Genomic DNA, 122,616 nt, shown 5'->3' on the forward strand with positions numbered 1-122,616 from the left:
GGAGCAGAGCAGCAGCAGCAGCAGCAGCAGAGCAGCCATGGTGTCGTGTGCGAGGGACTCAACTCTGACGGCTGCTTCATCGTCTCTATCTCAACACCATCAGCTGCTGTGTGGAACTGAGGGTCAGACCAGGAGGAGGCTGCATGCTTCTTCCTGTTCGCTTGAGCAACACCAGACAGGAAATGCAGATGTTTTCCCTCCATTTTTGGGCCAGTGTTATTCATTCATTGTAGCTGAATGTCTGTCCTTTTTCAGTGTCCTCCTCCAGAGAGCCTAAACCACAGGTTCAGTGTTTTTGTCAACAGTCCAGTCGCCTTTGCAGAAGTGTGTATTAGCCCAATATGAGTTTTTAACCTACAAAGTGAGGACATTTTGGCCGCTCCTCACTTCTTTAACCCTCATTTTGAGGATTACAGTAAAACTTAAAAAAAAAAAAACAAGGTGATTATCACTGAGTTTTACTTTGGTTATGATTTATGGTTAAGTTTAGCCCTTTGCTTTAGATTAAGGATTAGAGACTGGGGAAAGGATAATGGCGATGAGTGTCCTAAAAAATAAAGTTAGTAAGCTCTATTGAAAAAAGTTATCAATAGAAAATGAAAACAAATACGCTTTGAATGAAGAATCCAGAAACATTTGAGAGGAATATACATGGTGGTGGGAGCCATGATGCAAACGTTTGTGTCATGATTCTGCTTTTATTTTGGTCACGTGAGTCCTCTCTTGTTTTCTCCCTTCGTTCTTCCTGTTCCTGTGGCACACGGCTGGAGCCAATCAACCCCTGGTTACCTGTGTATAAGAACACCTGGACTCCAGCAACGTGTGCCAGATCGTCTCCTCTTGTTCCTGTGGTAAATTGGTTGTCCTTGTTTTTTCTCTCTCTGCGTTCTAGTTTGCTCATTTTTGACTACACTCTCTGAAACCCTGGTGCCTGAGTTCGAGTTTTAGTTTCTTCCTCCGTTTCTGCGTGTTTCCTGGTTTGTTCTGTGATTTTACTATCTCTGTTCATTGTGTATTTGTCTCTCTGTTTACAGATTTAAGTTTGACGCTCCCGGTTCCCGGTGACGCTTTGTTGGACTCTTATTGATGTTTGTGGACTTCTGCCAGTTTGGTGACTCTGTTTGGACATTCTGACTTTGCTTTGATTCTCCCGGTTCGGTGACACTTTCTGTTGTGGATTTATTGTTGTTAAAGATTAAAACGGTGTATTTGACTCGCTCCAGCCTCCTGTGACTCTTTCATCACTGCACTTGGGTCCCACTCCACGTCTTGACTCATGACAATTTGAGGTTGTCACTCAGAAATTCTGAGTTTTGAAGGCAGGATTTCTGAGTGATAAACTCTGAAGTTTGCATATTCTTCGATTAAGGTGTATCGCCCCACAACAGGGATGACAGCTCATCCAAGTAGTGTGAAGCTATATGGGAGGGGTTACTGGATATTGGATCATGGGGAGATGGAAGCTCAACCAATCACTACTTGATGAACGTGGTGCTGCGTCAGCACTCCTGTGCTCAGAGTCCAGGGTTCAAGGTGCACTTCATCACTAATTTAACAAAATAAATAGTCCTAAAATAGAGCTCATTGTCTCCAATGCCAGGTCCCTTTAAAGTGTGAAAAAGACACCTGTAAAAAAGTGAAGAAAAATCCCTGGCAAAGACAAGTGAAATAAAAACCATTTTATTGTATGTTTGAAGGGTCTCCATAAACCCTTGACACCACCCAAAACTAAAAGTGAAACAAAAAAGCAGATAAGCATTTCCAGCTAAATGCACTTACAGTAAGTCACATGACACTCTGGGCGGGGGTGCTGGTGTGCGGGTGCCCTCTATTAAATAGTCGGGCAGAAAGAGAAACAGCCACAGAGCTTCACTTGGATCCTGGGAGCAGCAACATGGCGTCTCAGGCGACAGCTAGCCAGGATGGTCTGGGCTACTTTAAGTGTTTCACCCTATTCTCATGTTAGTGTGACAGAGCACCTGCTCCGCGTGCAATGCCACACATCACCGGCAGGTCACACAGCAGTAGCATGTGTGATATGTATAACTTCTACCACTAGGAGGAGTGTGTTGACTGTGTTGTGTGGGATTGACCTGTGGAGAATTCTAGAACAAGACGGATAAGTAAACTGACAAACAGTGGTCTCTCTCTGCGTCTCTGTCCGTGTCAACAATATACAGCATTACGCCGGTGAAAGGAGGGAATCCCTTTCTGATGGCCATTTCCCTTGTGGGGTCCCAGCCACACCGGGGGACCAGCACTTCCAGGCTTTCAGGAGACTGAAAGCACTTGGACAGTCTGCTCGTGTCAGGGGCAGCAGAGACGTCAACGGCAATTACTGGATTCTTTGTGTCGTTTTCTCCAGACTAACAGGTCGAACTGACTCCCATCATGCCACACTCAACTGAACATACCCTGATCACTGCAGCTCACCGTCTTTTGGCCAGCAAAAACCTTGCAGGAGACCTTGTTAACTGTCACCAGTGTTGGCACTAACACATTATTGTGTTATAGGAATGTTGTGTTTTGTAGTGCCATAACGCGTTCCTTTGCCGAAATTACCAACGCGTCATTACTGTGATCATTACATCACTATATCATTACATGCACATTACTCATTACTTCACATTCACAACTCTTTAAAAAGTTTAAAAAGCAGTGTTCACAATACGCATTAAACGCTTCCGTGGTGGATGTGAAAAAAATGGCAGCTATAATGGCTGCTATCGATGACGGTCCAGGTGTGGGATTCCCATTGTGGACGTGTTCTCATTATGTTTCCTTTTTAGCTATAAAAGTGGTGTGCAAGCTATGTGGAGGCTCGAAAACACTATGCACGTCCAAAACGTGCAATTTCTGGCAAAACGTCTTCAGAAAGTGCACGCGTTGATCGACCAAGCTGGTGGGAAAAGAGATAGATAAGTTACACTGCACACATAGTTTTAGATTATTATTCAAATAAGACCTTTTGATGTGGATGTTGACCAGATATTTGATATGGGTCACATGTGCGGATAGTGATGATTTTAAATTCTTCCCCAGGATCAATACAGACCTCAGTTTTAAAGAACTGGAGCTCTCTGTCAAGTGTTTTATGCTTCATGCTTCACAGGGTCAATACATGCTCCTGGATTATGTGTCACTATTTTAATGTACTTGTTTAACAATGTATGGTGTCGGTGTATTACAGTGAGATGATTTAAACAACTTTAGGTTAAACAGAAATTCAAAATGCGTTCAATCAAAGGTCATCGCGATTAGTCGACTAATTGAAAAAAAATAAGCCCCTCAGTCGTGGGTGAGAGGAAGTCTTTACACCTTGGATTTCATCACTACCAGCTGGAGCTTCACAAGCTTGATGCACAAAACTGAGGTGTGTTAGTGTTTGGAGCTACGACTGCTGAAGTTCGTAAAAAAAAAAAAAAAAAGTTTATGGATTATTCACTTTACCTGCCACTATATAAGGGGATTTTTAGCTATTTTAAATAAAAAAAATAATCCGTCTAAGAAAACAATTCCATCTGTTCTGTAGCTCTCGTAGGCCCACTGAACACTGTGGTTTGGTCCCACACTGTCACAGCTCAGCTCCACTGTCTCTCCACCATTCACATACAGAGGCTCATGATCTCTCATCTTCTGGTCATCACACACCAAGAGCGTGGAGTTCCTGAGTCCAGCACTGCTGCTGGTACTGATCTGAGTGGGAAACAGCCAGAGGGTCGATGTCATAATAGTAGTCTGAAGAGTTCCAAAGCACCTGTTTTGAAGGTAAACGAAGGGCTGAGTCAAAACAGGGCCCAACACTGCTGTAAGATCAGCCACCTGACAGCAGAATGTGGTGCTGAGTCAGCACACCTGTGCCCACAGTGCAGTGGGTCCAAGGTGCACTTCATCACCACAGTTGGACTCTGTCATATGACTTGTATGATTTCACTGCCCCACCACCAAAAAAATGATAATTTTTTCTTTCGATATTGTTACACATGAAGTGTAAGTCATACAGGCGAGTTCAATAACAATTTGGGTGGAGAAACAGAGTAGAGAAATCTGCAAATATATGTGGGCAAAAAAGTAACTTTGGACCTTCCCAGTCTCGAGACACAGATCCGTTCCAGACATGTCTTATCTGCTGTGTTCATGAGCTGAACTTCTCCTGCGGCTCAGTGTTTTCCACTGTTGTGTTGTGAAACGTTCTGCGTTGTGTAAAAGGGAGTGTAAACCACGTGTTTGGGATGAAGCCTCGCCCATCATGAACCTTGATATAAGACTGAGAGTGAATGTGGTGGTGTTAGAAGAGCAAACTCAAGCTCTTCACACGGACCTGCGCAGACACAGACATGAGTGAGGAGAGAACCCACGCTCCCTGATCCGGGTCGTGACCTCTGACATGTTTATTCTTTGTTTTAGGGCACGCAGACATCACGTCGGTGAATCCCCGCGGGGCGTCTGAGGAGACCTCTGGCCAGGATAACCTGGATTACTATGGTAAGAAGTCCGTTCAGATTCACGATCCAGACTTATTCAGGGTCAAAAGGTAAGGTCATCTTCATCGCAGCATTTAAACAGGAACAATAGAGGCGGTGTCAGTCGCCGCATCGATAGAATGACGTCACTTCAAATCCGTGATTCTCACTTATTCTCATTTGTCGAGACGACTCCAGAATATTGCGCAACCCTGCCATCAGATGGTGATATATGGCATTATGTAACTGGCATGTCGAGCCCTATAACGCCCTTGTGTAGAAGGTGGAGATGCATTGAAGAGAGAAAAAGAGACAAGACTGTTGACGTGTGTATTTTGCAATTGAACCATGCATCATGTTATTTGCATGGTTCTCGCATGAGGGTACATGGTTTTAGCAGCCAGTCATAGACCACGCAGTGAGTCCACGCTCAACCTCTCTGCTTGGAAGTGTGGTGCGGTCGCAAGGTTCTGAGGTTGGTTCAGTGTGGAGAGAAAAGACTAGGAGCAGTAACGGTCAGGTGTTCTACGGTTGGGAAGACGCCTAAAGTTCAGGGCAAGCTTCCTACTGTAGAAGATGGTGAGCCAACTGTTTTGAAGGAAGATCATCACAGAGAGATAACCACCTTCACACACATTATTCATTTACATAACAGCTAAAGTGGACCATTCCACAAGTCTCAGACAGCAAAGAAACAAAACTGGAAGCAACTGGAATTCTTGAAGCTCATGACCAGTGTATTCTTTCGAATCTAGCGTCTTCTAATTGTGGTCCAGGTGCTGTTACTAGAAAACATCTTTGTTACTGTGTAATTCTTTCTTGTAAACGGGTTACACGTGACCTGCGGGTGGGTGGCAGTAGATGGCATCCATCTCATAGAACCACAGTCACCGCGTTGGTAGTCGTGCTTTGTTTCTCATGACACGGAGAGTGAAACATCACGTACCACCGTCATTTCAACATTTTTTGGGAAGGCGCTCTTGTTTTCCATGCTACTTCATATGCTGTGACGCACGAGGCGCACGTGGGCTTCTGTCCATTCATACCTGTTCACCTGCAGTGATCATGTGATCTCCTCACAGGGGTGGACGCCTCGGAGGCGATGGCCAAAACTGACCTGGAACAGATACTGGACCACTACGACATGATTATAGATACCACTGCTGAATGGAAAGTTGACCCGCACCTGATCGCCGGGATCATCTCCAGAGAGTCCCGCGCTGGAAACGCTCTGGTCAACGGCTGGGGGGACCACGGCAACGCTTTCGGACTCATGCAGGTGCGAGAGGTCTCTTGGGCCTCTCTCAGGCTCCTTCACCGTCCTCTCTGCAGGTCGATGTCACCGCGACCGTAGGAAGCCAGACAGTGTGTTTTGTTTTGACCAAGAAAATAACTGAAAATACGTAATACTGAGCACCTTGATTTATCCACGCTGCTTTCACTACATGCTTGAACACAGTGACAATAGAGAGGAGTTTTATCAGTGGCCCGATGCAGATAATAGTCCTGGTGTCTCCCTCCTCTCTGTTCTCCTCATGCAGACAGCTGCAGGATCACAGCAGTCAAAACAGTTCATTTAAGTTAATCTGTCTGTCAATGAAATCCAATGTTTATCAGCCTAATAATGGTGAAAGTATGCTAGTTACCAAACGCACACTTAGTGAGTCCAGGTCCACTTCAATGACTCCAGTTCGACAGCATCAGTCTCCTGCTGCACCTCAGTGTTCTGGGAGTTTAGTGCCCAGCATTTATCACGTTTGTGTGGAGTCGTTTCCGGCATCTAGTGCTGAGTCACGTGAGGCGAGAAGCTCACCCCCCACGGAGAACTTCTCGGGACCAGGTGCAGCTCCAGGCAGGATTAAGTTCGCGACCAAACCCGGTTTGCTTGTGTTCACATATGAAAAGCCCCTCAATCTCACTGCTGCTCTCACCATCTCTATCCTCCCTGCAGGTCGACAAACGACACCACAACCTCCAAGCTGAATGGAACAGTAAGGAACATCTGGACCAGGGCATTGAGATCCTAGTGGGTTTCATGGATGAAATTAAAAAGATGTTTCCCGAGTGGAGCGGCGGGAAGCAGCTGAGAGGTTTGTGTCAGAGAGAAGAGAGTCCGACCCACAATCCCAGATTTGTGCTGGTGTGTCTGTGAGGTGTCTGTGCGTGGCCCCCACCTGTGAGTTAGCGTGTGTATGTTCACTAAGGGCGCTTTCACACTGCAGGTTCACTGCATCATTCAAAAACAACTTCTGAAACTCCCAGAACACTGAGGTGACCTGATATTATTGACAGACAGATTTGCTTAAATGAATAAGGCTCTTACAGTAACTGTTTTCACTGCTGTGGGCTCGCCGCAGCGCAGCTGTCTGCATGAGGAGAACAGCGAAGAGAAAAGATGATGATTTTTCACAAGTTACTGAAGATCACCAGACTATTCATTGATCATTTCTGGAGTCTCGATCTGTACTTAAATGATTAAAACCTTCTAGATTGTCAGTAATCTCCCTCACTTTGTTCAACATGTTGTGAGAGCAGCGTGAGTCAGTCAAGATGCTCCGTATTGTGCGGCTTGTTTTAGTTTTGGCTGTGAAATGCCACATTCTGTTCCAGCCGTGGCAGAGCTTCGTCATCGGATCATATCTGAGCTGACGACAACTCGTAGTGCTAAGAAGTGAGCGATAAATAAGGAGGTCAAGCCGGTGGTGGTAAATAGGTTGTCGTACAACTGTTGACGACTTCCTTGAAACGGCTTCGTCGTGGGTCACAAACCAGCTATTTTGCGCAGAGCGCCGCCAGCTGAGCAGCAAAAAGGGGACATCACCTGAGGTGCAGAGGCGCGTGGCTGCACAGCAAGGGGGTGAATCAGACTCAGGCCACCCGAGACAGAACCCCCAGTGTGAAAAGCCCATAACTTGTCCTAGACCACAAGTCCCCTGTTGAGTGACCCTCTCCTCCCTGCAGGGGCACTCGCCGCCTACAACAAAGGACCTGACAATGTCCGTAAAGCGGTTGATGAAGGACGTGATGTGGACTACTACACCACAGGCCAGGACTACTCCAGCGACGTGATGGCCCGAGCCCAGTGGTACATGAAACACTGTGATGCCATCGAATCCGATGGTCCGCCTCCATTGGTAATGAAGTCCGTGGCATTCGCAAAAAAGACGGGTGGAAACGTGGGTGCACCAATTGGTGCTGCAGTGGGTGCAGCAGTGGGTGGGCCAGGGGGTGCAGCGGTGGGTGCAGTAGTGGGTGGGGCAGTGGCTAATGAAGTGGCTAAGAAGGCTGGCAAGAAGTAGGCCCAGGTCCCTCATCATACACTACTATCACAATGTTTTGTTCACAATAACAAAAGTATCACGATACAGCAATTCTGCGATTATCGATTCCATCCACGATACAACACATTATCTCATTGACTGCACTGAATCTATATCAGAGGAAACATTGTCCATCAATTTCATCTGAATATTATCCGAGTAAAGCAAAATATGCGCAGCACATTGGCTGTTCTGTCCGGTCACTGAGTGCTTTTTCATGGAGGGAACAGCTGATTGCTCTCTCTCTGTAGTACAGGAGGTGGCGACGTGCTGTACCCCAAACCAAACCAAAATATGTTCAAGTCTCTTCTGCTGAATAAAGTCTGTGTTCAACCCAGTTAATACATTTGTCCTCAGTTACCTTTATCCTACTTTGTGGGGACAAATTCTTGACACTATCCTTATGACCCTATGACTTTGTGAGGACATTTGTGTCATGACTCTGCTCCCGTTCTTGTCCCTTGAGCCATGTTTTGGTTTCTCCCGCCTCCCTTCCGGATTCTTTGGCACACGGCTGGAGCCAATCTACCTCTGATCACCCTAATTACAAAAACACCTGGACTCCAGCACCGTGTGCCAGATCGTTTTCTCGCTTTGTTCCCCCGGATAGACGTCTTCTAGTTTCTTGGACTTTCTCCTTGCCCCCTGTGACTGTCTCTCCTAGTTCCTGCGTTTCTCCCATTGTTCCGTTTCCTGGGATTTGGACTCCTCTTGTTCCCCGTGGTAACTCCTGATTCTCGTGGCTCTCCTGTGTTCGGTTTCTCGTTCTGTTTGCTAGCGAGCTTATTTTCCTGGTTCTCGTGGCTCTCCTTGTTTCCTGTGATTCTGGTTCGTTTGACTCTCCCGGTTTTGTGACTTTTTCCATTGGACTCTCCTTTTGCTCCTGTGACTCCTGTGGTAACTCCTCGTTTCTTGTGGCTCTCCTTGTGCTCTAGTTTGTTCATTTTGATTACTGTCTTGTATTCTGGTGCCTGAGTTCGTGTTTTGGTTTCTTCCTGTTTCCGTGTGCTTCCTGGTTTCATTTGTGAATTAAGTTAGTTTTCTCCCGGTTCGGTGACGCTTTCGGTTGTGATTCACTTAATTATTAAATATCTATTTTTGACTCCCTCCTGCCTCCTGTGCCTATTGCCACTTGCGCTTGGGTCCCACTCCACATCCTCTACACGTGACATTCGCTCCACGTTCTTCGAAATGTAACAATTTGGCTGGAACCCACGGGGTGAAGCCTAAATTTGAGGATGAAGAAAATAACTCATTATAAATGGGTCAGTCTTGGTTTTTAATGTTGGATGCCCGACAAGTTGTTTTTAAGTCACTTTTTGTTTTGAAAAGATTTTTTGTCTGCTGCCATTGTGTCAGGACTTTTTTTTTTTTTTTTTTTTTTTCCCCTGGTGTTCATGATTTGATGTGGTCCAATATTTTCTTCAAAGGTCCTTGTAAGAACTTTAGGATTCTTCCAAGAGATCCTGTTAAACTTGATGGTTGCCATGGTGATGAGACAAACAAAGTGGCATTACCTTGTCAATGACGTCATGGTGTTTAGAGAAAGATGGACGCCAAATAAAGCACATTACAGGGAAGAGATTGAGCGTGAGGAAGCGGAGCAGAGGTCAGCGGTGTCGTCCAGGAAGAACCGATGATCCCCCCTGCTCTCAGGATGACCTCAGCGAGGATGCTGGAGCAGAGGAGCAGCAGTGCAGCCATGGTGTCGCCTGTGAGGGGACTCAACGCTGACAGCTTTGCTTCTATCTCAACACCATCAGCTGCTTCGTGCAACTGAATGTCAGATCAGGAGGAGGCTGCATGCTACTTCCTGTTCGCTTGATCAGGTGTGAAAAGCGGCGGCGCAGAAACCAGCGTCACAGAGCAGCAGCACTTCACGTGACCACATTCGGACACTATCCAGGGCAAGTGTGAAACCCGGGAATTAATCTTGTTTAGAGGATTCGACCCACTAGTCCAGGCCTGGCCAACCTGAGGCTTCTGAGCCGCATGCGGCTCTTTGCACACTTTTATGCGGCTCTTTACAGAATGAGCCACGAACTGGCTGTGATTTTGGTCAAGTTGCTATTCAGATGATTGTTTATACAGGAAATAAGATGAAAAAGTAAGAGCTATTCCAACAAAATATCAAAATATTGTTCAAAGACTGTGACATGAGTTTAACTTTGGAACATAAACAATAAACCTGGCCGCACGTGCTCCAAGCCGCCGCCCCCCGGCTCAGAGCACGTTCAATGCCGATGTGATCCACGGTCCTATGACCGTCATCAGATCCGCGATCAACACGATTTAACATGACCTAGTTCCACGTTTCACTTTGTCATTCCCTAAACTAAACGTATGGCATGTGTTTCACCTATTATTCATTGTTGATCATTGTGGAGTCTGTTTAATTCAGTGGAGTGAAGATGAGACTGTCCAGTCTGCAGCGTCGCTCACATAACACAGACTGGGGAGATGTTATTGGTAACATGAGGCACGTAAAAATATATATATATATATATAAAAAAATATAGAAGATATCACACATTTCTATCGACGCCACTTGATATTCCGATTTTAAAATGTATGAATTTTAAAAATACATGCACAAGAGACATATGCCGGAAGCAAAGCAGCAACCTTGTGATACACGGGGATGTGCTTTAACTGCTATACTGCCACGAAGTCACGTGACCAGCTGTTCAGGTGAGCCTTACAGCCTTACATATTTGTAGGATGTGGCTCTTTTCAGCAACACAGTAAAACAATGTGGCTCCTAGCCTCCGACTGGTTGGCCACCCCTGCACTAGTCTTTCACCAGCGGCCTGTTGGGCCATAAAATCAGAGTGTCAGTGGCCCCCGCATCAGACAGGAAACGCAACTGTTTTCCCTCCAATTTTGGGCCAGTGTCATTCATTCATTGAAGCCGCATTTTAGTTTCCTCCTCCAGAGAGTCTCAACCACAGGGTCAGTGTTTTTGTCAGCAGTCCAGTCGCCACTGTAGATGGCGCTGTCTTTCAGCCCTGACTGTGTGTGTTCTTGTACTTCTATCATTGTGAGTACCAGTGTGAGTTTTTAAACAACAGAGTGAGGACATTTTGGCCACTCCTCACTTCTTTAACCCTCATTTTCAGGATTAAAACTAAATTAAAACACGGTCATTATAACTGGGTTTTACTGGTTAAGTTTAGCCTTTTGCTTTAGATGTTTAAATTAAGGGTTAGAGGCTGGGGAGAGGATGATGGCAATGAGTGGCCTAAAAAAACGTAAGCTCTATTGATAAAAGTTATCAATTGAAAGTGAAAACAAATACGTTTGAGGGGGATATACATGGTGGTAGGAGGCATGATGCTAACTTTTGGGGTCGTCACTCGGAAATTCTGGGTTTTGAAGGCAGAATTTTTGTTATAAAGTCTGAAGTTTCCGTATTCCACAACAGGGGTGAAACAGCTCGCCCAGGTGGTGTGAAGCTATATTGCAACTTGAAGGTCACTGACTGACTAATTTAAAAAAAGAAATGTGTTTATGTAATTCAGGAATGTTTCTTTGTATTTAAATAAACATAGCTCAATGTCTGCGGCCTCTGGTCCATTTTAAAAAACGATTCAAAAAATGAATTCCAGAGTGAAAAATAAATCCTGTAAAAGTTAAAAAATTAATCAAATTAAATTATAAAATAAAAATAACTCATGGAGATAAACTTATATACAGAATAAGACAAACATTAACAAAATGCATAATATAATTTCTGACTCTGTTACACAGACGTGCAGAGCTCCACTGAAACGCATTGTTTCCACAGGCACTAACTCACTTCTCTGTTTACAAAGGGCTGCGTCTCAACAGGACCAGACACTGCTGTAAGCTCAGCCCCTCACAACTTGTACCATCCGGAGTAAAAGGGGTGAGGTTTCCTGTGGGGACAATAGAAGTCGCTGACAGAACTGTTTAAAAATATATATATATATTTTTCCCTGTCTCGAGACACAGATCGGTTCCAGACATGTCTTATCAGCGGTGTTCATGAGCTGATCTTCTTCACTGTTGTGTTGTGAAAGGTTCTGCAGAGAGCACAGACAGACTAATAAAGCATATCCATCTGCACATTCAGGAAAAAATGTGAAGCCAAGGAAGCCGAGTTCCTGTAAACCACGTGTTTGGGATGAAGCCACGCCCATAAGGAACCCTGCTATAAGACTGAGAGTGAAAGTAGTGATGTCAGAGGAGCAAACTCAAGCGCTTCACACGGACCTGCGCAGACACAGACATGAGTGAGGAGGGAACCCACGCTCCCTGATCCGGGTCGTGACCTCTGACATGTTTAGTCTTTGTTTTAGGGCACGCAGACATCACGTCGGTGAATCCCCGCGGGGCGTCTGAGGAGACCTCTGGCCAGGATAACCTGGATTACTATGGTAAGAAGTCCGTTCAGATTCACGATCCAGACTTATTCAGGGTCAAAAGGTAATGTCATCTTCATCGCACCATTTAAACAGGGACAATAGAGGCGGTGTCAGTCGCCGCATCGATAGAATGACGTCACTTCAAATCCGTGATTCTCACTTATTCTCATTTGTTGAGACGACTCCAGAATATTGCGCAACCCTGCCATCAGATGGTGATATATGGCATTATGTAACTGGCATGTCGAGCCCTATAACGCCCTTGTGTAGAAGGTGGAGATGCATTGAAGAGAGAAAAAGAGACAAGACTGTTGACGTGTGTATTTTGCAATTGAACCATGCATCATGTTGTTTGCATGGTTCTCGCATGAGGGTACATGGTTTTAGCAGCCAGTCAGAGGCCACGCAGTGAGTCCACGCTCAACCTCTCTGCTTGGAAGTGTGGTGCGGTCGCAAGGTTCTTCCAGTTCTTTTCTGATCTCAGCCAGAGAAGCTAAGCAGGAAAAGGTCATCAGTGAGGTTGGTTCAATGTGGAGAGAAAAGAGTCAGAGCAGTTACTCGTGGATGATCTGGAAGTAGGTGAGGGAACGAGAGAGAAAGGCAGGCTAACTGGTTGCATCTGGAGTGGGGGCGTCGTTCTCCGTGTTGATATAGAAACCGCAACACACCAGACCATAACGGTGGGAAGAACCCTGAAGTTCAGGGCAAGCTTCCTGCTGTAGAAGATGGTGAGCCAACTGCTGTGAGGGAAGATCATCACGGAGAGATAACCACCTTCACACACATTATACATTTACATAACAGCTAAAGTGGACCGTTCCACAAGTCTCAGACAGCAAAGAAACAAAACTGTAACAACTGGAATTCTTGAATTTCCGATGCTCATGACAAGTGGATCCTTTCAAATCTAGTGTCTTCTAATTCTGATCCAGGTGTCATTACACGAAAAGTTGTTGTTGTCACTGTGTAATTCTTTCTATGGGTTACACCTGACCTGCAGGTCGGTGGCAGATGCCATCCATCTCATCGAACCACAGTCACCATGTTGGAAGTCGTGCTTAGTTTCTCATGACATTGCGTCACAGAGAGTGAAACACCATGTACCACCATCCGTTCAATGATTTTCAGGAAGGCGCGCTTGTTTTCCGTGTCGCCTCATACACTGTGTCGCACCAAGACACACGTGGCCTTGTGTCCATTCATACCTGTTCAGCTTCTGTGGTCATGTGATCTCCTCACAGGGGTGAAGGCCTCGGAAGAGATGGCCAAAACGGACCTGGAACGGATGAAGAAATACTACGACATGATTAAAGAAGTCGCAGATGAGTGGAATGTTGATCCGTACCTGATCGCCGGGATCATCTCCAGAGAGTCCCGTGCTGGAAACGCTCTGGTCAACGGCTGGGGGGACAACAACAACGCTTTCGGACTCATGCAGGTGCGAGAGGTCTCTTGGGCCTCTCTCAGGCTCCTTCACCGTCCTCTCTGCAGGTCGACGTCACCCCGACCGTAGGAAGCCTATAGCTGAAAGACGCTGCGTATTACGGAACGTCTTGCTTTATCCACGCTGCTCTCACTACATGTTGAACACAGTGAGAGAGATCACTGACGATCGAGAAGAGTGAAAGAGAGAAAAAACTAGTGTCTTCCTCCTCTCTGTTCTCCTCATGCAGACAGCTGCAGGATCACCACAGTGAAAACATTTCATTCATTTAAGTAAATCTGTCTGTCAATGAAATCCAATGTTTATCAGCCTAATAATGGTAAAAGTATGCTAGTTACCAAACGCACACATAGTGAGTCCAGGTCCACTTCAATGACTCCAGTTCGGCAGCATCAGTCTCCTGCTGCACCTCAGTGTTCTGGGAGTTTAGTGCCCGGCATTTATCATGTTGGTGTGGAGTTGTGCTGTGCACGTAGTTTCCGGCATCTAGCGCTGAGTCGCCTGAGGCGAGAAGCTCACCCCCCGCGGAGAGCTTTCTGGGACCAGGTGCAACTCTCCAGGCAGGATCAACTCCGCGACCAAACCCGGTTTGCTTGTGTTCACGTCAGACTTTTGAGCACACTCTCCAGTCCACAGTGTGAAACGCCCCTCAGTATCACTGCTGCTCTCACCTTCTCCGTCCTCCCTGCAGGTCGACAAACGATACCACACACCCAAAGGTAAATGGAACAGTAGGAGTCATCTGGACCAGGCCACTGAGATCCTGGTGGATTTCATCGATGAAATTAAAAAGATGTATCCCAAGTGGAGCGGCGGGAAGCAGCTGAGAGGTTTGTGTCAGAGAGAAGAGAGTCGGACCCACAATCCCAGATCTGTGCTGGTGTGTCTGTGTGTGGCCTCCACCTTTGTGAGTTAGACTGTGTGTGTGTTCACTAATTTGTCCTAGACCACAAACTCCCTGGTGAGTGACCCTCTCCTTCCGGCAGGGGCCCTCGCCGCCTACAACAAAGGACCTAACAGTGTCCGTAAAGCGGTTTATGAAGGACGTGATATCGACTACTACACCACATGCCAGGACTACTCCAGCGACGTGATGGCCCGAGCCCAGTGGTATCGCAGTCAGGATGTCTCCTGGTGGTCCTGTGTGATTTCATGAGTTTGAGAGGAGCTGCTCTGGTGCGACTAGAAAAAAATCTGGTGCAGTACAGTATTTTTTTTTGTGCCCAACATGATGAATTTTAGATCAAGGATGGTTGGTTACTGGTCTCTGGTTCCTCTCCGTTGTTAAAAGGTCCATCTTCAGCTAAAAGGATGTCATAGATGGAGGAACCATGAAAAAAAAAAAAAATACAATATGTATAAAAAAACTCTTTTTATTTACTATAAACATTGAGTATTTTGACTCAGCACAACAAACATTAAAACATCATAATAACCCTGTACTTGGAAGCGAAGCCTGCCTACCTTTCACATTTGGACCGGACAGTACCAACACTCAGTACCCGGGTAATTTGTTTGATAGTTTTTGGTCATTTGTTCAATAATAAGTTTAAAATGTTACGTCCAACTGTTAGTATTGTTTCATCGCAGATTTGCAGTTGTCTCACAAATGAACACCCTCATCCCATTTACTTACATGTTCTTTAAATAACGCAGACATTACACCTACTGGGGTGAAATAATGTCTTTAACCACAAATGAAGTTGCAGCGCTGGGACATCTGATGAGAGAGAAGAGGCTGTCTCCTTGGCTTTTGAAAAAACGGCCACTGTTCTGGTCCCGTAAAAGGAAACAAACATTGACGTTGCACAGTAGGAGGAACCGACGGTTACAAGTGCAAGCTCAATCTTAAACGCTTGACATGTGACACTGGAAAAGTCCTTGCACGTCGACAGCGATGCAACAAAATGTCACGAAAATTGCAAAAAATTCAGATGTGAAAATTGACGCGGCTGTCTTTGCTCAACCATACCAGGATCAGTAGTATGTTGTTCTACTTTCCTCAGGTTTTCGACAGTATTCTTTCTTGATGTCTCAGTGAGGAAGGTCCCTGTCAGAAGCACAGCAACTCGGCTGTACCACAGGTGTCCTCGGTGCCTTCATGTGACGTCTTGTTTCAGCATGACCAGGGAAATTAACTTATCAAATCAACTTCAGCTTTAGACCTCAGCGGCCGCTCAGTAGTGGCTTGGAGGAAGTCATTACACCTTGGATTTCAGCACCTCCTGCTGGAGGTTCACAAGCCTGGTGCAGAAAACTGAGGTGTGTTCGGAGCTACTCAAGTTTGTTTAAAAAAAAAACCCTGTGTGTCATTCATTTTACCTGTCACAGTAATATAATGTGAAGGGTTTTTGAAGGGTGAGATTTATTTTTTTATTTACATACATACATTGCCAATTGACCAGTGTTTATTCCTGCTCAGTGTCGCGGGGAGTTCTGGAGTCTATCCGAGCGGTTGTTCGGCGAGACGCAGAAATCCGCCCTGAACAGGTCGCCAGTCCAAAGGGGCCATTTTCGAGTGTCCAATTAACCTAGTGAGCATGTTTTAGGGCTGTGGGAGGAAACCTGAGAATATGGAGAAAACCCACGCACACATGGGGAGAACTTGCAAACTCCATGCAGAAAGGTGGTCCGACCCGGGGATCAAACCTGTAAACTTCTTAGGCGCCGTGTGGCCTATTTTTTAAAAATGTATTGTTTATTTATTCTTTTCATCGCCTGACAGCAATCTTTTTTTTTCCCAAAACAAAACCAGTGTGCATAAAATAAAACTGTCATTGGTGCGTTTATGTACACTTGGCACAAGTAACTACATTTTTGGAAACAATGTCAATATGTGCAACCGAGTTTTTCATGTCAGTTGAACAGCCTTTCTGTGCTGATGAAGCAGCGAAGGACAGTCAGGAGACCGTCAACCCACTGACCCTGAACCAGGCAGCTCCTTCTTTGCAACAGTGAAGCCGCAACAGGCGACAGCAGAAAGTCACACGCATGATGGACGTCCTAAACGCTTGTCATAGGTGAAAACATCTGGGAAAACAAGCTTTTCTCTTGATGAATATACGTTTGCGCAGTTCAGACAGTGGTTACATACTGTGTCATCAAAGCTTATAGGTCTTGACTTGCATAAAGCATCCGGAGTCAAACCATCGGCTTCTGCGCATCAGAATCTCATAACAAAGATTTTCTGTGTCGGCCCAGTACCAACGATGTTATTACTGGTAACACGAGGCACGAGACACAGATAAATCCGGTCCAAATCTGGTCAGATTTTCTAGATATGAACAGAATAAATATCTCATTTTGTAGATAGTAAATCTCATCTGACCAAGCTGTGCTGGGATTTCATGCACACTCTTTGTCACGGCTGTCTGTGCGGCTGGACCCGGATGCAGTGTGTGCTGGTCGACAGAAGGCTCAGGAGACAACACTAAATGTCATGGCTCGTCTGGGATGTTGAACCCAACAGCTGGATTGAAGTAGGTTTACAGATGACACGGAAGAACGAGGATAATTAACAATGTGTTGATACAATAGTATAACACAAAGACGGACTGGAATAATAAACTGAGGACGACACACCAAACGAGGAGTGAATTTGATTTAATTTTGACACTTTACTCTCCAGACAACAGGGAACCTTTGTCAGTGCAGGAGTTCCTGGTCCACTAATCCCACTGATGCACAAGACACGTGGCAGCTAGGATGAGAACAACAACAACAACAAACATGGTGGAATCCCTGAACCAAAGCAAACAAAAGCATCTGTTTGCTTTTGTTCAGGGAGGTTTTTCACTACACAATGTCCAGGGTTTCCACTACACTGAATGTACTTGAAATTCTTATGAAATTGAAATTTTTATACAAATATTTTCAAGACATTAAAAGGGCTTTAGTTTGAATAAAGTGATATAAATAGCCACCATCGTGATTTATTGTGCTATTCAGAATCAGAATAGAATTTATTGCCATGGTCAGTGGGGGTCTCACCAACTAGGAAAGTGCTTCGAAATAAAGTGCTGTTTATAAATAAAATAAAATAAAAGACAGAAGAATTGCTTAAGATTTGGAAGATCCTCATTTGTGTGGTTCCCTTTAGGCATTTTACATGTCACTTTAGAATGTTCCCTCAGGTTTTGCATTGATCCACCCACATGTAACAAAATGTATGTGAAATACAAAGAGCTAGAAGTGTCAGAGCTTTCACACATCAAATACCATCTGCTCAGTGACATTCTCACCATGGCCGCCGGCCACTGTCATGTAACAGCATCGCCATACGTCAAAGTCTCATGCTGACTGAGGCTTAACCTTGTGGATACCAGCGAATATGCCCTCAGGGGTAGGTGTGCCTCCAAGAATCGGTCCACACAAGTATAGGTGTAAACACACATACACACATGTGTTTGTTTCGCTACTTTTGTGAGGACCTCTCATGGCCATAACCCCTTCCACAGCCTCTGCCCGTAAACACATCCACAGTACATGGCTCACCTGAACCAGGACTCTGAACCGAACCGGAACCCAGTTATAGTGACCAAGTTATTTTGAGGTTTTCATCCTTAAATTGAGGCTCAACTTTGCGGGGTCCAGGCAAATGTCCCAACAAAGTCATACGGTCCTCACAAGGAGTGTTTTTGTCATGGCTCCGCTTCCAGGCTCCAAATCCTGGTTTTGGTTTTTTCCCCTCTGTTCATTTGGCACACGGCTGGAGCCGATTAACCTCTAATGACTGGTCTTCAAAAACACCTGGGCTCCAGCAACGTGTGCCAGATCGTTGTCTTTGTTTCCTGCCAGTTCTCCTAGTCCCTGTGTGTTTTCACGTTCCCTGTGATGTTTCCTGTGATTTTGGACTCCTCTCGTTTCCCTGTGGTAACTCCTGGTTCTCGTGTCTCTCCCTGTGTTTGGCTTTTTGTTCTGTTTGCTAGCTAGTTCATTTAACTCCTGGTTCTTGTGTCTCTCCCTGTGTTCGGCTCCTGTTCTGTTTGCTAGCTAGTTCATTTAACTCCTGGTTCTCGTGTCTCTCCCTGTGTTCGGCTTTTTGTTCTGTTTGTTAGCTAGTTCATTTAACTCGTGGCTCTCTTTGTTTTCGGTCTCTTATTCTGTGCGCTAGCTAGTTCTTTAGTTACTCTGTGTTTAACACTGCTGCCTTGAGTTTAGTGTTTTGTTTCCTCATGCTTCCGCATTCTCCCTGGTTCCTTTTGTGATTATCTGTTTGTTTTTGTCAAACTAGTTACCTGTGATTTAAGTTCATTTAACTCCCGGTTCGGTGACGCTTTCTGTTTTGACTTTTTACTCATGTTTGGGCACTTCTGTTAGTTTCGTTACTGTTTTTACATTCTGCGTTTGCTCTGTTTCTTCCCGGTTCGGTGACGCTTTGAGTTGTGTTTTTTCTTTGTTTAATTATTAAATATTTATAATTCCCTCCTGCCTCCTGTGCCTATAACCCCTCGCACTTGGGTCCTACACCACGTCCCCTATACGTGGCTTTAGCTCCCTCGTCCCTTCGTACCCGTGACAGTTTTGTCAAGCATTGGTCCACACAAGTAAGGATAAACTGGGTACACACATATTAGTGCTGGTCTGTGAGGCCATTAAATATATCGCCACTGGAGGACGGAGATTTTCCGCCATTGGTTTGTCTTAATATCATCCATTTTATTTCCACAATAATTTAAGTTGAAGGGTTTTCTAGGTGAAATTAAATACATAATTATACCCTGCATTTTTTCATGGTCGAACCACTGAACATAAATTAAAACTTAAATTGATGTGAACACTTGGCACAAAACTACTACATTTTTGCAAACCATTTGACAGTCAGGAGACCCTCAACCAGCTGACCCAGGACATCAAGACGAAGACCGTCTGATGTGGAGCTGCAGATCAGATCCCAGCAGGAGACTGAAGCCGCCGGAGTCCGAGGACTTGAGGGGCAGCTGGAGCAGGAGGCGCGGAGGTTGAAGCAGGCACCTCTGAAGCGGGCAGCTCTTTCTTTGCAACAGTGAAGCTGCAACAGGTGACAGCATAATGTCACAGGCATGGTGCACATCCACAATGTGCTGCAGGCCTTTGCGGCGTCCACCATGTCACACATGCAACAATCTGGAAAAACAACTCTTTGATGTTGGAACGCACATTTGTGCAGTGCACACAGTAAATCCTGACAGCACAGTGGTTAGATACTGTGTCATGAAAACGTGTAGTTCTTGACTTGCGTAATGCATCCGGAGTCGAACTGCGGTTCTGCGTATCAATGTCGGCCCAGTACCAACGATGTTATTACCAATAACAGGAGGAACATGACACATATTCCAAGACCAGGTTAGATTTTTGACTTGTCTTGTTCCATTCTAATTCAAAATAATTTCAAGGTATATTTAGAAAATTTAGAAACATTGGAAAATCGTTTTTTCTGAATAAAAAAAAAAGTAAAAACAGAGTCCACAAGCCTCCTCATTCACATCGTTTTCAGGTTTTTCACATACGATACATGTTCACATTATTTAAGGATAGGTTTCAGATAGGTTACAAAGATACTTTATTTAAAGAAGGTTGCCTGCAGGGATTTTTAATGTCCTGCAGGTGTCAGTATTCAGTGACACAGCATCAACACAGTATCAACACAGTGTGTTGAAAAGCTTAATGATGCCTCATTTACCCATCACTAATAAAAAGGCGAAAAGGAACGATGAACCAAAAGAGTCGACACCAAACGTGGAGCGAAGGAGACAAACACAAAGAAAGAGGGGTGAACCTGAAAACAGAAAACAAGCGAATTAAAACTCAAGCCTGACTCGGGGGGACAACAAAAACGCACTCGGAAATAAACTCACCAGGCCGAAATAACAAAAAGCGCTCAGCGGAGGAATTAAACACACACACACGATGAATAACTATAATGACAGAAAATGAAAGGTGAGTTTTACAAAACACTAAAGAGAAGCGAAAAACAGGAAACAAAGCCAGGAGAATAAACTAAGGAGGCGGCAGAAAGAGGATCAAGCACGCACAGAATTTAGAAATAAGCACAGGAGTACAACAGAGCGAAGGAACAAGAGAGAGTTTACCACAGGAACGCGAAGTAACCATCTGGCCACACGAACTGGCACCGAGGCGTAGATATAGAGAAACAGGAAACGGAAACACACATGCGAGGAATGACAAAATAAGAGCACATGAAAACAAACATAACACCATTGATGCTTTGACGCGTTCTTTGCGCTGGCATTGCTATTCACTAAGTGAGCAGGTATGGAGGAACCATGAATGTAGATAAAATGGGAAAAAAAAATCTTGCCAATATTTAGATCTGCATTGGCTGCTGAGGACGCCTCTTTACACCGATTCACTGGGCTGAAAAGTAAAATTCGGCCTGTGACAAGTCAGAGTTGTGTCTGAATGATGCATTTATAATGCTGAGCTGTTCTGGGCCTCACACCATTTCATGCGGAGGAAAGATGCAAGAGTGTGGATGGAAATGCAGTGGTAACACAAACCAAGCTGGTGACTTTGGTGCAGCAGGAGAGGTGGGGGGGTTTTCACATTTCAAATGAATAAACAGGTTGTTGGCCTCTACATATTTGCATAAGATGTATTTCCACTGACACCATTTGAGCAGAAAAATGTCAAGCTCAAGCAAGAAGAACCAGTAGGTGACGCCTCACTAATAACCACCTTCTCTGCACATTGTGTTCAGCGTGCCCCAGGGCTGCTTCAGGTGTCGCCCCGTTAATCCCTCAGTCACTTGGAGTTAGCCGGATGAAACTGGATGGTCGACTACTGTCACACAAGACATGTCAAAGACATTCAAATAGAAAAATGAAGACATGCATTTTTTAAATTGTGACCTAAGACAATACCTTGAAGAATACACACATTTGGTAAACAACAGGTGAAACCTGACGGAATCCCATATATATATTATATGTTTCCATGGTTTCAAGAAGAAGATCAGTCAAAGCTGACAGGTAGTAAGGAGCCATTTCACACTGTACGCCGTACACTGCTTTAGTCAGAAAGTTCTAAAGTCCATGTCAAGGTCATCTATTGTCATTTCTGATTATAAAATGTTTTTGTCTTTAGTTTGAACATTTTTCTCCACCAGCGGATGATCACTGTGAATTTGATTTGATCACATTTCAGTCAGTAACAAACTGGAAAATATGGAAGAGGATGAGGGCCAGTGAAAGAAAAGAATTCTGTCTTTAATCTCAGAATTCTCACTTTAATCTCAGAATTCTCACTTTAATCTCTCTGCCAAATCTTTTTCTTTCTTCAGTGGCCCCAATCTTCTTCCATACAAAAACGGCCTGGCTCTGAAGATGTTTGGCCTCTACTTGAGAGATGCAACAAATCATAGGATGTCAAGTTCAAGGGTGTTGAAACTTACATACATGAAATAACTGTTTTCAATGTCAAGTTTGGCTGGATATTCATCTGCTCTGCAGCATTCTCATCATGCCACAGGATGCTTAAAAAGGATCTCGAGCAGAGACCGGAGCAAGAAGCACAAGCATCATGCTGCTGCTACTGCTCATCTCTCTGCTCCTGGTCTCCCCGGTGGCGCCGTCCCATTACATGGCGTCCATGTCCAAGGTCCAATTCAAGGGAAAAGATGACGATGGAAACTGGCTGGTAAAGATTGGTCTTTTGTCCTGTTCATTTGGAGTGTTTTTACTGTTTTATTGAAGAAACCAGCCACTTGGTGGAGTCCAAGTGTGTGTGTAGGATATTTTATCAGTGTGGTGCGAGATGTCATCGTGATCAAATGACGGATATACTGTATGCAGATGTTTTCTTATATGCTATTTATATTCATAGGTGATGAGTAACATTATTACTATTAAAAAATGACATCACAAAGTAAAAGGGCTAAAACAAAGGAGGTCTATCTCTGGGGAATCACACTGCTTGTTGAGAAGCTGAATAATAATAATATATACATAAACGATGAATTAATCTCAATTAATCGCAGTTTAATCGCATAACAATATTTGCCGCATTTTTCAATTTGAATGAATTTGGTATATTAGTGAAATTAATGATGGACCCATACACACATTTAAATAGCAAAATATTGTTTATTTTGCATCAGTTTGACAGTAGCACCATAAATCACAATGGTGGCTATATTCAAGTTTTTATATCACCTTATTTAAACTAAAGCTCTTTTAATATTTGTATAACAATTTAAATTTTATATTCAGAGTAGTGGAAACCCTGGCCATTGTGTAGGGAAAAACATCCCTGAACAAAAGCAAACAGCAGATGCTTTTGTTTGCTTTGGTTCAGGGACGATTCCTCCATGTTTGTTGTTGTTGTTCTCATCCTAGCTGCCACGTGTCTTGTGCATCAGACCGAAGCTTTCAGCAGGTAACAGCCCAATTCATGCAGTCGATGACACGAGGAGCTGTCTGTCAGATTATAAGGCAACATTCTGGTGTTTTTAACTAGTGATGAGTGAAGTTTACATTGAAAAGCTAATAAAAGCCATGTATTCTGTATTAAACACTTTTGTATTGTTCAGTTATTTTGCTTGACAGTTGCAATGTTTTCTATACATATTTGTGTGTGATTTAACTGTGAGGGAAAAAAAGGAAACTCGATGTCAGCTACACCACATACACTTGTTGTACAGCTGAGCATGACCAGTTGAGTGACAAGTGACGTTGATTTTGTCATGGTTTTTTCTTTAACCCTCAGGTGATCCATCACCAAAGACAGACCTTCGAGTACTGCAGCTGGGAGTCCTGGAATTGCTTCCAGGGGAACTGTGGCTCCACGTTAACACCAAATAGTGGCATAATAGACCAAAGCTCCACCGATCCTGACGACGACAGACATTGGTGTGAAAATGAAAAAATCTATCCGAGAGTGCTTGAAGCTGACCTTCCATTCACCTTGAGGTAAGTTGTTTCACGCTGACATTACTTGAGGACTGCTGCATTTTCTCGGGGCTGAGAATGACAGAAGTTGACGGCAGAGCAAAATTCACAGCAAGGAGAATGGGGTGACCATTTATTCATTTAGAAGTCTGCTCCATCTGTGGCAAAAAATCAACACTGGTATCGTTTGATTTTATGATATGAGATATGACAACTGGAGGGGAGGGTGGGGGTCTTATCCAGGTGCCATGCATATTTGCAGATTTACCTGGAGGCGAAGCCTAAGAGCCCAAAGCATACACAGTCCTTATACAACCATGCAGCTAATATATGGATTTTTACAGGCTGAAGAGCGTCATGCTGCCAAAATAGTAAGCCATGTCACATCAAACCGATGGAGGCGTTTTATTGAGCTTAAAGCGCTCAAAATACGCTGTTTTGCGTGCTGGGGGATCAATGCACTCTTTTTTTAGATTCACAACAAATCCCAAACTCCTGATATGATTTAGGAATGTGTTTGTGTGAGCTCTCACTTCTTCCCTGGACGATGCTAGGATCAGCCAGTCATCTAGATAGATCAAAATCCTCATCCCCCAAGCCCTGGGTTCCAGATCCACATCCACAAACTTGGAGGACGTTTGCGGTGCTAGAGAGTACCCGAACGGTAGGCGGTTGAACTGAAAACACATCTCCCCTACCGCAAAACGAAGGTACTGTCTCAGCTCGGCGTCCCCAGTTGAAGGGCCTTCAAGGGGCAAGGGGCGGAGGTGGGGGTCATCTAAGAAAACTGTCCAAATGTTCCTTGGACTTCTTGGCCACCTCTATCTTATGAATGACCTCCTCAACCGGACCAAAGAGGAAGTCATCCGCAATGGGCGCCCCGATTAGTGTTTGTTTGTCCTTCTCCTTTAGCCCGGTCTCGGTGAGCCAAAGAATCCGGACCATCATCTGGGCCGCAGCACACGCAAAGCTAGTTTAGAAGTGATCCTCATGCACTTTTAAGCCGGGTGCACCACTGCACCTACGGCTTATAGATCAGTGCAGCTCATGTATGAACAAGATTTATTTTCCTCCTTGAATTTAGTGGGTGCAGCTAATATTCTGGTGCACTCTTTAGTCTGGAATTTATAGTCATTTGTTTCTTAGAAATCTTGTCAACAAAAATGAGGAACAACTGTGGTTTCTGTCTGTCTCACCAGGGTGAGGACCTGCTGTTGGATCGACACACAAAACGATCTCGATGACATGACATTCCTGGCCACAGTGGATCTGGGAGAAAGATCTGACACGACTAAACCTAACGACTCACCAGACATCTGCATCCTACCGTACTTACGGTACGTGTGCACTAGCGTTGCCATTTGCGTCACTGAGGACGGTAGACTGTCATCCTTTAGTGTCTGTGTTGGGGGGGGAGTCCTCCTTGACTGACAACGTTGTAGTGATATCATTGCTAGTCACACTCATCTACATATTGACAATAACATCTGAAAAATAGGGAATCTAAATCCCCCTATGGGAGAGCAGGCTAAACTCTAGAGGGATCTCGTCGATGTGTAAGAGGGACGCGTTTTGAAGTGAGGACACGAAAGAGGACAGATGCTTTGGACTTGTGGAGAGGAGAGACCGTGTTGGACCAGGATTGTTGAAGACAGCCGGTGAGGTTCATGGGCGTAGAGGATATGTGTGACCAGATAGGATTAAGGTGGGCGACCATAGATGGGAAATGTAGAGCGCATCAGTATGAGCAAAAGAAGAAGAAACTGGATCTAAACCCAATCTTGTTTCTTCATTTCAGAGTTCCCCAAAACTGCCCTCGGTCTTTCCAGATTCACACTTTGGATCCTGAAGGAGACGCGGTCCGTTGCAGATACGGCAAACGAGGAACCGACGAGTGCTACGATTGTTTGCAAAACAGCGGATTTGTATTACACGAGGTTTGTTATCCAGTTTCGCTCAACCGTTGTCACGTACGCCAGTCACTACTGACAGTGTTGTCTCCCAGGACACGTGCGTACTGGATTACCAGCAGGCTTCAAGTAACACTGACCCTGTTGGTTTTGAGTTGGTGGTAGAAGAGTACCCTCAACAGGAAATTACACTGTCTTACACCGACGGAGCCAGCAAAACTAGGTGTCCCCATGGGTCAACCAACCCCACGCCCCCATGCTCCAACACTGACCCACTTAGCAGACACTCACTGCAGCTTGTAGTGAAAGGTAAGAGCATGGTACATTTCCTTCGAAAAATGACAGAAAACTAAATGGCAACACACGACTGATTGGGAGTCAAAAGTCCACTTCAAAATGGTCAATATTTTTGTTTCATTTGTGTTATTTCAGGAAGTGTGCGTATTTTTGGAAGTTTAATCGTAGTTTGTCCAGTAACTCTAAAGTGTCAGAGACACCAAGCTGTTCATGATCAGAAAGAAGAAGTATAGGGTTTTCATTCCGTGTAAAAAACTTTTTTTTTTCTATATACTACCATCAAATACACTGTGATTCTGACAAGACTCTCAGATGCGGGTTAAACGCCGGCGCCATCTTGTGGGGCTACCAATCAGCAGTGCACTGTGCACTGACGTGGTGGAAGTAGCGGCTATATCAGCCAATAATGAGGGATTTGTCAATGTTTTTTGAGGATGCAGAGCAGTGCCGACTCAGACTAATGTGAGAGGAAGAACCGTCTGAACGGATCAGAGACTGGCGGCAATACTGAACACTAATGTGAATGGAATGTAAAACTGTGTTCTGAGGTGTCAGCAAGACAAAACATGTCATGCGTTAAGGTTGACAGTGGGATGACTGGGTCTTTTACTGGCGAGTATTGACGCCTCCTCACCCATGTTTTTGATGGCCTCCTTGCTGTTTTGATAGCTAGCTATCATCACCTGTTTACGTTGGAAACCCTGGGCATGTGCAGATCATTTTATGCATGTGCATAGCTTTAGCTTCCTCGATAGGCCTCTGTCGGTGCACTATTTTATTAAGTCACGTAAAAACTCTGGGATGCTGGTTTCACCTGGACCTCATCTGCAATGAAGTAACCTCCTGTTCTTTTGGACCACAGTTGACCCAGCAGTTTCGACTTGCACAGCGGGTGAATTCATCCCAGCATTGTTGAGCCCAACTCCAGATGACGGGGATCACATCACGGCTGAGGTCGACAAAGAGTTGGAGATCCTCATCGAAGCAAATGCACAGCAGTCCACGTAAGTAATTTGGAAATTATATTCCGTCAAGTCCACAAACTGACTCCTCTTTACCATCCTCATCCTATTGGACCACCATTTGTGCTTTTGTGCAAATCTAGAGTCCACGACGTCATCTTTAGCGGACATCAGAATTTCACTAAACACAAAACCACCAGCCAAGGATTTGCTCTGAGGTGGACCCCCATCATTGAAAATAAGGATGAAGTCTTTACATTTTGCTTTGCTGTGGAGTCCCTCGCCGGGTGAGTGCCTGCAGACGACGGTAAGGTTTCAGTGACGGTGGAGCTCCACTCACTTGCCTTGATTCTGTCTGTCTCTCAGGTCTCGGGTGTTTCATTCTGAAATGAGATGCGTCATCATAGACGTCATTCATAAAATCTGTAAGTATATCTCTGTTTTCGCCTGCTGCATTTAAACTTTTGGAAATTGAGTTGTAAGTTCCCCAAAAATTACAAAGAATGTTAAAGTTGGAAGATCTGAATCAGAATCAAATTTATTGCCATGGTCAGTGGGGATCCCACCAACTAGGAAAGTGTTTTGGAATAAAGTGCAGAAAGAAAAAAATAAAATAAAATAAAATACAACAAAGGCTGTTCACGAATTCAACAATCTGACGGCCGAGGGGAAGAAGCTGTTCGTGTGACTTGAGGTTCTGGTCTGGATCGACCTTAGAAAGAAAGAAAGAAATGAAGAAAGAATTAACAAAGTAGTCTCTGAAAGCATTCATCGTTCACTTTAGCCAGGCAGGTAGCGTTAAGGCAGCCTCAAAATGTAAGTCTTGCAATAGATGGACTCATGAGGTTCGATCAGTTTGGGAAAGAATAATCAGGATAAAATGATGAAAGTGGTCTCAAATTCTTCGATGCCCGGTGTCTTAAATATCCAGATTGAATAGTGTCAGTTTACTTATATGTGAAGATTATAGACTTATATTTTGAATATAATATATGGTGAATACACCATAGCAGCTGTCAAGCGCCAGACAGATCACTAGGTTCATCCCCCGCTTCTGCGTCCAAACACAAACACTGAGGCGAAACACTGCCCCCAAGGAGCTATCATCACTTGTTTACGTTGGAAATAGCCCCCGGGCTATTTCCTTAGTTAGTTTCAGCAATATCTTTAGCCACTGGATGGAGTTGGGCAACGGAACCTCAACACTGTTCTTGACCAGCTGTTATGGCATCATCGAATTTAGGTAGCAACGATAAGTCTCTTTTAAGTCTTTTAAAGATGACATTTCCGGTGATCAAACGTATTTAACCAAAGTGGAAACATTGAAACAAACGGATGTAACATGTAACACCTCACGGAGGTGGACATTAACATGACGGTTTTCTGTGTGTTATTCACGGAAAAAAGCTAGAAAGAAACAGCATAATGACGGAAGTCTGTTGCTCACATAACTCAAGTCGTGCACTCCAGCTGGACACGTGAAGAGATGGACCACATGACGATGGATGCAGACTGGAGAGACGTCTACTTCTCACGATTAAAAAAAACATTTTTATTGTCACCAACTCTTCCCTCTCTGCTACAATGTCACAAAACTGGTGATTTTATTGTCACCAATTCAGTAAATGACAAACCTTCCCCCTTCATTGTTCCTCTATCGTGTTGTGATTGTCTGCATTCCGTTCCATGTTTTGTTTTGTTCAAGTGTTCAAGTCTTTGTTTGGCGAGGTAAATCACAGCTATATCAAAATGTGATCCCCCTTTTAGTGCATGTAGCCGTGTCCTGCAGTCCAAGCACGATGACCGTCGCCGTCCATAAAAACCTCCCTGGCATCTCTGAGGAACACTTTGCCCTCACAGACCCAACAAATGCAGTCTGCAGCCTCTTGACGCACTCGAACAACACTCACATCATCGCCAGCTTCCCGCTCAACTCCTGCGGAACTGAGATCGAGGTTCTGCTCGACATCGCCTCTGGCTGCTATTGCCTCTCCCTTACATCTCTTCTCTGTCTACACAGGAAGACAACGAAAATCTGCTTTTCAAGAACACTCTAACTGCGGTAGACCAACCCGGAGAGGTCATCTCTCGGAAGGACCTGGTGCACTTGGACTTCCACTGCAAGTACAGCAAACACGGGGTTGTGTCTCAGGGATTTTCGTCTCACCGGGAGAGCGTCACTGTGTCAGAGGAAGGCTTCGGTACATTCATCTACCAGTTCGAGTTCTATGAAGACAACAGCTTCACCACCAAGAAGGATCCATCTTTGTACCCTCTGGAGTACGAGATTGGCTCCAAGATCTACATGCAGATTGACACCACTTCAGCCATTAACACTGAGCTGTTTGTCGAGTCCTGCAAAGCTTCACCGTATGACAACCCCAACTACACGCCGACCTACTCCATCATTGAGAACGGGTGTGTAGCAGAAACCTCCTCCTGGTTCTGAAATAATGAAACAAGCTCTTTCCAACCATCCTTGTTTTAAATGTGTATCATCTTGTTTTGATCACTAAAAAATGTTTCTGCCCCACATCTGTCTCCAGATGTAACGTGGACTCGACGGTGGTGGTCAGTCCCACGCCACATTCGAAGCAGTTCAGATTCTTCATGGATGCCTTCAGGTTCATTGGAGTGCATGAGCAGGTGAGCGCTCTGGGAAGGCAAGCTAATCTGGCGTCCTCTTCTGCCACTCTTTGATGTCCGACTATCACAAAACTTACAGCAGGAGTCTCCATTTTGAGAGTGCTGCTAACACACCAAGCCAAGATGGCACATGTCACTCATATTTCAGACTGCAGATCGATATTTAAATCAGTCTGTTCCACACCAAGCTTTTCCTACCACCTTTAAAAGAAGAATGGAACACAGACCCATTACTCTGCTAGTAATGTTGAAAATTACATTTATTCTTCCCTGTACAGACATTTTACAACGAAAGATTTAGTCATTGCATAGCAAAACCCTCACCGCAGCTGAGGTCTCAACTGGCCTCATGGTTTCCGCCACTTGTTAACACATCGCTGAGGCTTAAACCTACGCTCAAAAACATGATCTGATAAAGATGAAATCCCATGTGATCAGATGTATTGAAATGAAGTGGAAATATCGGAAATATTGGTAACGCACCGTGGAGTTGGAGATGATGGGTTTTGCCGTGTTTTTTGGGGGGAAAAAATCCAGAAGAAAACACCATAATGACAGAACTCTGTAGCTTGTGGAACTCAAGTCACACACCCGCTGTGAGGATGGATGCGGACTTGAGAGAGGTCTACTTGTCATTATTAAAAAAAACAATTTTTATTATTACTAACTGTCACCAGTTTCTGGCAGAAACCCTTGAAAATGATCTTGAAATGGCTTGCGACTGAGTCTGGTCTCTGGTGCTGCAACACTACTGTAACCAAGTTTCAGGTGGCAACACTGAAAACTAAGTAGTGCACATACTGGGCAAGAAACAGACACAGGTGCAATACAAGAGAATTAGAACTGAACTACAGGGGGCGCTACACCCGCCATGAACACCAAACAAAAAAAAAAAAGTCTCCAAATATTAGCCATGTGTTTTGATTCTGAGTTGAGCTTCTCACCTGTTCCCAGTACATGAGAAAGCATGTCGACTCTCTTGGTTGTTGAGCTGCTGCTAAACCGGTGCCTCGCTCTGGTTCTTTTTATGAAGTACTGAGCTTCAGGGTATGCGACTTAACAGAAGGGCAATGAGTTGTGGTTTGATTCTGTATTTCACACAGTGGAATCAATGGGAATGAAGTAGCTTTGCCTGCTTTTCTCCTGTGCTGATGTTCATGTGACTTTCAGGTCTACATCAGCTGCTCAGTCCTGGTCTGTGAAGTCGGGAACGCAAACACCCGCTGCTCCCAAGGCTGCATCACCCCTAAAGTCAGAGTCCAACCCAAAGCTAAACCCAGAGCCAAAGACAAAGCCAAGGCCAAGGCCAAAGCCAAAATCCAGGCCAAAGCCCATAACATCAGCAAACGAGAGGCAGACTTCCAGACTTCAAGGCATTTCATCTCTCAGGGCCCTCTCCGCCTCAAGAGGTCAGCAGAGGTCGCCACAGCCCCAGGTAAGACTTTCGCCATATTAAAAGGAAAAAAAAGCAATTCATGAACAAGTTCTCTCTCGTCCAGATATGAACCTGAATCTCAACCTGAACTTGGTCTTCATCGTTGGGGCTCTTCTCGCGGCCGTGGCCACGGTGAGCGTGACGTCCTACCTGAAGAGAAGGATCTCTTACGTCAAATATCAACAGCTCTCCAGCTCTGAATTGTAATCTGCTTCGAGCTGCACTGACTCGCTTCACTGCGCGATTGACACAACTTCCTCTTACGTGATCGGGCTCGCAGTTCTGCTGTGATCGGGGCATCATCCAGATTATAGGGGCGCTGCCCTTATTCTACTCAACGGAAGGGTTTGGATTCATTCACTTATCTATAGAAAACCAATCATCTCCTCCATTTTCAATAGTGAATCATGTTTTTAAACTTGAGGTTTGGGGATTGTTTGCTTCCGTTCAGTTGATTTGACAAGAAGTACGGTAATAAAGCGATTCCACAGAGTGGAGCATGTTTTCATGAGTCGGCTGCTTTTTACCGGTGCATCATACAATAAATGAACTGTGTTTTTACTCTGCGTGATGCACCGCCACGTACGAGAGCGCTTCTCTACAATCTGAATGAATGTATTCTGACCTATATGTGATATTAAGTCTTCGCTGCTTACATGACGCGAAAAGATCCCTGATAGCAAAATGTTTCTGGCCTGGAAGTGGGTTGGATGTGGGCTCCTTTACGGATCCGGGCTTCATGCTGGGACTCATTGTATGGTATTGAAAACTTGCATCCCAAAACTTCTTTGGATCAGAGAAGTGACAAATAGTGTCAGTACTTTGAAATAAAGCTGAAGTGATTTGGGAGACTTGGCTGATGGAGTGTACATTTATTTTTTAGTGTCTCTGATCTGTTTCTAACCAATCCTGAACGTTTCTTTTTCATAGGTCTGTCTGTTCTGGAGCTTTTCTGTTTCCAAACAAACTCCATTACATAAAATTGTTTGGCAAAAGTTACATGAGCTGGCTTTGGTCCCAACAGTCACGTGACTGCAGGCACCAGGACCTGTAGGCCTCTCACCCAACAGTGGTGTTATGTGAGATGATTCCAAGCTTTTTTCAGTTGGTTTTCCAAAGGGAGGAACGAAGCCAGCTGAACCCTCAGCTCCTATTTCCTCATTCTCCACCTGTTATGTATGTGCTGTGCCTTGATCTCATCGCAGGACCCTACACATACAGAGATTCTGTGTCCGTGGAAAGAACACAGTGGCGACATTGAAACAAGGTAAGGTAAGGTAAGGTAAGGTAACTTTATTGTCAAATATGCTACAGTACAAGACATATAGCATGGATGAAATATCTGTTCTTTCAGACCTGGACACGACATACAATCACAGACAACATAAGATCACAGACAGCAGGATACATGCAACAAAAATCATCGTCACATCAGTCCATCAACCACCAGGAGGAGCACCTAGCTCATGGCTGCATGGCAACATCCTCTGCCCTTGTGGATGGAGCCAAAAGTGCCTGGTGCAGACCCGGGGGCAGAGCAGGAAGGGAGTTCAGCATCATGACAGCCTGGTGGACGAAGCTGTCTCTCAGTCTGCTAGTTCGTGCGCGGTGACTCTGCAACCTTCGCCCTGATGGCAGCAGCATGAAGAGACGGTGCGACAGGTGGGTGGGGTCTCCTGCGATCCTCAGGGCTCTCCGAGTGAGGCGAGTCTTGTAGATGTCCAGGAGGGATGGAAGAGGGACCCCGATGATCTTCTCAGCAGTCTTCGCCACGCGCTGCAGGGTCTTGCGGCAGGCGATGGTACAAGAGACGAACCACACTGTGATGCAGCTGGTCAGAATGCTCTCAATCGTGCCTCTGTAGAAGGTGCACATGATGGGGGACGGAACTCCGGCTCTCTTCAGCTTCCGCAGGAAGTACAGGCGCTGCTGGGCTTTCTTGAACACCTACACCACGGCAGTGGTGCCGTGGTGTAGGTGTTCCAGGTCAGGTCCTGAGAAATGTGAACACCCAGGAACTTGGTGCTGGTGACCTGCTCCACTGCGGCACCAGCGATGGACGTCTCCTGAAGTCCACCACCATCTCCTTGGTCTTCTCCACGTTCAGGCGAAGGTCAGGTCCTGAGAAATGTGAACACCCAGGAACTTGGTGCTGGTGACCTGCTCCACTGCGGCACCAGCGATGGACGTCTCCTGAAGTCCACCACCATCTCCTTGGTCTTCTCCACGTTCAGGCGAAGGTTGTTGTCATCGCACCACTGGACCAGGTGGCTCACCTCACTCCGGTAGTTGGACTCGTCGTCGTTCCTGATGAGGCCCACCACGGTTGTGTCATCTGCAAACTTAATGAAGAGGTTTGAGTCAGACACAGGTTGCCAGTTGAAGAGGGGGGGGGGGTCAAGTCCCAACTGGACCAGCTTGAGGATGAGTTGCTGCAGGATGATGGTGTTGAATGCTGAGCTGAAGTCCAGGAACAGCATTCGGGCGCAAGAGTCTCTCGTCTCCAGGTGGGTGAGGACGGAGTGGAGAGCAGTGGAGATGGCATCGTCAGTCGAGCGATTGGACCGGTATGCGAACTGGTATGGATCTAGAGCAGGAGGGAGAGAGGTCTTGATGTGATGCATGACCAGCCGCTCAAAGCACTTCATGATGATGGGAGTGAGTGCTACTGGGTGATAGTCATTATGGCAGGTGGGAGACGTCTTCTTCCGGACTGCAATGATGGATGCTGCTTTCAGGCATGTTGGAACAACAGCTTGGCTCAGCGAGGTGTTGAAGATGTCTGTGAGGACATCCGTGAGCTCCCCAGCGCAGTCTTTCAGGACCCTTCCCGGGATGTCGAAGCTTTCCTCACGTCGATCCTTCTCAGCGATCTTCGCACCCTGTTCGGAGACTACGACAGTACCTGGTCTTCAGGGTTCAGAGGGATCTTCTGGGCTGGAGTCTTGTTGACTGCCTCGAAGCGATCGAAGAAGTCATTCAGCTGGTCGAGCAGAAGAGGGGAGTCATCACAGGTCTGCAGTGAGGGCTTGTAATCCGTGATGGTCTGGATCCCCCTCCACAGGTTCCTGGTGTCTCTGCTGTCGCTGAACTGGTCGGCAATCTTCCTGGAATATTGCCGCTTCGCCCCTCTGATGCCACGTGCGAGGTTGGCCCTGGCTGCTCTCAGGCCCTCCTCATCTCCAGCTCTGAAGGCAGCGTTTCGAATCCGCCACAACCTGTGAACCTCACCTGTCGTCCATGGCTTCTGATTAGCCCGGATGGAGATGGTTTTGGCGACTGTCACGTCATCGATGCACTTCCGGATGTAGGCTGTGACGGTCTGGAGATCAACGGTGTTGTTGATAGTGGCTGCCTCTCTGAACATGTTCCAATCTGTGGTGGAGAAGCAGTCCTGGAGTGCTACAGACGATCCTTCGGGCCACACACGGATCCTCTTCTTGGTGGGCTTTGTGATCTTCACCCGTGACCTGTATGCTGGAATGAGCAAGACAGTGGTGTGGTCAGAGGCACCAAGCGGAGGCAGGGGGACTGATCTGTAGGCTCCCCTGTGCGCAGTGTAGACGTTGTCCAGGATGTTGTTGCCTCGTGTGGAGAAGTTTACATGGCTGTGCAGAGCACACTCTTGGGGTCTGCATGGTTAAAATCCCCAGCCAGGATGAGGAGAGCATCGGGGTGAGCTGTCAGCTGCAAGCACATGTTGCCACCTGGTACCTGGTTCGAGACAAGATGACCGACCTCATTCCTCTACAGCGGATCCTCCATGCTGAATCTCCGTGCTCCTTGCATCTCTCGAACGGAAACCCTGGAAGTGGACAAGCTGGACCTCAATAACAACGACACCGGAAGCAAGTATTGGAAGTTGAGTTTTTTAATACAACTTCTTTGTTCTAAAAGTAAAATACTCAGAGGACACGTGCATTTTCATTATTGAGACGTTGGCTTGGAATCAATACAGCTGTGAACACATAGCACCCTCTACTGATGGAAAAAAACAAAACAAAAAACTATTAATTTCATACGTGGACAACAATGAAATATTGTAGAGGCAACAATAAGTTGGAGGTCACTTGTTTGAAATGGCTTTATTCAACATTTCTCTGGACAAAGGTCCATCACTGTGGTGCAGCTCAGAAGAGGCTCATCATTCAAAATTTTTGGTCAAACTCTGATTTGTTCAAAGTCCGAGACGTTCGAAAACTAAGGTACCACTATATTCAACTCTCTACATTTTACGATGCAGTGCAAACATTACGTAACATCATGCTTCCTCGTGCATCTCAGAAAATAAACCGAACAAATTTTACGACCAAATTTTACGTTAGTTAAAACACATTTTGTCGCTCTATATTTCTGAAATACACTCGTTGCTTGGAGTCATCGATATGCAAATGAGTTGATATGAGATGATATCACACTGGCCACATTTGGGTCAGTTCTGTTCCAGAGTAGACAGATGGAGGATCTGAAAGAATGAGGTCGGCCATCTTGACTGCATGTAGGCACCACTCCATGTTGCTGGTTTTAGGTGATATTTAACAATAGAATCCCAAAATAAACATCACAATAACTAAATAAATAAAGTCTACTGTTCTCAGAACTAAAGTTCACCACCTGGACACCTGAAATACCGCGTGAGAACTGCGGCACATTGATTAAAAGATAGGGTTTTTTTGTTATGAATTTAATAATCTCCTTCCTTGTATGTCTGTCGGATCACCTGGATTGATTGTATCACATCTGCTCCTCTTACATCTTGCCTTTCAAAATCATGTCACGGAACTTAAGATTGAGTTTCGAAGAGAAAATCACCCTTAGAAACATCTCAGTCCCTGGTCCATCAGGTTCGGTGTTTCCTTGAACCAGAGTGTTGTTTTGCTGTACGGTCGAGTGATGGCCACATGTTTTCATCTCTGCATGAGGAACAAGTGGAAGATGAAGATAATCAAAAGGTAAATAACTGGTTCTAATCTTAGATCTGAATGTGTTATGAAGGCCGAGCAGGGGAATTTTGTTTCCCTGACTGTCACGTACTAGTGGATTAGCTTCGAATTAATGTTTATGGCCAAAATAGCCACTGCGATCAAAGTGCTCCAGTTTATATTGAATGACAGACACGGACTGCAAAAATGAAGAAAAATATATATATAAAAACCCACATCATTCTGATCATCAAAGTGTTCAGCCACACGGTGGGACCAGGTTGAACCTGGCGGTGCCGTCCTGGGTGAGGCTTATCTGCCATCTTTGATCAGTGAAATGCAGAGGGAGCGCGAGTGAGCAACGGGTGGAGTCGGACGCATGTCGTGCAGGACACGACCAAATTATTATTCGTTGGCCTCTTCAGAGATTTAAAGACTTTGAAGTTGAGGTGTCAACCTGCCCAGTGAGAGCACAGAGTCACGGTAAGTAGCTCAACAATGAAGGCCTGGTCATCACGCTGACACCTCAGGTGAGTCGACTCCACCCTGGAAGGTAAACATTCAACTGACATTGATGCCCTGAAGTGGGAGCTGCTGTCGTCCTTGAAAAGAGAGATCACTGATAACTTTAAAACTGAACTGAAAGCGGTACTTTAGCAAAGATTTGAACACCATCATGACTGATGTACCACTGAGCAACATTGGGTCTTGCTTTGTCTTCCAAGTGGGCGCTTCTCTCCTCATCACCCTCCGTTGAGATCTCGGAGGCTGTGTTTTTCTCAACAAGTTCACTCAATTCTGTGTTTTTTTCTCCACTTTTGATATTCTGCTTTATCTTTCAGAGATGAGATCTCCACTGAGTTCCGCCTTCCAGGCTCAAGCAGCCATGTTCGGGTTTAAGGTCAGATGTCTTGAAGGCGCTTTGTCACTCTCATCTCTCTGCGTGACTGCACTCCATGACTCACAGTAGATGACGGATTACGGCCGTAAGACTCTTGTCCTTGTGTGTGTGTGTGAGTGTTTAACCTTGTATATCCTAGTGAGGACCAATTTGGGGGAACACACCCCCCTTTTGGCTTGGGTGAAGCCTCAATTTGAGGATGAAGGATTCCAAACAAGAAGGTCATGATAATGAGGTTGAGGAAGTTTGGTTAAGAGTCATGGTCAAGTTGAACCAATTGTTTTGACAGTGAGACAAACCTGAGTGTGTGAGAGTGTTTAAAGTGTGCCTCTGATGATTAAGTGACACACAAACTCCACAATGGGTTTGTGTGTCTAATGTGTTTTTCTCAATTGTAAAACATGTTTGTGCATATTTGCCGGACCAGCATGGGAACATTCCTGCCAAGAACCAGGCCAAGCTGAGCTGAGCCCTAACTGAACAGGTGTGTTTGTCTTGCTTCAGTTGTTTGTATGTTTTACAACAAGTGTTTTTATTTCCTTTGACCTGGACACTTGAAGGTTTGCAGGTCTGATGGATCCAGCAGCAGGGAAAGTCTGCGAAGATAGAAGAGAGAAGCGGCGAGGAAGGCCAGTCAAGATGGAGTCCAGTCTTTGCTGGAAATGTATACTGCAACACAACACCGCTAATACCGACACGGATCACCTGAAACTGACCTTGTTTGTTCAGGGAAACAAGTTTTAGGAGAACCAGAACTTTCAAGGCGTGATGTTAAATACTGGCAAATAAAAAGAAAGACAAGAAAGAAAAATAGACAAAAAGCTTTATGCTTTTCCCCCTTATACTGTATAATTATTTACATAATATTAGAATAGATAAAATAGTTAAGATTATCGTAGATGTGCTCCTCACAGATGAAGAAACAAAAAACAAATAAATAAATAAATACTAAATCAAGGCACCTTTGGAAATTTTTATTTTTTTAATTATAAAAAGATCAAGAAGGCCATCAAAAAGAGGAAGAGAGGTTATCAACCATGTGACTCCATGAGAGAGACTCGTGCTAATTTCACATATCATTAAGGTTTATAAAACAAGGCAGGCTACACATTCTCAACTTTAATCTGTCTCTCACATATTTTTCTCTTTTTTTTTTCTTTATTGTTGCAGCAAAATTATTTGATTTTACGGCATTTTTAAAAAATGAATTGGAAGTTGCGATCATTAATGGTTGTGGAACAACAGGACAGGAAATAAAGACCTTTGTAAAGTAGCGCATAAAAAAACTAGTGTCAGTTTTCATCCTTAAAAAAGCTCCAGGCGGATCTGGCGGTCAGCCATGTTTGTTCCCGTCCACCCCATATTGTGTTTGGGTGACGCTGCACTAGTGAGTTACGCTTTTCACTTCTGTCTATTCTACATTTCTTGGAATGGATTCAGAATCCTTCACGTCCGAATCGCAACCCTTGGTAATATTTGTGGGCAAATGTGAGCGTTTGGTGTCGCACATGACTTCATCTCAACAAGGAGGGAGGGAATATGATGCCGCATTGAAGGGTGGGCGAGAGGAGACTCAAGTGGTTGGTCGTTGTGATCCCAGTTTCCTGAAGGAACTGATCAATTGATTTCTGACCAGTCACCCCACACAGGAAGTCAAAAAACCTGGCGTCTGTTGTAATGCACCCCAATAATCTTGACACACATCAAGATTCTGTCCCGCCACCGAGCTAGAAGCTCAGAGCCAGAAACCCAGCGTGATCATGAAATGAACCCAAGAAGAAACATTGCAACATCTCTCTGAGGAAGTGGACAATGGTGAACTTGCATGTTTTTTAAATTAAATAAATTTAATTTTTTAAATTTAATAAAAAAAATGTAAATCAATAAATTTGATTCTGATTCTGATTCTGATTCTGATTTTTAAATGGGAAAATACAGGGAAAATCATGGTAACTCAACGGAAACCTGAAGAAAAGGACCAGGTAGAGAAGCCATCAGTCTGGAGTGAGATTGACCAGATACTAGATCAGAGGTGGGCAATTCAATTTCCGAGAGGGTCACATTAGCAACTGTAACAGTTCTGAGGGGAAAAATATCCAAAATATAGAAGTAACAAGGACAAAATGAACCTCAGAAGATTAAATGTAATTGAGGATTATAAGAAGTGAAAATATACCATGAAAACTATTGAAACATTTCATTTTATATGCACTTAATTTGAATATAAATCAACTGTGGACTAGACGTTCAAGATAATAAGGCAATTTATTCCAAAATATATTTTCAGTATTCCTTCAATGTATTTTGAGGAACAAGGAAGGCGGAACATGTCCTTCAATTGAAAACTGTACGTACCATCAGGCAGCGCTGAAGGCTGCCTTTGGTGTCAGTATAGGACGCAAAAGTCCACTTTCCCATGTCGGCATTTTGTGGTTTTGTCAACAACAGGTGCGACTGCTTGTCTGATTGTAATGAACAGCTGGCTCAATATCAGTGATAATAAAATGAAATGGATTGGCTTTTAAGTGCCTATTGCTGTAGCCTGTAGCACAAATCCAAACACTGACGTCGATAACAAATACAGCTTCCTGCCACACCTGTGCAACGTGAGTCAGTGTCGGGCAAGAGCTATAAGACACGAAGGCCAAAGAATGCTGGGTGTTTGGCCAGGGGTCATGGGTGTCACTGAAACATGTTGCTGTAAAAGTCAAAGAAATTGATCAAAATGACTGACACGATGAATTAAGAGGTCAGATCCTGGAATAGCAAACCAGAGAGTGTTCCCGTGTGTCATAGCTATGGTCGTGAACTCAACTTTGGTCCCATTGTTTGAAGGAGCCAAAAAATAAATGTCTAAAACACAATTCAACATGTGATTTATTGTTTCCTCCTACTTGACAACAGAAACAGAAACAGTCCCCTGTTAAGGTGATAATCTTGTTAGCTTGCACGCACATTGTTTTTATTGAACTTTGCAAGCAAAGTTTAACAAACATTCATTCAGTGCGAGTACATTTGATATTGCCTCCTAATAGTTGTTTGGAAAACCGGTTCCTCTTCTCCCTTTTGTATTTGACGGTTGAACTTAACCATAGAGGTGGAGTTGACAGCACCATCTTGAGATTAAGACCTTCCAGTAAATCAAAACAGTTTCCTGTAACAGATTTCTTTGTTCTCACAAACCACTTCTATGTCCACATTCTGGTCATACTTGGAGCCGGGTATAAAAGATGCTGCGGAGGAGATGTGAGCCAGAGAGCATCATGGACGCCACGCCGCCGCTGCTGCTGCCGCTGCTCTCTCTGCTCCTGGTCACTCCGGTGACACCGTCGCACTACTTTGCTGGGAGGTCAAACTCCCGGTATGAAGGAAGAAATCCTGATGGAAGCTGGAAGGTGAGCTGTTCTGTTCCAAAACCTTTAATCTGACCAATCAAACTTGCTGTTTAGATAAACCAAAAGAGATGAAAGAGATAAAGCCCTCAAGACATCTGGCTTAGAGGTGACACTGCGATTTGGAAATGACAAGCTGTGATGAATACAGCTATGAACATAATTTGGGTCCTTGGCTCACCAATGACTAAACAAACTTCGTTGTCATATATACATATATGTATATATATATATATATATATATATATATATATATATATATATATATATATAAATATAAAAAACGCAAAACAATTCCTAAGATAAAATAAATGAGGAAATACCCTAAAAACTTTGTATATATGACATCTTTTCAGTATTTTTCTTTTAAAAATAATAAATCAGTAATTTCAGTAAAATCACTTACAGCTACACACAATAAAAATGCCTTCATTCCTGTCGAGAACTACTGCTGCTCCCGAAAATATCAGCTTGTCCTTCGAAATCTATCTTTTTTAGCCCTGAAATTTATTCTGCTGTTTCCCTGCTGATTTTTGGGGTGTTTCTAATGGGCATTTTATTTACCAACCCTGACCATGACCGACTATTGATTGTTGGAATGGGGCATTCTCACTCATTGCCTTGGAAGTGTTCTCTGTCACTGCCTAGGGCAGAGGTGGGCAATTAAATTTCCCAAGGGGCCGGGTTATATATTGTGACCGTTGAGAAGGGCCGTCAAACACAAAGAGAGGAGGACAAGAGAAAATTGAAAATAAAAATCATGTGTGATTATGAATCTACACTGTAAAAATGAATAGAAACTGTTGGTTTGTTGTGTTTTATTTAATTTAAACCACATTCCATTTAAAGATTGTCAATGTGGCTCATACATTTCAAAATTTACTTTCAATTCTGATGTATTTTAAGGGACAAGAAATACTCCTAAAATAGCCAACGGAAAAGATTTAGAAAAATAATTAAGCAAGAAAGTTATGTTTCAGTTACTTCATAATAAACAAAAAACAATCCATAAGACAAAATGTCAGAGACAACAACAATGTCAGTTTTATAGTTTTGCTCTGACTCCAGGAGGGCCACATAAATACAGTCAAAGGGCCGCATTTGGCCCCCGGGCCGCACTTTGCCCAGGTCTGGCCTAGGGCATCAAACAGTTACTAAATAAATAGTACTCTCAAGTCTCAGTCCCATGCCGTGATATATTAACGTAGGGAAAGTGGACTTTTGTGTCCTACACTGAAGGCAGCCTTCGGTATTATACGTTGAAGCATTAAGTTTTCAGTTGAACACGATGTCCCGCCTTCCTCCACATATCCTGATGGCGTGGGCAGCAAGTCTCATAAAAGTAAGACAGAGGGTGGGGTGAGGTAAGTCATAGGAGGATGATTCCTTTCATCATACATGTTTCTCTACAGTTGCTTTTTAAAGCCCCTCAAATGGCCATGCGTTTCTATCATGGTGACTTTCTGATGGCCCTGTGAGTAAGGAGGACAGACGCATAACAGGTTATAAATGGCAACCGACGGAGGGGTGTGGCTCTTGTGTTGCCTGGAACGCTACATTCAACCGGCTATGCGTCAGCTTGTAATGCAGAAGGCTGCCTTTGGGATCAGAATAGGACGCAAAACTCCACTTTCCAAACATCAGTATATTACGCAACAGGAGTGAGGATGTGTCGCCCAGAGTGACGCAGAATTGGGCCGTCTGCATTGCCTGTTGACAAATTAGGCTTTGAATTGAAACGTTTTTTTCCAAGGTTGTGGGCACTGCGTCATGCAAAAGAAAAGACGGTGGATAGGTAGTGCACAGGAAGATGTACCTCACTCAAGCTTCCAAATACACCCCATAACCATAGGATACGAAGTAGAACCCCCTCTGACAATGCAAACCCCTGCTTTGAGCATGATGTCTGTGTCCCCCTGGGACTTGGCAATAGTCGAAATGATGTGTTGGTCACTCTTGGCAGTTGACGGGTTTCATTAGAATTATGTCGCTGCTTGACTCCTCCCTCCTTTTCATTGACAGGTGGTGTTTCGCTATAGAGCAACCTTTGATGGCTGCAGCCGCCATACGTGGAGTTGTTACTCTGGGAACTGTGGAATTAGCACAGCAGGCAATCAGATGAGCACTCTTGACTCCAGCACAAATGCTCCAGTCCACAACATACGATGGTGTGAGACGGAGACTCTGTCGGTGAGAAACGTCCCTTCTGACAGGCCTTTCTCGTTGCGGTAAGTTTTCAATCCTCTCATCTGAAGGGCATCAAATGGCACAATTAGCTCTGACCAATATTGGTAAAGGCCTCTCAACACATGCGTCCCACACTAGAAGCTTCCACCATGAATGTCCATCACAAGCGGAGGGCAAGGTTCGCAGGGCATCAGATTAAGTTGCATTAAATCACTGCTACAATCAGGCTAAGCACAGCTACCGCTGCGTCCAGGCTACTCTCTCATCACACATAAATCCTCCGTATTGTCTGTGTCAGTGTGTCCACAACTGCACACCATGTCTCCTCAAAGACATTCTCACCATGGACATTGGTGTCTCCCTTAACAGGACTGCAAGCTGCTGTTGGATCCCCACCCGATACAACCACTGGTCCTGGAGACTTCTGACCACTGTAGATCTGGGACAAAGATCTGACACCAGAAAACCAAACAGATCTCCAGACGTTGCTATCCTACCATTCCTCAGGTAACCACATCTCCAAACAAGAGCAGCGGGTTTCTTTGTTCAACCCAAGAGCTGGTGGAAGTGAGTGTATGGCAGCGAGTGGTGAAGAACAAAAGTCCAAGAGAGAGGGAGAAGAAGGGTGGCATGAGAGTGGAAAGGGCAGTTGAAAGTGGGAAACAGTGTGGAACCATATCATGGAAGTGAAGGGACTTCAGACAGTTGGAATAATTATCTTTGCCTCATCCTTGTGTCTGTATTCCAGAGTTCCTCAGAACTGCCCCCGGACATATCAGCTCATTCCTGTTGATCCAGATGATGACCATGTGCGTTGCAGATATGGGAATATGAGATATGTGGAGTGCCAAGGCTGCCACCAGTATCCTGGGTTTCAGTTAGACCAGGTTAGTTGAAAACCCCACCATGTGTCTGATCTTCCCATTCTACAAAGACCTTTACTTTCAGGACTCCTGCAGGTTGCGCTACCACCACACTACAGCTGGCACCAAAGTTAACGGCTTTGAAATGGTGGTGGAGGATTTCCCTCGAGAGACGATAACACTGACTTACACGGATGGATCCCGTTCAACAAGGTTTCCACCTCACTTAAGAAGGAGAAGAGAAGCTGCTTCCATAACATCATCCCCACCAAGTCCTCTCCCGCCTTGGCAGGGAACAACCACGAGTCATTTGCCTTGGTGGCGGGTCACTCGACGTTCGACAACCACACTATCACCCCCAACAACTGCTCCCTGGAGAAATCCTCATTGGTTGAGAACAACTCGCCCTTGGTGGTGGAATCCTCGATACACATCAACCACGCCTAGAGCGACCACAAATTACATCACGAGGAACACTCAGCCGCTGAGCAAAGCGCCTTTGCAGTTCTCTTTTCTTGGTATGTTGCTGATTTACCTTCAGGTTCTCCAAGAATGTCTCGAAATGAAAACTTTGTCCTGGAATCACAGGAAACTAGGGCAACAATGGCCAAAAACTCAACTCAATAAAACAAAAGATGAAACGCAATACTAGCAAAGAATAAATAAGTCCAAAAAAAGAGTTCCGATAAAGAATAATACCTTTGGATAAAATTCAGGGAACACACGGTCATATTTCCTGTTGCATGACAACAAGTCGACAGCGGATGACTAGCAAACCACTACTTAAAAAGAGAACCACCTAGGACTCAGGTGAGGCGGCGTTGAGAAGCCCAGTTCACGGAGGAACAGGGAGAGGGCAACAAGCGCAGGTGTCCTTCAAGCAGGACTGTGCACAGTAGATAGTCAGTTCACACTCAGCTAACCAGACACTGTATGCGCAGGTCTTGCTCAGTCAGCTACGCCACAGATAGTGAAACAAGTTCTAAAACTTAAGTCTTTTTGTTCGTCCACAGTGGACCCACCGGTGCCTACTTGTCAGGAGGGTGTCTACCTACCGAGGTTGTTGTCCCCAACGCCGCAAAATGGAGCTTGTATCCAGGCAGAGGTGGACGAGGTTTTGGAGATCACAGTTAAGGCACAGTCCTCATTAAGCACGTAAGTAATCCGGGTGCAGGACTACGTGACCTGAATGATGCGACATGACTTTTTATTCACGCCACCCCTGGGAAACGCTGGCGAGCTTAACGTTTGCATTTCTGTTTGATCTAGAATAATTGACATCATCTTCAGTGGTCCCAACGGCATGACAAAACACCAGACAGCAGATGGAGAGTTTGCCCTCAGATGGGGCCCCACATCGGCAGATATGGCAGTGAACGTTCCACTGTGCTTTGCGGTTGAATCAAGAGACAGGTGAGCTGCCGCGGACGGTGACTCCCTCTGACGACCTGAGCAATGTCATGCATCTGTTTACTCTTTCAGCTCGGCTTACCCCCAGACCACCACCCATATGTACTATAATCCCTATCGCCCCAGTCCAACACCACGGTGAGAAACAACACAGCTGTAGTTTGATGTGTCTGACTGACAGTTGAGTGTTTGACCTGTCTGTCTTCCATGTGCAGGATCTATCAGTCTGAAATGAGATGCATCACGATTCAGGTTCAGGACGCCATTGGTGAGTTTGTTCAACCTCCAGCGGAGAAACGTTCCTGTTCGCAAGCTGGTTTCCCACCACAAATGACTTATGGACTAAATTGGGTTCTGGAAAAGAGCTGCTTTTTCAAGGCGAACACAAAGGAGACCTATCAATAAGCAGTGCTTGCCGGGTGGTGGGTACATGGAGCACGCTGGTACCATGTGAGGGTGGGATCATAAGCAACTGCATGTCAGCATGTGGGTCTCTTTTGTCTCAGGGTACAAAGGGTGGCAGGGTATTTTGGAGACCATCTCAACATCTCCTGCACCTTCATCTAATTTAAAGGAAGTTCTCCGGTAATAATGTGATTTTTCCTTTGCAGTCCGGCGCGAGGTTTCCTGCGGCCAGACCTCAATGACCATTGCGATCGAGAAAGCTTCACTCCCAGGTCTTCATGAGGATCACCTGAGGCTCACAGACCCTTCAAACGTGGCCTGCAGCTTCCAAATACACTCTAACCACACGCACGCCGTGGCCACCTTCCCCCTGAACGCCTGTGGCACCCAGATCGAGGTCCTAATCTCTGCTCATTTCCTGCCGACTGACTTGGCGTGTGTAAACACTGCTTGTGTTAATCTGCAGGAGAACAGCGAAAACCTCATTTTTAAGAACGAGGTCACGTCGGTGGAGAATCAAACGGCCCTGATCACCAGGAAACACCTGCTGGAGCTGGACTTCTTCTGCGAATACCCGAAACATGGGAACGTGACGCTGGGCTTCAAAACCCATCGGAAGAACGTCACCGTCTGGGAGAAAGGTTTTGGAACCTTCACCTATGGGTTTGAGTTCTACAACAGCACCTATGGAGCCATGATCAGTCCAAGCTTGTACCCAGTGGAGGTCAATATTGGCTCGCAGATCTACATGCAGATCGAGGCTTCCTCTTCGGTCAACAACACTGAGCTGTTTGTGGAGTCTTGCCGAGCTTCACCGTACGACAGCCCCAGTTACACACCCACCTACCCCATCATTGAGAACGGGTAGGTAGCGTCTCATTCCCGCTGTAGACCCTCCTCTGCCAGGCTCCCCTGAGCATGTGGTTGGAGTCTTAGAAACACATCAACCCATCCTATGTGCACGAGTCGAGGTGAAGACTGATCTGACTGACTGAGACCTATCTTTGTGTTTCTAGATGTGCCGTGGACCAGACGGTCATGATTCACACTTCCGCTCATCCGAATCAGTTCAGGTTCAGTATGGAAGCCTTCAAGTTCATCGGCATGCATGACCAGGTTAGTACTCTGGGCGGAACCGTGGCATCGTTTCTGAAGCGACGCACAGTTTGACCTGTTAATAAATTGCATTTTCAGCTTTAATGCTACAATATTCATTGAAGTACAGGTGGAAATTACAGTCAATAAGTCAAAAAAAAAACCCTGTCATATTTCTGGACTCGATTCATTGTCACGTTCCCGTTTGCATGTTTGATTTCCTCGGTCTCCCGCGGTAAGAGAGTGATCCCTCTTGTTGCTCATGTCAGCATCTCTTGTTTCGCGAGGAAAGAACCGCTCATTGTAGCGAAGAGAGTGTTGTAGGGAAAACACGGATTCACACAGTTCCAAATTCCAGTATTACATTCCAAGACAGGTGTATGTCAACCATACCGAACAAAGCAATTTTTTTGCTTCTGATTTTGAACGAAAATCCAGAACTCGAACGCACTCCAAAAAAGCTGGAAAAAAACACAACAAAGGCTTGGAACGCATTATTTCTTTTTCCATTAATTGTAATGGTAAAAATCGATTCAGATTTTGAACCTTCGGCAACGGATTGTGGTCGAGAACCGAGGTACCACTGTATTCACCTGAGTGAGTCTCTTCCTGAACGCCACAATACTATCTCGCCCTCTGTGTTCAGTTCGGGTGGCCGTAACTCAGAAGCGCTGGAGTGACGGTCATGTGACTTCCAGGTCTTCATCAGCTGCTCCGTCCTCGTCTGTGAACGAGGAAACCCGAACACCCGCTGTGCCCGAGGCTGTCTTCATTCTGGCGGGCACTACCGGGGCAAAAGAGAGGTCGGCATCCAGACTGCAAACCACTTCATCTCGCAGGGTCCCCTCCGCCTCAGGAGGTCAGCAGAGGGCGCCACAATCCCAGGTGAGATCCCGACAGCGACGCTCACGCTTGAACCTCCATGAAAAATGGCCTCCCCTTCCAGGTGTCAAGTTGAACCTGAACTTGGTCTTCATTGTCGGAGCTGTCCTCGCTGCCGTGGCCGTGGTCAGTGTGACGTCATACCTGAAGAAAAGAATCTCCAGCGTCAAATATCAACCCTTGCCCATGTCTGACAACTAACAGGACCATGAAATTGGATTTGTCTTTGATCAAACCCATAACTGAAAATCAAACACCTCTTTCACTGTCCTTTATTAAACATGTACGGCAGCATTTCCAGGTTTCTGTTGATGTGATTTACTCTTTATTTGATCAGTGTCAGATATGCCATTCACAAGTAAATAAATAAAGTGATGAAAAGCTTCCAAGATTATTCATATTTTTAGTGATTAATAAGATGTTTGGATCAGTCACACAAAGCACTACTTTAAATTCTCTTTTAAAAATCCCAGGATCCAGACATTTTAGACGGTTGTTTGTTCCTTCGCGAAACGTTTCATCCAAATCCACCCCTAACTTTTCAAGTTATACAGAGACAGACAAATGACACTGTCAAAAACGTGACATCCTCTGTGGAGGTCATAACACGGTCAACACATTCATCCTTTATGTTCAGTTTCTACTCTCATGTATCATCATCTTCAGCCGAGAGAACCGACTAGAAGGAAGGAAAGTTCCTCTGCTTTGGGTCTGCTCTGGCTCCTTTTAGAGAGGAGCTCATTCATTCAGGAGAGACTCAAAGTAGAGCCGTTTTTCAGCCAAAAGTAGAGGTTGCCTAAGTCTGGATGCACCAAGTTCTTCAGGAAGGAAGCTCTTGGGAGTGATGACTGGATCAGAAATGTCTTTGAATGTGAAAGTCAGTGGAAAAATATGAAATAAAAATGTTATATCAGAGCTTCAAGCTTCAATTCATTTTTCATACTGAATGAAAGAATCATTTCACGTCACTAAGTCTCTGCATAAATCTCCGTTTTGATCAGTCACCATCGTATTCCAGACTTTCTCGTCTGATCTGTTGTCAGCTCCTGTGTCACACCTGCTGAAAAGAATCCTGTGAGAAACCCTTAGTCACAATGGCTTATCAGATCTTCTGGAGAGAACGTGAAGAAGATAAACATGACACTGTCTGGGATGTAGAAAACAAGTGCAACCTGTTGAATCGTACGTTTTTGCTTTAAGATTATTTATAGTAACATTCCCAAAGTGCTTTGAAAGGATTAACAAACTCAGCAGACCGGAATCCAACTATGTTGGTTGTGGGTGGGAAAGGCCCCTCATTCCGATGATGTAGCACATTACATTTAAACACATATTTTGTATCTGTTCTAAAGTTACATTGGGTTTTTGCAGCAAACAAATGTTTGCATGCGGAAGGCATTGTGAATACTCCAACAGTACTGGTACTAGATTACCCTGACTTGTGAAGTTCTTTACGCTGACTACTGAAATTGTGGTGTATTAACTGTCCAACTCTCTCAATTTTCATATTCATTTTTCAATTGCCTTGCATTGTCTTTTATACTTGAGCTAAATATGTTTTGTTGCAGGTGAATAGAAATGTAGGAAAGCAACACCACATGTTTATATTTTAAGGCAGACTGCAGCGCATGAGAAGGTGATGGGTTGCAGCCTGCCACCTCTTCAGGACCTGTATGTCTCCAGGACCCAGAGACGTGCAGGTGGGATCAGAGGCGACCCTTCTCACCCTGGACATGGACTGTTTGTTCCTCTTCCCTCTGGCAGGAGGCTACGGTCCATCCAGACCAGAACCTCCCGTCACAGGAACAGACTGACCCTTGTTGTTTGTGGGTTATAAGTGATCTATGCATATCAAAATCTAACAGTCTATTCACCGCTGCTCACGTTCAAAACAGTTGGACCTCTGGTTGGATCTCTTCTTGATAAGAAAATTTGTTGCCCAAAATGGTGCAAGTTCAACTGACGAGTCATATATATATATATATATATATATATATATATATATATATATATATATATATATATATATATATATATATATATGTAAAAAGCAACAATAATAGCAAGTTTGTAGTTAGTTTGCGTTGTTGTTCATATTTTGAAAAGCTGAAAAATGACAAATTAAAAGCGATTATTTTATTGTGTAAAAAAAGCATAACTTAAATCTGTCATCACAATATAGATCCGCGTCAGTCACCAGTCACTTTCACAGAATTCTCGAAACTTCAAAACGCCCCTTAGGTTTGATTGTTGCATTCAAGTTTCCTGGTAAAGATAATGTCATCGAATCAACTGAACGTGTTTACTATTAAGTATCCCTCTAATCTTGTAAATGGCTCCTGTCTTGTTTAAAAATTGTTAAATTACTTGTTTGGATAGAAAAAAAGTGCTTTATTTGAATGAACTTTGTTTTTTTTTTTAAAGATCGTGATTGAGCGGTTTACAGTTGAAGGGCTTATTTACGGAGCTTCCTTGAACGTCCCTCCGCTTAAGGCGGAAGACAACTGACTTTGGTTCTTTCTTTGTTTGTTATCCCGTCGAACCGAACATCTCTAAAACGGCACCCAGTTTTAGAGTTACCCCTGGTCAGCCACACGGGCTGGGGCCAGATATGGCCGTAGTAAAGACTCGGGGTTAGTGGCTTGAACTGATGTGGATCTGCTGTGAGTAAATGCATGTAATTAACGTAACTCGTGGGTGGAACTTGTTTGACTGGACCTGGAACGAAGCAACGGTTTCGTGACTTGGTTCTGGGTTCCACGCCGTTAGACTCGTGCTGTGACAGACCATAGAACTGGTGCTATGCTGGGGTCATATTCGGACCTGAAGAGCGAGCAGGTGCGGGACTAGGAGCTGGACTAGAGACCACTGACTTGGGTACCTGTTACTGAAATACATTTCACTGACTTGTTACTTGAATGGAGCCCCAAGACTTGCTGCTAAAACACAGTACTGTAAATCAGACGGGAGTGACCTGCTGCTAGAGTTGACTACTGACCTGTTACTGACACTGGAATAGTGGTTTGGTGCTGGACTGAGGACCACTGGTATGTTTCAGACCTGATCCTGGGTCAAAGCCCCAGAACTTGTTGCTAGAATACGAATTGTTTACCTGAATACTTGGCGCTTCAGCAGAAGCCACACGACTGCTTCTGAAGTACCTACTGTGCCTTGAAAGCCACAGACTTGGCAAGAAATGGAACCCACTGACTTGGACATGGGCCGAGAGGGAGACCGGGCTCGAGACTAATTTATTGGAGACACTTGTTCTCCTGCTGCGATGGAGAGCTTCCACTGGGTCCGGCATCGATGCCGCCAGCTGACTGGGGTCGACCGCACCAGGGGCCGGTACTCTGCCCCGGAGGAGCCGCCAAGCAAACGACAGAAAAAGAGGAGGCTTGTGTTTCCCCGCCTCGGGCCCCTCCACAACCAGGATGCTAATGACTTCAGCGACAATTCCATTCGGACCACCAAGTACAACTTGTGGACCTTCATCCCCATGAACTTGTTTCAGCAGTTCCACAGGTGAGGTTGCTTGTAGCGTGTCGAGTACTGGTCGTGACCCGGTCGTGACTCTGCAGGGCCGCCAACCTCTATTTTTTATTCCTGGCGCTGTTGAACTGGGTTCCGGTTGTGGAGGCCTTTCAAAAGGAGATCACCATGATCCCGCTGGTGGTGGTCCTCGCTGTGACGGCCTGCAAGGACGCGCTGGAAGACTACAGGCGCTACCTGTTCGACCGGAGAGTCAATAACAGCAAGGCGCTGGTCTACAACGGGTGAGTCGCTCGTGGGTTCACAAGTTTCATCATGACAACAGTTACTGTGCGTGTCACTCTTCATGGACCAGATTTGGAACATGATCCCAGCATCTATGTGAATTCACGGAGTCTGTTTGCTGGTCTTGGCTCTGGTCCTCAGAATCCTGCTTCAAGATCAATATCATCAACTCCCTTCAGTTGAGCACACTGTTAAGTGTGAGCCAACACCAACAATCACCTTCACAGATCCTGATACTTCTACTGCTACACACACAGACTTATACATCTCCTCCTAGAACATTTATGATAGCAGTGCAGTAATTCTACTTTTTCCTCCAACGTCCACGACGTCACTCTGAAAAACGAGTGCTTCTTTTACTCAACTTGTACTCGTACTTAGATATACTGCTGCTTTTACTTTACATTAGAATACATCTGCTGCTCTGACATCAGTACTACAACTTCAACTATTAAATTGGAACACTTGCTTCTCTTATGATCCTACAGTATATTTTTCTTCTCTTATCGTGCTACAGTTATGTATAATAATTGAAATGTTACTGCTGCAATATTTTGTCTCCTCTGCCCCTGCTAATGTTCCTATACTTTACTGCTACTCCAAATGCCTATTACAGCCTTCTTGCTGCTAATAGTGTTACTACTACTACTACTACTACCACCACCCCCAATACTGCTATCAGTACCATTAGGTGCTGCCACTTGCACTGCTGTTCTGAACGCTAATTATGGCGTAGCTATTACTACTTATATAATATACTGTGCATGTACTACTACTACTCTTCTACTTCAAAATTGTATCTACTTTTACTTGATTCAACTTTATCTTTTTCAGCAGCTTTTCCTGTGGATGATTAGATGAGATTAGATTACATGGCCTTTATTGTGACTACAACTCTACCACTGACGCTACTGGCATTATTTGTGTGCAACTGTTTATAACCCCTTGTAGCCAACGCACTGCTTGTGTTATTTATCAAATTCACAACTACTGCTACACTTGCATATGCTGTACCTGAACTACTACTACTGCTGTGTTTTTTGTTTGACTACTTAATAATATGTGATTAGTAACATTGAAAGTCCTGAAATCTATGGCTGAAACTCCTAGTGCTACTTCAATGGTACATCTCAAACTACTTCTGCAAATATTGATAATTCTGGTGTGTGAGGAGTCGCTGCGTAGATCATGTCGGTCTTTCCTGATCAAGTCTTCCTGATCCCGTCAGCTTGTAAAAGGCAAACCTTGACCCGGTTTACTGGTTGATAACTCTCTAGAGGAGTGTCCGGGGCTTATCCACACAGACCTTCCTGACACTCCCATGTGCCCAGCATTCTCTGCGGAATGACGGTCATTCCACATCAACATGTCAGCTAATGGAGGCGATACAGCTTCCGCTCATGTCGAGATATGAGCGACTACTTCATCTCTACACGGCCAAGGAGCCGAAGAAGAGAGTGGTTGTGCCGTTCTCCAGCCTGAGCGAGGAACAGAAGCGGCTCCTCACGTCGTACGCTGGAAACAAGATCCGAACCAGAAAATACTCCTTTCTTTCCTTCCTCCCGAAGAATCTCTTCGAGCAACTGCATCGCTTCGCTAACGTGTACTTCATCTTCCTGGCGGCTCTCAACTTTGTGCCAATTGTAGAAGCCTTCCAGCCTGAGGTGGCTCTGCTGCCCATCATCCTGGTGCTATCGATCACCGCCATCAAGGATATCTGGGAAGACTACAGAAGGTTCAAGTCCGACTCGTACATTAACCAACAGCCCTGTCATGTTTACAGCAGGTTGGTTTACCACCGCTTTATCTTCAGCTGACTCTTTATCGCTTCACCTGTGGTGACAACTTTGTCATGTGAATCCAGTGTCAGTCTTCATTGTTGAGCTGATACATCTGAAAAACAAAGGCTCTTTTGAATGTCTTTTTGTCATCTCTTTGGTCCGACAAAATAACACGTCGCTGAAAGTTCCTGCTCTGGACCCCGTTTTCAAAAGTTGTCGGATTCACTTGACGACGTAGTCACCGTCTAAACAAGCTCTACATCCGGCACTAAATGGCGGTCCGTCCCTGTGTGAAGGGCACCTTTGACGGAACTGGAGACACTGCAACTTTGACAGAATATTAGCGCTTACTTTAGTGGTGTTGTGCTACTCCAGTGGTCTCGATCTCAAGATCTCATTTTGATATATTATCTCGCTCAAGTTGGACTCTGGATTGTTTTTGTTGTGACCACAGCTGCTGTGATTTTTGTTGTTGCTAAGTTAAAATGCTACCATTACGTTTTGAAAAGCTATTGCCTGATTGACACCTCTGTGTCAACTGTGAGTCAGTTGGTGAAGACCTAAACTTCTAGTGTTGTGAATCAGTTGGATCCTGAAATACATGAGAGTGGAGTAGTTCACAGAGCACTATTGTCTGCTCATGTGACGTACAGGTCATGATGGGTGGATGACATTGCAGGGTTGATGAAACAGTGTCCTCATTTTCAGTGGCCACTAGACGGCGCTCTCCGTTTAGAACTGATGTGAGGTCTCTGAAAATCAAGATGGTGGTTCATGAAGCCTCATCTACCCGTCACAACGGACAGGAACAGTGTACCAACACACTCTCACTCCTAAGGTGTCAAATGTTCCCTGCGTGGCGCAGACGTCACCCGTCTGTGTTGCATGTAGACTCATTCAGCTTTCCATTAATTCTTTCCTTGTCCTGACACCTTAAGCAAAGCGTGACGTTTAACTGACTGTTTGGGATTCTGGTTCAGCCATGCCCTACCCTGGGATTTTTTCCTTTGGATAGTCAGGTTTGTGCTGGCGGATGATGGTGGAGAAGATTTGACGGAATTTTGAGGACGTGGGGAGGCAGACGGACAAATGACAGAACGCTTTGTACATCTTGGTCCTCCTTAATGGTCTACCTTAAAAGTCCTGCTTGACAGATGGTGAGAGAGGGAAGACATTGCTAGTCTTACTTCACTTGTTGACAAAAGGGGAATCTCCCAGGAGATACAGCCAAAACTTGAGGCTGCCTCCACCTGGACGTCCTGATGCTGTAATGGTCAGGTTCGAGTCCATGTCTGGGAACTGAAGGTCTGCCATGAGCAACTCCTATCTCTGCTCCTGATGGTATTATGGTACTCTATCTGACCGTACTACCTCGACGATAGTACTGTGTCTGCTTCCACTGATGCTTCTTACCCTCTGGTAGCACTTCTGCACTTACCAAAACTCTCTGTTGTGTCATTTGGCTTGTATCATGGCTGTTAGAAGTACTCTCGCCAGTTCTACTATATCAGGATGGGCCAGAAGGAAACTGCTCAGTTGCTTGATGAACTCATTTGAAAAAGCTGGAAGAGATGGAAGGATCCTTTGGTGTTTAACTGTGGTATGTGACTGTTAGTGAGAGTTTGCCTCGTGTCAGCCATGATGTTTTGTGAATACCTCCGATATGATAAACATGTGTTGCTGTTGTTGTGAGCGGACTCATTTTTCAGGTGTCAAGCCGGGCATCAGTTCCCTTTCCTGTTCCCTAATCGTTGCCTCAGTGTCTAAATGACCTTTTTGTTTGTGGCCAACTGATTTACAGACCGAAACCTCCAGAAATAAGGACAGACATAATAAAAAGTGATGTGCCACAGATTGTGCATTCTCCAGCAATGTTGAGGAACACTGTTTGAGTATTAATCTTTTGAGGACAGAGTTTTGAGAATTAAAATGGATAACTTCACCCTCAGACTTAATCCTCAAGATCAACCCTCAAAGTTGCCCTCAAAACCAAGTGTTTTGTGACGAAGGGATGGGACACCCCTTAAATGCCGATATGTCTCCTGACTGTAGGGCTCAACGTCCTCCACCTTGTTGGATGAATTTCCTGTGTAATAACAACAAATAAGTGTAAGGTTATGACAGTGAGTAAGATGTAGAGGTCATGCATTGACTTATTATTACTGTAAAAAAGCCACAAATTGCTCACTTCCAAGTATCAAGGCTTTCTGGAGCCTGCTTGCTCTTTAAAAGCGCCTGCATGTTGTTACCAGGGCCCGGCGTTGTCTCTGTTGTCCCTGAAATGAAACATTGTTTTTTTTTTTTTTTTTTATATATTGGCACTGTTAACCTTTCCTGTTTAATCACAAGACACAAATGCAACAATCATCGACTCGACTGGTCCATCAAGTTTATGAAATTGTTGTGGGCTGTCTGTCAGTTGTTCCTTCGGTTAGAGTTATTGAACAAATAATCCGGATCAATATCACAACCACGGACATATTAATTCGGCTGTCACCACATACCGCGGTTTACTGAAAGTTAAACACTAGCTATAACTATCGTTCGATATCTCTGTGGCTGCAGGAGATGACAGTAGCCCGCTTCATACCATTGTCGGTTCAAGCAGGTTATATAGGCTGCTAGCTTGATAAAACGAATACATTACCACTGAGAAAAATTATGATTTTGTAAATGATAGCAACATGGCGAGCCGCCATTGGCCGAAGGTTGTAAAATAATACTGAATGTTATGCACCATTAAGGTAAATGATCCATAACATGATAATTAGGTTTTTATAATGTTGATCTCTCCATGAGTGTACAAAACAGTGGTCAGGCCGGCAATGTTGTATGGTTTGGAAACAGTGGCACTGAAGAAAAGACAGGAGGTAGCAGAGATGAAGATGCTGAGCTTCTCTCTGGGAGTGAGCAGGATGATGATAGGATCAGAGGGACAGCACATGTGCTCAGGTGTTTAGGAGACCAAGTCAGAGAGGCTAGATGGGCATGGTTTGGACATGTACAGAGGAGAGAGAGAGCCAGTACAGATGTTGAGGTTGGAACTGCCAGGCAGAAGGTGGAGAAGAAGGACAAAGAGGAGATTGATGGAGGTGGTGAAGGAGGACGTGAGGTTTGTAGGTTTGAGAGAAGAGGAAGCAGAGGACAGGGTGAGATGGAGGAAGATGATCCACTGTGGCGAACCCTGAAGGGAGAAGCTGAAAGAGAAAGAAGATTAGCAAAGAAAATACTTAAATTTGTCTCATGACTTTTTTGCTGATATGGACACAATGCATTCTGGGTAGCCCTTGTTCATAAGGGTGTTGGCGGAGAATCTCAGTACACACTCCTCAAACTGGCCCCTCAACTTAACCTTCTGAGAATTGCTGAGAATTTACGGGAGCGCACATTTCTGAGATTGAGGGTTAAAATTGAAGATTAACTAAATTCATCCTAATAACCTGCTGCTTTATTTGATCTAATATTAGCTCAGTGTTGGTGAGCGAAGTCCCGGGTAGTAATAATGCTGTTCCAGACACGGGTGTTTACACAGAGGTGGGCCATCGGCTCATTAATATTATTTATGATCCCTCATTCTTCATTCCTGGAGAAAACGCCCACCTGTCCATAGTCTCCCTCTTGTGTGGCCACGTTAATAATGAACCACTGAACAAACCAGATTAAAAATGTCAGTGTTTGCTTCATCATCGCATATTGACATGTTCAAATGTCTGCAGCCGCTTTTCATATTTGTGCTTATTCTTCCCCTGTATTTGCAGAGTAGAGTAGGTCCCATTCGTGCTGGCTTGTGAGGCGGGAGAACCCTGAGTGATCCCCATGCTATTAGTCTGAATCACAGACGGGGACGGGGCACGACCTCTGGACTCATTTACAACCAGCTTTTCGTCCATTGAAAACCGGGAAAGATAGTGTCGTTATTAACTTTTCAGGATGAGGAATATCTTAATCGCTTAAGCTGTTGGAGTGTTAACTTCCAAGTTAGTCGACAGTGCGGAAATGCTGCTGACGCTGAGTCAGACTCTCACGTGTGTTAGGACCAAGGGCATCGCATTAATCAGACACACCTTCTCTCCTTTGATCTGCACACACTGAACATGTGAGTAAATGCCACAGTTATTATTTAAAAAAGCACGAGATGCTTCCTTTTATGCAGCTCTTTGATCTCTGTTTACTGTGTCTCACCGTGGCAAAGCTCTTGGACACGTGGATAACTGTGTTTTTTTCCTTATTGTAATGATAGAACTTAAAATAATAATAATAAAATAATAACAATAATGCTCGGTTACACTTAATATTAAGGTCTCCTCTATAATGCATTATTGGTACATGCATAAAACGTCATAATGCTTATATAGAACCTGCTAATGTTCATAACCGCATGTTACAACTAGTAACACTGTGACTTAATCTCCGAAAGGGAAATGGATGATCTGGGGGGCGAATTCTGGACGAATGTTCAGTTTAAAATGCTCCAGTTTCAGATGTGAAATTATTAAATGAGCCTAAGGGTCATTCGCAGGTGTGCAGGGTTGAACTTCAAAGGTTATCGACCTTGAATAACTGACTCAGTTGATGATCTTTTTCATCTTTGAAATTATAATTTGATTCAATATTGTCTCATGCTGATGTGTTGGAATTAAGCAGACATTCGTAAGCCACGAGCTTCGTGTTCCGTTTTGGCCGGTTGTTTTTGAGTTCAGGGAAGCTGTTTCCTTCCTCTTCTTTTTTGTTGCTTTATTGATGTGTTGTTGCTTTTTCCTGCGTCACAAAATGATTTCATTTCATGACCTTTTACTGCTAGTAATTAAAGTAAAGCAATAAAACGCCCTCCCTTGAAATACGGTTCGGACCCATGTTGTATGTGTAAATGAAGCGTGATTTGCTCCACATTTGTCGGTGTCCTGAATATACATACTATATAGATATAGTTGTATATAGTGTCATACAGGGGTTGGGCAAAATAATGGAAACACCTTAAAGCTAAAAAAGCTTTAAGGTGTTATTATATGGCCTGAATATTTGTGTGATTCAAATCATGTAATAGAACGTGATATTTGTATCGCAATTACCGCTATTGGAAAAGCAGAAGCTTACCGCTATTGGAAAAGCAGAAGTGCACCGCGATGCGGAAGCAACCTCCGCGAGACTGCGGTACAAAATCTGGCAAACCTGGCTCTGTCATCATCCTAGTGCTTTAGTGTAAAGTGTCATTCAAAGTCTGCATACATTGTTGAACTTTTGAAAATTTACCGGTTGCATTTTTCATCGACTGACTTGCTGTCGCAGCTCTATATTAACGCTAGATGCGGAAAGAGTTGTTTTATAAGTTTTGGGGGTGGGACCTGTGACCAGGTGTGTTTATATATTTGTTTTTTGATCTGCTGCAGTGTTTTGTTCCATCCTCTGCTTTTATTTAAGTGAATGGTAATTCAAGTACATGTTTATGAAAGTTAAATTTCTCTGTAACAACTTGTCGAGGGAATCGCTGCTCTCGATATTCAGCGAATGCGTGTCGATAAATCTGGCCTTGTGTCGTCCTCTTCCCGCTCAGCGAACAGAAGGACTACGTCCAGCAACGCTGGAAAGACGTGCGAGTGGGAGACTTTGTCCGCCTCTCCTGCAATGAGATCATCCCGGCAGATCTGCTGCTGCTCTACTCCTCCGACCCCGGGGGGGTCTGCTACATCGAGACGGCCAACCTGGATGGAGAGACCAATCTGAAGCAGAGGCAGGTGGTCTCGGAGCTGCACGTGGAGGTGAGTAGACTTGCGAATATGGAGTTACACAGTTCACTCTTGAGGTTTGAAACATGATGAAGTGACAACTCTTTTTATGTATTTTTTTTATTAACGTTGCTGACTTCTGGATAGTTGTTTTCAGCCTCTATTGTGTAAGGTCGACAGATGCGCTCAATAATTCACTTCCTGTGAAGCAGACAAAGATTAATTTCCCTAAATGACTCACAGAGAGAAGAGGCAGAGGCTGTGTTGAACCAAGTGTGTTAGAAGTGCAGGCACCAGGAAACGGAAGAGGCTTCCTGTGGCAACTACAGATCGGAAATGTTGAGTCAAAACTTTCCCTCCAAGAAACTTGTATATGCAAGAAAGTTGAAATGTGTTTTAAACAGAGGCTCCTCCTCTTCGTTGGTCCTATTTAGCTTCTGGAATTGTTACAAATCTAATATTTTGGTAATGAGTAATCGATGTTTGGGCGTTGACTGTCGTACCTGTTGGAGGATTAGAAGGTGTTGATGTTCTGACAAAGCGGATTTTCACTCCCATCAATAGCACACACACAAAGCCTGATACTGACACAAGCCTGAAGAGACGGCACCCGAAACAGAACGGCATGCAGCGAGGAGTCTCGGCCTCTAATAGCGTCACTCGGCCTGAGGAGACTAGCAAGTGTAGTAACAGCAACTTCCCATGCTGAGGCCAGCTAAACAATGTGGTTTTCCTAGCAGAAAATCTGTGTCTGATTTAGACAGAGATAAAAAAAAAAACTCCTGACAGTAATCTATTTTAAAGCTGCGACGTCTGCAGTTCTTTTGTCACTTGAAGCTTGCATACTATATGACCCATTTCACTTCGTATTTTGTTTCCTTAAACCCTGTTTATTGCCTTTATTTATAGTAGTTTTATTGTTATTATTGAAAGCAAAGTTTATTCTTTTACTGATAATTAATAATGATAAATATTTTTGGTTCATTTGTTGAAAATGTGTGTATGCTTGTGCACTGCATAGGGGAGTGGTTTGGTCAGTAACTGTCCCATGATTCTCAAAAAGTGGTGTGGAGAGAGAATCATTTCTGATTCGTGCCATGTTTTATTTGATTTAGCATCAGTTGTTATGGGGAGTTCAGTTCCTCATTGCTTGCATAAACATGATGAACCAACCTGTGCATGAACCTAGAACCTGTTGATAATTCCAGGGAGAAGACTTCAGTCCCGAGAGCTTCTGCAGTCACGTCGTGTGCGAGACTCCCAACAACAACCTCGGCAGGTTCTCAGGTTACATGTGAGTTGTGTGTTTGTATGCACAGCAGTTCCTTGCTTTATGAGCTTCATTGGTTCGGGAGTTATTGGACGTTTTGTGGGATGGGTGCCAATAATGGCATGGTCCTTATAGTCCACCACCTGAGCAGCCTCCCATTCTATTCAACCTCACATTTGAAACGTGTTTAGACACTAATAAAACATGTCGTTCCACTAGTATCCACCGGAAACATCTGCTCGGTTCTCTTACACAGTACGAAGAACTCATAGACCAAGGCACTCTTTAACACAGGAACCACTGTTGTCAGGATTTGTGTCTCAATCGTGTGTTTGAGTAAAAGGAATTTGTGTGTTCAGGGAGAATCCCAATGGAGCTTGTGTTGGGCTGCACAAAAACAACCTTCTGCTGAGGAGCTGCACACTCCGCAACACTAAGACCGTGGTGGGCTTGGTGGTCTACGCTGGTGAGTCTTCTTATTTCCTTCCAGTTTTATGTCACACGGCCTGAAGACCGTCACTGGTTGAGATGTGAAGACGCCTCACACTTGGAAGACCACATGACTCGGATGCAATCCTCTTAAATGTGCAGTCACCCAACCCAACTCTGGATCTCTCAGGTCACGAGACCAAGGCCATGATGAACAACAGCGGGCCCAGATACAAACGCAGCCTCCTGGAGCGCCGCCTGAACATCGACGTGCTCTGGTGTGTGCTGCTGCTGGTCGTCATGTGTCTGACCGCCTCCGTTGGTGAGTTGTCCGTCGGTTCCCGTCCTTCATGATGTCCCCTATAGCTGTGACTGAATGATTTTCAGGTTTTGCAACTGTGTGCGAGACTTCTCACTCAGACACCAACTTTCTCCATGCTCTGTTTTAATGTTTAATTGTAATGGCTGGCCACTTTTCCAGGGTGTCCCCTGCCTCTTGCCCCATTCCTCCATTGATGTCCTCATACCTGAGGTTACCGTAACGGTCTTATAGAAACGGAACAAAGATTTTTTTAATTTCAAACTCGTTCAATAAGAAAGTAGTTGTGTGGCTTGTTATTCCTGAATGCAGACTGAGAAAACAGGTTTTTGAAAACACTTAAAAGGAAGTTGGTTAACTGGAGTTTGGATCTGGACCAGTTTCATGACAATGACGTGTTTCAATGCTGATCGCTGTGATGGCTTGTCACTGTGGTCTGACCTGGAGTGTTCGGGTGTCCTCCTCTCTTGCTCTGTCCCAGGTCATGGACTCTGGCTTCTGCAATTCAATAACCCAGTCTACCTGGTGGACCAGGACACACCTCCTGCCCTCGCTGGCTTCTACGTCTTCTGGACCATGATCATCGTCCTGCAGGTGAAGTGGAGGCCATCCATCCATCCATCCATGCGTCCATCCGTCCATCCGTCCATCCGTCCATCCATCCATGCATCCATCCATCCATCCATCCATCCATCCATCCATGCGTCCATCCATCCGTCCATCCATCCGTCCATCCATCCATCCATCCATCCATCCATGCATCCATGCACCTCCCTTTCCCCCCTGTTATCAGCTGTTCAGGAACTCTTCCCTTCATTCATTGCTCCGAATATACATAGTATATTCATTCATTCATTCATTCATCCATGTTTCCATACAACAATCCAGGTTATCATCTATCTGTCTGTCCATTTGTTGGGCCATCATTCATTAATTTACAGAGTTTTTTGGGGTATGATATTCTTTAAATTGTTTTTATATGCATAAAAATAGTCAGACTCAAATTGAGGAAAGAAGTCTTCTGTCAAACTAACCATATAAATGGAAAAAAGGTTGAACAACGGAAGCAGAAGAGCATTGCAATGATCATTTGATGAAGGGAAAATGATGAGAAATATGAGCTTTTCTCACACACCTTTTCCTCCTAAATCCTCAGGTGCTGATCCCCATCTCCCTCTATGTCTCCATTGAGATCGTGAAACTGGGCCAGGTCTACTTCATCCAGAATGACCTGCAGCTCTACAACCAGCAGCTGGACTCCAGGATCCAGTGCCGGGCTCTCAACATCACAGAGGACCTTGGTCAGATCCAGTACCTGTTCTCAGACAAGACCGGGACGCTGACCGAGAACAAGATGGTGTTTCGACGCTGCAGCATCTTCGGAGTGGAGTATCCGCATCGGGACAACGGTAGGGTTCCTCTGACACCAGACCGTGGAAACAGCTGTCCCCGGACTGACCCGCTCTGCACCCCTCAGCCCGCAGGTTGGACATGTACGAGGCCGAGGAGAGGAAGGGCGGGACGCTGAAGTCTGTGGGCAGTCGTCGCACCACCAGCTGTGCCTCGCTGCGCTGCAGCCGCAGCTCTGAGTCGCAGCACGGCTTCGCTGCAGAGTCCCCGGACGAAGACGTCCAGCAGACCACCAGCAACTTCTGCAGCAGCATGGTCTGATCCTTCTCTGCTCCGGTTTCTGCCTCTCAGTCTCCATCCATCCATGCATCCTACAGTCTTGTTTTATATTTAACCATCCGACCATCCATTCCTAAGTCATTCATCTATATTACTATCCTTCCAACATTCATTTAATGACTGCATCACTTCCATTTATCGACCTTTTCATCCATCTGTCCATCTGTTTCTCCTTTAACTGAGTCATTACTTTTTATTGATCCATTCATGTATTTATTCATCCACTCATCTTTACATTTTGCTCCCTTTCACCACACATTTAGCATCCATCTGTTAATTGATCCATTCATCCCTCATCCATCCATCTTTAGATATTCATTCATCCACTATCCATCACTGCATCACCCATCTATCTATAAAAAGGGACATGGCATGAACACATCAGGAGCAAGGATTGAGCCACTCTACCATCATTTATCTATCCATCGTCCATCCATCTACGTATTCATTCATTCACCGTCTCATGTGTCCATTCCTCCGTATGTTCACCCTTACATCTTAAATTATGTTGCCGTTCCTTTTGGTAAATCTATCCATTCATGTACTAATTCATCCATTCATTCTTCCAACTTCATCCACTTGCTTATCGTGTGTTTCAGGAGGTGCTTCCAGACCCGGAACTTCTGAGAAAGCTGAGCTTCTTGCGAGCCCCGGGCACCGACGCCCCTGACGCTCCGTCCGTCCAGGAGCTGAGCTACATCACCGACTTCTTCCTGGCTCTGACCATTTGTAACACCGTGGTGGTCTCCTCCGGCAGCCTGGCTCCTCACACGGTGAGTCTGAACACACAGGGTGTTGATGTTCTGAAAAGCGTCTCGAAATGATGATCCTGTTTTAGGAGCAATGAATGTGAAAGGAAGGGTGACACAGGGGGACTAGTTAACCCTGTCAAACACTAAGTGAAACTGACATAATTTTCACCATTCATGGAAAAATGTGAAAAGGTTAGCTGATAAAAATACATGAGGAGAGGGAACACACTTAAGACTGAGGAGCAGACAAAGATGGTGGAGGTAGGGGTTATAACTTGTGTCAATGTGAAGAATTCATCTGGAAAATTTGTGCAGTGGTTGAATGTTTGAGCTGCAAGGAGACTTCTGGGTTGTAAATCACTGAGAAAACTAAAATTAGCCTTGAATATGAAATGATATTTGATTGACATCATAATTAAATCACTTGTTATGGGAGACAATAATAAAACACACAACGAAAAGACGAAAATTGACACGCCTTGAAAAGGAGGACGGTGTGATCCAAAATCACTCGACGGTTAATGAACACAAAGAATGTGACCACACTGTGGAACATGACACGTCCGTGTCACTGCGGCTGCAACGAGCTGTGTAGGAAGTGGTTTAGGTGGCGAAGGAGGTGAGTCGAATCAGACAGAGAGAAAATCATTTCAAATAAAAGGACAATTTGTTTGTGAGTGATTCTTGTCTTCAAATTGGATGAGTGAATCTACTCCAGCAACAGTGGTACAGGTACAGCATTTTGAAGTTCTGATTTGAAGTGGAATATTTTGTTTTAAAAAAAATTCTAAAAGGGCCCAGAGGGTTAATGAAGATTTTGAGTTGGTAACAACACAGTTTACAGTTGTTGAATGTAGTCAGTAGTTGTGTATCCTGTGTTGCTCGCTTGTCAACACCAGCACATGTGGGTCTATCCTGCTGAAACAGGAGACACCGGTGAGCTGCTGCTAAACAATGGAGGACGTTGGTGCTGACCTAATCTTGTATGTTTAGCATTCAAGCTAGCTAGCAGGTCGAGTCTTGTATGGACAAGCTCCGGGGACTGGTGTATGTTGAACTGCTTGTGATGAATGCTGCTGAGTTGAACTTGGTTTGAAGATGCTTGCTTGCGGCAGGGGATAATAGCAAGTGTATCGATCAGCCATGATGTTGAGAGACCAGTATTTACCTGCAACAGTGGGCATGCTTGCTCATGTGTGTTCACCGGTCGTAGAAACAGGTCGGTCCACTGTTGACTGATACTGTTGTATGAACCCTGTGTAAGGTGAGATGATCGACGGCTGCTGCAAAGAGGAAGTAGTTCACGTCAGAACATAGACCTTCAGATGTGCTTCTCGTGAGGATTGTGTAGCAGAACTGTTGTTTTGTGTAAGTCCCGTGACCTTGGTGTCCGACAGGTTCCTGAAGGTCACACACCCCTCAAATCCTTGGAGGAGATCAAGCAGTTGTTCCAGAGGTTCAGCTTCTCGCCTCCCTTCATCTCCTCCGCGAGCGCACTGGAGACCAGGAGCAGCCCGTGCACTTTCACCAAGCGACTGTTCGGTCGGGGCGGGACGGCCTCCTTCTCAACACCCCCCACCAGCACCACTGAGATCTCGGTGGTCGGCCAGGAGGGCCCTCAGGACGCCTCAAATCTGAACCTTGAAGAGGAGTCTTCTGTCACCGCAGTGTCAGTGGATGGAGGTGCAGAAGGTCGTGGGCTGGATCCCGACTTTCTCAGGACGCAAGGGGACCTGCAGGAGGGTCCTGAGGAGCTACTGTATGAAGCAGAGAGCCCGGACGAGGCAGCGCTGGTCCACGCTGCCCGAGCGTATCAGTGTACTCTCCGGGCCCGGTCCGTGGAGCACCTACTGGTGGACCTGCCCGGGTTTGGTCCCGTTGTGGTGCCGCTGCTCCACATCATACCGTTCGACTCCAACAGGAAGAGAATGTCTGTGGTGGTCCGACACCCGCTCACTGGGGAGGTGGTCGTCTACACCAAGGGCGCCGATTCGGTCATCATGGACCTGGCTGAGGACCTGCAAGGTATCCAAGCCTGAAGCTCTGGCTTTGTCGTCCGTCCTGTGGCTGAGGTTGTCCACTGTGTGCAGGTGCAGACGCCGCCGGGCTTCACGCCTGCATCAGAGACCAAACCCAGAAGCACCTGGACGGCTATGCACGAGAAGGTCTGCGCACGCTTTGCATCGCCAAGAAGGTAATGAAGAGTTTGTGTCCTCAGGGGTCTTGGGCCAGACTCATGTGGCGTTCTGTGGTGGAGAGGGTCCACAGTCATATCAGCATTTCATCCATACAAAGCTGGGATTTTCGTGTTGAAGACACTGGATCCGTGTCTGAAAAACACAGAGCTGCACATTTGCTCCTGTGCCTGGGTCCAGTTCCAGTTCACTGTAACCAGTGACTGCGGCTCAACCTCGTCACAGCGTATGTGCCGTCTTGTTCGTTTGCGGCATTACGACTCCACCTACAGGCGGAGATGTGTACTACATCGTTTTTAAGCGGACTCATGAGGAGGCCTGAAACGGCTTAATTTTTTTAGATCTCCGATATGTGATGCTGGATTCCATGAGAATTGTAGGTGTTACTCTTCTAACTGTTGAAGTTAAACACAGAAAAGACAAGTGAAACTTTTGCTAATGAGTGGACTGTTATGATGCATTTAGCATTTAACTCACATGAAGACAGCTAAATGTAATATGTATAAATATTAGAGACGGGAGTAGCTTTAAAACAAATAAAGATTGTTATTAGATTTAATGTTTGACTCTGGAATAATTCAATTCAAGTCTAGTCTGTCCAGGTTTTGGTGATGACATCACACTGTGTATATGCTGCTCCCTGGCTGTTCATGTGAAAGAGGTTTATACGCGGTTAATCTGTTATTTGAATCGATAATATAGAGAAGTGATGATTTATTTTTCAGCGTAGGAGTCGCTAGTGGGCAGGTGAGATCAGGTCTTTGATGTGTGGGAGCCAGAGTGAAGGTGGTCTCTGTCATGCAGGTTCTGGATGGGAAGCAGTACGAGATGTGGCTGGAGAAGCAGCTGCAGGCCGAGAAGAGCATTGAGAACCGGGACCAGCTGATGCTGGAGTCAGCCGAGAGACTGGAGACCAAACTGACCCTGCTGGGTACCACACACACACGGACACACACACACACACACGCACACGCACACGCACACACACGCACACACGCACACACACACACAGTACCGTGACGACTCTGGTGCCGCTGCAGGCAGCACCGGCATCGTGGACCGGCTGCAGGAGGAGGTTCCGGAGACCATCGAAGCTCTTCAGAGGGCAGGGATCAAGGTTTGGGTTCTGACTGGAGACAAACAAGAGACGGCCGTCAACATCGCCTACGCCTGCAGGCTGGTCCGAGCCAGCGACCGACTGCTGACGGCCAACTGCGGCAGCAGGGTGAGTGTCAGGTCCGGACCTCTGTGAGGAAGCAGCCCTTGCCCCTGGAGATGCTCTCTCCTCCCTCAGTCCATCACAGTTGAGGAACCTGGTTCCGTCTCGAGTAGATGTTTCAGGCTGCATCTTGCTTGCACTGAAGCTCAGAGCTGGAGGTCACTGGACTGCTTCTCCTGCAGGAAGCATGCGCCGTGTTCCTGGACAGGCTGCTGCGGGAAGTGGACCAGGGTCTGGACGGGGCTCCTGAGTCCTGCAGCGACGGGACGGCCGGCTTCATCCTGGTGATAGACGGCCGCACGCTGGGCTGGACCCTCCAGGAGGACCTGCAGAGCAGCTTCCTGGACCTGTGCCGCAGGTGCCGGGCCGTCATCTGCTGCCGCTCCACGCCGCTGCAGAAGAGCCAGGTGGTCCGGCTGGTCCGGGACCACCTGAAGGTCATGACCTTGGCCATAGGTGGGACCTGTGTAGGACCTGTCAGTGGGTCTCCAAGCGCTGACGACGTGTGGTCTTCTTCTCTCAGGGGACGGCGCCAACGACGTGAGCATGATCCAGGTGGCGGACGTGGGTGTGGGGATCTCTGGTCAGGAGGGCATGCAGGTACCCGTCTGAAGGCTGGACCACCATCTGCGGTGTCCCAGTCTCACTGTGTCCTTCCAGGCTGTGATGTCCAGCGACTTTGCCATCTCGAGGTTCCGGCACCTGAGTCGCCTGCTGCTGGTCCACGGTCGCTGGTGCTTCTCCCGCCTCCGGAACATGATCCTCTACTTCATCTACAAAAATGTGGTGAGCGGTGGTGCTAATCTGGAACCACCTGGTGGTGGGATGTGGTGCTGGCCTGTAGAGTAAACCTCTCACCTCGGTCCCGGCCCAGATGTATGTGAACCTGCTGTTCTGGTACCAGTTCTACTGCGGTTTCTCTGGCGCCGTCATGACCAACTCTTGGGTTCTGATCTTCTTCAACCTGTTCTTCACCTCGGTCCCTCCACTTGTCTATGGCGTCCTGGACAAAGACACGCCTGAGGAGGTTCTGACGGAGCTGCCGGAGCTGTACTCCAACACACACACCTCCAAGGTCTCTCTCACACACACACACACACACACACGCACACAATGTGCTTGTCAGCCCTGTGTGACCCTGTTCCTCCTCCTACAGGTCCGGGCCCTTGTGGTCTTCTGGGTCACAGTCCTGGATGCCTTCTACCAAAGTCTCGTCTGCTTCTTCGTACCTTACTTTGTGAGTACCAACTCGTGCCTCTGGTCACTCTGGTTTCCTCCCACTGAGGGTTCACCCGCCCCACTGATGTTTCAGGTCTATACTGGATCGGATGTGGCGGTTCTGTCCTTCGGCTCGCCCATCAACGCCTCAGCGCTGTTCATCATCCTGCTGCACCAGGTTCTGGAGAGTCACACTCTGGTCGGGACCCTCTCTCTCTCTCTCTCTCTCTCTCTCTCACACACACACACACACACACACACACACACACACACACACACACCGAGTTCGCTCGGCCTTCATGAAGCTTCTGTTTCTCTCAGACGTGGATCCACCTGCTGGTTCTGCTCCTCAGCGCGGCGTCCTACTTCTTCTTCGTGCTTCTCTTCAGCGGGTTCTGTGTCACCTGCAGCCCACCCACCAACCCAGTGGGTGTGGAGCTGCTGGCCATGCGCCACCCACTCTTCTACTTGGTGTGTGTGCTGACCACGGTGGCTGCTCTGATACCCAGGTACACAAACGCACTCTTGTATTTCTATCCTTGTGGGGACAGTGTGAGGACCCCCTTGCCATGACCCTTTCCCCAGCCTCTCCGTCTAAACCTAACCATCCAAAACAAATGGCTCACCTGAACCAGGAGTGTGAACTTAGTTATGTTGAAGTCTTCATCCTCAAATCGAGGCTTGATCTCATGGGGTCCCCACAGAGTCATTCGCTCCTCACAAAGTAGTATAAACAAAGTACACACACCTGTGAGTGACCCGACTGACCATGTGCCGCTGCTCCCTGCAGACTTCTGGTCCGGGCTGTGCTCAACAGTGTCGGCAGGACAGCAGAGAGAAGCTCATCGTCGCCACCTGGCGTCGAGGAAACGTCCACACTGGAACCTCAAACACTCAAAAACTCAGGGATCATGAACCAGTGCTGAAAACCCGGACCACACACTCCTTTCACCTCCTGCTATTGAGAAAGTATTGCTCCCGTCAGACTCAACGAATGTGTGAATAGCGCCCCCAGCTGTCCCATGTGGAGAGGTGCAGAACTGTGTTACATATTTCAAATTGAAATAAGGCGTTTACATCCGATCAGGTCAGCTGACCTCACTGAATTTACATTACATTATGACCACCTGTGTATCGTTGTCTCTCAAAAAGCACTTATTTGTGATGTCATTTTAAATCGTAATTGTCTGGAAAATGTAATAAATCACTTAATTTAAGCAGAAAATAACGTTACAACGAAATGTCGACCTCAAGTGGCGGTAATGAGTCACTGCACAAACCTGTCACCCATCACCAAATGCAAGTTTTAACTTGCAACTTCTGTTTATATTCCTCTATACGAGTGTTGATTAATTTATTCTTTAAAGTCGACAACACATTTCACAGCACAAGCGACCAGATCAAGGTCGTGTCCCGTCACTGCTCCACTTGGCTGTCGGTCCAAATTTCAGACGAGTGGTCATAATGTATTGGTTTCTGAGAATTATTTTGCAACTAATCAAACTGACGGTTGAAATCTGAAAATAAAAGAATAAAGTTGACGGGTTTCTCGTCGTCTGTGAGGCCTGGGTGTCGCCATTTATTGTCTTGTCAAATCTGTACAAAAGCGTATTTACACAAAAATATATTCACAAGTCAAGCGCGCTAAAAGTCCAATTTAAAAAGTCTCTGTTGTGAGAGAGCTTGAACAAGAGCTGCCAAAATACGCCCCGATGTGGAGATGTAGACCTGGATCTGGTAGCGATGGGTTGATGAGGACTCATGATACAAGTGTTTAAACTGAGAGCGCCACCTTGGGCCTCTCTGTGACTCTGCATGACCTCAAACTCTCACTGCAGTTGAGTGGGCGGCTGCAGTACCTGATTGTCGCCACATGGCGGCGGAACTGCATAACAAACAGTAGTGATGGGCTGATGAGGCTTCATGAAACAGTGTCCTCATTTTCTGCGCACAGTAGATGCCGCTGTTGGTCCTAAATAATGTGAGTTCATTGAAGCGGTTGTTATACTCCAAAGATTTTAGAGCACAGAGCGCCAACTAGTGGACAGTTTCACGATGACTCATCACGAGCACACAGTGGCGATGATACTTCATGTAGCTGCTACAGCAGCCAATAGGAGGCGCTCTCTGCTCCATGATCTTTGGCTTTGATTTCAATCCGGTGGAACCAAGAGCGCCACCTGCTGAGCTATGGTGATAAGGTCCATCACTATAGAGGTTTGAAACGGAGCGGCTCGACCTCGGTGGGTCGGGGGGTCAGAAAGCTTCCTCCTCTTCATCTCCAGTGCAGCCGTAATCTGAAAGTGAGACGGCGGATGAACCTCTCTCCCACTGAAGGGATCGTTGGAGACGGGTTCCGCTGTGAACAAACCTCCAACAAGCTGCAGGGCGCTGACGCACTCCTCCTCCTCTTCCTCCGCCTCCTCTGCTTCTTCCTCCTCCGCCACGGCGTCAGTGTCGCGGCTCGGTTCTGGACCTGCTTCCGTCGCCTCAGCCGGCGCGGGAACAGGCTCCTGGACCTCTGGTGTTATAGGCGGGCGGGACCTCACCGGGGTGGTGCTCAGTTTCCTGGACGAGGCTGAAGAGAAAACGGGGCGGAGCCTGCAACGAAAGACCGTCATCAGCACCAGGAGCCGGGTGGACCGTGGCCTGGGACCCACCTCTTCCTCTCCTGGGTCATACTCAGCTCCACATTGTCGCTGAGGTTGGTTCTCTTGGGGCGTCTGGGTCTCTTCCGCGCCACCTTGACGGGCGGCTCGTTGCTGGGGGGATCGGTGGTGGCCCCGGAGGTGTCCAGGTCTCGGAGGACCTGGTAGTTGATCTTGCTGGAGATCCTCTTCTTCTGCAGCATCTTCTCGATGGCTTCAGACGCCGACGACGACTCCAGACTCTCCTTCTTCTTCTTGCTCTTCTGAGGCTGCAACGAAGCGCCACAGGTCAGGGGTTCAAGGGTCGGGAGGAGGAGGATGATGAAGAGGAGGACACACCTTCTCCTTGTACGTGCCCTGCTCCTTCTCTTTTCTGATCCGCTCTTCTTTTTCTAAAACGACACACGAGTGAGCGACGGTGTCAGAGCTGTGGGGGACCAGCAGGGGGCGTCCTGACCTTTCTGCTCCTGCAGGAACTCCTGGTTCTGCTGCATCCACAGCTCCGTCTTCTCCTCGACCTCCTTGTCGTTCAGGATGTACTGCGGAGCCACAGCCGTCAGAACACTCCGTCTCATGATCTCAGGTGGCCACACTCACCTTGTCGATCTCCCGGTCGTCGATCCCGTCTAGGTCCAGGTCCCCGTCATCCTCCTCTGCGACGGCGACAGCACAAGTCAGGCGAGTCAGTGAGGGCGGGTCTGGGAGGCTGGGCTTTACCTGAGGTTTTGGTTGCGGGCTCCGGACTGCACAAGCTCTGGAAGGTCTCCTTGATGGCGAGTGTGGCGTCCGACGGCAGCTTCTCCAGGAGGGCGTCCGGAGCTGCGTCCCGGTGCGGAGTGACCTCCTCCTCGATCACCTGACTCAGGAAGTCCTGGGTCAGCTGATTGGCAGCAGCCACCAGCTCGCTGTCGTCGCACGCCGGCCTCTCCGAGTCCGACGGAACTGTGTCTGGATCGGGAATGTCTGGGGACTCTACGGAAAAACCACGAAGGTCCACGCTCAAGACGACCCACCGGAACTAGGTGTAGGTACCAAATGTGTCCGCTTATCAAATGTGTCCTACCTGTCGCAGGATGATGACATCACATCTGGCATGTCTGTTCTTCTCCGCAGTCTGCGGAACAACGCGCCGTGCCAGATGTGACGTCATCACTCCGCGGCAGGTAGGACACGCTTGGTACAACACTGACTAGACTCACCCGACTCTCTGGTGTAGGCGGCGTAAATCCCGGGGAGCTTGGGTCGGCATTTCTCCAACTCGGACTCGATCTCCTCTTGGTACACGCTGATCTCACCTGAGGACACACACACACACCATGAGTGTGTGGTTGTGAATAGTGTGCACACAGGAGGACGTCACTCACTGACCTTCCAGTGTTCGCGCCAGTTCTAGCTCCAACTGTAAAGAGAGGCGAAACATGGTCAACAGTGATGTTGGCAGCAGCCAATCAGAGGAGGGAGGGGGCGGGACCTGCTGGAACTTGGCCTTCTGCTGACCAGCCGTGAAGGACGGAGGGTCACACTCCTGCTCCAGGTCCACCTTCATGAACTCGTCGACGGTCAGCTGACTGGTGGGCGTGTCCTCGAACTCCGTCAGCCTGCCGCGGGAGGGGGGGTTCTGTCAGCGGGTCCGGCTGCGGTGCCGCAGCACGTCGGGTTCTCACCTCTTCCTCAGCGTGGCCTGACACACCTTCACCACGCTGATCACGTCCTGCACCGTCAGGTGGAACTTGTGCATACGAGCGGCGATGAGAAGAGCTGCGGGGAGAGGAGAGCCGTGTGTCGCCATGGCAACGCAGAGGCAGCAGCGGACAAAGAGTGGGTACCGGCGCCGCAGAGGCCTGAAGGTCGACGCCCCGTGTGCATCCAGTCCCTCTTCATCCTCTGGACCAGCCGGAGAGCTGTCATGGACACATCGTGCGTCTTCCCTCCGAACTCCAGCATGTGGGCGAAGCGAGGAATGAGGAGGCACGGATCTGAGGAGGAGGAGGCAAAGAAGTGAAGGAGGAGGGGTGGCTCCAAGGAGGCGAAGAGGAGTAAAAGAGTTGGATGGGTGGAGGAGAGGAAGTGGCGAGAGAGAAGGGGGGGAAGCAGAGGTTAGAGAAAGAAAGGGAAGGCGAGGACGTCAGGTGATCGAGAAGAGTCGAGCAAGAAGGGAATGAAACAAGAGGAGAGCCTGAGTAGATGGATTTAGATGCTTGAGAAGGAGCAGAGTGCGAAGAGAAGAAGGTGTGGCCATGGAACATCTGCTGCGGAGCCACTAGAAGGTGCTATATGCTCTTATCATCATCGGCTTTGAACAACCACATTGTTTGTCACTTGAGAGCGTCACCTACTGAGCCCTGACAGTGAGGCGTCGTGAAGCTTCACCACTCATCTGCAGGAAGGAAGGGGGTGGGAAATGTGTGTGGGGGGGTTGAGTGACGGACCTATAGCCGGGGCGTTGATGCAGAGTTCTCGGGCGAGCAGCAGAAAGGTCTTCCCCAGGATGTAAACGTTCACCTGCACACAGTGACAGAGGTGAGCGACGTTCCTCTGATGACATCATCACGGTGCCGGACTCACCTGCAGGAGGTCGCTGAGGTCCAGAAGCATGTCTGACACGCACATCAGGAAACACACCGGTGACTCTCAGGAGACACACACACAGACACAGGTTGCTAGGATACGCGGCGTCCCCTCAGTGCGACACACCAGGTACAGGCAGGCGGCGATCACGTGCTCCATCTTGCGTCCTCGCGTCAGGTGTTTGCTGACCACCATCTTGAAGAAGTTGAAGGCCGTGTCCAAGCAGTGCTGGTTCAGCTGCAGCTGACTCCCCAGGTTATGGATCTGACGCTTCCCTGCCCACACACAGTCACGTGTCAAACATTTTGACGACGATATGAATGAAAATTCAATATCGAATTCAGCCCAGGCGCTAGAGACGGGCTCATCAGGCTTCTATCTTCAGAGCCCACTAGATGGCGCACTCTGCTCTGAAATCTTTGGATTTGAACAACCATGTCAATGAAACCTCACATCATTTTTAAGCCCACAGCACCACCTACTGAGCCCTGAGAAAGAGGACACGGTTCCATGAAGCTTCAACACCGATCACTACAAAGAGCCTTCTCTCCACTAAACACCTCCTGCAGCTCTTCAGGGTTTGTTCCCCAGGGTCTGCCCCGGGGAACAAACCCTGACTGAGCTTCTATCTTTAAGACAAAGTCCAACTTTCAGCTGCAAAAAAAGTTGGTGACCACAGACGAGAGTAGCTTTGTCTTTTGGCTCAGCTCTTTCCCCATTCCCACTACACCAATCCTTCCATCACTCGAGAACAAGACCCAAGACTCTTATATTTACATGAAAGTTGATACACATCCACCTATATTTACCACACGTTGACAGAAAACAAAGCACTCAGTTGGAGATAAATATCAAAATAGCACTTGCCTTTCTGCAGAGTTTGCGTTCGGGATTCTTTTCCGACGCTGGTGTGAAAGCCAGACACCAGCAGAGATGTCTTCAGAGGACCTGAGAAACAAAGACGGGTGGGTCAGCCAGGAGTCATGGAGACACCAGAAATGTGAACAGGTGATTTTGTCTCACCGTCTGCTGAGACAAACTGGCCCACCGCGCTGGACACGCCGCCGCTTCCCTCCACAAACTGAACCTCTGAGACGATGATGTTGTCCTCCAGCACCGAGCCGCAGCCCGTGCACACGGCGCTCCCCCGGGCCTGGTCCACATCGATGTCCGAGCCCCCGCAGGTGCGGCAGCGCCTGGAGCTCATGGTGCTGGATGTAAAGATGGAGATGAGCATAAGAGAAACAAGGGCACAGGAGAAGCAGGGTGGATGCAGCTGCCACTCCACGTTTGTGTTTCGGTCTGTTCGTCGCTGGGACTAAAAACCACAACATTATAGTGGGACGTCTCATGGTCCTACAGGTATTTAGGGAACAGACAAACCAGGGAACGGGCTGTGTTGCGTTAAGTTGGATCCATATTGACAGGCTGGACTTTCACTGGTTAATAAGCCCTGAGGCCAATAATTTAAATAAAACAAACACCACAACATTCAACATATATTTATCATATTTTCCATACATATTTTGTAATAGCTCCGTCATTACAAGGGTGATGGGCACCATATTCATGTCACATTTAAAGAACCTCCCCATGGTGTTACTACAGCAACTAGTTTCTCATATTTCAGTTCTATACATTTTCCACTAATATATTTATCATATTTTCCATACATATTATGTAATAGCTCCGTCATTACAAGGGTGATGGGCACCATATTCATGTCACATTTAAAGAACCTCCCTATGGTGTTACTACAACAACTAGTTTCTCATATTTCAGTTCTATATACTTTTCACTAATATATTTATCATATTTTCCATACATATTCTGTAATAGCTCCGTCATTACAAGGGTGATGGGCACCATATTCATGTCACATTTAAAGAACCTCCCCATGGTGTTGCTGGTCGAACCGAACTTGCTTCCGAACTTTGAGAGTTATATACAATCAAACATTAAGAACGATCACTATGTAGATGAGTAATATAACAACTGCAGTAGATACATCGCTGCTGTTGTTGGACAGACTGTTACCATGGAGATGAAACGTTCAGGCCATGAGCGGAAGTGGGAGAAACTAAACAAAAAAAGCATCTCACCTGTGACCGTTGCACCTCGGGAAGCAAAACGGAAGACTTCAAGTCCAGCAGAGAGAAGATCCAGAGGTCCACCAGCACCTGGTTCCACCAGACGTCTCAGGAAAGCCGGGTCCAGCAGTACCGAAGCCCTGTCCGTCAGATCGGCAGGATTAATAAACACAACTGGTTGGACTGGACCGGACGGTTTCGACGACAAAAGAGCATCATTTTGGAGCGGCTTTCTCAGCACACGAACGGACGCTCGAGATCGATCACCGCCGGAGACTATCAAACGCGATGGGATCGGAGTCAAAACAGTCGAGTTATTCAGTTAAAAAGTCGCAGAGTGTCGATCTCATGTTTCCCTTCCGACTAATGGCGCGCTGGGTGACGTCATTATGTGCGGGGGGGGGGGGGGTGTTTTCGTGACGACATGTTTGCAGTTGCTTGTGGGTGCGTTTTTGTTTTTTTTTGGACCAATGTCCACTATGTTTATGTGTAGGCGAGGTGATATAGTAATAATAATATGGATATAAATCTGAATAAATATCACTGACTCCCCACGACTCGGAGAGGTGGTTCGACCCAACAGCCACCGAGAGCCACATTATGTCCACATTCATGTTCAATAGTCTCTTTTCTAAACGTGTTTCAATACTGATGCTTAGTCAGATGAAAGGCGGTGGCTTTTTTAAATAGATGAAAATGGAAAAATATCCGCTAAAGCCCGGCTTCCTGTTTAGGCCACGTGACAAGACATGTAGCGAACCAGCGACTCAAACGTCATTCAAGCGCGACCCAAACAGGAAGCGTGCGACTCGTCACGTGATCATTCCAAGCGCGGGCGTTTGAAGTCAACAGCGGCTGCTGGCTGATCATGAGCGTCAACATCTGTAATATCCGAGGAGATTATTGAAGTTTGTGCGATGTTCTGGAGGCAAACGGACGCAGTTGTCCTCTCGCTTTCAAGATGGCGGAGCCTTCGTCTGGCGGGAGACGCGACTGGGATCAGCTGGAGCTTCACCCTCGGATCCGAGCCGCAGTGAGCCGAGGTACCAGCCGCCGACCGCTGGAGCAAGTAGCTCGAGCGTGGATCAGACATGTCGGAAACGTCAGACTGGGCGGCTCAGTGACCCGCAAGCTAAACAGTGCGAGAGCGAGAGACTGTCAAAGTGGATATTATTATTACTAGTGACGGATACATGAGGCATCTTAAAGCGTTTCAACACAATGACAAACCGTGTTGATACTGTGTCACTGAATACTGACACCTGCTGGACATAAAAAGTCCCTGCACGCCACCTGCTTGACAGAGTGAATTGTCACCGGTTTGATGATCCGGTGTGTACAATAATATCATTTAAGTCTTTGCATTCATATTGTATGATTCCAAATACGTTTTTCCAATGTTTTAAAATTAAAAATAATAAGAATAATGTGAATGGTGAATTAAGAGTTACCTTGAAATTCATTTGAAATAGAACCAGACAAGTTGAGAATCTGAGACAAACTTACATGTTCTCACCCTGAACATGGACTGTTTGTTCCTCTTCCCTCTGGCAGGAGGCTACGGTCCATCCAGACCAGAACCTCCCGTCACAGGAACAGCTTCTTCCCCTCAGCCATCAGACTGTTAAATTTGTGATCAGCCTTTGTTATTTTATTTTATATATTATATTTATATATTATTTAACAGCACTTTATTTCAGAGCACTTTCCTAGTTGGTGAACCCCCACTGACCATGGCAATAAATTTGATTCTGATTCTGATTCTCAGCCATCAGACTGTTAAATTTGTGATCAGCCTTTATTTTATTTTATTTTATTAACAGCACTTTATTTCTGGGCACTTAGTTGGTGAACCCCCACTGACCATGGCAATAAATTCTATTCTGATTCTGATTCTGATTCTAAGGGGACATGACCAAAAGAAAATAAGTTATGCGAGATCTCGCAATAATGTGAATGGGTTTATGCTACTGTTCTTTTATGAGTTCAGTAGTGACGAGTGAGTGAGGGTGGAGAGAGCGAGGAACTGCAATTGCTCTGTTTTCTGGCTACCAGTACACAGTGTTTGAGTGAAATAAAAGAAGAAACTAAACTATGGCTGTTTTTGTCTACTACCAGCAGACGCTACAATACTTTTGCAACATCTCACGCCGTTCAAATGTATTGATTCTGCTGCGAGAAGTAGAGGAGTCATGGAGGACCTGACACTGATTTCAAAACCATGCTTGCGACGAAGCACGGACTGTATGTCCTCATATTTTAGTCCAATTTCAAAATAACATTCAACGAAACTTTCCCATGGATGCTGACTCGCCATGGTGGTTTGATCAGGAAGTAGTTACGACGTCACTTCAAACTAGTATTGTGTCGCAATACTCTTGCGAGATCTCGCAATACTATTTGTCTTTCTTTTTTCTTGTCATGTCCCCTGAGGGGCTCCGTACAAACTGGGTAAAACCTGGAGAAATACATTATTTTCCAATAGGAGATTACAATGGTCCCACGCTGCTTGTGTTTCCCCTGGAGCTGCTCCATCATCCACAAAGACGTTGACAAGGAAGGTTAGCTTGTTTCAGCAGTTGCGTCCTGTTGAAACGCGACCCGTTTCTCATGACTTTAAAGATCCGAAGTGGCGCGTCGCTCATCACCTTCCTCCTCCTTCTGCAGCCAGGATCTCGTCCGTCCAGGAAATCTTGTGCTCTTCTGAGCTGGAGCTACAGAAGGCCACCGGCCTGTCTCGCTCAGACGTCCAGTGCCTTCTTCTCGCTGCAGCATCAGCCTGCAGGCACCACCCCCCTACCCCAGGTCAGGTGCTGGTCCTCCTCCCGACTCGGCAGCTTCTCCTACAGTCGTTAATCCCCGAAAATGAGCCTGACCTTTGACCTCTTCTGCTACTTCCGAATGCTCCTGTCCCTGTCTCTGCAGTGAACCTTCTTGATCTTGAGAAGTGCAAGTGGTTGGATGGTGACCTCAGGCTAAGTTTGGGATGTCCTCTGCTGGACCAGCTGCTGAGGGGGGGTCTGCCTGTAGGGGGCATCACCGAGCTGGCGGGAGAGAGCGGCGCCGGGAAGACCCAGCTGGCACTGCAGCTCTGCCTTTCCGTCCAGTTCCCCCGCCAACATGGCGGCCTGAGTTCAGGTCAGTGGCGGGTGGTGGTCGAGCCAGGGTCCGGGTCTTCTCCAGCAGGGGGTCAGGTCTGTCCTCCTGTGATACAGGAGCCGTCTTCATCTCCACCGAGGACAGCTTCCCCAGCAAGCGTCTCCAGCAGCTGATCGTAGGGCAGCGCTGCCTGCGCCAGGACGTCCCTGAAGAGCTGGTCAGAAGTCTGCGCTTCAGCGACAACATCTACGTGGAGCACGCTGCAGACCTGGTGAGACTCAGGTGCAGTCAGTGAGGCGCCTGGCTGGACTTCAACACGTGTCTTCACTGATCAGTTGCCAAGTGTGGAAACAGAAACAGCTTGATAACTTCATTCTAAAAACAAGACGTTTCCTGCTATTTGCATGTATTTCTGCAGTAACTTCCTTCGAGACTGAGACCCTTCACTTCTGTTGCTAAACACAAATCGTTGCCTGAAAATTTAGTGCTCAAAATGATGTAGTTCATGTCAGTCAAAAGCCTTTGAATACAAGTGAAAAATATATTTGGATCAGTCTAGTTCTTATTGCTTAGTTTCGTCACAACCCAAACAAGCACGATGCACTGGAGCTTCAGGTTTGTTGTCTATGTTGTTGGTGAACAGAATCTCCTCAGAAGCAAGTCAGGTAAACTCAGTGATCCGTGTGATCCAGGCGGCTCTGCAGAAGTGCCTCACCCAGCGAGTCCCCCTGCTGCTGGCTCGTGGAACCGTCCGCCTCCTGGTCGTGGACTCGGTGGCGGCACTCTTCAGGTGTGAGTTTGAAGCCGACGACTGGGTGAACAGAGCGAGGGAGCTGACGGGTCTGTCGTCCACGCTGAGGCACCTGAGTGACCAGTTCGGAGCCGCTGTGCTGTGCATCAACCAGGTGATGGAACTGTGATGCGCCGATACATCAGTCAGAACACACACACACACACACAGTTGAAGATGCCCAGGAGAAGATGCTGAGGTGAAAATACTGAGAAGATACTGAGGTTGAAGATACAGAGGAGAAGATACTGAGGAGAAGATACAGAGGAGAATATACTGAGGTTGAAGATACTGAGGTTGAATATATATAGGAGAAGATACTGAGGTTGAAGATACTGAGGTTGAATATATATAGGAGAAGATACTGAGGTTGAAGATACTGAGGTTGAATATATATAGGAGAAGATACTGAGGTTGAATATATATATATATAGGAGAAGATACAGAGGAGAAGATACTGAGGTTGACGATACAGAGGAGAAGATACTGAGGTTGAATATATATATAGGATAAGATACAGAGGAGAAGATACTGAGGAAATGATGCTGAGGAAATGATGCTGAGCTTGAAGATACTGTGGTGAAATACTGAGGAGAAGATACAGAGGTTGAATATACATTGGAGAAGATACAGAGGAGAAGATACAGAGGCGACCATACTGAGGTTGAAGATACAGAGGAGGAAGACGACGGGTGGAGGCCTTACTCTGCTCCACACAACAACCTAAACCCTCCATGTGTGTTTCAGGTGACGGACGTCTTCAGCTCTGACGGCAGTTTGGGGTGAGTAGAGTCTTGTGTAGTGAGGTTTGCACCTGCAGCGCTTCACAGCAGGATTGTGGGTAACCACCTCTCCCTCAGCCCCCTGTCCTCCGGCGTGGCCCCGGCTCTGGGACTCACCTGGGCCAACATGGTCACGATCCGCCTCATGATGCACCGACTGAGGGAGCAGGTGAGCCAGAGCGGACAGTGTAGCGCCCTCCGCAGGCTGGAGGTGGTGTTTGCTCCTCACCTGGCAAGGGACGGATGCCACGTGGCTGTCTGGATGGAGGGAGTCCGAGGAGTCCAGAGACCTGAGTCCTCATGAGCTGGCCTCTGAGCTTGGAGCGTCTTGAACTTTATTTGCGACGGCATGAACATTCATGTGACAACAGTTATTAAACCACAATCGGCTGGGAAACCTGTCATTTTTAAAGAGATTAAATGAAAATGTGCTGTGGTTTTATGCTTACATAATTGAATGCTCATCATAAATTTGGCGTCTGTTTGTTTCTTAATATGTTAGTTTTATCATTTTTTACTAGTTATTTATTTACTATACTTTTACTAGTAAATGTAAAAATCGGACAATTTAGCTTTTTCCAGAAAATATTAAGTAAAGAAAACAGAAAAACCTAAGACCAGAAAGATTTTTGGTGAATATCTTGTGTTTGAAAAGTGACCATCGTAGATCAGGACGTGGCAAAGATTAGTAAGGCTGAAGTGAGAAGGGCATTGAAGAGGATGAAGAGTGGAAAGGAAGTGGGTCCTGATGATACACCTGTGGAGGTCTGTAAGTGTTTAGGAGAGGTGGCTTGAACATTTAACAAGGTCTCTGAGAGTGAGAAGATCCCTGAGGAATGGAGGAGAAGTGTGGCGGTGCCCATCTTCAACAACAAGTGAGATACGCAAGCAACAGTTTGGCTTCATGCCAAAAAAGAGCACCACAGATGCAGTGTTTGTTTTGAGGATGTTCATGGATAAGTACGGAGAAGGTCAGAAGGAGCTCCATTGTGTCTTTGTGGACCTGGAGAAAGCATACGACAGAGTGCCGAGAGAAGAGTTGTGGTATTGTATAGGGAAGTCTGGAGTGGCAGAGAAGTGTGTTGGAGTGGTGCAGGACATGAATGTCAGGTGTGAGACAGTGGTGAGGTGTGCTGCAGGTGTAACAGAGGAGCTCAAGGTGGAGGTGGGACTGCACCAAGGCTCAGCTCTGAGCCCCTTCTTGTTTGCCAAGGTGATGGACAGGTTGACAGACAAGAAGCCCCTTGGACAATGATGTTTGCAGATGACGTTGTGATCTATGGTGAGAGCAGGGAGCGAGTAGAAGATAAGCTAGAGAGGTGGAGGTTTGCCTTAGAAAGGAGAGGAATGAAGGTTAGCCGCAGTAAGACGGAATACATGTGTGTGAATGAGAGGGAGCCAAGTGGACAGGTGAAGTTACAGGATGCAGAGATGAAGAAGGTGGAGGGTTTGAAGTATGGAGGCTCCTGTCCAGGGCCATGGAGAGTGTGAGAAAGAGGTGAAGAAGTGGCTGGATGGAGATGGTTTGGACATGTACAGAGGAGAGAGAGAGCCAGTACATTGGTAGGAAGATGCTGAGGTTGGAACTGCCAGGCAGAAGGTGGAGAGGAAGGCCACAGAGGAGATTGATGGAGGTGGTGAAGGAGGACATGAGGTTTGAGAGAAGAGGAAGCAGAGGACAGGGGGAGATGGAGGAAGATGATCTGCTGTGGCCCCCCGCAAAGGGAGAAGCTGAAAGAGAGAAGAGAGAGAAAGAAGAAGAAGATATTGTGTTTGAAAAGCGAATTTGTGCATCAGGTGCTCATCGTCGACAGCGTGGACTCGCGAGTTTTACCGTTCAATGTCTCGGTAGAACGTGTGACGTTATGAAATCAGGGGAAAATAAGGCGAGAAAATGAATGATGCAACAGCGCCCTCAAGTGGGTATCAAGTGTGTTGCAATATGCGAAATAAAGTAAAACAAGCGACTTTGTAAAATCGAAATGTGTACGAAATATAAAAAACACACGCACAATTAACTACACCTGCGTCACTCCCGGATCCTAAAGCTGATGTTGGTAAGTCATTTTCTCGGTTACTTAAATTTCCTCGCGGCGGCGCTACCGGACATTTCCGTCGATGACTGATGACGTCAGATAAGTTTGTTTACTTCTTTAACGCTCAAAAAGTGGCAAAGTCCACCTGTTGGCACTCACCGTTGATGTCTGGCGTGTAATGTATAGACAAAAAATATTTCAATATTTACAAGTGTTCTCCGGTGACGTGGCAGTAAAGAGGCGAAGCCATTTTGCGATGTGCTGAGGAGCAGACTCGTGTTGGACAGGTGAAGCTGTGTGTCCTTCTGCTTCTCTCAATCTGTTTCTGAGCGAACACTAAAAAAACGTGTTTGTGTTACAACTATTTACAATATTTATTTAGAAACTGCACAGCGTATTCGCGTCGTTTATGTTCATAGATGCAGCATGTGGAGTGCTTGATAAACTTGAGGGGAAACTAGTGCAAATATGATCGCTCAACATACAAATGGTACGATACAATGTAAACATTAACTGTAATTTAGGTTTAGTAGTCGCTGCGTGGTGACGTCACCAGAAAAACGATAAAGCGAGACCGAACTTCTGGGTGTTTTAGTCACGTTTCCGTGTATATATCACACCCCAAACATCAACGGTGAGTGGACATTCATGGCGACTTGCAACAGTTGGCGTCCGCTCTTGTGACTGAATTGAAATGAACTTATCAGACGTCATCAGTCGGAAATACGACACAGGAACCATTACGTAGCATGTTGTCGTGGCCGAGTGGTTAAGGCGATGGACTAGAAATCCATTGGGGTCTCCCCGCGCAGGTTCGAATCCTGCCGACAACGCAAGAACCTTTTTTGTTTTTGGCCGTCACGTGATCAACGAGCAGGTGATCGACGTTGAACATGATGCTCTACAGAGCCAACAGCTGGAGAGGTCGTCGTGGTCTTCCACCTCGCGCCTTTTATATGACGAACCGTGAAGGTCGAACCTTCAGTCACTCATCTACGGTGTTTAATCTTAAAAGCTTCATGGTTGATCATCGTGTGATGCTCTGAAACACGAGAAAGAAAACAGAACGTGCTTGAACATGTCAGTTTATTATGTAAAAAGAATGACATTTGAAGATCATGACACAATAATTAAAAAATAAAAACCTCCAACCGATCACCGGAAGATTGATATAGTCGGAGTTTCTCTCAGGGCAGCAGCAAGCTTAAACTTGTCGGCGAGTGAAGCGGCGTGCGCCAGGGAGCACGTCGGTCGACGGACCTTCCGCCGCGCACGTCCACGACTCTGTCAGCTAATGACTCGGGACCGTTCCAATAAAATACTTGATTATGTCGAGCAACTCCAGCCAAGAGTTTAACGGTGACAGCTCGAGATCCAGGAAGCTTGAGACGTCTCAGGCAGCGATCAGCTCGGTTTGATCAAACACTAAAACGCAATCTGAGCTTGAAAAGTGACTTGTTGTGGTGGTCAATGCCCAAAGTTTTGACAATCTTGCCAAACAGTTCATGCCTCGGAACTGCATCACCAGTGAGCTAAACGTAACTCCTCTGCCCCATGAGCTGCAGCGGAGCCTGGTCCGGTCACAATGCACTCCCGGCAGGAGAGATGCTCCATATACCACGACACTAGTCGCTTCATGGCAAGGCAGCATGGACTCACAGACAGCTGAACAGTGTTGATGAATCTCAGAGTGAACGACCCCCCCGCCCTTCCCCAACATTCTTCATCACAGCATGGGAACCCCCCTCACACCCCTGACTTAGTGTCAACGACCCACAAAAAACACCAGCATGTTGTCCAGTAAAAGTGGCCCTCCATATCCAGCAGAAGTCATCCGGTCACACTCGGGTGAGAAATTCCAGATTTAAAAAAGCCACGGAAATCCAGTGCAAAATTCCAAAGTTGATAAAAGAGCGAGAAGAGTCGTCAAATCGGGTTGACGATGCAAAGAGGCGTGTGTTGTTCAGGTACTGCTGGAAAGGTTTGGCGTCGCAGGAAGACCTTCGAGGTCCCCCCAAGACTGGAAGTTTAAAAATAAGATAACTGGGCCCAGAGAGAGTAAGATATGCCGGTGGAACTATTCACATTCAGTCTTAGAGCAGCTGCAGTTGCCGTGGATATGCACAGGTTCAGTGAAGCAGCAGGTCCGAGCCAACAGGCGACTAAAAAGGTGACGTGAAATCCACATGGTTTTGATAAAAAATTCATCCCGACCGACCAGGAGTCTCCCGTCGGTTGGAAAAGCTAAAAACAGTCTCCATGAGGACGGAGGCCCGGCGTCACCCTAACCCTGGTATCTCCAATGATGAAGGCGCACCACAGGCGTCCGTCTGGAGACCCTCTGTTCCTGAAGCGTCCACAGCGTCTCACTACCAGGGGCGTCTCCACACCAGACTTCGATCTTGCATGCGATAAAAACAAACAAGACTCAGTGAGAGTTTCAGAGTTTCTCTTCCGTATCTCCCGCCCCGCCTGAAGGGAGCCAGCTCAGACGGAGAACTCGGACCCGGCGCGACGCCCCGTGGTCTGGAGCAAGAGGCGCCGCAGTCGTAAGCCCGTGAAGGGGTTGCACCAGAGCAGCGAGGGCGGCCCGCCGAACACCGTCTTCATGCCGTCCCACCTCACGCGCCGCTCCCACGTGGGCTTCTCGTTTTTCAGACGTTCAATCTCCTGGAAGACATTTGAAGTCCTCAGAGACTGGGATCAGGCAGAACCGCACACAGGGAAAATGCTTGGCTTTAGTGAAACACACCGTCATTTACGGACCGTAAGGTCACAGGTCATAGCTTAACTAGATTGACTCGCACTATCATGACCTTCAGAGGTCCTTACCCTATTAAAATACAAATGAAGAGTAGGTTTAAAACAAGAAGGACAGGAGTTCTCTTCAGGGACCTGCAGGTAGGAAACGTAAGCAGAAACCTACTGTCTCATCGTTGCAGATGGAGTGAATCTGGGTTCCGAACATGACGGCTGTGAAGGTGAGGAAGAGGATGGCTTCCAGACAGAGGAAGATCAGCAGCAGCACGGACACGCCCGGAGAGAACTCGCTGCACTCTGCTCGCACAAAACACAAGATTTCTTCTTACTCTTCATAAAGAAAACACCGAGCTTTGCAGAAAATGACCGCAGTGATTCTCCCACATATAGTTTCTTTTATAAATGCATCTTTATTATTTAGCCTGTCAGTGTTCAGGTGAAGCACATGTCCAAGTTGTGATGGCCTGATGAGGCTTCTCACCAAAGGGTCCTCCTTTTCAAAGCTCAGTAGGTGGCGCTCTTGGTTTAAAAATGAAGTGAAGCTCAAATCAAAATCTACTGAAGCAGACAGCGCCATCTAGTGGGCGTTGAAGATGATGACAACATCTGATGAAGCCCATCAGCACCATATAAATATTTCGCTATCTCATCTCATCCTGCATTTTTAAAACCACATTTCTATCAATTGTACCAACAATGAAGTAGTCTACCCTGGAGTACACACAGCAGTCTTTAAAATGACACGAAAATCCCTGGCACACACTTGGCTTGCAGGGATTTCAGAAACAATATGTCACTCCCTGTTGGTCCACAAAGACTTTGACACTGACATTCACAGACTTGACGAGAAGCTTTCTAGACTCATGGCCTGGACCTGAATCCTCTCAGTGAAAGGATGGACGTGAGTTGACTGTTGACAGCAACACACAGAGGTCACTCGTCTGCTTTCATAATGAAAATAAGACCAAGTATGTACATCAAAGTACTGATATCTTTGATATAGTTTGACATGAGAAAACCAATAGCAGCCAGACAGCTCATTGGAGAGAAAACATTTGAAATCATTTGAGCTGCCAAGCGCAGTGCAGACATAAAAGGGTGTGATCAAAGGCCAACATGAATCTCCCCAAATGTGTATTTAATTCACTTGTTTTTGTCCTTTGATCTCGCGCTGTCTGTCTGCGAGCTGTGTCGGCCTCAGCTGTTGCAACTGGTGAGTAGTTTGTGACAAGAAAAGTCGCCTCACCGTCCCACTGGAGTTTGATACAGGTGAAGAAGTGCATGCCGCTGAGGCCGAGGGCGTGCGCCGAAATCAAGGCTATGTACATCTGAGGAGAGAGAAGACGTTAGTGGGGGCTGAAGAAACACTGGGGAGGCATCAAGAACACTTGAAGAAGAGTCTTTTCCATGAATTAAATGTTGGCTTTGAAACATCACCTCAACATTTACAGAAACACAGCGCTCCTCACGGCTCACAGAGATTTGTTTCTCTAAAAAGGCTTGTTTAAGCTTCTCTAAAGACATCATGACTGAAAGTTCTGATCAGTTGAAAGCAGATCGCAAAGGATTGTGGGTAGTTTGGGCCGACCTCTGATCCGCGCGCAGTGAGCAGACGACCACATGCTTTTTTTGAGCGAGGCATCATTTGGATACAAAGATGCACATCCAGATCCAGATCATTCTTTCAACCAAAACCACTGTCCTTACACAAATTTTATCAACATATTTCACCTTCTGTATTCGGCGGGTAATGAGGTCAAAGCAGACAGCAGATGGTGGTAGCTCTAAAGCTCTCCTTCATAACACACGCCAGACATGAAGAAGCGTCGCATGTCAAAACGTCAGTAAATCCAAATTTGTCTTCATAGTCACATGACAGATGATTTATTCAATCGTAAGGGAGGTTGTATTAACTGACAATGTCTGTTTTCAGTCTGTTTAAACCGCAGCTCCTCACGTGACCGGATCTGCTGCCTGGCCAATTGAAACTAACTATAGAACGTTCTAAAAAAAAAACCCACAATGGCACTAAAAACACAACTTCAGCTCATCTTCAACCAGCCCAGACAGTTTTACTGAAATTCGTCCATCTGTCTTGGAGTGGTTGCTCAACAAACACATGCACAATTGAATGGTCATAGTCCTAACAGAGAACCCCCGAAACGATTTGAGGAGAAGATAAATACACAACTCTGGGTCCTTGAAGCAAGAATCAGCAGTTTACAGCATCAATTTCAAAATAAGGGCAAAAATGTAACAGCGGAAAAACCCTGTGAATTTCGTAACTCACTTCTGTTAGGAGAAAAAACTCAAACTTAGTTCAGAGAAATCCACTTTCTGAAAAAAATCTAAAGAGTTTTCCTCAGTCAAAAACTACGACTCAAGTTTGCAAACCAGCATCTTCACTGGCGCCACATGTCTTGGTAAAGACTGAGTCGTGTTGGAAGCCCTCAGACAGAAGGTCAGCACTCAGAAAGGAAGTGGCAGTATTAAACATTATGTGCACACAGCTGAGCTGAAGGAGGAGGGGTGTTGTGGCAGCTGCCTCACATCAACAGGTGCAGACCCCTTCAAGAGTGTAGCTCAGGCCTGAGGAGGTTTCTGAGAAGTTCTTGTGCTCGTGCAACCAGAAGTGAAAATAGCAAACGGTTTCTACTTACAGTAAAAAGGACGAAGAATCTCTGGTTCTTTTCGCCCACGCAGTTGTTGACCCAGGGACAGTGGTGATCCATCTTCCTGATGCATCGCTTACAAATGCTGCAGCCAGAGAGACAGACGTGGGTCAGGAGCAGCTCAAACGTGCACAGAACAGGGGTCGGCGGACTGACCTGCAGTGGTGCGCCCTCTCAGGTTTGATGCTGCAGCACTTGGGACATTTGTAGATGACCTCACCAGGCTTCAGCTGCAAACTGTCCATGTACTCTTTGGTGGCGTTGCCCTTTGGAACTGCACCCTGTTAGAGATCAGATGGAGGCTTTTAATTCGAGCCAAACTGACGTGAAGATGCACCTGCTGTTTGAGAGCAAAAATACCACAGACAATCCTCAACTATAGAATTAGATGTGAAGCTATTGCTGTTCCCATACAGTTGTACACATTAAACATCAAAGTGTTTCCAAGAGTCAACTGCTTCTGCTGAGATACTGAGTCACGCAAACCACAATGAAGCGCGATCATGTGACATTGACTTCCCCAGAATGGACCTGAGTCATGGTTGGAACAGCAGGGCAGGAAACCTGAGACATGAGCTGACCTCTCCCAGGCTGTTCCCATCTCAAATGTTTCCAGAAACTGGACGAGCAATAACCATCGCCACGCTGAGACTGATCATTTATGTGGGATTCACTTCTCCTCACCGGGTCGGTCAGCATGGTGCGCAGATGCGAGGCCAGCGCCAAGACAGCGAGGGAGTTGAAGGCGGCACCGTTGAGCAGCGAGTACCAAAAGTTCCTTGCAGGCAGCAGCATGACAAAGTTGACCACGAACTCAGCGTAGAGGACCAGGAACCAGGTGATGGTGGCACACACCATTCCGCAGCTGTCCTGGATGAACCACAGCGGCCGGTTTCCACTGGAGTGACCCGCGTGGGAACCCCCCACCATCACCCCTGCCGCCATGCTCCCTGACTCCACGTCGCTGCCGGCGGAGAGCAGCGGATGGTGCTGCTCCATGTCTCGCAGTCGGTGGTTGGAAGACTGCATCCTGTCCTGAGGAGGAGATTGTTGCAACCATTTAATCTCTGTCATGAACAGATCACCATACTCATAAACATCTATATTCTCTCTCTGTTCTAAAGTCATCACAGGTGATGACTAAACAAACAGCACTGAGAGCCGGGTGACTTGGATGTCTTCAACTACACTGATAACTGAGTTCAGTGCAAACTCGATGGCACTGAAATCTATGGATTTCAACAACCAATTCAATGAAACCTCACTGACAGCGCCGCTTACTGAGCTCTAAAAAGAAGGACACTAATTCATGAAACCAAACAGCCCATCCTCTCTACAAGTGAGGTAGTGAGGTATCAAGAAACAGTACTGAAGGGTTGATGAAACACTGTCCTCATATCCACTAGAAGGTGCTCTTGGTATAGAAATGTTAGGTTTCACTGAATTAGTTGTTCAAGTTCAAACATTTTACAGCGGACAGTGCCATCTGATGGCCTCTGAAAATAAGGACACGTTTCATGACACCTCAGCGAACCATCACGTATAAAGTTTCTTTCAAAGGGAACATTTTCAGGGGACCAACTGCATGTGCATCACACACAATGTCAAGTCAAAGTCATGACCAAAGCATCCCTGATGATGAAATGGCATTGTGCCACCTGGATCTAAGTCAAAAACACCTTTGCCCAACACTGGTGCACTTCCACACTGATGTTTAAGAGTCAACTGTAATTCAATCATTCTGGTGTCAAAAATTAAAATGCAATTATTTCATTATGAATTGATAAAATTCCTTTTCAAAAATAGATTCACAGCCCTAATTCATGTCACGAACGAAGTAGAAAATTCCGCAGTTTGAGAGCACATAAAGAACCCCAAGCATCTATGTGATAGCTTCCTTCCTACTGTATATATTTCGGGTATACACTACCACAGAGCTTTTATTTGGAAGCAACCATGAAAACCTGTCTCTGGCTGCTGTGTCAAGGTCAGTAATAATCCAGCAGGACCAAACAGAAAAAGCTCAAAGCTTCTAGAAAAATCAATGGCTGCCTGCAGGGACCGTAGGGAAACTGATCCAGGAGATGAGATGGGCGCGTGCGTGCGTGCGTGCGTGCGTGCGTGTGTCAGGAATACAGGCTTATAATATTTCTGAGGTTCTGCTGCTCAGCACCCTGAGGTTAACACAGATAGTGACTGTATGTGTTGGACTTTTATTTATGAATAATACAATCATTTATTGTCCACTCATTGTCTTCTCCAGCCCCCCAATAATCCAATACATTTAAGAGCATCAGTCCAGGTGCTATAGATACAAAGGAGCAGGTCATGGAGTGTTCACGCAATAGTGTAAAGTCCAGTACTTCTATAGGGATAAATTCTATAATAAGTGTATAATGACACACACAGCATTGTGTAACTAGAAGAAAACCGTTCCTAGTTTTTACTTCAAATCACGATGACAAGAGTCGCTGTTAGGCCCAACATGCTAATTGAGAACTCGAGTCTCCAAACTAGTGCTGTGTTTTAAAAAAATCGATTTTCTGATTCTGAATCGATTCGTACATCAATTCCATAAAATCGATTCGTAGGTCCAAAGATCGGATTAATACTATTAATTTACGTTTTAACACATATTCTTCGGGTGAAGTCCAAGCCCTTTGACGACCTCATGAGTCACGTGACGCGACATCAACCAGCGCCCCTTTCCAAGCCATCCACCGGGTACAACAAATGAAACTCGAGCGAACGTTACCACTACCGGGCAACTCTGCACGCACTGTCTGTTATCCCAAACATGCACCAGTCAGTAAAAGAAAACGTGAAAAGTAAGCTTCAGTCAGCAGTCAGGGTCGGCATTACAAGTGATACGTGGACATCTGTGGCTTCGTAATCTTACGCGAGTCTGACAACTCACTATATTGATGAGGAGTGGAACCTTTTGTCGTACGTGCTACAGACCACAGAGAACTGTTTACATACTGCGCAATGACCGTCAGGTTGCTGTGAAGTCCGTAACCAGCACTCTGTTTACATTTTCAGTGGCTGAGAATATCTTTTTTTCATTTTGATAATAACATAAAAATGCATTAGTATTAAACAGCAGCATCTTTAGGGTGAATTTTTAATGTCCTATTTCTAATAATGCACCAGTCCCATGAGCAGTCACATCTGGCCTTCTGTCTGGATCTTTATTATCATTTACTATGAATCCTTCATTACTTTCCTGTTGAATGTCAATATGATAATCGTATTAATACGTTGCGTAACTTGTCATGTGATTATGGCAACAGCTCAGAAAATGGTTTAAATACTCACCTGAATCGAGATTGGATCGGATCAAATCAAATCGTGATAATCGATTCTAAGTCATGAGAATCGGAATCGAATCAATTCTTGAAATTAGAATCGATACCCAGCCCTAGTCCAAACATCTTTACACTTCAGAAACAACCACACAAACAGAATCTCGCACACACATCAGAGCGCGTTCTGGCTCGCTCTGAAAATGTCAGTCATTCAGCCCAGAATATGCCTGTCCAAATATGCCTCAGTCATTTCCTGCTTTTGCATTCTTCTCTGTTTGTCTGTGATTTTCATGCAGTGTGTGGAAGTTACCATCACAATATAAACAGCAGCAAGGGACTAGAACTACTCGTCATTAGTCCTCCGGTCATGTGATCACGCTCGCGGGTTTCTTGTGCTTACGACAGAGGTTTTTCATTTCACTGGTCTAAACTCATCCACTGCGCACACATTTGTGAGCGCTCCATGTCAGAATCAAAGACACAGAAGTGCTTTCTTTAATAATGATCAAGTGACATATTTGAGAGCACGATTTCCTGTCGACTTACTGCTACACGTCAAAAGACAGTCTCTTTTCTGGACCATGGTCTGGAGCCTGTCAGTCCTCGGGTTTATTGGGTTTCAAACCAGGGTTTGACTCCCAGGAAACCCAGGGATCATGCAGACTGAGCTTGACAGCACACACACTACACACAACTGAGAGTCACTTATCAGCACGCCCTCACTGCTCATGCTGAAACTGAATACCAGCCCTTCTGAAAATGTATTTGATCTAATTAAGACAATGGATGACGGTTCACAGATACGAAACTACACATCAGCAACAGCTTTTGATTCTCAGAGAATGTTCTCTTCGACCACTGCCACTTTCTTGACTTCAGTTTTTCTCTTTTTTAAATCTTCTTTCACCTCACATTGAAGGGATTTTTTTTTCTGCCTCAGCTTTTTCCATGCTCTGCTTCTGTCCCTCACTCATGAAAAGGACCCACAGACAGCAGCGTTTCAGTGCTTCGGCGGACAATGCTGTAATTATAGACCTGCTGACAACACTTCGGTTGATCACTGTGTCATTTTCCCATTTAAGTTAGACAACTATCAGCGGCTTTTGTAGAGCAGCCACGCTTGTTAGGCTTATTGATCCCAGCTGTGATCAATAAGGGGGAGGTCCATTAAGAAAGACAAGCTTCTTTCACAGGAGTCTCGCTGCCAGGGAGCGCAAAAAAAAAAACAAAAAAAAAACATCCGCTGCCCTCACTTCCTTTTTTCAGCGGTAATCCAACCACAGTTGGTGTGGTCACGAACCTTCACCCGTAGAATATTGCAACAAATTTGGCCTGAAAGTTACACAATATTAAGCCCATGAGGTTTCAACCAGAACACGAACACACCTATTCATGCCATAAACACAGTTTATTATACAATGTATAATGAACTATTAGTAGATCATTTATCTATTAGTTAGAAATCAGACGGAACTAAGCAAGCGTAGTCACTCTGAAACTCCTTCCGGCAAACCTCCAGTTTGTCTGTGGAACTAAGGAATGCTACTTGTCAACATTTTCCGGGAAAGTGGAAAACCATCTTGCCTCCGTTTGCTGGGCAAAGGCAGGACTACTTACCTGATATGGTAGTTTTCCTCTCTACAAAGACATGCTGGGATGAGGCCCCTGTGGTCCGACAGACTGGATGTATTGAGCCTGAATCCTGCTCACCTGTGAAAGAACCGTTGATGTTTTTATGTCAGCAAATATGGTCCTTAGAAATTATCATCAGCGTGCTCTTAAAGAAATCATCTGCAAGTTCATTATCATGAGCGCTCTGTTTTTGCTCAGCAAACACGTCCTCTCTCTGCGCTGCAAGATCATGACAAACAACAAGTTAGGTGACCTCTCACCTTTGCCAACCCATGACAAACTTGTGTATGAAAACTACATTTTTAATGAATGGTCACGCTGTAAGCTCAGACTCAAGGTCGTGAACTTTAAGCACTTTAATCCCAAGCACTGTTGTCACTAAGATATGTTTTAAAAATTAACTGCACTTCAGTACAAAATGTATGAATTTCTAGCACTTCCTTCTGCATCTCAGTGCCTGATTCCCCCATGACTGGTAGCCAAATTTCATCTCAGATTGTTTGGCGATTTGAAATTTAAGATACGCTACTAAGGCGTGTCAGGAGCTTGATAGAGAAACAGTGACTTAAAATAAAATTTAAAAATGGATCACTGAGACACAGGAAATGACAGAAAACGAGAAGGTAAATGTTTAGATTTTGTATGTGAACTGTGAACGATAACATGGCTGATAAGATGAGATGGACATTTATAGAAGAAAGAAAATGAATACATGAAAGCTCTGCGATAGACTTACACATCTCCAACCTGCAAGCTCTCACAAATATATATTTCTTATCTGCTGTCAATACGCTCCATTTGTAAAATAAAGCTTTCATAAACAATTGCAGGTTTATCAAAGCCCAATGGGATATCAGTTATCAATTATCTTATTAACTAAAATATGTGATTAATCTGCGTTTCACCACCTCTCTGACCTCTTTTGTGTACCGGTACTTCAGATCGATCATCTACTCGTTGGCCACCACTCTCAAGGAAAATGTAAATAATTGTATTTATAGGTGGTTTACATATGATTTACATGGAGAGAAAAGGTCCTTCCTGAAACCTCCATAAGCTAAACAGAATTGTGTTTTACACAAATGACTATTCAAAATGGTTGTTTGAATTCATAAATAAAGTATGCTCACATTAATACATTATCCAACCTTAAACTCAGATGAAAGTGTGTCAATTTGGTTTGACAGACGAGCTGAACAAACAACAATAAATAAATTATTAGACTTAAAACCTGAGATCACAACGTCATAACTGAAGTCATTTTAAAGTTACAGAGTTGTTTATTTACCTCATTGACTTAACGGTATTATTCAACATCACGACATGACACCTGAAAATCAAATCAAGCATTGCTTTATTTAATATTTGATCCACAACATGGTTGCCTACCATGTTGTTTACAACCACAGCAGGATTTCTATAATAGTTGCTAAATGTTTGTATCATGTAATTTTACTAACATGGATTTATGGAATTGTGAAAAAAGGTTCCCCTTTTGTTGACATTTTTAAAATCTACTTTTATTTAGTATTGTTATTTAAACCGTAACCAATCAATTTTGCCACTTCTTTGGTTACCTTTGTTGCTTGTTGAGTCAGGCATTTACACTTAATGATAAACGGTGCCTTGTTGCATCAGAAAGACATTTAAAGATGAGTCCAGATTAAGCTTCATAAGATTTACTTGGCTGTGGTTTACTGCCTATTGCGTGGTCGATATCGCGACTGCTTTCATAGATAAGAAACAAAAACGTTTACTTATTGAGGTTCCAATGGAAACCCGTTTAAAACGAGCCCCATTGTCGTGATCGGAGACTTCAGGTTCCGACCTTCGCTATCACGCTGACAAGCCGGTCTCCATCAGCTTTGAAGCGGCACAGGACGGGAGATTAGGAGCCCGATTTACTTAACCAAAAGGTCGTCGGTTCGAACCCTTCCTTAAAAAACATTGCACGAGTGACGATAACGCCGCAAGATAAACGTAAACAGCGGCGTTTCTTGCCTCACCTGCGACCGGACTGACAGCGAAATCTGGCCACTAGCAGAAGCTAGGCTAGCGAGCTAACACTGTACACATCCAACGTGCGTGCGGATAACGGGATAACCCACCGTGATATTTGTGTGTCGAACTCAGGCAACCTCTCCCGTGGATTTCGACGCCTCTTTAATTGAGGAATTGTGCAGCTCAAGGGCGTCGGTACCCAAAGAAGGAGCAGCACCTACACATCCTTTGACAACGAGCTGACAGCGAGCATCGGAACTTCCGGGTCCACCTCGGCCTTTTCCGTGACCACCTCGTCTTTCTCCGGCAGAGCGCAGCCCAGTGGCTGTTCAGATACTGTAGCCGTCATATTCACCACGTGGGGGTGCTGTTCTTCAACACGGAGGAATAAATAAACTGAAATAACATGTTCACGTGATTGATGGACTTGGCTCACGATAAATAGATGTTCTGACAATACATTGCATCGACAGAAGTATCTCAAGAACCCTCAGGACGTCTAACCTTTGCATTCTACAAGTCATTTTATATGTAGTTGGCACAGTACATGAAGTTGACAACTTCCCTTTGTGGTTCTTCCTCCTCCATGGTGACATGAGATCTTGATCCTGGTCTCCTACCAATCTATTCAGCGCAGATCTGGAACATGAAAACCATGAATGTATTGTTACTGCACTGCCGTCCAGTGTGCTGTAGTTTAAATTATTTTTTTGGTTTGTTTGGTTTTGGTTTTGGTTGACTGTACTGTGTTGACAACTGCGAACCATGTGATGTGGATTCCTTCTCTCTGTGACCATAGGTGTTCCATGAGTTCTTCAACATTCGCAACACGTTGTTGCACAGAGATGTTCGCAACAACGTGTTGCGAATGTTGAAGGGCCATCAGAAGGTGGCAGCCCGTGCAAACGCACCGCTGTTGGCTCGCTATATGCAGCTACTGAGCGTGCACTTAAACACTTAACGTGGAGGCTAAGCCAACGCTTTAAGCCACTGAGGTGCTGTGACCCCGTCGATTGAGAAACCTGTGGCCAAAAACAGTTCCAGGAAACAGCTTCCCGCCATAGAAAAGTGCCCCACCGCCACATGGACTTCATTCATCCACTGATTTACATTGTTTTTTTATTCTTGTGATGATGGAAAGAAGAAAGACGTGACAAGGGAGGAATGGATTGATGGTACTTGTGACATCCACTGCGAAACTTGTGAAAGAGAGATTGAAATGATGAACGGATGGATAACTGTTGAACAAAGTTGATCCAGATAGAATGAGGTGTGTGGAAAAAAAGACGACAGACTCATAATAGCAAAGGCATGAAGGAGGTGTTGAAGGATGGACAGGCAGCAATACAGCCGGGGAGAGCGGCTCTGTTTGCTCCAGCAGGGAGCAGCAGGACTTCGGCTTGGCGCGGTCACGTGTCTCGCCAGAGTAGATTAAAAAACAAAGAGGCAGCAGCTTGGCCTTTCCCTGCCCTGAGTCTACAGCTGCACTGAACCGGCTCTCAGGTTCCTTTCTGGTTCAGCAGCAACATCAGCCGTCTGCTGAAGAGAGAGAGAGAGAGGGAGGAGAAATAGCCGGCAATCCTCTCAAGCAGATTAAAGCCTGGATCTGGAGGCTGAAGCACTTTCCATTTCCAGAACTGCTCCACTCTCTATCTTTATCACGGCTGGATGAGCATCTGAATGACTGTCGCAGCAGAGGCCAGAAGTTAAACATCAACCCACCAATACCGATAACCACCCACCCCCACCTTACAAGACAAGGCCCGCTTGGCTGAACCAGAATTCCCATCGCTGCTCTTGATGTAATTAGAAGACTTGTATTTGATTAAATAATGAAAGCTAAGTGCTCATGAATCAAACTAAATCTCCCGCCAGGGGCTTCAGATCCCATGTGCGTCATTATTTTGGTACATCCCCCCCCCCCACCAACCTCACCACCCTTTTGTTGACATGCCGGCTTTTGGAGTGAAATGAAGCAAACTGAAGTGGAGAGCAGAGTGGTTTGGAGCAGATGTGTGTGTGTTCCAGGAAAATAGACCTGGGGTTGGGATGACACAGACAAACAGGTATTTTCTATAGAAAGAAACATTTAGAGAGCGAAAAATAGAAGCAAGTGGAGACCGAGGGAAGCGCACGCCATCGCTACCTCGTGAAGAAGACTGGACAGGTGAAGGTCCACTCCACCACTAGGATGGGAAATTGCACGACCATGGAACAGAAACAAGTACTCTGTGAAGTACCTGCCGCTGAAAATGCTATGTGTGGACACAAACAGCAAAAGTGTTCAGGGCTGTGTCAGAGGCCAAGCATCCCAGAAAGACTGAAGGACTGGGTCAAAACAATTGGTTCATTAGCTGTATACAGTTTGGGCTCCCAACTGTCATAAAAACAAAAAATGTGCGCACATTTGGGAGACGGAAGTGGCTCTAAGCTTCAGCTACAGCCGAAGTCTAAAACTCGAATGACTGAGGGCCCACTAGAGGCTAAGCCTCAGTGACCTTGGGCCACATTTTGCATTGTAATAAAGGTAATAAAGGTCACGGGAGATGAAAAGTAAATTGTGCTCAATTGCACGGTGCTGTGGTGCCATGAGCACTAATGCTTGCTACTTACTTGTGTGACCGGTGCGCTTCTGTGTTGTGTTCCTGTTAAGCTCAAGAAGAAGCAGAGCACATTCGCAGCAGGACACTTTAGTCGCTGATTCCAAGTGAAGCAAAGCAAAATCAGCGTTACAGTTGATCACGCTCCACACTGAAAATAAATACATACATCACCGGCACTGAGCGGAAAAAATAAAAAATAAATCAATGTTTACGATGCTTAAAAATACTGAAATATCTACACTAAACAATGCTGACAAATACAAAAAGACAGGATTATAGAAGATGAATTAAAGAATTAAAGTGCAAAGAATTAAAGTGCAAGATGGCAATGAGTACAAAACGTGGTCACTCACCTCTTCAATAAAGTTTACAAAAAAAAGGGAAGAGGGAGGGGACTGCCACAATTTAAAGCCAAAACACACAAAGAAGAAATAAGTAGGAGCAAGACGCAATACTCAACCATAAAACCAGGCATAATTAAAGTATTTTGGGTAATAATATGACAACTATTACATTCACAAGAAAATTCTGTGTATTTTAATAGAGTATCTCCACCTTGAGTTTGAGTACAGGATCACAAGGTAAACATTAAGTGTCATCCATTGGAATTGACTGATAAAGTGTAGCTTACTTTGGACAAAGAGGGGATGCCCTCTGAGGGTCACACTCACGCTACAGTTGGGCAACCAGGGGACTAATGGTCCGCGGGCTGCAAGTTTGAGGCTCCTGATCGGCATAGTTTGTCTAGTTGTCGTGTGGCCGATTGTCAGAACTGTAATTCTAACCATGAACTACTGTTCTTTTGGGATTCAGTAAAAGACCAGGATCCTTTTTTCATCTATCAGTGGGAATTTTTGGAGCAAAAATGTGCAATATTTGGTAGGTAGCCTCTTATGCAGCTCAACAAACAGCTGTACTCCGCCATGCGTCTGTCGCCAAAATGCGTGCGAATCATCTTCGTCTCTGTAAATCTCAATGGCGTCACGAGTGTGTGTTTCAGAATCAAATCTTTTTTTATCCTATTTATCAATCTTTGACCCTCCTGTAGTCGATTGGTCTGGTCAAAACATATGAAGAAGCCTTTTAGCTATTACGGCCCATACTCCCCCTAAACTATCCGAAACTATTTTTATTTTTATATTTTATCACCGTATGTTGCCACTCAATTTGGAGTAGAGAGGTTTGTTTTTGAAGAAAATCAGCAGATAAAAGAGAGGTCAAATCACAAACATTATTCTTAGAAACAGAAATGTTGTAAACATTGGCGTAAAGTGTGTCTTGCGTTCAAGTTCTGCTGGATTTTCAGGTCTCACTCTGGCCTTTTAACACTGACACCCTGGTGCTTCCATCCACCAGACCTCCTTGCTATTGGAGGATCCTGTTTTTGGAGAAGTGGTGCCGATGTAATCGTTGACTGGCGTGGGTCACCTCCTGGAACTTTCCACTGGCAGCGCGACCCCAGCTTGCCAGGTCTCATCAGCAGACAATGAAACAAATCCCCAGAGGTCAGCTGGCATTTCACCAACTACCAACCTACAATCCGATTAATGGTCCTCGGCGTGCCCGAACCTGTGACAATCCAGTACCTTGGCTAAGTCCTGGACTGAGCCCTCGCCGATAAAGCCGCCTTAATTCAGGAATAAAGATCACGGTTGAGATGTTGCTAATGTTTTAAGGTGTTTGGCCGATCAACGATCTGTTGATATTGCTCGCAACCTTCTCCACTCTTTATCCTCAACTGAGGATGAGAGAGGGAAAGGCAAGACCAAGTCCAAAGCTACTGTCTGTTTTTGAGTTGTTTTTTTTTTTGATCGAGTCCCACCATTTGTAAAAACATGCTTACATGTTCAGAACATACAAAGGTTTATTCTACAGAGGAACACAAGGTGGGACTTGGATCATGAAGCTGGTGTTGGACGCATGACGTCTGTGAGCTGCTCACTGAACTTTTGACATGAATTCTGGAACCGTTTTCGTAGAAATGAGGTGAAATACTCATGGACGCACGCACGCAGCTTTTGTCTGTGGCTTTCTTTGCTGTAGTTGAGTTGATCTGGTAGTGATTGGATTAAAGTTGAGCCTTCAACCAGCAGCTGCTAAGGATAGTTTTCGGCTTCCTCCTAAATTTAGAATCACAGCGCTGGAGAGGATTATGATAGTCTACTTTAAAACATATTTCCACTCTCTAATGACTCAGAATGGCTTCTGTGGAAGTGTTGACTTGTTTGATCTCCTCACAGCGCACGCACACGTGCACGCACTGACAGACGTGCACACACGCACATGCTCCTCGGAGTAGAGTTACATTAGCTATGATCAATACAAAGTTTATATCGGGGCTTTTAAGGTAAGCCAAGCTGTGATGGTCAGTCTGGTGTGTGTGTGTGTGTGTTAGAGACCACACCGAGGATGAACTGCATGAATAATTCACCCGCAGACAGACTTCCTCCTCCTCCGGTTGGTTCTTCCTGCTGCGACTACAAACGTCCATCTGAGCTCCCAAACCACTCTCAGCCAGCCACGCTTCTAAATCTGACAGCCACTCAAGTCTTCCTTGGCTTTTAAGGGATTTGATTCCCTCACACATGAAGTCAGCGCACTCTGATCCACACGATTAGGATGCGTATGTGTTCAAATCCCAATCCACTTCAAGTTAGATGTCAGAGTGGATTAAGCGAAACAGAAATTTATCAAAAAAAAAAAAAAATCTGGAGCAGACTTGGGGAAAGTGTGGCCTGAGGGCCCGCTGAGGTCCGTGGTAATGCAGTCTTTGTGAGGTCGACATGAGTAAACACGGTCACATGACACGACGACCGAACGCAACACACTCATGAAGTGATATCCGATATTTCCCAGCTCCGTCCTTCATGAACGCTGTCGAGATAAAAGCCTCCACACACACACACTCCATTATTGTGGCGACATTACGACGTCCATGCGTCCGCATGTGACGTCAGGCAGTGACACCGTCCGGTCCCCTTTGACAGGGATATCACACAGAGTGTAGTAAGAGCCGGCAGCCTCACTCTCCGTCTAAGTCCTTATGAGAGCGAGGCGGCGGTCCCCATTAGAAGATGCATTAGTGGGCATTATACTTATAATTATAATCCCAGGACCTTTAGGAACCCGGTAATCTGGATTAACCCCTGCAGATCATGTAGTGGAATATTTGACAACATCACGAGAGGAAGAAGTCCTTGAGGGTGGTCAGTGGAGTTTCCACATGATGAAGTGTGGCTTCCAACTGATGGGTCAATCCATCCCCCCATCCTTCGTCCTATTCATCCAACATCATTCAATACATATGTTCCAGATCACCTGTTTTCCTCTCACCCTTCTTCCTTCCTTCCATCTATCCTTCATATCTCCATCCATTGTATCATTTATGCATCCATCTTTTTATCCTTCCAACCATCATTGAATCAACACCCAAATCTGTAAATCCCTCTCCTCTCATTTGGACACATCCCTCCAACTGTCCTTTCATCCCTCAATCCCTCCATCCATCCCTCAATCCCTCCATCCATCCATGCATCCATCCATCCATCCATCCATGCAACCATCCCTCCAACCATCCATCCATCCCTCCATCTATCATCCATCGCTCCACCCATCCCTCCATCCATGCAACCATCCCTCCAACCCTCCATCCATCATCCATCGCTCCACCCATCCCTCCATCCATGCAACCATCCCTCCAACCCTCCATCCATCATCCATCGCTCCACCCATCCCTCCATCCATGCAACCATCCATCCATCTCTCCATCCATCATCCATCGCTCCACCCATCCCTCCATCCATGCAACCATCCATCCATCTCTCCATCTATCATCCATCGCTCCACCCATCCCTCCATCCATGCAACCGTCTCTCTGGTGCAATAACCTATTTTATTTTATTTTATTCTCTGAGTGATGCTCTTCCTGACTGCATGGCCTTTCTTGCCTCTATTGCTGCTGGAAATGTACATTTCCCGGAGGGAGTCATCCCAAAGGGATCAATAAAGTCTAGTCTAAGTCTAAGTCTCTAAGTCTATCCATCCATCCATCCATCCATCCATCCATCGCTCCACCCATCCCTCCAACCATGCATCCCTCCATCCATCCATCCATCCATCCATCCATCTAAGGTATTACTGGATCAGAAAACACAAAGAGCTCCTGCAGAAAGACGACGCAGCATGTGGTTTCAGACCGGCTGTATCCAGCAACACTAACAAAACGAAGCACAATAAAGAGCGCTGACTCATGCGCTGATTCACATCTGTACTTGTGAGATTGTTTCTTTGCTCAGTGTCGACTGTGAAGTAAATTACAGTCATATTTAGGAAGTATGTACCAATATAAACCAGCAAGGCATGATTTTATCCTAACCTTTTTTATTTTCTGCTGTCCATAAACATGTTTTTTGTAAGACTTGGGTTGGACTTTGGTAATGATAAGTGAAGAAACCAAAAGAGCTTAATTTAAAAGAAATCATCAAATGATTTCTTATTATTACTTAAGGGCTCCTGTAACGGTACGTTTCTCCTTTGTGAGATCAATGAAGTCAATCTTATCTTATCTTATCTTACCTCAATTGAGGTATTTATATCAAGACAATTATGTTTTCTTTACAAATTTTACTCATCTGGTATTGTCATCATTCATTATCATTAAATAAATCAGTCAAACTCTAATACAGATTTAAATAGCCAAATGTTGGTCAATAGAAATATATATTTTTGTCCATCTTGCTAAATTAGCTCCATAATAATAATAATGTTAAAATTGCTGAGTTGACATTTTTCTTAGTTTTCATTAAACCTTTAAAAAAAAAATACACATGCACAAATACGATATAATTCTATTCAGATTGAGATTGAGATTGAGAACATTCACTGTAAAATAATTCAAACTTTTACACTTTTATATTTAAAAAATCTACATTTTCTAATGAAATAATAATAATGAAATTCCATTTTTAAAATCAGCAATTGGCTTATTTGTGCTTGAACAACATATTATTTTTCCCATTGCTGTACTGCATAACAATAAACAAATAAATAAATCTGGAGTCCAAACAGTTGTGAATGTGAGTGAGGTGAGAGAATAAGTGTAATCCTTGAATGACAGACTGATACTGAATTAAAGTGTCGATGACAACAGTACAGAAGAGGATCGATGCTCCTGCAGACCTCCACAGCAGCTAGCGCCATAAGTCCATGCCAGCGGATCATTAGGCATCATCCACTTCAATAATGCAGAAAGAGCAGAGCGAGGAAACAGCACATGCCTCCGTCAGTCGCTCGACACAGCGGGAGGACCCGAAGTAAACACAACATTCTCCATCTGACACCGAGGAGCAGAGGATGTTAATGTGGAACTTAAGGATGCTCTGGAGAGAGAGTCCCAGACATCTGGTGCTCAGAAAGTTTGGTGTGGGAAAAAAGAGTTTCTGTGTCATGAGGACCAATAACAACCCAGAAGCTCAGCCATGACTCACAGGATGTGTAGATCTAAGGACCTCGGTTGGAGTCAATTGATTTGTTATTTTATTTTTAGAAATATCAGGACACTACTGCAATGATCTCACCTCTTGAAGAGAAGAGAACGTCTTGTAAACAACTTAAGAGAGAGTGCCTTGACTTCACACATACCTGGCGGCTTCTTAATATTTATGATGTCCTAAGGGGAATTACATAAAAATAAAAATAAAAATAAAAATAAAAATAAAAATAAAAATAAAAATAAAAATAAAAATAAAAATAAAAATAATATAGATTGAGGAAGAGTTCTGATCATTTCTGCCCCTTATATTTTTTTCTTTTTCTGAAGAGTGGTTGTCTGTGTGAGGTCTCATTATTGTGTTGTTGTGTTTTACTGTCAGACAGTTTTGTGTTTCAGTGTGTTTTTTTTTATCATGAACTTTGGTTACTTATCATTATAATTGTGTATGGGATTACTTTTTTAAAAAATGTCAGACGTCAAAATGATTATAGGGAATAAAAATATTTAAAATGATAAATATGTATTTAATTTATTAATAGTTTTTTTTATTACAATGTTTTTTTTTATACTATATATAATATTTTCCGTGTTCAAAAGCTTTACATTACATTCCATTAAAATAAACGTAAATATAATATAATGTATTATTGTATAATATAATAGAAACAATTATTAGTCTTTAAAAATGTTTTCAGATCTCTCAGGATTACGACGGTGCTGCCTGGTGTTTATCAAAAGTCTCAGCTCGACTGAACGGTTCGGTCCAGCCCACAACCCTCGCACACGAGCCAATGACGCGACTCTTCGCGTCGCTGTAAATCGAGGCGGGCCAATGCTGGCGGATCTCCCGTGTCTCAGCCTGAGCCTGTCACAGAGCAGCTCGGTGACCGCACAAGGCGCCCACTGATATTTAAACACGCGACTGTCCCGTGGTGCTGAAGTGGACAGCTTCCGCACCCCCAGCATGACCGCCGGAGCGCCGGACGGTGCTCTCCGTGTTTGAGCGGACTTCGGCCGAGGACGGGGGCGTCGTGACACCTGTGGATCCGGCCGGTGCCGAAGGTCCAGTGGCGTTAGAGTGCAAAGGTAAAGCCATTTAGAGGCGCATTATGTCTAAGCCTCTGTGCTCCGCGGCTGCTGCAGGGACATGGACAGTCGGCGCTTCACTGTGACTGCTGCGTTCAGGGGATTCGCTGAGCTGCTGGTGCGCTCCGAGGGGAAACTAAACCACGGTTGAGGGCTCGGTTCCGGACCAGCTGATTACTGATCATGGGGAAGGAGGAGTGCAAGACGATGCTGGACGCGCTCAACAAGGTCACCGCCTGCTACCGGCACCTGGTCATCGCTCTGGGCAGCACCTCGGACTCGCAGAACCTGCGCGAGGAGCTGAAGCGGACCCGCAAAAAGGCCCAGGAGCTGGCGGTGGCCAACAGGACTAAGCTGACCTCGCTGTTGAAGGACAAGAGCATCAGCAAGGAGGACCGAGCCGAGTACGAGCGCCTGTGGGTGCTCTTCTCCAGCAGCATGGACCTGCTGGAGGTGGACATGAAGCGCTCGCTGGAGATCGGCCAGGACTTCCCGCTCAAGGTTCCCACCCGACACCTGATCCAGACCGGGATGACGGGCAGCACCAGCACCGTGGCAGCGCGGGCGATGAGCGTGCAGAACATGAAGTACGAGGCGGACAGCAACATCGACACGGCGGACCTCCGCGACCTGCAGAGCGAGATCACGCAGGTGAGCCAGATGATGGAGGAGATGGAGATGAAGGTCCAGGTGGCGCCGTGGGCCGTGGAGGCCAAGCAGGAGGCGGGGGCCGAACTCAAGTCCAACATGAGTGTGGGGAACTCCTCCGTGGGTGTCATCTCCATCTGCGAGGAGGAGCCCAAGGAGGAGGACGGAGGCGGGGGCAGGGACTCGGGGATCGCGTCCATCTGCGCCGTGCTGGGCTTCTTCGTCATCGTGGCCGTGGCCCTGGTCCTGGGATACCTGGTCATCAACATGTCCTGAACTCTGGACGGCACCGCGTAGATGCGAAGTAGAGTCGGGTTTTTGGGGAGGAACAAATCTGGAGATGACAGCTCGTCCATCAGGATGATGTAAACAGCTCGTAATCCCGGCGGATTAGCGTGGAAACTAAATGTAGCCCACTCCTAAACGGATGTGTCCACGATGGGTGGAGTAGTTCTACTGTTGAGTTCCAAGGTTCGCTAGTTGTGGGTTTCAAAAAGGAAAAAAAAAAGCGCCCCCTCGCTGAGGCGGTTGCGAAAATGACCCATGTTCTCTGAGAGACTCACCTGCGAGATTATCATGGCGATGTTCTTCTGTGTCGACTTCACTTGAATACATCTTTATTTGCTACAGTTTTACTACAGTTTTACACAAAACAAGTGAGGCATCGCTACAAACTCTGACAGCCGACACCTGTTCACAAAAAACTTTCATGAACTCTGAATGTATTTTGAAGCTTAGGTTGATGAAAGTAGCAGTAGTGAAATCGTCATACTACATTTGGGTTTTGTGTCATGTTGGCTCCGCTAATGCACTTTTCCTAAAACCTCCCGGCGACACAACCAAATGCTAGCTAGCATACTGATAATGATAATTCCGGGAGCCATCTTTGTTTACGAAGGTGTGTCACAAGTCCGCGAACTACACTCGATCAAACATTGATGCAGATGTCCTTGCTAGCGTTTTTGTCGCCACACAATTTAGGTTGACGCGAATGAGAGCAGAACAGCGACAAATTACAAGTTAAGTAGTCGTGCTAATCTTACGTTGGCCTTTTGTTAGCATCATATCTTGCAGGACAATCCAAAATTGAATCATTTATGTCGCTAACAGACCGAGTTACTGCAAAAGTGTCCGACGTCTTGCTCTCAGGTTGAGTCCAAACGTATCGTGAACATGTGTAGCTGACATGCTAGCTTGAGCCGCACATAAACCGGCTTACGTTGATAAACTGTAATGTGAATCGCGCCAAAAAATGTTTCATTTTAAACACTAAAAAGTGTTAAAGAACCATTAGCAACGATTCCAGCGATTATGCTAAATCGTTAATTCTAATTTATGAACGCATATGTTTAGTTTATTGTGGTATAATCCCTAGGATTTGGCTAACTAGACCTCGTAGCGTTATAAATAAAGAAATAAATGTGAGGGAGAAACAGAGATTTTGTTTTGTTTTCCGTAACGATTAGAATTTTCTGCTGCCAAAACTTGGCTATTTAAATTGGTTATTATTTTGCTAACTTGTTAAAATAAATGTGGAACAACCAATGCAAATCTAATGTTTGTAATCATGCTGATACATTTTAATCTATATGTTGTTCATCCAAAACAGTTTTTGATATGAGGGAATGTCTTTATTTTCCTGCCGTATCCAAATAGGGTTGCAATTATTTCATCCATCTCAATTCTTCCTTTAACACAAAACCACAGTTTGAGAACCAAAACTGTCCCCAGGACTCACAAGCTCAGAGTAACAAAAGCAGGGTTGAACACAGCGAAACAAATAAACGTCTACTCAAGTGAACGCTGAAATGCTTACGGACCTTTCAGGGCTTTTTCCTTTCACACACCGAATGTACCAACCTGTGAGTCTTTGTACACTGACTTGTCATGTAAATACAATCAAGTCTATTTATGATAATAAAAGTTTCAAACACCACAAGGCGCTGTTCAAGTCGACTGCTGGCTCAGGAAGGCGAGGCTCATTACCTGGGCCGTAATCCCCCCTGGAGGGTTAGAACCGTGTTTAATTTAAAAAGTGTTAACTCCCCCACTAATGGTTTTACTTATAAGAGCATTTGAGGTTATTTGTGGAGCGGCATGTGGGTGAACTCAGACAGATAAGCCTGGACATCGAGAGTTACGCCGGGACCTTCTGGGAATCACAATTAATTAAAGTGAAACGACAAACTTTTATGTCAACAACGTCTCTGAGACAGAAGCTGTTGCCTGGAAAGTTGCGACGGCTGACGTCATGTTGTTGGCGGTGTGACAGCTACTGGACTAGCCTTGATCTAAAATACTTCTTGTTGCTGTTTAAAACTGCTTGGTCCAACAGATCATGTTAAGATTCTGACCAGGAAACAGAAGGGTGGCACCTCAGCAAATAATGTGCTGGATATTTCAGTGTCAAAACTTTCAGGAAGGACAAGAAAAGCACGGCTGATGTGGAGAAGTATGGAGACAAAGTGAGGCAGGACAGGTGGTTTGTACACACGGAGAGGAGAAAGGTGGCAATGCAGAGGAAGTCATGAAAGTGGGACTAGGCAGGACGACAGAGAAGACGTTTATATCAAAGACATCAAGGGTGCAGGACATTATAGAGATACAACTTGCACAAAAAAAGGGAACATTTTAATTTAACCCCCTTAAAAGTTATTACTGGGGTGATGCCACAGGTGGGTGGAGGGGGGGGGTTGCCTATTGTATTGGGATGTTTTATTTGGCTTAAACATTTTGATTAATAATAAATAGAGGTAAAATCTTAAATAAGTGTTTTTATATATGTTTGTATATTATATATTTTATGTATTTCAAAATTTCAGCTGCTGCAATATTTTTGGATTTCAGTTGCCCTACAGTAGAATTCCAGGGGAAGAGTTTCATTTTGACCTGGTTGATGAGCAGTATTTTGGCACTAACCTTAGCCAAGTGATACAGGTTGCTTCATGCAGTCAGTTCTATTAAGATAATGTAAAATCTGTTGAGTGGTTTAGAGACTATAAAGATGGGAAGCAGAGCTAAGAAGTGAAGAGAGGTGAAGAGGAGAGTGCAGGCAGGGTGGTGGTGACTGCAATGTCTTTGTTTAAAAACAATGTGAGGCTTGGTTGATATGGTTCTTCAAACCCAAAGCTTTTAAAGCAGAGAGCGCCACCTAGTGGCTCTGAAAATGAAGCTCCTGTTTCATGAAGCCTCACTAGCTTCAATATCGTCACAAGAAGTTGGATTTTTCTGAAGGTCAGATGTAAATTTATGGCTGAAACTCCGAAAGGAAACAATTACTGCCGATCTTTTTCTTTCTTCAGCAGTATTTTTGACAGAAACAAAGAGCGAAACTCCCGGACAGACCTGCATTGTCATCCCAGCCACCCCAGAGTTCCAAAAATAAGGGAGCTGATTAATTAAACATGGGGGAGAAGAGGAAGGGATTTAACTAGCAGGATGAGAGGAAGCGTCTTAAAAACACGTCGGTCCTCTCGCTCCTGCAGAGCACAGTGATTCAGGGGAGACCTGCTCTCCAGGATCTGACATGTCCTCGATGACATTTTCAAGCTGACATTCTCGTCTGCTGTTATTTGTTTCCACTCCAACACGACAGAAGCGTTTACAGGACTGATGCCTGTCGCTTAGTAACCAACAAGCTGGTGGAGAAGCACTTGGCAGCGACGGACCGCCGCATCATCACCTCATCTGGACCAAGATTGTGGGCCTTCGAAGGCAGCATGGGTTGCCATGGAAACCTTCCACAGACTCTCTCCTCTGCACAGAAGGTCGAAGCAATGTTATTTCAAGTTGGCCTCTGTTTTTGTTAGCGTGCCCCACGCACGCACATGGATGTGTAAATGCAACATGTGAGTATTAGCCTTACTGCCCGCCCACATTAGAGTCCTGCAGCTGCGGGGAATCCAGCAGATTATTAATAAAAAAAAACAAAACTGATCATTGTCTGATCAACAATTCTGCTCCAACGATTCGTATTCAGCCTACTGACTCAGACTCATGGAATATGACTCACAATGGGGCTTGTCAGGAAGAGGTAATCCTCATGGACTGGACTCACCAAGCCTCGCACATTTGAGTTATGGAGTATGTTTCAGGGAGGGAACGAGTCCAAGTCCATGGGTTGGCTAAGCAGGAAACTGAGATGCTCTTTGGTAAACTAAGAAGCGAGTCCAACTCAATGATTTAGTGGGCTGCCCAACAAAACCTTATGGGTCCTTGTAAAACGGGCTACTTGTGAGTCCAACATATCGGGGAGAGTCCATGTGACCCAGGCTGCCAGGCAGAGCATGGCACCTCTTAAACTCACAGTCAAGGGTCAGATAGAAAACAGTTTTGACTCTTGAAACCAGTAAAATTCTCATATCAGTGCAGGTGGATTCACTGGATCGAACACAATAGACAGGCACACTGTATATCAACTTGAGGCACAAAAAGTCAATTCGAATCGGAGCAGTCCTTGTATACTGAGTCCTTGTATCTGACTTATTTGCAGAATCGCACATTGTCTCCAGTTTCTAAACAAGAAGTGAGTCAAACTTAAATCATTGGATACCACATATGTGTGAAAAAGCCATGTTATCAAAGTTGTTAGACAGCAAGGCAGCATGACATCAATACTGAATCCCACATATCGCGAGTTGCAAGGTAGTAGAGCTGATACACGCTCATGAAGAGTCCAACAAACCAAGCAAGAGAGCGACTCGTCTGCTTGCGTGTGAGGATGACGAGGCACAAACTCGGAGCGTGTCCAACTGCTGACCGGAACATTCAGCCGGTTCAGCGGACCGGATGTAGAGGCGTTCCAGTCCGGTCACCCAAATGTACCCGCCCCTCAAATCCTCACACGGCTTCTAAATATTTCAGCACATTAGCACTAGCGTTCACCTGCATGTCTTCAGATGCTGACTTCAGCTCATTTGAGCAGCTCGCTGCACTTTCAGGAGCACTTATTGTCATCGGGAGGAGAACCGATGAGGAGCCACGGACTTAGGACGGCGGCAACAGAACCGGGTCACTGATGGGACAAAAGATTTAGGAAACATGAGAATATAGTTTAAGATATAAAAGTGTCCTGAAGAATCAGGTGAGTGGGAACATCTGAAGAACAAACACCAGGCTGTGATGTTATTGTCCTGACAGGAAGGTTGGAGGTGCTGGAAAACTGTACCTACCACAAGGTGGACAATAACTCGAGAAAAATTTCACAAAATAATTTATTTGAAATCAGCAGCAGTCAGTCACATCAGTTAATATTTAGTCACAGGACACAGAAATCAGCTCTTCCTCGAGATTTAAAGCCAGTATTGACTTACTCTTGAGTTCCTGGCGCCATCGTGTGGTCTAATCGATTAACGACATCATGAGGACGAGAAAAAAAGGTCACAGTTTCACGTGAAAAATTAAATATTTATCAGATTATAAATAATAAGATGAAAGATGATCCCAGTTCTGGGCACTTGACAGTCAGAGCTTACTGTCTTGGTGCCCGATGAGCGGCTGCAGGTGCTTGTACTTGGGTGGAATGGTCATCTGGATGTCTACAGTGTAAGGTTCTGAGCCCACGAAGCGGTGTAGGGAAGCATCCGCCTCAGGGTTTGAGTGAACCGACAATGGGTGGAGCCTGTCACCTGCAGGGCAACAGAAGGAAACCACTTATTCCAGGATGACTTCATGGCATCCAGGCTGAAGGTAGGCAGCCATGTTGGTCCTCTTCTTCACTCAAACTCCTTAACCCATGACCTCAACTTGAGGTCTGCGCTCTGCAATCTCACCGGGCAGCGCTGACACGGATCCCTCTCCATCGCTGCTGAGCACAGGCAGCCACTGCTCGCATCCTTCCACGGCCCGTTCGCTGGAGAACCGGTGTAGGTCGTCGAGTCGAGTGAGGCGACACATGCGGCTCAGCTCGTAGAACTGCGGAGGAGCGATCCACAGTTGTCTGTCGCGGTAGCTCTTCAGAACCTCTGCCGGAGTGGACCACTGGAACACAGAGAAATGGAGTTCAACTGAAGAGACGAAGCTGCGTTTTATGATTGACTCAGACATTTACAGTGGATATGAAACATTAACTTTTTTGACCTGGTTCAACCCCCTCTACAGCACATCCATTGCTTTTTCTAGTGATGGGCTGATGGAGTCTCATTTCCAGACCTCAGGAGGTGATTTAACTGTGATGCCAGGTTTCATTGAAATGGTTGTTTAAAGAAGAAATAATTTTAGTGCCAGCTAGTGGGCTCAACATCAGCTGTGGCAGTTGAAGAAAACAAGAAGTAGCGCCGTTTGTTAGTTGCAGCGCCACAGTCATTGAACAGCTGAACAATGTGTTGATTTACTCCTCGATACAACAATAATTTGAAAAACAATCGCAAATGTTTTTATGGGATGATGATAAAACACGTAGACAAACAAAAACTTTGCAATTATAAGTCCCAATGATTATAATATACAAAAACAACGTTTAGGAACATTTCACACTAAAAAGAACAATGTTTGTACATGCAAAAGTTTGTTAAACGTTATGAGGTTGGAGAACATATTGAAATAAACATTCATTTTGAACCGATAAAAACGGGGTGGTGAAATATTCGCAGTAACTTCACAAGTCACCAAAAAGTATTTCTTTGGAAATTGAAATATTATTCAAAAAATGTACGTGTTTGTTTGAATGATTACATTGTTGTCTTAACATTTGTTTTACTTATTCACACTTTCACTCATACTTTTGAAACACAACTTTTAACTTTTTACCTGGAAGCGAACGATCTCCTTCTGGTCCTGGAGTGTGTCTGGGACCTCCTGCAGGCAGCAGATGAAGAAGGCAGTGTCGAACCTAGCGGCTCCGTCGCGACCGACCGGGGTCAGCCAGTTGCCCCACTCGTGCAGAGCCCAGATGTTGGGCACCAGCTGCAGCTCCTTGCACATCCTGATGAAGTTGGACGGGTCCTGGTTGACCAGGGTCCTCCACCTGCTCAGCTCTCCGCGCTTGGTCAGCTCCTTGGCGCTGTCTCGCAGAGGCTCACCTGTGCGACCCTCCCTCAGCCTGTCCAACACACTTTCCCGCTCATGTTTGGCCACGAACAACAACACGCCGGACTCTTCGAACGTCTCTCTGAGCGCGCAGATGCGAAAGGCGACGTCGCCGGTGATGGGAGAGCCGAAGGTCCGCCGATCCGTGGCGAACATCGGAGGTCTGCTCTCCGGAGGCTGCTCGACGCGTCTCAAGCCGAAATGAGTCAAGTGAGCGAACGGTTTAAAAACGTCCAGCCATTCACCGGAGAAGTCCGAAGAGTCCACCAAACCCCCGGGAAACACGTAGGCGTTCGGCATGAAGCCACTTCTGCTGCTTCTCTTCAGCATCAACACGTCATAGTCGAAGTGGAGCGTCCGTCCATGAGCGCTGTCCGCCGGCGTGAGCGCCGCAGAGGACACCGGCGTCCTGGACGACAAAGAGTCCGCGCCGAGGCTCCGCTGACCGGCGGTTAGAATGACAGTGGCGGCCTCCTTCCAGTACTTCAGAGCGGTGTTCATTGTCAAACTAAAGTTGTCAAAAGTCACTCAGTGTGGGTTCATATGTTTAGGTGAAACGGGAAGTGACGAAAGCCCAAGTCTACATTGAGCATTGTCGCCCTCTAAAGGAGGGATGAATGAACTACAGGACCTTGACTGGACGTCTTAAAACACTTTAAAACGCCAGAACTGATAAACGCCAGGAGCGTCGAATGATACAATGGATAATGAATATAACTGGAAATAAAAGTGGGAGAATGCAAAGTGGAAATAAAGACGCAAAAAGTAACGGAAATCAATGCATGAACACACGTTTCAATGTAAACAAATATATATCTTCATTTACTCTTGTTTTATTTTCATTTTTTATATTTTTTATTTCCACTTTTATTCATTTACTTCTTCATTTCCATTTATGCATTTCTCAACTGTGGTGCTTATTTCTTCGAAGTACGATTATTTTAGATTAGATTAGGTTTCCTTCATTCATGACATTAGATTTCACGCAACAACTCCAATGTAGTATTTTATTCCTTACACACGAGATTTAATTGGACTTTCAGTTTGTGCCTGTCTTGAACCGGAGTACTCCTGAAAGCTGCCGCAGGACCCCAAAATTGCAAAGGAACTCCTCAATTTTATGTTTATCTCAGCTCACTTCTGCACCTTTAAAAGATGCGAACATGTTTGTATGCGCTCTTATGTATAAATCACACTGTCAGCCTGTGCAGTACGTTTGCAAGAGTGTAAGTATATTTCATAAATTTGCCCTGTAGTGTGACTTGACTGAATGATTGATTGCTGTGTTGCAAAATAAATAAATAATATAAATAAATAAATACCACTTCTACTACTTCTCCAACTACTAATGCTGATAATGCTAATGATAATAAATTAGAAAATACATAGTAATGCTAATACCAATAATAAAATAACAAACAAATAAATAAAAATGAAAAACACACTGACCAAAAACATTCGGAAAGAATTCAGCCACAATAGAGTTCATTAAACAACTGTCTTTAGTGACCACTCAGAGACATAACAGCACCTGTGGAGGTGCTCATATCACGGTCTGGACAGCACACCTGCATCTCAAGGTTCTTGTGTTTATCAGTCGGTAGACCTGAGGCTAGACTGTAGTGTGAGATGAGAAGGGTCTAGAGGCATCTCTGGAGGCGGAGCTAACATGGCCCTGGCTCTTCAGAGTGGTTGACATATGATTGACGTTCGCTGATGATGAAGTTTTGGGGCAAAGCTTCTAATAAATGCAAACCAAGAGTTCAGACAAGTTTAAGATGAGTAAAGGAGAATCACTTGTCAGTCAGTTTGGACGTTGAGATGTGTTTCTGTATTGCTTCCGGGGCTGATATTTTCGTATTTATCTTTATTAAAGTGATTATTTACTTGTTGTATTATGTATTTTGCTAATTTTGTCATCCTCACTATACCAGTCAGACATATTCATATTCTCCTGCTGTAAATCATTTGAATTATGGGCAGGTTTTGTAAAATAATTTCAGTACTTAATTATTTTCTAAGAATTCACTCAATACGAGACAAGATTTTATTTTCAATACCAATTCATTCTTCAGAATCTTTTATTTTGTATGTTTATCGATGTCATCTGTCGGAACCAGTTTCACTCAATATATTTTAAAAAAGTACTCATTTGCTTATGCAAATAATACAAACCAGCTCTTTACTGTCGGTAATTCATTGACTCATAATTAGCCTGCTTTTAGAACAAGTGAATATTTGGACACAAAGTGATGAAAGAAATAAGCGGGAAATTTCGCTGGTCTCATTTATTCCAATTGAAATGGTCCCTAAAATACTTGACCATGTCATGTCTTTATGGTTGCCTTCAGTTAAATCCAGACGGTTCAAAAGAATCAGCCACTTGAAAAACACAGACGTCACGGTGCGGACAACAAGAGCTGCTGACTCGGGCACTTGAAGGCAGAGAGGGAGGTGCAGTCTGGGAGCCACTTCACAGCTCTTAATGATGTTTTTACCAGGTGAGGCGTCACTTGGCACTTGAATGTTAACTACAGCCAGATCAGAGTGAGCAAAGATCAAATGTAAATAAAGCCGGCGAAGGTTTGGCTCTCATGTCGCCTTTGAATTCCGATCTGACCGGCATCTCGGTCCTCCACAGACATTTAGACATAATGCTTTCACCAGCCTTTTATCCTCAACCAAACCGATCAAAACAAATGGCTAACCTTAACCAGGACTCTGAAGCAAATTTGAAGTTTTAATCTTCACATTGAGGCTGAAACATCTGGGGTCAGGCAAAAGGACCCCACAAGTACGTGTGCTTCCAAGAGACAGTCCCCACAAAGAGAGCCATACAAGCACACACACGCACACTCTGGTTTCATGTATAAAAGACGCTCTGTGAGAGATGTCAGTGCGTTGTCGCAGTAACACAAAACTCCAGTAAACTCATCCAACACTGTTGAAAACACCAAGCGATTCCTTCCTTCCCTCTTCTGATTCACCTCACCCCCCCGGTTCAGACTCAAAGAACAATGTTTGTACATGCAAAAGTTTGTTAAACATTATGAGGTTGGAAAACACATTGATGCATGAGGATTCAACGAAAACAAAATTGGAGATGAATGCCAAAATAATAAAATGATTATTTACTTGTTGTATTATGTATTTTGCTCATTTTGTCATCCTCACTATACCAGTCAGATATATTCATATTCTCCTGCTGTAAATCATTTGAATTATGGGCAGGTTTTTAAAAATAATTTCAGTACTTAATTATTTTCTAAGAATTCACTCAATACGAAACAAGATTTTATTTTCAATACCAATTCATTCTTCAGAATCTTTTATTTTGTATGTTTATCGATGTCATCTGTCGGAACCAGTTTCACTCAATATATTTAAAAAAAGTACTCATTTGCTTATGCAAATAATACGAACCAGCTCTTTACTGTCGGTAATTCATTGACTCATAATTAGCCTGCTTTTAGAACAAGTGAATATTTGGACACAAAGTGATGAAAGAAATAAGCGTCTCATTCATTCCAATTGAAATGGTCCCTAAAATGCTTGACCATGTCATGTCTTTATGGGTGCCTTCAGTTAAATCCAGACGGTTCAAAAGAATCAGCCACTTGAAAAACACAGACGTCATGGTGCGGACAACAAGAGCTGCTGACTCGGGCACTTGAAGGCAGAGAGGGAGGTGCAGTCTGGGAGCCACTTCACAGCTCTTAATGATGTTTTTACCAGGTGAGGTGTCACTTGGCACTTGAATGTTAACTACAGCCAGATCAGAGTGAGCAAAGATCAAATGTAAATAAAGCCGGCGAAGGTTTGGCTCTCATGTCGCCTTTGAATTCAGTGAATTCAGATCTGACCGGCATCTCGGTCCTCCACAGACACTTAGAGGATCCAGATGAAATAATTCAAACTGGTTTAAAATCGGATGACAGACTACAGAAAATATGCTGAGTCGGCAAAAAAAAAAACTGACCTCAATATAAAACAGCTAAATAGCAAGGGGAACATACTGACCCAGGTTAAGGTCAACCGGCTCATTAAAGACATTAGGCATCACAGCCCGCGCGCACACTCTCACACACGCGTATGTTTGTATCTCCCTCCTTGTGAGGACCTCTCATTGACATAACCCTTTTCCCAGCCTTTTATCCTCAACCAAACAATCAAAACAAATGGCTAACCTTAACCAGGACTCCAGGCAAATTTGAAGTTTTAATCTTCACATTGAGGCTGAAACATCTGGGGTCAGGCAAAAGGACCCCACAAGTACGTGTGCTTCCAAGAGACAGTCCCCACAAAGAGAGCCATACAAACACACACACACTCTGGTTTCATGTATAAAAGACGCTCTGTGAGAGAAGTCAGTGTGTTGTTACAGTAACACAAAACTCATCCAACACTGTTGAAAACACCAAGAGGGAAGCCTTCCTTCCCTCTTTTGACTCACCTCACCTCCCCCGGTTCAGACTCACACGTCCAATCAGACGCGGCATCTCCGCCCCCCCACTGCTGCTCAACAGCATCAGAACTCACTTCACGCTTGTCGAGGAGCAGCATTGGAGCTGGTTGGAGCGACGCTGAGGAGGACAGTGTGGAGGTCAGAGGTCAGTGGCGTCTACAGATGTTGCAGATACAGGCTGTGTTGTTGCCAAGTGTAGGCCGGTTAAACATTCTTATCTCTGGTTTAGCCGATCAACGGTGCGAAACTGACTGAAGGACGTCTCTATCACATGTTGTTGACTCTACACAGCAAGTGACTTCCACTTTCCAAGCTGTAGATTTATTCAGTGTCTATGTTTTTATCTCTGTCTGGTATCTGTTCAGCTATTTATCAAAACTAACTTTATGTTTGCCTGACGATCGTCCGTTCTCCCATTCACTTGACCTTTAGTCAACTCTGCGATTTTTAAGCGTTGTACAGTTAATAAATTATTTTCTAAATTGTCCGCTGCTGGCCTCCTCCGAAAGTCATTGTTGATAAGACTCCCATAAAGAAGCTCCATCTTATAAAAGTTAATCCATAACACACTCATGAAGGTCAGCACACTTATGTGTCATCAGAAAAATGGACGAAAAGACGGGTCAATCCCAAAATGGTGCCGCCAGCCCCAAGAAGGAGAAAGCGACCATGCTCCAGAAAGATGTGAGTCCTCTCCCGGCACCAGTGTGTCTGCCCAGGACCCAGTCAGGTATTGCTTTGGAGAGTGTGTCATGATGAACTGCATGAGTCCAGGTGGGTCTGCTGAGCGGCATCAGTCTGATCGTGGGGACGATGATCGGCTCCGGGATCTTCATCTCCCCAAAGTCGGTGTTGCTGTACTCCGGAGCTGTGGGTCCGTGTCTCTGCATCTGGGCTGCCTGCGGAGTCTTGGCCACGCTGGGTGAGACCCACCAAACCCATCTCACTGAGTCCACCTCACCCAAGGCAAGACCAAGACCAGAGCATACTAAGACCAGGACAATGAGGAAGTCCAAGACCAAACTGAATTCAGATGACATAACTCACCAGAATAGTGAGGACCACCAGGACTCTGCTCTTGGAAAAATGATGAACTGAATTATTTCTAAATTCATATCAACATAAGTCCTCACAGGAACTCAACACACACACAAGGGACAGAAACCTAACTGGTCATTGCACTGACGCTACCTTTTGAGCAAGCTTGACGCTCGCGGGCAGAGCTCTGCCTTTGCCCTCTTCACTGTGACGTAAACAATGTTACGAGGGTCCATACGCTGCACGTGGGGCCAAATCAGGTCTCAAACAAGGCCGAATTGGTTGCATTTTAACACATTTACGATTGAAAATAAGTCACAGAAGCTGACGTTGCAACGGCTCTGGTAAAAGATACAGTGAGTCCAACTTCACTGAGACAAGACCAGGTCGAGGGGAATATGCCCCCGCCCCGCCTCCCCTCCACCAAAAATAAATATAAATAACTCAAAAAAGACATTCATAAATACAATGATTTTGACTAATTCAGTTTGACATGATATCAAAATAAAGTTCTTCTTTTTAAAAACAGGAATGTCAGGCTTCAGAAACTCATTTCCGAGTACTCCATACTTGTGTGTCGTGGCATGGAGGCCATCATGGAGGTATATTGGAAGCCCAGATTGCTCTGATAGATTGATTTTGATTTTTGATTTTGATTGATTGGCCTTCAGGTTGGGTCCAGTGTCTCGTCTTTCTCCTGACAACAGGCCATAGATCCTCTCAGTTTGCTGCCAATAGAGCACAGTAACATTCCGATCAATGGACTAGCTTTTGGTGGCTTAGTATCTGGGCAGTGGTGATGATGTGCTGGCAAGGCTTCATGAAACAGTGTCCTGTTTTTCAGAGCTGAGTAGGTTGCGCTCTTGGTTAAAAAACAAAGTGAGGTTTTCATGAAATGGCTGTTCAAATCCACTGATTTTAAGGCAGACAGTGCCATCTAGTGGGCTCTAAAAATGAGGACAGTGTTCATGAAACCTCATCAGACCATCACTTGAATGAGACAACTTGAGGTTTCAAGCAACGTGGAGCTTCTCGACTCTTCCTCCAGACCCTCGACCACGTTTTTAATTTCAGTTTCTGACATCAGTGATGAAAAACGTCTAACCTTTCCATGAGCTTAATGTAAAAAAAAACAGAAAACGTATATGTAGCTGACTTGGAGACATGACCTCCAAGTCCTCAAGTCAAATATCACTACTCTATACAGTGTACACAGCAACTAGACCTCCATCTTCATCTGAATGACTTCTGAAGCTGGCTTTCCTCTTCTGGAGAAACCTTTAGCCCACGCTGACACAGTCAAACCTACGACCCGTGGGCCCCAAACAGTTTAACAATTAACGCCCTCCTCAATGTGAAGATAGTGAAAACACCACACTCTCTGATGCTTTCGCAGGGGCCCTGTGCTACGCCGAACTCGGTACCATGATCACCAAGTCTGGCGGAGAGTACGCGTACTTGAAGGAGGGATTCGGTCCCATCCCGGCCTACCTCTTCTCCTGGACCACCGTCATGGTCCTGAAGCCGTCCTCGCTCGCCATCATTACGCTCAGCTTCGCCGAATACGCCTCCACGCCTTTCTACTCAGGATGCATTCCTCCAGTCGTGGTGGTCAAGTGTTTGTCTGCAGCTGCCATCTGTGAGTTCAACCGGACGTCTCGCCGCTTTGATGGGATTTAAACACGTTTCCTCCTCAGTCACGGTCGTCTCCGTCAACTGTCTGAGCGTCAAACTGGCCAGCTACGTCCAGAACTTCTTCACTTTAGCCAAGCTCCTCATCATCTTCATTATCGTTATGGCGGGAGTTGTGCTGCTGGCACAAGGTGGGGAGTTGATGTTTGCTCGTCTTTAACGCAGCGATTCACCTGGTCGTCTGTTCGCAGGTAGGACTGAGAACTTTTCCAACTCGTTCGAGGGGACGGCTACATCGTTTGGAGCGATCGGACTGGCCTTTTATAACGGACTCTGGGCCTACGACGGCTGGTCAGTCTCCACTCAAAGATGAATTTCAAAAGTTAAAACAATGTCATTACTCAGCTCTGAACATTTAACCTTGTGATGAGGCTTCATGAAACAGTGTCCTCAGTTTTACAGCCCAGCAGAGGGCGCTCTAAAATAAAGTGAGGTTTCAGTGAAATAATTGCTAAAATCCAGGGATTTTGGAGCAGACAGTGCCATCTAGTGGGCTCTGAAAATGAAGACACTGTTTCATGAAGCCTCATCAGCCCATTAATAGTGGCCCGCCTCCATTGTCTGGAGTGAATAATGGATTCCTTTTTCTCAGGAATCAGCTGAACTTCATCACAGAGGAGCTGAAAAATCCATACAGGTAATCCCTACCCGACAATAGGTTTGAGATTGGACTCAGTCATATTAAATATGTGTTCATTGATGATGGAAAATGTCCTGCAGGAATCTGCCTCTGGCCATCCTCATTGGGATCCCTCTGGTGTCGGTTTGCTACGTGATGGTCAACGTCGCTTACTTCACCGTCATGACCACCACAGAACTGCTGCTGTCACCGGCCGTTGCTGTGGTAACGCCCAAAGACAATATCATAGCATGCAAGAATGAAGTGGCTTTGATGACAAAGTGAAGTGGCTCTCTCTACTTTAAAATCTCTGGATTTTTGGAACTGTTTCAATGAGCCTAAATAACAATGACAATGAGGCGTTTTATGAAGCCTCATCATCAAGTCAATGCTCAGACAATACTTAAAAATGAAGTACATTTCAAAAATCAAATGTACAATCTTACCAAAACATTCAGTGTTTAAAAATTATTACAACATTTATGATAAACATTCAGAATCCTTAATTAAAATGTAAACAAAACAAAACCATATATTGTCATGAAGCTACTACACTTCCAGGTTTTAGAATATTTTATTACATAAAACACAATCTTTTTTTTCTATCCATCTGATTTTCGGCCTAAGGGCCCCTCACCTTAGCCTCTGTCATAATGTGGCCCCTTAGGAAAGTGATTCACCCACCCCTTTTTCAGATCCATGATGGTCCTTGACCTCCACTTTGTCTCGCTCCAGACTTTCGGGGATCAAGTCCTCCACCCAGTTTCCTGGATTGTACCGCTTTTTGTGGTTTTCTCCACATTTGGATCTGCCAACGGAAGCTGCTTCACTGCCGGCAGGTGAGTCTTCTTCAATATTCAAGAGTCTCAGACGAGAGCCATGCGTTTACTTTGAACATATTTTCCAAGAGACGACACCGACTCATTGTCTAGCAGACTTTAACTAGCGTTCATTCACAATAAGTGGCCAATACGCAGCATACAAATGTGTCAATGTCACTTCCTGTTCCGGCAGAATTGCTTACGCGGCAGGCAGGGAGGGTCACATGGTGGAGATTCTCTCCTACATCAGTCCGAAGCGATACACGCCGTCTCCTGCTCTCATCTTCAACGTAAGACCCCAATGTTTTTCAGCCAGTCCCTGTGAACTGGACCCCACTCTCTCATTATTCCAGGGTTTTCTGGCGCTCATCTACATCATCCCAGCAGACATCAACTCCCTGATCAACTACTTCAGCTTCGCCCAGTGGACCTTCTACGGCCTCACGGCGTTGGCCCTGATCATCATGAGGTTCACCGGGAAGGAGCTGCACAGACCCGTGAAGGTCGCAGTCCACACTCTCCCACCCAAACTGACACACAGTCACACAACTTTACTGACCACCTGCAGGTGCCGATTGTCATTCCGGCTCTCATGGTGCTGGTGTCGGCCTACCTGGTCCTGGCCCCCATCATCGACAAGCCAGAAGTGGAGTACCTTTACTGCGCCGGCTTCATCTTCAGCGGACTTCTGCTCTACTTTCCTTTGGTCCACTGGAAAGTCTCATGGTCCCGCAAATTCATGAGTAAGCTACTTGGCAGGGTCTGACTGAATTTGACTTTCATCCAAAAGACAAACAGAAGGAATGAAAAAAGAAGCTTTAATGTGACTGGAGAACTTGAAGAAAATACTGAGAAACAAAGGCAAAGCAGATAAAAGATCTGCTGCGTTACAGTCATCGAAATAAGCTACAATTAAGGTTGTTTTAGAATTTACTTTTGTCATTTTTTTATATTTCATAGATAGATTGTGAATTTATGTCATAGACATGTGAATATTTTAAATTTAAGTGGTGAATATCTGGTGGATTAAAATGTAAAAAATGCTTTTTCGAAGCCAATATGACTATGCTTCCTTCTCCAGGGCCCGTCACCGTGTATCTTCAGCTGCTGATGGAAGTTGTCCCGCCAGAAAAATCGGAATAAGACCGCTGGATATTTATCACAGTTTTGATGAGAGACCAGCGTTTGCTGTTGGTGTTGACAGAGAACAGAAGACAAGAAGGACGGTGAGAGCTTGTTTTGAAGGTCAAAACCTGTGTTCGCTGGAAACAGCTGCTGTTATCAGCTCAGCAACTCCAGCTATCCAGGACTCTGATTCTCACGCTGTGACTCACTGAGACAAACAATGAACAGCATCTTTAATTCTGCAGGCAATATTCTTTCCTCTAAAGAGAAGCGACTCAAAGATCATCTGTTCTGAAGTGCTCAGAATGATGGTCCAGTTTGGTCCAGCTCTGTCTACGGACGTGTCAATTTTATTTTTGAGTTTCAATGTGAGGCTTGTTGTCTCTGACTTAGGTGAGCTCGTGTTGTTTGTGTGTGTAAAGGTAGCATTCTATTGTTTACAATGACCACATAAACCAACCAAACAAATCTCCTCGTCGACTTCTCATTCCCCGAGCCGTTCTTGCATTTGTTTTTATTCCTACTTTAGACAAGGTTTGAGGTTGCCACAAAAATTGATGGCCGCTAGATGTCAGTACAAACTCACTCTGCAGACCCATGTTGGGATCAGGGCAATTTTCTTCTCACTAAAATGCTTCCTTCGCAACTGAAACGCGTTCCTCGAGTGGGAAATTGACATGCACTCCGGTTTCGAAGAATTATTTTCATTAAATTGAACGTTATGAATTAATTAATTCATTATTATAATTATTAGTCAAGCTTCTTCACCTCACATTAATGAGTCAAACCTTCCTTCCTTCCTTCATTTTTCTGTCGCTTATCCGGAGTCGGGTCGCGGAGGCAGCATACAGAGCAAGGAAGCCCAAACTTCCCGATCCGCACAAACCTCCTCCAGCTCTTCCCGGGGGATCCCGAGGGGTTCCCAGGCCAGAGCGGAGACATCATCTCTCCAGCGAGTCCTGGGTCTTCCCCGGGGTCTCCTCCCGGTAGGACATGCCCGGAACACCTCCCCAGGGAGGCGTCCAGGGGGCATCCGGATCAGATGCCCGAGCCACCTCAACTGGTTCCTCTGGATGTGGAGGAGCAGCGGCTCCACCCCGAGCTCCTCCCGGATGACCGAACTCCTCACCCTATCTCTAAGGGTGCGGGGCCCAGCCACCCTGCGGAGGAAACTCATCTCAGTCGCTTGTATCCGCGATCTCATCCTTTCGGTCATGACCCAAAGCTGGTGACCATAAGTGAGGGTGGGAACGTAGATCGATCGAGCCAAACCGTTTTTCTTTTTCTTTAACTTGTTAGCTTGTCCTGAGCTGAACTAGCTAATTCTAAAGGTAAGCAAAGCCTGTGAGCAAAATACCACTGGGTTGAACTCTGAGCGCAGAACACCTGACACTCATCAGAGGGTGCAGAGATTTTTGCTGAGCGAGCTGGGACCAAGAAAAGGTCATCTATCGTAAACAGTAATAATAGTCTATGGCGGTGGCACGCGAGGAAAACCAGGCACGACAGCAGCTGGCCTCGTCTTTTCTCGTCCCCATGCCGTGAACTTCATCGTCTTGACTGTTTTGCCTTGAGTTTGTTCTCGTCCAACTCCGGCTTTGGCACCGAGGGAGACAGCTCGATGTGCCAGTGGATCTGCTGGCTGTGCGGAGCGGACGGACATGTGCGGATAAACCGCCTCGGAGTTTCTGCCAAATTAGTCAATTAGTGGATCTGAGATGAGTGAGTTTTTTCCCTTTTTTTCTTTCTGCGAAACTTGCAGCTCCAGCTTCTCACTCACACTCCCTACTTTATTATTATTACTTCTTCTTCTTATTACTTTCATTTGAACATTCATTTCTTTTCTTTAGCCTAATTTCAATTTTTGATTTTTACATTTATTTTTCCATCTCTACATTATACATACACTCTTTTTGCTCTAAATTAATGTTAAATAAATAAATAAGAAAACTAAAATAATTATTCAGCTTATGCTTTGAATTGTATTTATGTTTCTATATTTTTTCCAGTTAAGGTGTAGAAATAGCTACGAACTGAAAATTATGTGATTTTTAAATATTATTAAGACAGATCACTCGCTTCTTTCTTCGACTACTACTATTAATAATCATGATGATATTTTTTCTCCATAGGAACAATCTAGTACAGTATAAGATATGTCCCTGTTAAACATTTAATACTAAAATGAGAGGAGAAATTCAACCTTTTAATTCATTTTCAGTTTATTTTCTTCTTTTGATTTGGTTTTAATTTAAGTTTTACAAGTCATGTACAGTAATCTAATCATGATATTTTATGTGGTTTTTGGTTTTAGAAATTCGAAACCTAAAACAAACAAGTAAAAAAAAACAATTTTTGCAAAAGCAAAGATTAATTTTCTGTTTCACGTCATTTATTATGATTATTTCAGTTGTATTTCTTTATGTTATACAGCA

General features: G+C 45.5%; 11 protein-coding genes, 1 long non-coding RNA gene and 1 other non-coding gene across 18 annotated transcripts; 9 read left to right on the plus strand and 4 right to left on the minus strand.

Annotated features, from left to right (window-relative positions):
* The first annotated feature begins 4,307 nt into the window (after window positions 1–4,307).
* LOC128759357 (lysozyme g-like) lies at window positions 4,308–7,762 on the plus strand. The gene is made up of 5 exons (XM_053866232.1): window positions 4,308–4,341; window positions 4,408–4,485; window positions 5,546–5,742; window positions 6,415–6,553; window positions 7,425–7,762. Exons 1-5 carry the CDS (start codon window positions 4,338–4,340, stop codon window positions 7,760–7,762), a joined length of 756 nt encoding a protein of 251 aa, XP_053722207.1. The 5' UTR covers window positions 4,308–4,337.
* Window positions 7,763–11,954: 4,192 nt separating this feature from the next.
* LOC128759519 (lysozyme g-like) lies at window positions 11,955–15,182 on the plus strand. Its single transcript, XM_053866532.1, has 5 exons — window positions 11,955–12,039; window positions 12,106–12,183; window positions 13,413–13,609; window positions 14,307–14,445; window positions 14,602–15,182. The coding sequence occupies exons 1-5, from the start codon at window positions 12,036–12,038 to the stop codon at window positions 14,769–14,771; spliced, it is 588 nt and encodes a 195-aa protein (XP_053722507.1). The 5' UTR covers window positions 11,955–12,035; the 3' UTR covers window positions 14,772–15,182.
* Window positions 15,183–20,081: 4,899 nt separating this feature from the next.
* On the minus strand, window positions 20,082–22,376 carry LOC128759090 (uncharacterized). The gene is made up of 3 exons (XR_008414564.1): window positions 22,008–22,376; window positions 21,293–21,397; window positions 20,082–20,372 (listed from the first exon to the last, which is right to left on the minus strand). It is a non-coding gene; the product is annotated as an uncharacterized LOC128759090 (long non-coding RNA).
* Window positions 21,909–31,578, plus strand: LOC128759089 (uncharacterized). Of its 2 annotated transcripts, none has more exons than XM_053865759.1 (13): window positions 21,909–22,252; window positions 23,321–23,523; window positions 24,702–24,839; window positions 25,301–25,439; window positions 25,508–25,721; window positions 26,572–26,713; window positions 26,815–26,958; window positions 27,038–27,096; window positions 28,439–28,626; window positions 28,692–29,089; window positions 29,218–29,317; window positions 30,488–30,752; window positions 30,817–31,577. In XM_053865759.1, exons 1-13 carry the CDS (start codon window positions 22,136–22,138, stop codon window positions 30,957–30,959), a joined length of 2,250 nt encoding a protein of 749 aa, XP_053721734.1. In that variant the 5' UTR covers window positions 21,909–22,135; the 3' UTR covers window positions 30,960–31,577. The 2 variants fall into 2 exon arrangements, with proteins under 2 accessions (XP_053721734.1, XP_053721735.1); XM_053865760.1 differs by having other exon boundaries at window positions 22,134–22,990; window positions 30,817–31,578.
* Window positions 31,579–39,805: 8,227 nt separating this feature from the next.
* Window positions 39,806–47,193, plus strand: LOC128759668 (uncharacterized). Of its 2 annotated transcripts, XM_053866806.1 has the most exons (14): window positions 39,806–39,970; window positions 41,990–42,195; window positions 42,524–42,661; window positions 42,903–43,041; window positions 43,103–43,535; window positions 44,031–44,172; window positions 44,287–44,430; window positions 44,500–44,565; window positions 44,643–44,695; window positions 45,039–45,229; window positions 45,299–45,696; window positions 45,849–45,948; window positions 46,626–46,812; window positions 46,874–47,193. In XM_053866806.1, exons 1-14 carry the CDS (start codon window positions 39,806–39,808, stop codon window positions 47,008–47,010), a joined length of 2,499 nt encoding a protein of 832 aa, XP_053722781.1. In that variant the 3' UTR covers window positions 47,011–47,193. The 2 variants fall into 2 exon arrangements, with proteins under 2 accessions (XP_053722781.1, XP_053722783.1); XM_053866808.1 differs by lacking the exon at window positions 46,874–47,193 and having other exon boundaries at window positions 46,574–46,708.
* A 2,104-nt stretch (window positions 47,194–49,297) lies between these two features.
* On the plus strand, window positions 49,298–68,874 carry atp10d (ATPase phospholipid transporting 10D). 3 transcript variants are annotated; one of them, XM_053865438.1, is made up of 22 exons: window positions 49,298–50,334; window positions 50,391–50,585; window positions 57,919–58,123; window positions 59,299–59,384; window positions 59,720–59,826; window positions 59,980–60,111; window positions 60,590–60,702; window positions 61,265–61,517; window positions 61,586–61,773; window positions 62,397–62,570; window positions 63,947–64,574; window positions 64,640–64,743; window positions 65,549–65,675; window positions 65,785–65,969; window positions 66,146–66,419; window positions 66,487–66,563; window positions 66,624–66,749; window positions 66,838–67,038; window positions 67,120–67,200; window positions 67,276–67,380; window positions 67,503–67,690; window positions 67,972–68,867. In XM_053865438.1, the coding sequence occupies exons 1-22, from the start codon at window positions 50,090–50,092 to the stop codon at window positions 68,105–68,107; spliced, it is 3,930 nt and encodes a 1,309-aa protein (XP_053721413.1). In that variant the 5' UTR covers window positions 49,298–50,089; the 3' UTR covers window positions 68,108–68,867. The 3 variants fall into 3 exon arrangements, with proteins under 3 accessions (XP_053721413.1, XP_053721415.1, XP_053721414.1); XM_053865440.1 differs by having other exon boundaries at window positions 50,233–50,334; window positions 50,449–50,585; window positions 67,972–68,868; XM_053865439.1 differs by lacking the exons at window positions 49,298–50,334; window positions 50,391–50,585 and adding an exon at window positions 50,628–52,372 and having other exon boundaries at window positions 67,972–68,874.
* LOC128758934 (transcription factor IIIB 90 kDa subunit-like) lies at window positions 68,491–74,855 on the minus strand. The gene is made up of 18 exons (XM_053865441.1): window positions 74,500–74,855; window positions 73,421–73,608; window positions 73,265–73,345; window positions 72,499–72,672; window positions 72,395–72,426; window positions 72,259–72,331; window positions 71,656–71,805; window positions 71,494–71,587; window positions 71,301–71,427; window positions 71,198–71,228; window positions 71,029–71,124; window positions 70,547–70,801; window positions 70,427–70,482; window positions 70,287–70,368; window positions 70,169–70,221; window positions 69,842–70,098; window positions 69,553–69,782; window positions 68,491–69,478 (listed from the first exon to the last, which is right to left on the minus strand). The coding sequence occupies exons 2-18, from the start codon at window positions 73,602–73,604 to the stop codon at window positions 69,438–69,440; spliced, it is 2,016 nt and encodes a 671-aa protein (XP_053721416.1). The 5' UTR covers window positions 73,605–73,608; window positions 74,500–74,855; the 3' UTR covers window positions 68,491–69,437.
* A 448-nt stretch (window positions 74,856–75,303) lies between these two features.
* xrcc3 (X-ray repair complementing defective repair in Chinese hamster cells 3) lies at window positions 75,304–79,819 on the plus strand. 2 transcript variants are annotated; one of them, XM_053865785.1, is made up of 7 exons: window positions 75,304–75,530; window positions 77,155–77,292; window positions 77,413–77,625; window positions 77,703–77,857; window positions 78,279–78,491; window positions 79,124–79,158; window positions 79,237–79,819. In XM_053865785.1, exons 1-7 carry the CDS (start codon window positions 75,449–75,451, stop codon window positions 79,460–79,462), a joined length of 1,062 nt encoding a protein of 353 aa, XP_053721760.1. In that variant the 5' UTR covers window positions 75,304–75,448; the 3' UTR covers window positions 79,463–79,819. The 2 variants fall into 2 exon arrangements, with proteins under 2 accessions (XP_053721760.1, XP_053721761.1); XM_053865786.1 differs by lacking the exon at window positions 77,155–77,292.
* A 2,126-nt stretch (window positions 79,820–81,945) lies between these two features.
* On the plus strand, window positions 81,946–82,027 carry trnas-aga (transfer RNA serine (anticodon AGA)). Its single transcript has one exon. It is a non-coding gene; the product is annotated as a tRNA-Ser (tRNA).
* A 253-nt stretch (window positions 82,028–82,280) lies between these two features.
* Window positions 82,281–93,856, minus strand: zdhhc7 (zinc finger DHHC-type palmitoyltransferase 7). The gene is made up of 8 exons (XM_053866764.1): window positions 93,675–93,856; window positions 91,552–91,644; window positions 87,311–87,661; window positions 86,783–86,907; window positions 86,615–86,711; window positions 85,201–85,282; window positions 84,121–84,251; window positions 82,281–83,864 (listed from the first exon to the last, which is right to left on the minus strand). The coding sequence occupies exons 3-8, from the start codon at window positions 87,653–87,655 to the stop codon at window positions 83,682–83,684; spliced, it is 963 nt and encodes a 320-aa protein (XP_053722739.1). The 5' UTR covers window positions 87,656–87,661; window positions 91,552–91,644; window positions 93,675–93,856; the 3' UTR covers window positions 82,281–83,681.
* Window positions 93,857–102,532: 8,676 nt separating this feature from the next.
* si:ch73-167i17.6 (regulator of G-protein signaling 9-binding protein) lies at window positions 102,533–105,328 on the plus strand. Its single transcript, XM_053865844.1, has one exon. The coding sequence runs from the start codon at window positions 102,931–102,933 to the stop codon at window positions 103,669–103,671; it is 741 nt and encodes a 246-aa protein (XP_053721819.1). The 5' UTR covers window positions 102,533–102,930; the 3' UTR covers window positions 103,672–105,328.
* A 3,299-nt stretch (window positions 105,329–108,627) lies between these two features.
* Window positions 108,628–111,205, minus strand: nudt19 (nudix (nucleoside diphosphate linked moiety X)-type motif 19). Its single transcript, XM_053866076.1, has 3 exons — window positions 110,143–111,205; window positions 109,167–109,374; window positions 108,628–109,022 (listed from the first exon to the last, which is right to left on the minus strand). The coding sequence occupies exons 1-3, from the start codon at window positions 110,920–110,922 to the stop codon at window positions 108,859–108,861; spliced, it is 1,152 nt and encodes a 383-aa protein (XP_053722051.1). The 5' UTR covers window positions 110,923–111,205; the 3' UTR covers window positions 108,628–108,858.
* Window positions 111,206–115,492: 4,287 nt separating this feature from the next.
* slc7a9 (solute carrier family 7 member 9) lies at window positions 115,493–120,631 on the plus strand. The gene is made up of 12 exons (XM_053866234.1): window positions 115,493–115,570; window positions 115,661–115,808; window positions 117,321–117,563; window positions 117,622–117,747; window positions 117,808–117,907; window positions 118,209–118,253; window positions 118,337–118,460; window positions 118,971–119,074; window positions 119,250–119,346; window positions 119,410–119,559; window positions 119,625–119,799; window positions 120,138–120,631. The coding sequence occupies exons 1-12, from the start codon at window positions 115,493–115,495 to the stop codon at window positions 120,197–120,199; spliced, it is 1,452 nt and encodes a 483-aa protein (XP_053722209.1). The 3' UTR covers window positions 120,200–120,631.
* Window positions 120,632–122,616: the final 1,985 nt, after the last annotated feature.

The sequence above is a fragment of the Synchiropus splendidus genome, chromosome 5 (genome assembly GCF_027744825.2).
Source record: "Synchiropus splendidus isolate RoL2022-P1 chromosome 5, RoL_Sspl_1.0, whole genome shotgun sequence".
Lineage (NCBI taxonomy): Eukaryota > Metazoa > Chordata > Actinopteri > Syngnathiformes > Callionymidae > Synchiropus > Synchiropus splendidus.

Bases quoted from the DNA above. Each gene is read 5' to 3' on its own strand.
- LOC128759357 (XM_053866232.1), top strand. The intron at 4,486-5,545 runs GTAAGAAGTCCG...ATCTCCTCACAG, and splicing joins GGATAACCTGGATTACTATG to GGGTGGACGCCTCGGAGGCG. The intron at 5,743-6,414 runs GTGCGAGAGGTC...TCCTCCCTGCAG, and splicing joins ACGCTTTCGGACTCATGCAG to GTCGACAAACGACACCACAA.
- LOC128759519 (XM_053866532.1), top strand. The intron at 13,610-14,306 runs GTGCGAGAGGTC...TCCTCCCTGCAG, and splicing joins ACGCTTTCGGACTCATGCAG to GTCGACAAACGATACCACAC. The intron at 14,446-14,601 runs GTTTGTGTCAGA...TCCTTCCGGCAG, and splicing joins CGGCGGGAAGCAGCTGAGAG to GGGCCCTCGCCGCCTACAAC.
- LOC128759089 (XM_053865759.1), top strand. From the start codon at position 22,136: ATGCTGCTGCTACTGCTCATCTCTCTGCTCCTGGTCTCCCCGGTGGCG. The intron at 29,318-30,487 runs GTGAGCGCTCTG...TGTGACTTTCAG, and splicing joins TCATTGGAGTGCATGAGCAG to GTCTACATCAGCTGCTCAGT. The intron at 30,753-30,816 runs GTAAGACTTTCG...TCTCTCGTCCAG, and splicing joins AGAGGTCGCCACAGCCCCAG to ATATGAACCTGAATCTCAAC.
- LOC128759668 (XM_053866806.1), top strand. From the start codon at position 39,806: ATGCTGCGGAGGAGATGTGAGCCAGAGAGCATCATGGACGCCACGCCG. The intron at 43,042-43,102 runs GTTAGTTGAAAA...CTTTACTTTCAG, and splicing joins CTGGGTTTCAGTTAGACCAG to GACTCCTGCAGGTTGCGCTA. The intron at 45,230-45,298 runs GTCCTAATCTCT...GTTAATCTGCAG, and splicing joins CCTGTGGCACCCAGATCGAG to GAGAACAGCGAAAACCTCAT.
- atp10d (XM_053865438.1), top strand. From the start codon at position 50,090: ATGGAGAGCTTCCACTGGGTCCGGCATCGATGCCGCCAGCTGACTGGG. The intron at 50,335-50,390 runs GTGAGGTTGCTT...GTGACTCTGCAG, and splicing joins TTGTTTCAGCAGTTCCACAG to GGCCGCCAACCTCTATTTTT. The intron at 67,039-67,119 runs GTCTCTCTCACA...CTCCTCCTACAG, and splicing joins CCAACACACACACCTCCAAG to GTCCGGGCCCTTGTGGTCTT.
- LOC128758934 (XM_053865441.1), bottom strand. From the start codon at position 73,604: ATGAGCTCCAGGCGCTGCCGCACCTGCGGGGGCTCGGACATCGATGTG. The intron at 73,346-73,420 runs GTGAGACAAAAT...TTTGTTTCTCAG, and splicing joins CCAGTTTGTCTCAGCAGACG to GTCCTCTGAAGACATCTCTG. The intron at 70,099-70,168 runs GTGTGTCCTCCT...GCTTCGTTGCAG, and splicing joins AGGGCACGTACAAGGAGAAG to CCTCAGAAGAGCAAGAAGAA.
- xrcc3 (XM_053865785.1), top strand. From the start codon at position 75,449: ATGGCGGAGCCTTCGTCTGGCGGGAGACGCGACTGGGATCAGCTGGAG. The intron at 75,531-77,154 runs GTACCAGCCGCC...CTCCTTCTGCAG, and splicing joins CCGAGCCGCAGTGAGCCGAG to CCAGGATCTCGTCCGTCCAG. The intron at 78,492-79,123 runs GTGATGGAACTG...TGTGTGTTTCAG, and splicing joins CTGTGCTGTGCATCAACCAG to GTGACGGACGTCTTCAGCTC.
- zdhhc7 (XM_053866764.1), bottom strand. From the start codon at position 87,655: ATGCAGTCTTCCAACCACCGACTGCGAGACATGGAGCAGCACCATCCG. The intron at 86,908-87,310 runs GTGAGGAGAAGT...GATCTCTAACAG, and splicing joins GCACCATGCTGACCGACCCG to GGTGCAGTTCCAAAGGGCAA. The intron at 84,252-85,200 runs GTGAGGCGACTT...TTGTGCGAGCAG, and splicing joins TATCAAACTCCAGTGGGACG to AGTGCAGCGAGTTCTCTCCG.
- si:ch73-167i17.6 (XM_053865844.1), top strand. From the start codon at position 102,931: ATGGGGAAGGAGGAGTGCAAGACGATGCTGGACGCGCTCAACAAGGTC.
- nudt19 (XM_053866076.1), bottom strand. From the start codon at position 110,922: ATGAACACCGCTCTGAAGTACTGGAAGGAGGCCGCCACTGTCATTCTA. The intron at 109,375-110,142 runs GTAAAAAGTTAA...TCTGTGTTCCAG, and splicing joins AGGAGATCGTTCGCTTCCAG to TGGTCCACTCCGGCAGAGGT. The intron at 109,023-109,166 runs GTGAGATTGCAG...GTTGCCCTGCAG, and splicing joins ATCCGTGTCAGCGCTGCCCG to GTGACAGGCTCCACCCATTG.
- slc7a9 (XM_053866234.1), top strand. From the start codon at position 115,493: ATGGACGAAAAGACGGGTCAATCCCAAAATGGTGCCGCCAGCCCCAAG. The intron at 117,908-118,208 runs GTCAGTCTCCAC...CCTTTTTCTCAG, and splicing joins CTCTGGGCCTACGACGGCTG to GAATCAGCTGAACTTCATCA. The intron at 119,800-120,137 runs GTAAGCTACTTG...TTCCTTCTCCAG, and splicing joins ATGGTCCCGCAAATTCATGA to GGCCCGTCACCGTGTATCTT.